We start from the raw sequence: 144,179 nt of genomic DNA, 5'->3' as shown, positions 1-144,179 counted from the left end.
CCTAATCTACTCTTATATTGCTATGCCACACTCATAGTACGAAGGCTTTACAAAATCTCACAAAACAACGACCCTCAACCACCACGGTTGCATAGTACATTGACCATAAGAAAAACATAGTACATTGACCACAGTTGCATAGTACATTGACCACGGTTGCATAGTACATTGACCATAAAAAAAACATATCCTCAATCAACGTACATAAAAGGGCATCCACAAAGCCAAAGGAGACAATGCTCCACACGTACAAATGGCCAAGCCCAAAGAAAAAAAGTCACAAGCCAACAAGTCTAAGCAGCTTGCATCTAAGAGTCTGAGAGCCAAATCATTGAGCATATAGCAACCGCATTATCACATGCATGAACCATAATCATACGCATCCATAATCTATCACAAATAGTGCATAATTGCATAACAATGCATAAACTGGATAAGTCTAAACCAATCTGCTTAAGCATGCATAGAGCATCAACCATGTATGCAATGGCACATATGCAAAAACCCATGAAGCATATAATATGTGTAGAACACCTATCAAGACCTGTACATGCTTTTGTTGACTGATGGAAGAAGAAAAGAAACTTGTACGTGTCCCTGGAACCTATAGTCACATCTGTGAGGGAAAACAGATCCCAAATCTGCCTTCTACACTCTTAGCAAAGGAGAGAGAATCTATATTTTCTCTCTCTACACACACTCTCTTGTAAAAAAAGAGTCCACAATACTCGTATCCTGCACCCTGCTACTAACACCTATGATGGCCGCACACAAGAGAGAATCCATTCTTTAGAATATTTGTGTCCAGTTGAACCTTCTATGCAAAAACTTGTTATAGGCTATTGTAGAAAAAAAAATATGTAGAATTAGGCAAATTTGAGCACACCAGCATGTTTGACATGTGCCAAAACCTCATGATAGAGTCCTAGGTTACACAAACTTGACTCTGTTTGAGGGAGTTATGGCCAAAAAAGTAAATTTTGACCCCCAAAACACACCTACAAGAATGTTTTCCTCTTTTTCCTCTTCTGCTCTAAAAGAAAAAGATCACCCAAACTCCTTCTGCATAAGCCTTATGATCTCCTCAAGCTCACATACAAGCTCAAATGGCTATGGCAAGCTCTAATTGCTTGTAATCTATGCCACACACTGGTATCCTAGCAACAATGCTCCCGCACCTACATGGCCACCTACTGCTCTCTGATACCAATTAAAGGCAGAGGCATGGTGCTAGTGGCTAATGTGCAGGCAAGAAGGTGAAGTAGGATAAGGGGGGGAGAGAGAGAGAGAGACACATGCAAGTTAATGGGGCTATGTACACTCTATGTGAGAGTGCCCCTTATTCATTCTATTATAAATAAGTATAAGTTAGTGAGTTAGTCTTTGATGGGTGCCCAACATGGGCCTTTAACCCAACACTCACATGGTGCAGTACAGTTAGAAACTTTGGCAGGGGACATGTTGCCTTTAGTTGATGTTTCTCACCTCAAGTTTTAAATGCTATAGGCCCATCTTTTGCTTTTTTTCTCTTTACTCCCTTTGCACTTTGCACTTTCCCCGTTCTTCCCTATTTGCTTATTTCTCTCCCTTGCATTACTTGCACACATTCCTTTACCTTCTTCTTTTTGGCTCACTACATGCAAATCCTCCTACCTTTTGAAGGCAAGGGCTTTGCCTTCACACATGTGAGGATGAAGAGTAAGTACAAAGAGCACAGAGAGGGAGAGGGGGGGGAGAGAGAGAGAGAGAGAGAGAGATGTATGTGGGTAGATGCATACCCTTTGCACAAAGAGCACAGAGAGGGAGAGAGAGAGAGAGAGAGAGAGAGAGAGAGAGAGAGAGAGAGAGAGATGTATGTGGGTAGATGCATACCCTTTGCACAAATCCTTCTCCTATTTCACTATGTGATAATGTACACACTAAAAGAGTTAGTGTAAGTATAGTTAGTAATGGGCCACTGAGAGTTGGGCACTCGGTTACACTTTGACCATATTGGGCTTTAACCCCAACAATCTCCCACTTAAAGGCCAATGTGGCCAAAAGTGACCAAGAAATAAAGAATGTACAAAAACTATACACTAATCGTGAAGCATATGAATGGCTTCACCCTATGCCCATCTACTGTCAACATTGTGCATAGCGCTCCATGGCCAAACTCTTTGTAAGAGCATCTATAGGGTTGTCATCTGTATGAATCTTAACAAGCTCAATGCGATCATCTACCAAGACATCTTGTATGAAGCAATAACGCACCTCAAGATGCTTTGTCTTTGCATGAAGCATGGGATTCTTTGCCAAAGTTATGGCACTTTGACTATCATGATGCAACATTGATATCTACCCACCACTGATGTCCAAATCTCCCACTAGATGAGCAAGCCAAATGGCTTCTTTGCTAGCATCTGATGCTCCAACATACTCAATTATGGCACTCCAACTATCACAATGCAACATTGATATCTACCCACCATTGATGTCCAAATCTTCCACTAGATGAGCAAGCCAAATGGCTTCTTTACTAGCATCTGATGCTGCAACATACTCAGCCTCAGTAGTAGACTATGACGTGCAACTTTGCAAACTGGACTTCCATGAAATGGCTCCACTAGCAACAAATGTGAACACATAGCTAGGCATAGACATTCTGTTGTCTACATTCCCTGCATAATTAGCATCCTTGTATCCAACCATTGATGCATCACCTTGGTCAAAACACAAACACATGTTGCTCTACTACTCAAATAATATAATATAGCATCCCAATGCTTCCTACCAAGATTTTCCATAAAATAGCTAACAACTCCCACTACAAATGCAATGTTTGGTCTCATTGAACCATGACATACATGAGACTACCAATAGCTGGAACCTTGGCCATATATGCCTTTTCCTCATCAAACTTGGGAGCTGAGTTTTAAATATGGAGGCAATTGAGTACTCAATGCCCTTCCCCCTCTCCATATGAAAACACTGCAAAACCTTGCAAACACATTCTTCCTGAGATAAATAGAGCAACCTCTGAGATCTATCTTGATTTATCCGGCATGCCCTAAAATCCACAACAAAATAGATATAGTAAAATTGAAAAGAAAGGTTTTGGGGGGAGTGTGTGGGGGTTTTGAAACTAAAAAATAAAGAAAATAAAACTTTGAGAATTTGTATAGGAGAGAGAGAGAGAGAGAGACAGAGGGGGGGGGGCAATGATTCCATGCGACAAGCACCCCTCATTACATTATCTGCTATTGGTAGCCTTGCACTACTCTCTCCTGCATCATTCTGTCTAGCGCTTACCTTGTCCTATGTAGGGATCCACTCGCTTGTTTTCAGTGTGCGCAATAGATGTTTGTGTGTGCATGTGTTTTAGGTTTTGTCTGCATGTTTGTGTATGCTCTTACATGTGCATTGGTGTGTGTGCACGTGTGTATGTGTGTGTTTTATGTTCCCATGTGTTTCTTGCTTGTTGGGTGTTTGTTTGGGTGTTTGTTTGTAGGGAAGGGGAGCTTGTTAGTGTATGTGGGTGTTTGTTTTCTTTTTAATGCTTGTTTTTTCTTGTTGCTTGCATGGTGTGTGGTTCCTTCTTGGGTTAGGTGTGTTGGGGGAAATGGCACAGGCTTTCCCTCATGAGCTACAAGTTGAATTTTGTGGTCTTCCCCTCCCTTCCTCCCCCCCTCCGGCTTGTTGATTGCTATTAGGGATGGCCTCAGAGGTGGAGAGAATCAGGGAAAAGAGGTGGAGTGAATCATGGAGAAATTAGTGGGATTTGATGCTTGATGTAAACTCTATAAATTGAGGCATTGCGCGCTAATGAGAATTTGCTGGTTTTTGAGTATCCATGCTTACATTAATCTATTGTAAGGGAGATGGGCAATGAAAATTAAATAAGGGGGGTGAAGTGGGGGAGTGGGAAATAAGGTGAGGGATTTGAAAATTTTGAAATTTATGCAGACCCTCTTTCTCATCCTTTGGCAAAGCTGCAAAAGAAGGCCCTTTCGACATACAAAACAAACAAAAGCACACAGACAGATACAATTACAAAAAATCTTGACAAATAAAAGTTTAAATCTTACACATACAATCAAAACTCAAAAAATTACATACTATCCCTTGCCTCACAGCTACGACATAAACAATACATGTCTAAGACCTTTGAAAATTTTTGTGTGTGTAAACGTGTGTGTGCGTGTATTCACTATACATAAATGTATATGTAAGCTTCGATAAATAAAGTGTAAACCTTGAGAGAAAAAGAGAGTGTTAATCTTTTACCTCAATGCTCCATATCCCCTTGGAATTCCTCATTCCTTTTACTAATTGAGCATAGTTTTTGACTTTTGATCCTTGAATGTATTATCCAATGTTTACAATTCTCCTTGTGGTGAAACTTGTGATTGAGATTTTTGAATATTTTCCATGCTTGGAAACACTCACACAAACAGGGCTAAAAATCATTGAGAATATTTAAAGGGCAAATCTCAATCTTTGAACAAACATGCCTAGAAGGTTTGAGTCTCTTACGAGAGGCTTAAGCTTGATATTCCCATAGCTATGGGAAGGTCAAACTCTCATAGCTATAGGAGGCTCAAGCTTGATCTTGATCATTTTGTGCTGTGGGAGGCTCAACAAACTCAAATTGGAGCCTCCCATAGCATGAGAGGCTCAAGCTTGAGCCTACCATAGCTATGGGAGGCTCAAGCTTGAGCTTCAAGCTTGAGCTTAATCCTCTTGTAGAAACAAGAGGCTCAAGATCAAGCTTGAGCCTCAAGCTTGAGCCTCCCACAGCTATGGGAGGCTCAAAAGCAACAAGACGCTCAAGCGCAAGCTTGAGTCTCCCATAGCTATGGGAAACTCAAGCTTTAGGTTTAAAGCTTGAGCCTCTTTTAAGATCAAGATTGAGCCTCCCATATCTATGGGAGACTCAAGCTTTAGCTTTAGAGCTTGACCCTCTTCTACTATAGGAGACTCAAACGTGAGTTAGCACGTCTCATAAGATAAGAGCTTGAGTCTCCCATAGCTATGGGAGCCTCAAACTTGAGTTTAAACCTCTTGTGTTATGGGAGGCTCAAGCTTGAATCTCCCATAGCTATGGGAAACTCAAACAAAAGTTTTAGCGTCCCATAGCTATGGGAGGCTGAAGCTCAAGCTTAAGCCTCTTGAGCAATGGGAGGCTCAAACTTGGGTTTGAGCCTCCCATATCACAAGAGGCTCAAACTCACGTATGACATGGGAGGCTTATACTTGAGTATGAGCCTCTCAAATGACAAGAGGCTCAAGTTCAAGCTTGAGCCTCCAACAACACAAGAGATCTTGAGCCTCCTATAGCTATGGTTGACTCAAAGTTGAGCTTGAGAATCTTGTGCTATGGGAGGCTCAAGCTTGATTTTGGGCCTCCCATAGCACATGAGCCTCAAGCTCAAGTTTGAACTTGAGCTTTCCATCTCAGTGGTCCATGTTTTCTTGAGTGTTCATTTGAGCTCATTGTACTTTGCTTTGCTCCTTGTTTTAGACATTTTTGGCTCTTTCATTGAGGTGTCTCCTTTTGTTTTCTCAGGTATAGGTTTCATTTTTTCCTTTGGTGTTTTGTTTGTCTGGACAGAGGTTAAGTAAAATCTAGTTACCTTGTCCTTGATACAGTCAAATGCATGTACCATTTTCAAGTAACTGTTCTTGTCTTGGAGTTGTGGCATTTTCCATTTTTGCCCTCGCATTCTCATTTATTTCTTGCATCTTTCATGTTTGGTTTTGTTCTCCTTGTTGGATTTTGATAATATAGTTTCCTCTCCATTTTGTAGCCTTAAATGTAAGGGTTCTTGGGCATCCATGGGGTCTTGCTCATCCTCTATTTCATTGAACTCATCTTAGGCATCATAGTAAATTGGACTGTTCTCCTCCTCTATGTCAAATTCTAGGTCTGCTATTGATACTTGTCTTGAATTCCAAAATTTTTGAAGGCTATTTCGACATTTTGTGTTTCATCTGGTTCTTCTTGGTTATGGAGAACCTGAACCACTTGGAAGGGTATGAGGTCATAGCCCCTAGTCACAGAACTTTGTGAGTGGAATGCCTTCCACACACCTATCTAGAGTAGCTAGGACATCTCTCCATCCAAAGGGCTCTAGTTTGTTCTCTAAAAAATGTTCTAGAATGTAGGCATCATCTAGTTCACCCCTCCCTATAGGTTGGTCTCTATTTTAGTTTTTGTCAAAATCTGAGGCTACACACATCTATATTTGAGCCTTCAAATTCACCCATGAAGGTAAAAAGGTCTTAGCATCTGAGGTGGCTAACTCAAAGTCTTCTATTGGAGTTTTTGCCACATCTATGTGGGAGTGATCACGGAGATTTACTCGTGTGATAGAACTCTCTTGCTTGAGGTAGATATAGTTAAACCCCAATCCTGGATAAAAATCTTAAGTTGGTGCATAAATGGCCTTCCTAGGATAATGTCATAAGTAAGATTCTTTTTGAAATCCACAACGGCAAAGGTGTGCTTGTATTCCACTCAACATGAGGTGACTATGATCTTTTCAAGTAGGCCCAAGGGCTTTTCAATGTACGCATCAGTCAACTGCAATTTCATTCTCATTTTTTGCAAGGTTGGTTTTCCCCATTGTTCCCACACACCTTTCGTATAGCAATGGAAACTCTTGCACCACTATCAAGGATAGCAACATTGGTGTGCCTTGCATATTCTACTGGGAGTGTGGTGTTTCCATCTTTGCCCTCACAATACTCTCCTACTTTATTCAGAGGTACAGGTTCATAGTTTTTCTTGGTTTCTTTGGGAAGTGATGGTGCAATTTCTTTAGATGGTACTTTTATGTCCATTTTCTTTAAACATTTTGCAACATCTTTCCAATACTCAAGTCTTACCTTTAGTACGTCTACCAAAGGCAAGGTGCACTTAATTGGTGTCGACATGAGGACTGTCAAGTTAGTCACATCCAGCATTTGTGGTGCATGAAACTTTTGGGATGGCAATTTTTGTATGTCTGATTCGGCCTTATAGTTGCCCTGATAAGATGGCAATGTTTTCATTGTTTTGGCTTTGCTTTCCTTAGATTTTTTGGACCCAATGTCCCCATATTTGCTTTTGATTTCAAGAGCAAGGGTCTTTTGATCAAAGTCTAGCTCTTCAAAGGGTAGTTTCTGTTGAGATTGGGCATCTATCTTGGCTCGTTTTATGGAGTCCCATAAGTTGTTTACCATATCATCCTCTTTTTCAGGGACATGTGGTGTGGTAAGTTCTATTCTAAATCTAGAACCATAGCAATTTTTGGACCCATTTTGTTTTCTTTTTCCTCTGGTCCCCTTGTTTGATTTATGGATTCCTGCATGTTGTTTGATTTGGTTGGAGTTTTTATCTGGGGAGATCCCTTGGCTTGGATTTTTTCCATGATAGCTTGTGTAGCTTCTACCAAGCATTTGTATATATCAAGCTAACTTTTTCATGTTCAGGATCTGGATATCTCCTCCATCTTTCTTTGAGGGTTTTGTTTTGTTTTAGCCTCGCTTTGTAAGCTTGTAGCAAGGCATCCAAGGTTTCAAAGTGTTTGTCCACAAGCACAAACCCTCTTGATTGTGATTTTGTTTCCATTTTGTCTTTACTATCATAGGATTACTAGGCTTGGGGTTCTTGATCATGATTTTTGGTTAGCTGACCTTGTTTCTTCAATAGACAGTGGTTTCCTTGCATTTATTTTGGGTATCCTTCTTTGTCTATTGGTCTTTTTGGTTTTGTTGATGTTGCTAGAGTTTCCCATTTCATTTTCATTGTCTTATATCTCTCTAGCTTGAGCCTTGGTGTGATGACTTGGATGGGTATTTTGAAGCACTTTGTGAGCTGTTAGATGGCATTACTTCAATAAACTTCAATGGTTTCTTTCCTCAAGATTGGATGGGAAATCTTGCACTAGGTGCTTGATTCCACAATCTTGGCAAAATTGTATGTGGAATGGAAGCATAGGCTTCTTATCCTTTAGATACAGAAAATCCTTGACCCAATGGTCTCCTTCAAATTTGTAACATGGCCCTTTTTGCAACTATTTGAATGGTCTTTGCCCTTGCATCGGTGGTCATAGTCCTTGACCTACTCCTCCATTCGATATGAACCATAAGGTGTTATGATCCATATGGTATTGTGTTTCAAGAAAAGGATTTTGTGTGTATGTGGTGGGAAAAGCACTTGGTGCTATCAAGTTTGTGTTAGTCTCTGGCTCTTCCTTGTAATAGGGGTTTGTAGGGACTACAAAGGTTTGTTCTTTAGGCTAGAAATACCAAATTTCCACAATTCCAAGCAAGGGAGGCTGATTTCCCAAGATAAGTTGTGCATGCTCGACTCCTTGATTTACCATGGCTGGGTTTCCTGCCCGTTGGAAGGCTTGTGGTGGCTGAAAAGCTAGTTGGGGATAAGCTTGCAAGGCTTGTCCTCCTACTACTTGTTGAGCCAAGCCTTGCTCTCTCATATAGCGTATCCTGTGATAGCACTCTTTGGTGTCATGATTGGTCCAATTTTGCTTAAAGTCACACCACTGATCCATGCATGGGACATTAGGTTGTGTTGGGTTCCTCAATAGACATTGTGAAGTTGGGTGATCCCCTCCACAATTTCCACATATGTAGGGCCTTTGGAATCTTGGTGGATGAGCTTGCCTAAGTGGTGGTTTAAAGACTTGGTGCATCTTTTGAATGACTATGTCTACTATTGCATCAGCATTGGCGGGTGGGCTTTTGCTGCTTCTCCACTTTTTGCACTTGAAGTATCTGATCCTAGGTTGGAGCCTACATTGCCATATATCTCACAGTTATTGTCAAAGTCAATGGCATCCTTGATGCAAGCATTAACTGTAGCATGTTTCTTGCCATAAAGATGCACATACAAAGGCTTGTTTCTAAGGCCTTCTAAAAATATTGAAACTAGTCCTATGGGGCATTTCACCTTCTGGACATCTTGCAATCACACTTTTTTGGGCACCCAAAAGCTAAGATCTCAAACCTCAACTAACTCTAGTGAAATCCTAATCTCTCCATTACAACTTGGAACTCCTTTGAGTCCAAATTGATAACCCAAAATAAAGATTAGATTATTTCCAACTCATTTACAAGTTTCCCACAAAACTTCATATATGGAATAATCTCTTATTCTTAGCTACATAATTCATTTGGTGACTTTAGATATTTGTTGTCAATGACCTTGATCTAACTCCATTTGATGCCAAAATAGTAATTACACTAATAAAACAATTTAGGGTGTTGTTTTATGGTCCCGTTATAGCATTGCCAAACACTACCAAAGATCTTCTTGGATATGCTTGGACCTTTAATGAGCTATTCCACTGCTCTCAAAACACTTGAGCAAGCTAGTGTCGTTTACAAATTGTTGAATGCTCTAGGAATGGATCTAATTTGGAGTCTTTGATTGGCATTGGTTGAGTTGAATGTTAGGTTAGTTGCTAGAATGCTCGCTATGTGTAGAAGCAATGCTCTTATTTGTAAAAGGAAAAAGAAAAAGTAGATATTAAACATCGAATATTGCCAAGGGGAAAAAATCGTATGAGAGAAAAGTGTCCTTATAGCTCTTATTGATTATGTACATGCAGCAGTCTTCTATATTGAGGGCATGTTTTGTTGTAGAGGTTTGATTACTGCGTGTGGTAGCTGCATATTGATGTGGCTATTGCTGATGTGTTTACCTGATGAGAACTTAGAGTACCTGCAAAAATGGATTAGAAGCAAAAAGAGTGCTTGTGCAAGGGTTTCTATCAAAAGAGTGTCTCATGCAAGGTTTTGAATGACCTGATCTATGCATTAAAGAACAATGCATGGGTAAAATATGTAGTGCAAGATACCTACTGGTACTCAAGTTTAGTGGTTTCCCACATCAATTGAGTGGCATTGGCTATAGAGGTTGCAAATCACTCATTTTCTCACAATGGTTGTGGATTGTTTTGGTGCATGGAATTGAGCGTACTTAGGCTTGCTAATAGATAGTTAGTGATTGTGATAGCCATGCCTGTGATTGTGATGTAGGATGACTTATGAGTGCATTAAAATCCCTTGTGTATGATGTGAGTAGTCATGTTGTGACTTTTAAATATGCATATACATTTTTAGTACTTCAAAGTGATTTTAAAAACCATTCAAAAGTTGTCCCTATACTTAGACTGCACGACTTTTAAGTGAATCTTCTGTACTTAGGCTGCACAACTTTTACACTTATACTACAGTCCCACTTAAAGACTTACGTGCTTATGGTTGGTGTTTTATTTTTTTCAATTAAGGCAAAAGATTTGTATTAAAAGAGAAAAGAGATATACAAAAGGATCCCACAAAAGTGGTCCCTATACTTAGACTGCACGACTTTTAAGTGAATCTTCTATACTTAGACTGCACAACTTTTACACTTATACTACAGTCCCACTTAAAAACTTACGTGCTTATGGTTGGTGTTTTATTTTTTTTAATTAAGGCAAAAGATTTGTATTAACAGAGAAAAGAGATATACAAAAGGATCCCACAAGATGAGATGTCAAGGACCATTTGACTAGTTGCACATATATATACATTTATCCAGCATTTAAAACTACAAAAATAACCTAAAAAAGAGAATGAATTGCATCCTTGGTTCAAGACCGATTCTATTAGTTCCAATCAAAGGTAAATGTTGGCTACATCCATTGTGATGTTTGCTAATTGTTGATCCTTCAAAGCCAATCTCACCTGTTCATTAAATAGCTCCTCCTCCCAAGCTTTTAGATGAGGTTCATCTCTTCACACCATCATTGACCACCTTGTAGGACTCTCTCCCCAATTTGAGGCATCTAGATCTCACCATGGATAGCTCCTTCTCTTGAGCTTCCTTTCTAACCTGCAAAATGGCATTGATAATTAGTGATGGGGACCTCCAAATACTAGAGCATTTGTTTGTAGCCATAGGTGCCACAAAATTTATGCTCTAGTGAGATTCCAAAGTGAAGAAGATACCCCCCATAGAGTTGTGCCTAGAAGCTTGGGTCACAACAACTATTTTCATAACAGCTTGGTTCATAGCCTCGAATGCAAAACCACTTTGGGGGGTCGAGGACCAAAAATCATGCCTAGTAGGGATCTATTTTCATAATCCTCCTCAATCTTCTTAATAGCAAAAGAAGAAAGGTGCACAATAACCATACCTTTTGAATCTAGTGCTTATGGAGCTCTATTATCCATAGCATGACTACCGCATGGGGGTTGTCTGTGGGTTTCTTCACTAGCACATGCTACACACTCCTTCGATAAAGCCTGCTCAAAGTCTACCATGCCATTGAAGCATGTGATGATCTCTTATAGGAGGCATTCTACTCAAGGCGAGGCAAATTTGCAAGGCTTTGATGGTGAGAGCTTTGGCCCCAAGCAACTTGGAGAGGTCTTCATTGTGTGAGTAGAGGGGACAAACACACACACACCAAAACTAATATGTGTGTGTGTGTGTGTGTGTGTTGGGGAGGGGGGGTAAAAAAAGGCCAAAGAAAACACCAAAAAATGCATCAATTGAATGGGACCTTGACATGCATGAAGATCACGTTGCATAGAGAAAGCACCTCCATGAGGGAATCACCTCACTTTACCTAAAGGGCTGAGAAAATCACTTTAAAATTTTCAAACAACTTTGGTCTTAGGGATAATCACTAGTGAGAGATTGTGTGTGTGGCCTCATTACATTGCCACTCCTAGGATGACATTACATTTCAAGCTTCGTATCTTCCAATCATGATGGCAATTGTCCCCTCTCCCTAAAAAATGATGGAAGTACCACTCACACAAACAAAAATTATTAGAAATCCTTTTTCCAATTCCTCCTCTCTGTTATCTTAGAACGAAGTTAACACACTCACACACACACTCAAACAAAAATAGGGTGAAAAAGGTTTTTTTTTAAAAATGCTAGCAATAAGGAAAATTGAAAGGTTGATTACCTTAATTCCAAAATAAGAATCTATCATTATTCCTATCTCTCTTCATGATAGTCTCTCTCTCTCTCTCTCTCTCTCTCTCTCTCTCTCTAATACCTCATTATAGGCTCTATCCTATGTCTCTCTCTCTTGGTCTATCTTTCTCTCTGTTCCATCTAGTGTCAAGCTTAGATATCTAATAATCACCATTCATAGGAAAGTGCAAGAAAGGAATCCAATCAAAAGCCACAAATATGGTCGATGGAGTAAAATGTGGTGGAGCATTTGGATACATTAAGTTAGAAAGTGGACTTACATTTCAAAGGGCATGCTATTGTATATTGACTCATGATCGTCATGATCGTCATGCAATAGTTTATACGATTTGGTGATGTCATTCACCATTACAAGCTCCATATAGGGAACTTTATTGCCCTTATCAAGTGGGAATATATGAAAGCTATTGGTTTGTTATCCCACAACTCATACAAGTTTACTTCTAACATTTTATACCAATGCACTTTCACCATGTATGTATGGGCCTCTATTTTGTTGTCCCATGAATCTATTTGGTCATTAGTTGTTCTTACCTCGTGTGAGCACTGGGAGTAGTGCTGTGGATAAAGGGAAAAAGAAAGTTGAAGGAATTGGAATTACAAGTTATGAGTCGTCAAGTTCAGAGAGTTTGGATGAGGAACTTGGCATACCTGTTTTACGTACACTTGGTGCTAGGCAGGATAGATATGTGCCACCACATGCTAGAGTGATAGGTGTTCAGAGTGATCCGCATGCATTGCGGAGATCCCAAAGGGTCAGATATCCAGTTGACAGGTTGACATATCGTGATTTTGCTATGCATTATGCATATATGACCTCTTTGGTGAAGCATGTGGAACCTACATAGTACACACTATAAAACATAGAGGTTAGTAGCCTTCTCATTATTCTCTTCAAAAGGCACAAAAAGTTTTTGTTGATTGAGAGTGCATTGATCAAGAGATCATGATGACTTGCATGAGTGGCATAATGGATTTCATTGTTGGAGTCTTCATCTTCTTGGAAACCATCAGCAAGGGGCTCCAAAGTGTGGTATAGCCACATCTCCACATGTGATCTTTTCTTGTACCTTCTCCATTGGTCAAGCTTAAAAGAAGAACAAAAACATGACAACCATTTTGTTTGTAATGCACAAATATTATTATCAGAATATTCATTTACATAGTGCATTGATCTAGAGCCCTTCAATGGTTTACAATCCCATTGTTGGGATCACTAAATTTCATCGAGATTGACCTCCCAAAAAACCCTACCAACTTCCCTCTTTTTCTTGTCATAAATAGTAGATACTCTTGTTTTGAGGTGCAATCTAAAAAAGGCAACAATTTCACATGCACAAGTCAAGCAAACACTATTTTTCTTCAATTTCTCATGGGCAAGAGCCCTTTTGATGGCCTTCCCAGCCCCATCATGTTCCCCCTTTCCATTTTTTGAACAAAAAAAATTCTAAGTCATTTCCATGCCAATAAGACCCTAATACCTAGCCACAAATAGAATGATCACTTTGCTTTAAACTGTGAAGTTGCACCATTTGACCAAACCTAGTGTTTTCCAAAGGTCAGCCCTGATCCCTCAACCATTCAGCATGTAAGAGAAAAACATGTTGCACAAATAAGGTGTCATGCTATTTATAATCTAAGATAAACGTGCATGGTCTTCTTTATTTCACCCGTTATGATGCAAATATAAGTAATCATGACAGATTCTGACCTCCTTAGTGTACCAGTGCATTGACTGGATATCATTTTGCTCCTTGAAGGAGTAGTTTTCTGTGAAGTCTACTACAGAGACAACCACATCATCTAGAAACAAAGAAATGCAGTCCATGAACTATGAGCTTGCCACCTAAATATGAAACTATAAGTGACATACTTCTTTAAATGGTCTTGGTACATTTGGAAAAGGTCTCTAGGCAACGTTTTTTTTCAACAATGTCTTTCATAGTGCTCTTCTTGTGTTCATTTTTTGATCCAACAGTACCCACAATATTTTCAAAGACCATGACAGGCACCACATGCATTACATGTTCCTATCAAGCATTTATATTGATGAAAACCATGATTTGAAGGATGAGGACAAAGAATAGAATCCATGACCAAAGTATTGCCTTTAATTGTATTTTTGAATGCAAGACATCCATTTTTGACAACTCCATATAGAATAGGTGCATGTGTGTAGTAAGAACAATGAAGATCAAAATTTTGAGTCTGCATATGATTCACAGGCTCTTTAAGGAAAATCATTTGTACATGTACAATACAGCAACATTTGTAGCGATCCCTCAACTTTCACACAAAGAACGGTTTCAAAGACTTAAACAACGCTGAGAAATTTGAATTTCACTATAATTTCTCTTGAATCTAAGGTAAATTTCAACTTGCAATAAATATGTAATGTTAAAATTACTCCATTATAGCTCAACACGAAAAATAGTGTGTATCACCGAGAAAAGTTCAGTACAAATGCTTTGACAAGGAGTAAAAACAATTTTAAAAACAATAGCCTACAAGCAACCAAGAGTGGTGAGCACTAAATTGTCCACCCTGTAGAGGCTAAATAAAACTTTTAGTGTTAGCACAAAGTAAAACTACATGATAACCACTTGGAGGTTAGATTCAAACACTTTGCAATGGCAGAAAGTGTCCATAAAGATTCTAGATGTCTCCTACTAGCAAGTGATCAGCCTCTACAAAGTGGTATGCAATAAAAAAGTGGCAAGACACCATGTGTAATTGGTATGTTCCCACTGAGAAGTTGTACCAAAGCACTTGAAAGTGACAGGCACCACTTGAGAGGTGTATGGGGCCACTAGTAAGTGGTAAAGCACCACTTCAAGTGAAACGTTACCACTACTTAATGGTGCAAGACCAATTGCAAATGGTTGGGCACAACTTGTAACTACCAGACTACCACTTATAAGTGGTGGGGCAATAGTTGAAAGTGGTTGCTCACCACTTGTAAGTGGTAAGGCACCACTTGTAAGTGGCATTTCACCACTTGTGAAGGTAGGGCAACACTTATAAGTGGTCTTTCACCTTTTGTTGTTGGTGGTATGATAATACCTCAAATTTTAGGGTGATCATGTATATACTCCATCCTTGATAACATGTTGTATAATCCATTGTTTTCTTAATCTAATAGAGCCCACAAATTTTGGAAAAACATAGCTTTTGGGCTAAGCTTTTGCCCTAATTTTTCCTAATCATGTTTAGACATGGTGGTCATATTTTACAACATCTCTTGCACTATCACATTTGGACTAAATTTTAGCCCTTACTTCCTCGGCTCGTGTTGGGAATTTGATGATGATTTTCTTTAAGACATTTCATTCTAGCATAATAAGACATTTGCTGCTAGTGATTCCACATGTGGATTATATCTACTTAAATTTCACCTCAAGTGTTCGGGGAATCGATCATGGGTATTGTATGGTACTATGTAAATGTAAGGGAGGGGGTTGTAATAAGAAGGGAGGAATGGTAAATTTTATAAGCTATGATCCATATATAGGGGGTAGATAGAGGGTATTTTCACATATTTATTGCACGTAGGTGACAATGTCATCTCCTTATTATCTACTAGTGAATTCCTCGAGCTCAAGTGAAGGATTATTTAACTTTCTAGTTCACATTTTTAGCATGTTCATAATATGAATTCCTTGTGCTATTTGCACTAGTCAAATCTTTGTCTCTTTGTGCACCCTTATTAAGTAGGAAGAAGCTTTTATAGCCGTCCACCTATATTATCTAGATCTCCATTATTGTGTGTGTGTGTGTGTGTGTGTGTGTGTGTGTGTCTGTTGGCTTGCATGGTAACTCTCTCTTTCTCTTATTCTTTTCATTCTCCCCCCTTTCACCCCCTTCTTCCATTTGTCCTTAAATAAAGTCACCAATCAAATCTCCACTCATTATTTTCTTCGTCCTTACTGCTACATCTTAAAACTCTCGTTTCTTTTTGAGATTTGTAGCCATAAACAAGAGTGATATAACATTTCAATAGAGATGTACAAAAGGCCACTTGACAATATTAAAAAAATGTTTCATTGAGAAAACTATTGCAAGTTTATAGTTGAAATTGTGGTGTGAAGCTTTGTAGATGTAACTGTTAAAACTTTGTGCATGTGAGATCTCCATGTTTTGTTAACAATGATTAAATAATGGAGCAATGCGCTTAATTGTGCACATGCTGCATGTGTCAATGCAAATGTCAAAAAGACAAAGGCAAAACGTTTATTGCCTACCCCAGCACTTGTGCTTTGTGCCCTAGAAAATATTACTTTGCCACTTGGTGAAATATTAAACTCATCAATATCATTGTTTAGATACAATTTGATATTATTTATTCTCTTTAACAATTATATGGATCAACAAATGGAAGTTAGCAAGATTCGCATCAACTTTGTGCCTTGTTTTTATAACAACACTATGTATAATAAACAAGATTTTGAATTTTACTCTACAGAGTGCACATGCACTCGTTGCTTTCTAAGGGGACCAACCAACGACAAATTCAACCATAAATTAAGAATTTATGGATGCAAGGCACCTACAAATCAATTGGGATTATTAAGCACCTCATCATTGAAAAAAGTGTGATAAAAGAACCAAAAATAATGTTAAACATTGCCCTTTCAAGGGCACATTTTGAGGGTCAAGTGATGGATAATTGTGTGAAATTTGTTAGATGTATAATTCTTTTGCTTTTTCTTTATCATATGTTTGGCTCTTAATGGCTCAAGAGTCAAAAGCCTTCTTGGTTACTAGTTTAGTGCCATACATTGTGTTAGTATTCTTTCTCTTTCTATACATACATACATACATAGAGAGAGAGAGAGAGAGAGAGAGAGAGAGAGAGAGAGAGAATACTAGTTTAGTGCTCAAGAGTCAAAAGCTTTCTCGGTCACTAGTTTAGTGCCATACATTATGTTAGTATTATTTCTCTCTCTATATACATACATAGAGAGAGAATATATATATATTCTTTTTAAATATTTTGAGAGAAAGAAGAAGATCTAGTACTTATGCATACACACATACATATATTTAAATATTTTGAGAGAGAGAGAGAAGAAAATCTACTTATACATACATACATACATATATGTATGTATGTATGTGTACAAATAGATTTTCTTCTCTCTCTCAAAATATTTGAGAGAGAGAGAGAGAGAGAGAGAGAGAGGTGTGTATGTATGTATGCATAAGTAGATTTTCTTCTCTCTCTCAAAATATTTGAGAGCGAGAGAGAGAGGTGTTGAGAAAGGCAAGGGCGGGCAAATTTCCATGGAGAAGGGTGTATGTAGGTAGGGAACACAAGCTGCTTGGGCCACATGTCGGGTGCTCAAGAGGCAAGACTATGTTGGAGTGGCGCGCTTGAAAGAACCCACCCCAATATAAAAGGCAAGGCGGCCATGACTTTTGCTGCAGCAGGCCGGGCACTTTCTCTCTCTCCCCCCCTTCTCTCTCTCTCTCTCTCTCACACACACACACACATATGTACATAAGCGTAAATCCATATTATCTTTCTCTGCAGCTCTAGTTTGCTTGTATAAAGATGGGCATAAACCAGTCTTCCTCCTGCCATGCGGGCTCCTCATGTGCAGCCATTCCCACCTCCTACTCTCTAAGCTTAGCAGGCGCATACACAGGCAGCATGAAAGACGGCAGCGTGATGGAGCCATGTGCAGCAGCCAAGGTTCTCTTGTTGGATGGCTGCGTGCTTCACTTCACAAGCAAAGTTCGGGTCGCGCATGTGCTTGCAGGTTTTAGGCATCAGTGCCTCTGCCCACTTGACAGCGCCAGTCTTTCAACCTCTAATGATAGTATCACCACCTTCTTCAAGCCTGTTAGCTTGCATCCCAACGATCTCCTCCGGCCCCCGTGTGTCTACATTCTTCTCCCACGCCGCACATTTCGCCTATTTGCCGCAGCTGCGGCTGCTGCGACGCAATATAGCAATGGAAATGGTGGACGGAGTAGTGGCTCAAAAGTATGTGATTCTGGAGCCTATTCTTGCACTTGCTCTGCTACTGGCGGTGCATGTTCTTGCATTAGCCCTAATGCATGTAATACTGGGGCATCTTCTACTAGTATTGGGGCCACCAGTAGCTCTAAACTATGCAACACAAGTACATGTCCGAGTATGACTGCCCATGGTGGCTCTAGGGTATGTGACATCAATGTCGCTCCGGACACTACAGCATGTGGCACCGTTGCCACATCCCATCGCATTACCAGGCGCATACCTTTGCAGCCGCATCACATTCGTGCCACTAGCCGCATCGAGCCGGTGCAATCAGCTCTGCCAATAGCTCCTCAATCGATCTTTGGCTCAACCACAGAATCATCTTCTCATCGTCGCTCCCTCGACCTCCGCCTCCGCCATGCTAGCTCATCGCAATATAGAAGATCACTTGGCATGCGGCGATGTAGACCTTGGAGGCCTAGACTACAAGCCATCAATGAGGTGCATGTCTATTCATAGGGCATTCATCTACCATGTGAAATTTTTCCAACTTGGCAATCTATTAAGTAGTGCTTGATTTAATGTGTGTTGGAACTAATCATGGAGATTTTGACCCCTTATATCAAGCCCACCAAGCTTGATTTCACATGGTTCATTTACAGTTACATACTTTGAAGACAATTAGTGAGCTATTTCTATTAGCTCTTTATAGCAATAAGATATTTTCTCACTCAGCTTGGCAATCAAACACCCTAGAATCACTTGGTGAAGTCTCCATGTAGGGGATTTTTTCACTTTATGCAACATTTATCATCCCTTTCTTCCTCCTCTCCCAAAAAAAGAAGAAAGAATTGAGATTCTTTCAAGTGGCAAGCATGAAGTGCCTCAAAATACCCCTATTTTTGTCTGTACAAAAGTTTGAGCTTTGAGGGAATAACTTGGTACCCCTCTTGTGTGTGTACACATTTTTCTATATGTTGCATCATCTTTTTTGTGCTATAAAATTTTACAACTTTTTAGGTTTGGAGATATTCTTTTAGCATTGACGTCGAGCTTGAGATTCAAGAATGTAACATTGCTGCACCTCCTCACCATTACAGTTTGTCATCCCAAATGTTAAGAAACCTCTTAGCATGCTTTGTGCTAAATCAATAATCTTTTGGTATCTTTCCCCTACTAGAAGAGTGAATACTTAAGATATCTTCTAGTATCTTTTAATAACCCACCTTGCCAGCTAAGATACTTTGTTCTCTAGCATATGCTTATTTCTAGGTTGCTTTCTATATCATTAGGGAAACATTTATGGCCAAACTAGGTCCCTTTAACACACATAAAAGATAAAATTCTCATCTTGTGAACTAAGGTTTTCATGCTTCATGTATCACTTCAACAAGATATTATTGAACAAAATCATGACCCTACAATTGATAGGCCCTCCCAAAACCAAGGGTTCTCAAAACCAACCCACTTAGACATTTATTAGGTGGCATCTTAAATAAAGAATTTATTTTTTCAATAAAATAATGTTCATTTTTGAAGGATTACAAAATGTATTTGAAAAAACAAGCTTTTTCTCATTTTCTCATCAACCTATTTTTTGATGCACTTTGAGCTAGAAAACATGGACAAGACAGTTTGTTCTCAATTTCTCTCATCAAAGTTGTCATTCTGTAGTGCATGAATGCATTTATATGGTACAATACAATGGTAATAGTATCGTACACATATCCATTTCATACCATATGGTCCAACAGAGCAAATCTTTTTTGTTTGAAATCTGGTTATTTTGGGCAAAAAATGTGATCACTAGCTATTTTTGACTCCTTTTTCTATCCTTCTTCAACAAATACAATACAATATTATAATTCAAGTTCAATGTCTAAGTTACTTTCAAATGTCTTTATCAAACCACATCGTACTCATCATATCGTACAATATAAATCATAAAGTACCATAAGTATGGTATATCGTATCATATTGTGCCATATCATCGTATTCATATCATATGACAATTATGGCTCTCATGTTGCCCACATAATTTCATGTAATTATGAATTTGAACAAACTAATGTAAAATTTGTATAACTTTCACTTAAGCTACTTTGAAAAGCAACCCACTATTGGCAGTTTACTTTATTGATCTCATTTGTATAGTTGTTATCTAGCAACTTTTTTAACCATGTAACTTACATGCACCTTTCCCACAAACTTGCAATGTCAAAAGTGTAGCATTGCCTCCATAGAAAGGCATTTCAAGCTTAATTGAGTAGCTAGAACTAGCTAGTATTGAGACAATAACATAAGGAATACTAATCTTTCAAAAAATAATTTTTGCATGCTAAAGTATCAACAAGCAAAATATGCAAATTACCATCTTTGGTCAACAATGTTCCACTAAATTATTATTAAAAAAGAAAGGGTATAGATTTATATGGAAACAAAAAAAATAGTCATTAGGAGAAGGATGAGGTCTATAGGGACCCTTTTATTTGGTAGTTTACAGAAATGTTCAAATCTCTAATCTTGCTTTGACCAAAGCTAGGGTGGTGGGTTTGTAGGGTAGGGGAGGCTTTAAAAATATTTTCTCTTTTATTTTTTTTTAAAAAAGAATTCACACTTTTATTTGATTGAAGAGGTAACTCCCATTTTCAAAAGAATGCTAACTTTTTTGAATTTGAAATGAAACCTCCCCTTTTTTTCCCTTCTTCGTCTTGCCTCTTCTCTCTCTACTTTTTCTTTCTTCTTCAAGTCTCTTTTTTTTAAAATATTTTTGAGTGAAAAAAGATGTTTTTTCACATTCTCTCTCTAAAATGCCCTTTGCAGCACATCCTCCTTCTTCCTCTATCTCCCCCTAGTCCCTCCATAGTTTCATGAGCTCATATCTCTCACCTACACCTGCATACATATGCAGATGCAATTCTCTCTCTTTATGCCCTTTCTAAGTTGTAGAGGCTACACAATTCAACCCCTTACCACCCTTCCTATAACATTAAATTTCTATATTCATCCATTCCTCCTTGAATCTTTGTACCTTACACCTTCACTAATACAATTCTCTCTCTCTCTCTCTCTCTCTCTCTCTCTCTCTCTCTCTCTCTCTCTCTCTCTCTCTCTCTCTCTCTCTCTCTCTCTCGTCTTTATTGTATCTACATTCTCTTTTCTATGCATGGCTCTTCAAAAATCCACAACTGCAGTAATAAAGTTTTGTTTACATATTGATTTAGAACCTCAATACATTAATTGCGTAGTATGCAATGAAACAACTCAACCTGCAATTCTACATCAACTATGAATGCAAAGGATGAAATCTCTTGACCTTTGGACGGATGGAAGCCTATACCCATTAAATCTTCTCTCATGTCTACTGCTAAATTTTTCAAATATTAGAATCCTTCTTTGATTTATTGGCGATGGATTCAATGGCTTGCTTGAATACTATTGAAGATTGCATTACCTTTATTTGGATGAGGTTCTTCAAAAGAGAGAAGTAGAGAAAGCAAGCAAACTGCTACAACAAAGATTGAATGAGCAAGGAGAAGAAGTGAAGAAGCTTCATGAAATGGTTGCAAAACTATTGGAGCAATCAGCAAAGTAAAAGAAAGAGTTGGAGGATTGATTTCAAAATATTGTAAGGGTCACAAACAATTATGTATAGCTCCAGAACTCCACACATAATATGAGGTGGCGAATTGATCGTCTCACACACATTCCTTTAGGTTTTCATTCTAGAAAGCGTAATCAAAAAAGTGTGAAACTTCTTGAAAAGAAGGGCAGTGCCCATAAGAGGCAGCTTTGAGAAACCAAGTATTGCTACAATTACACATCCTAACCACATTTTTCAATGTCTAAACACATTATTTTGTATATTAAAAATTTTATTTGGGTATGTAGAAAATATGCAAGTGCATTGATGGGATGCAGCTCTCCAACAAAGAGTACAAGAACAAGTTTGTTGAATCACGTAGTCAAGCCAAATAATATCTTACATTTCATGGATGATCCAAACACTAAGCACGTGTTAAGCATGTTGTAGCAGAAAATGGAGAGCTTAGGTCTATTGTCACTCCTTGACAAATGCTTGAGACATGTGATGCAGCAGGGATTAGTCAAAAGGTACGAATCAATCTACAATTTATTAACAATGGTGCTTAGGGGCAAGGGTTTGAATTTTTCATCAATTCCTACACCTTACAACATTGCAATGGCAAAGATATCAGCTAATGGAGAAGTTGAAAATCTATTAGGTGGCTTCAAATGTATTGAGAAGACCATGCCTTTGTCTCTGACAAAATGTTTTCAATACAACATATTCAACAATGTGTATATTGATCTTGGAAACATTCAAAGGGCAATGATTCAATATTATGGTCTCACACCAACTGAATGTAATAGAATGATTATCTTTGTGCTAAAGCTAGATAAATGCCAAGTTGTTAAGGATCATTGACGTGAATGGGTAAGCCTAACAATCATGAACAAAACCTTGTAAGGAAAGGACTTTCACTTGGGTGAAGTACAAGAACTCCAACGTAATCAAAGAGGACAGAAGTTTGGGTAAGAGTATTATGGTGTTTAATCAAAAAACAACATTTGGTGGACAGCAGCATTTGAATTACCACATGAGACACATGACACCCTTGCATGGAATTTTCATTGGACAGGCATTTCAAATTATATTATGCAATAGAATCAGGGGAGCAAGCTACATGTACCAAGTGTTAGAAAATTCAATGTTGAATGGCACTTGGTTGGTGACTTGACGACATTAAAATGTATATTGGATTGCAAGTTGAGTGCAAATACCATGTTCCCATGCATATATTGTTGCCACACCAAAGTCAACCCAAGTGCTAAGGCTCAGCAAAAGGGAGGCATCTGCAGTAATACAAGAAAAAGAAAGGCTAGTGGAGTGACAGTAGATATGACAAAGAAAGGATCAATGCAGTGGTTTGCTCGTATCATGAGCTATGTTCAAGCTACACCACCAAATTGTGACACTGAAGACAAAAAATGGGATCCAATTTTGCCAATACCCCTTAATTGAGTCCATGTTTGCACATTGCACGCAAGACACAAGGATAAATCCTTAAGTACAAAGACAAGAATGCTAAACAGCCCTCAAGGAGATTCTATCAAAAGTAGGATTACATGATGGAGTTGTTACACTTTCAAAAGATACAAAGAAGTCTGACAAAACACAAGATAATCCAAATATAATTTGCATGGGTGGCGTAAAGGCAAGGCATCTTCTATCCAATCACTTAGAGTCCCAAAGCCATATAGAGTTTCATATATGGAAGAAAATATGTGAAATTACAACTTACAAGGGCAATGATGCAGCACTTGGACTGAAGCATGCACGTGTTTGGGAATCAATGGACACAATGATGAAATTACTCAAGAAGGCTACAATCAAAAACTCTGAGATAGGTGATCTCAAAATTGCAATGAATAAGTTTTCGCACCATATGGTTGACACATGGGGTGAAACGCACATTACACACTATATGGTAATGGAAATTTCGGCTCTTCTTTAGTACTTTGAATTACACTTACAAATGGCAGCTTCTTTACAAGAAAGTTTGCGTAGCACTTTACTCGATGAAGCACAGCTTGCTCTTGCAGAAGCGATCTATTTTTTAGGAAGTGCTATGCTGATGGTGGTGGAAGTGAGCATTAGAAAAAAGCTTGGAAAAAAATCGGTGAATTTGGTCCAGATTTTTTGCCGCCTACATATCATACGTTTGCACATGTAACAAAAGTCTTTTCACTACTTAATGACAAGTGCTCACATATCTCTACTTAACAACATTATACTTTTGAAAATGTCTTCATACTTGATTTACAATACTTGATTTACAAATGATTTATAATAGAGTGATGATATTTGATTTACAAAAGTGTTGCATGGTTTAATTGTGATAATGTTACATCAATTTTTGTCACGTCCAGCAAAAAGATTGCGAAGTGTGCTAGGAGTTTCTTGTCGTCCTGGTGCTTTGTATTCACCAGGCATGCCGAACACTGTGTACAAGCCTGGATTTATTTCTACGCCACATATCACACATGTAGATACATTTTGCATATGTCGCACTAAGCAAACAAGATGATATTAGTGGGAACATGGTAGCATATAATGACCGCTCCAACCATCAAAAAGCTTGTAACACACGGGGCACTGGTTGGAGGAGCTGCTGCTAGCCACATTGATGCAATAATCACAGAGGAAGTGAAAGATTTAGTCATTGCATATTGGACAAACAATACACGTGTGTCGCCGAACAAAAAGGATGTATGTCAAGGATGTATGTCAAAAGCGTGTTGGACGAAAGCTGTATGAGAAGCATCCGGTGCATCTGCTTGAACAACCTCAGGTTTGTCTTCCTTGTTATGCCATACTTTTTAAATGTCCCTAACTACCTCTTGGTTGTACATTGGTCGGTAGTGTAGGGCTGAAGTTAGGCACTAGCTTCATAGTGTGTAATACTAGTCTACCATGGTAACCCTTGTAGATAAATAGCTACCACTGTCAATTATATTTTCATCCTCGTAAAGGTGGCTAGCAAAGGAAGCCACCAAAGTGGTGGTAGGCTCACAGATTGGTAGCAAAGGTTCTGCTCGAGCTGATTTGTTATTAGGCCAACAGCTAGAAGCATCAGGTTAGGATTTCTGTCATACCGATGAGCTCCAAGCCTAGGAGCTGATAAGAGTGGTATCTTCATGGTAGGTACTATGCTAAGAGTGGTGGCTCCCAGGTTTGGAGCTCAAAGGCATGAGGCTTGGAGTGATTCAGGTGGTATCTTGATGATAGGTACTATGCTAAGAGTGGTGGTAGCTACCACTGTTAACACACGGGGCAGCCATCGAGTCCCATCAGTGCTCCATCTGCAGCAGCTGCTTGGCGTATTTCAGGATTTAGAATAATTGTTACTGCTTTTTTTGTCAATATGCTGTGGTGAAGGTGCCTTCATTGTACACCTTGAGAGAACTATTAAGGCACCATACCATGAGACAACTCATGGGTTTTTGAACACTAAAAAGGCTTACTCCTTATATATATATATATATATATATTTGGCATCTCTTGTTTAATGTTTTTGTGGGCTTTTGAGCACCAAAGTGTCCTCCCATATGAAACCTTGTTAGCAACTATTATGCTTTGAACTTGTAAATCATGTTTGTCTTGTTAAAGGGTCAAAATAGACTCATGAATTTAGAAAATTTAAAAATAAACATTAAGAAACTTAAAACAAAATGAGACCAAATGGTATGATAATAGAAACGAGACACAAAACTATTGTGCAAAAAGAATACTACCTTGATAAACGTTTTTTTATGTCAACTACATGACAGTGTGCAATCAAAAACAAATTTTTGCTAAAGAAACTAGAAATAAAACGATAATCATGAAAATTTAATATAATAATAACATTGAATACTGATATATATATATAATGAACTAGGGTAAAATAAACCATCTTCAAAATTTACAAGGCTAGATAGCAAAGACAAAGTGAAAAAGTGCACTTTATTTCATGAATAGTTCACTCTTAGTTCACTCAAGAGCTACAAAATCATGCATTCCATCATGCCTAACCTAGACAAGGTCGTTTGTGCGTTATTAGTGACCAAGGGTAGTGCCATCCAAAATAAGACAGCACCTTATGCTCATTGGCAAATTGGTATTCTTGGTTATTGAATAGTCCCTTTAGTTGTAGCTCATAGTTTTGGCATCTTTATGGACCCTTTTTAATTTGTCTTTTGTTTGTTGCACTTATATTGCAAAGGCTCATAATGTTGTTGTACTCCAACAAAGTAGGAAATAAGTTCGGAAAGGTAACCACTGGATGACAACTTGGAAGGAGCTTGCCCCACACAATGTTAAGGATGATAAAGCATGGCATTTAAAGGTCTTTACAATATTTTTGTAGATCCATCTAGATTTAGTGACGTTACCTTGCTTGTCAACTTCCTTTGCATGATTGATGACTGTGATATTAGATCCTAATTTCAAAATCAACTTGGTCATATGGCTGAAACTCTAGAATCCATAAAGAAACATAAATCAATGAGTGCTTCCCCATTATATCCTTGTTAATAGGAGCAATGAGTGCCCTAGAGATGAGATAATGCTATTGATTTTGGTCACCAGATTATTTGTCATTACTTTTAAGATATGGAAAGGATGTAGGAGTTGGAGACGAGGCATAGTGCCTTTTAGAGATTCTTTGTCCTCCATGTGGACTAGCTTTGAAGATGACTAGTGATACAACTCCTTTTATGGGTGCACACGTGGCATACAAGGTATGCAAACAATGTCACCTAACTAAGGTATTGAAATCTTTGGATGTTATGATGAGTGTTAAAGCTCTAAAATTCTCAATATTGCTCAATTTTTTTCTCTACTTGTTCCTTGCTTGCTTGGTTTATAGAGTTAAACTCAATGCTAACCATAGCAAGCCAATCATTTATTTGATAGCATGCATATGTGAATAGAAAAAAGAGACAAGCACTACACTGAAGGTCAGATTCATGGGGCCAACCCCCCTTCAAATGGCTTTGTATTACTTGCTTCTCACAAGGGAGAAGAATACCTACAATGTCTTACACAAATGCAAATATGGCTTACACATATGAGCTATGGAGGCTTAGAACTCCATAAACCATGACTTTTGTAGCTTATAAAGAACTCCTTGCACTATAGTTTTCCTCTTCTCAAGGCCTGACAAGCCTAGAAAGACTTGGAGATCCTATGGAGAAAAGGAGTGGAGCCATTACACAATGTGTAGCTTATACGCTAGTAAAATAAGAGCAGTTTTAGAGACCAATTACTATGTAATGCTACCTTGGGTAGGTATGTGAGCAAGAAGGAGAAGATGAGAATTTTCAGCATGATCATGTAGAGCATGGAAAGGGATTTCTCTAGAGCCCACTTGTGTGCCTAGAGAGAGAGAGAGAGAGAGAGAGAGAGAGAGAGAGAGAGAGAGAGAGAGAGAGAGAGAGAGATCCTCTTCATGTGCATGTATGAAGAAAAAACACACTGGTGCTATTTTTGGCAATCTAGAAAGAGAAAGGGCTTTTCTTGCCTTGTGGGTCAACTCTTTTGAAGGCAGCCTTCCATTATCCTCCACATTGGGACTTGCTTTTAGCCCTTTTTACACCTTTCAATTCATCATCCCATTCTTTCAGCCCATCCTCCTATGGTTCCAGCCATTGTTCCTACTATGGAAGCCATATTTTAGCCTTTTCAAGGGCATTTCTAACTCTTACCCTGAAAATACATGTAGAGGTCATGGTTAAATTTCCTAGGCACTTTTGCAACTTTCATTCTTCACCTAGCACTTCACATTGCCTTATGCACCTTCTTGCAGCCTTATAACATGTGCTTTCTTTAGCTTTCTCTCTCTAGAATGGCCACTTCTAGAGAGAGAGAAAAGTCTTTTTGAAGCAAGAAACTCATCAAAATTATATTATTATGGTATGCCCCACCCTTTAGACCATAGCTATCCTTAACTATGCCTTTTTATAGGGAAAAGGACGCCCATCTACACTAAGGATCCATGTTTGAGTGGTTAACCACATTCTTGGACTAGATGGTAAATCTAGAAGGTTTGTAGGAGACAAAGTCACCACTAAGCTGATACTTTTGAATCCTTTTTCACTTGACATGCACGTTTGAGTGATGATCACATTCCTAGACTAGATGACAAATCTAGTAGGTGCTTAGGTAACGAAGTCATCGCTAAGCCAACAAATTTGCCTTTGTACACACATAAACATAAAACCAAACATTAATGTGAGATAAAAGAGAAAAAACTTAAAAGGGACATTGCATTACCTTTAACCTATAAGAGGTTTCATTTACTCTCGTAGTAATTTGTCCATAATCAATAGGAAACTCATCAAAATTGAATTTTAATGACATCCTATAGTTGTACTCAACTATAGGAAGCTCATTTACACTTATGATTCACATTTGAGCAAGAATACCTCCTTGGACTATATGGCAAGTCTAGTAGGTGCTTAGGTGATGAAATCATTGCTATGCTAATCCATTATGTCTTTTGTTTTTACATTAAATTTCTTTAGATTATTACATTGATGCCTTGGTAAAAAGACAACCCATTAAGGAAATTGTAGTCTTGAAATATTTCTCAAGATTCCTTTCATTAATTTTTGAATGTTTTATTCATTCATTGATGTCTTGGATATCCCATTTAGTAAGGATCTTGTGTGCTTGCATAAGGAAAGAGAATGCGTACTTGAAATGTTTGAGTATTGGACCTAAACATTAATGTGATGGATGTCATCCAACCCATGAAGGAACTTTTAGGCTTGAGCCAATCCTTACATTAAATCATGCGTCTTAGACATTGATTCCTTGGTTCTTCCCTAACGGTTTTGTAAGACACTAAGTAAGTCCTTACATTATTCATTGATTGATGTTGTGTTTGTGTCCAACCCATTAAGAAACTTGTATTCTTATAATAATGAAAGATCTTTTACATTTGTGATTCTTATATCCACTTAAAATCTTTATAAGGATAACTTGTAACTCAACTATGTAACTATGTAACTTGTAACTCAACTATGTAACTTGTAACTTGTAACTCAACTATGTAACTATGTAATTCCTTACCATATGTACTAGTCATGTGTGAAGGTCACCTTGTAACTATGTATCCACTTAAAATCTTTATAAGGATAACTTGTAACTCAACTACATAACTATGTAATTCCTTACCATATGTAGTAGCTTATAGTCATGTGTGAAGGTCACCTTGTCAAACCTTGTCCATGGTACAACATGGTCAGCCTTGAAGACTTGAATCTAAGCATCATGCTTATACTTCTAAATTGATTGGTGCTCGGGAGTGGCTCATTGTTACTTTTGTTATGACACAAGAATAGCTTCTTTATTCATGGGAACAACTATCTTATTGTTGTCATACACATAACCATTAGTAACAAAAACCTTGTGCCATATTCTGAACATATTTGGAAATTGAAGACATCTTTTCGCCATACCTTTGCACACTTGCATTTTAAATAACCCTTTTACAATAGAGACTAGTCATGGAGGATCTCTATTGGAGCCTATTGACCTTAGCATCTTATGGAATTTTAACATTTAAGAAATAAAGAGACATACCTTTTGACATACCTCCCTTATCATTGCATCATTTGACCTACCATGCATTGCCACATGGTCATGAATGTCTTGCAATGTTGTGGGCCAATAGAAAGGGTTTTCTATTTCTTAGGGTAGTAGGTAGCATTCCCTCATGCTTCTCATGAGGTAAAGCATGGAATTCATACATTGACTTTGCATGGGGATTCTTATCTATGCATAGTGGTGAGTCATGCAATAAAAATTCCTCCTTTTGAGCTAAAGAGCTCACACAAATTTCTAGTCTAGAGATCTTTTACTATGGAAGTAATATATATATATATTGTTTCCCAATCAATCTTATTAATCATAATGGTATGCAAAAGAATTAGCTTGGACCATTGGACTTGTAAAGAGTACACTAGCTGCATTTGAGAATGATGTTACAAAAATAAATTACGTTACTTGATTGATTTGACGGTTCAAATCTTAGCTTGCAACGTGAAATACTTGATGCTTGGTGTCCCTAAGAATCTAATGCACAAATATCTACATAGAGTTATTTTGCATAGATGCCATGAGTCCCTTTTTTGTGGTCTCTCTTTGACAATCCATTGGTACTCAACCTTGGTCTTTGTAAAATCATGGGTTGACCCTTGGTTATAGATACTTTGCAATAAAGGATCTATGAAAAGAGTCTTCTAAGATAAGATGGCCAATTAATGTATATCTTCAAAGAAGATCCTGCTCTTTGGACCATTAGGCCAAGCCTTGTTAGCACTTGAGCCTTTAGAAAAACTATCTTTAAGTGCTACTTATGCCCTACAAAAACATTTGAAAGAATAATCATTTTATCAAAGAAATATATTTGGAAGTATTGTGAGTAATTCTACCATCCACCATGTAAAAGTGTGCAATAGTTTTAATAGATCCATGAAGCATTACTCGAATTCCTAAAAACCAAATTTTCTTGCAAATTACAGTTGTGTGCATGTCTTTGGGCACATTCTTTTCTTGATGAAACCCAACCCTTCTAAGAGAGAAAGAGTGTTGGAGCTTATCAAGGAGTTCTTGGTTCATTTGAGCATAAATTTGTCTTTTATTGTTGTTTCAAAGGAATAGAAGCAAGGACAAAGCCTACATGAAGCGGCAGTAAAGTAGCAAAGAAGACGGAGGATCAAGGAAGAAGCAAGGGAATACACGGAATTCTATTTTTTACCTCATGAAGCCTATGGGCTAAATACCCTTGTAGAATATTCATTAGGGACTCAAAGAGCTTTCAAATTGTAAAATTCCCCTTGTAAGGCAAAAGCCTCTTGTAATATAGCTCTTTTTGGCCAAGACTAGTGTGAAAGGGTAGTGTTAGAAACCATAGGTATAAAAGGCAAACTAGGGCCAAAGTAGAGAACTTTTGGTGGATTGGCTAACGAGTGAAGAGATTCTTCTTGCTTAAGCTTCCATAGCTCCCTCCCTTTATTCTATTGAGTGACTATTGAGTGACTAATGAGTAAGATTCTCCTTCATGTTGTGTAAGATTTCTTTCATGTTTTCATGCTGTTTTTTTTGTGTGGAATGAACAAAAGCGTGATTTCTTGCTTTGAGTGTTTATGCTATATTCCTTGTGATTTGAAGCTTCTTCCTTTGTAAAAGTTGATTGAAAGGGGTAGATTCAACTAGTGTTTGAGTCCTAAATCTCTGTTTTGCACTTTTATGTGGCTGCCCAAACAAAAGCGCAATTTCATTGCAGTCTTTGAATATGCAAGGCAGGTGCCTCTAAGTGTTCTTAAGCACAAGTAGAGTCTTTTGAGCTAACCCACGCTTTGAATGCATGTGTTTTGGCCTAGATCCGCTCATAGAGAAGTCCCTTGATGAGATTGATGAATGTATAGGTTGAGTTAGCTTTTGTTGATGCTAGGTTGATAGTTGAGCAAAGCTTGCATAGTACACTCTAGGCCAAATATTCCATAGTGTCTGACAAACCTACATAGCCTCCATGCACTAATCGGGTCCTTCCTTGGTATTGACATTTTCATGTTAGTACTCAACATCTATGCTACAAGGTCCGTCGTGGTGGCGAGCCAATAACATTGGCGCTGTTGTTGGGAAAGTAATCCTAGATTAGAGAGTGTCCACCTAGCTTTTGATAGCTTTGAGCCCCATTAAGTCCATTTAATCTTTAGTTGGGAGGTTGGAACAGGGTTCCAAGGCTCTCATGAGGGTAGCAAGAGGAGTGGGACTCACCCATGCCTTCATTTACGCTTAGGAAGTGTGCATTGGAGTGTCTATGTGTGCCTTGGTTGCATGATGTTCCCATATGCATGGCTTGTTTGTGTTTTGTTTTGAAAGTTTGAGTTTTTAGCTTTAGTTGACTTCTTGATGTTTTTCAGCTTTTATTGAGTTTTTGTCATGTTTTTCATTAGATTTAGCTTTCATTTTGTGCAATAGGAGTAGGGTAAGTAGAGTTCAGCATTTGAGCCATTGCATGGGCATAGATCTAAGCACTTGAATCAGCTTTTGTTGTCCAAGAGATTTGGATGTGCTTTTCAGAGCCCAAATCAGTCTTGATCTTGGAAAAAATTGTATATTTGAGGTCCTTAGCATATCATACAATTTTTACATGCATAATAGTTCAATTTTAGTGTGCTTGGACAAAAGCATGCTTTTGTTGGTTTTCACCTAGAGATTGCAAAACTACATCAACTATCTTCATCTTGGTCTAATCAAGCCATATTTAGCTTGGTGTGACATTTGCATGTGTTAATTACCTTTTAAAATCAAATCTATGCTGACAAAAAAGGGCGCTTTCATTGGATCTGCTTAGATCTGCATCTAGATTGCTTTAGAGCATCCCCAAGGTGTTGAAATTCAGTAGTGCGTCTCATTTAGTTTAAAAAATTGCAAGAGACCCCAAAGAAAGCACATTTAATGCCAAAATCAACTTTTGCATGAACCTTTTCCTGCATTTTGAGTGCCTAAATCTTGTCCAAATTGAAAGATTTTTGCATATTTGGATTCAACACAACACAACCTTCAAGCCATTACATCAAATCAGCAAAAAGAGCAGAATAAACAAAAGTGCATTTTTGTTTAAATTGCTTAGATCCAAGTCCAATCACTTCCAATTGATAGCTCTTGTCTTCAAAAGCATAGCCGAGCTTTCAGATCTAAATTTTGGACATCATTTGCTTAAATTCCAATCAAGATTCCCTTCAAATCAAGCATCATCTGGCCAGATTAGCCTTGATCATCATGCAAAATTGAGATAATCTTAGGAGTCTCATCTTTTAGGAGTGTATCTTAGTCTTATGCACCTACGCTTAGGATTGGTATACCACTTAGGCTATCAACCTAGGCCTGACTTAAGGAGCAAAGCTTCTACTCAAGAGAGCACCGCAAGGTCTTGTCCTACTATAACTCAACCCTTATACGAATTTGTATACAAAACTTCTTCAGACACACAGGCATGAGTTCAAGAACCTCAGTCCATAGGGACCCAAACACGCATCTAGACTTTAATGTCAAGATTGTTCACTATGGTAATAACTCACATAGTGCAAGAATCTACAGAGATTCTATGAATAGATACTTAATCAAAGTTCAGGATCACTCCTTAGAGTTTGATGCCGCACCATTCATAGAATCTACAGAGATTCTATGAATAGATACTTAATCAAAGTTCAGGATCACTCCTTAGAGTTTGATGCCGCACCATTTGTAAATTACCAAGGAGATCGTTACATAGGCCTTGATGGAATCATGTACCTAATTGTTGATGACCCCATGGAAGTCGATACTTTAGGTACAATTTTGATTGAAGAAGATGGAGGTGAAAGGCCACCCAGCCTCATGCTTATCAACTCCATACACACTAACAGAGTGCTCATAGACAAGGCTAAGAAGATCATGTACAAGCAAGAGGACACAGGGTCTAAATTCTATTATGTGATTCAAGATCCCCTTGATTTCACATTAACACCAGAGAAGACCTTGTATGTCTATCTCAAATACAAGTTGGAGGGCACTAAACCCTTAGTATTTACAGACAAATATAGCTAGGAATACGAACTCGTGCTAGAAGGAGAGATAGATGATTATACCTATAAGGGAATTCCAATATCCACCTACCAAAAGGCAAGATTGAGCTCACCAAGACCAGAAGTCATGACTTCTAAACTAGGGCCAGCACCAAATGTTGCAAAAATGTCATTTGTTGATTGACCAAGCTCAACATTGGTAATACCAGGCCACTCCCAAGTGCTCCACCTTTGCTAAGCCCACCGACTATGCACGAACATATAGGCTCAGTGCGCACGCACGCTACAGGAGGCTATGAGGCTAAGGAAGAGTCAAAAAAACCTACCCCCATACACTCATTTTGGACCCTAGAACCTTCAAGAGCTTGCACCCGAATAAAGATCTTGCTCCGACGACTACACAGAGATGCTAGGTAGATTGATCTGCAGAGGTAAGCTTTCTCCTTTACCCGGGTATTTGCTGATAATAAAGTAGCACCTCTTTCTACGATGGCATATCCATGCGTCTTCATAGAGCCATTAGATTGAATCCCCATCCATGTAGCTGTTGTCTTTGCATGCGGACGGTTTCCTGTGCATACAGTCATAACACGTGCTCCTTCACAGAGGCTTCCATTGATCTCCTCCAGCGTGCATATATACAACATGAATGATATCAGTATCTGTGCAGGTGTCTTTTCTGATGACCCCATCACCACTGTACAAAATGCACTCACTCTCTATGGAATGTCTGGTGTAGTCACCTGCTCGGGTTATGTCTAGGTTATTATCACACAATTGTACGCACATGAATGCATGAAGCCTGCTACTGCGTCGAGCTTTGTAGTGGGTTTTGCATCACATGGCGTAGGTTTTTCGCCATTCCCTTGAGCTGTCATACATGGTGCCTTCCACATGGACCATGATAGTTCAACGTACACTTTTACCTCCACATGCCCCTTAGAGTATCCATGGCACCTTTTCTTGTGCAAACATGCAGTGAACATTGTTGTTGTTGTTTTAGTACATACTCCAGATTTTACACTTTTTGCACACGTGTGTGTGTGTGAGTGTGTGTGTCGGGGGGCGAGGGGCTACTTTAGTATCTCCTGAATTGATTAATGCTTTGGCAGCCCCAATCAGATGTCTTTGCTACATTTGAATCTCCTTGAGATAGACCTTAGATGTCAGTGAAATAACCTTGGACAATTTGGAGCTGTTCTCCAACTGTCTCAAATGTTTTGCTTAGGCATATATGCAAAGCCTTGTCTTGTACATTCTACCCCTTTTCTGTGGTTTTCCCTTTCTCTGGGTTTTTTACAGGTACTACAGCATGACCAAAAAACATGTGTTTGTAGAGAGAGAGAGAGAGAGAGAGAGAGAGAGAGAGAGACACGGAAACAGAAAGACATACTTGGCATTTTGCAGCGACAAGCATAACCTTTGCCTCTTTGCGCAAGCAACCTTAAGAACCCCATCATCCTCAGAGAAATGTCTCGCTCTTGCACACAAGAAAGAACTAGTCATGCTTGGTTTGCCTTGCGAGGCGTTTTTGGCAATGATGATAAGATGTGACTGAAAGAAAGTATAGGAATAAGGAAGAACAAATTGATAAACAAGAGAATCACAAGCAATTGCAAACTATAAAGATTGAAATGTACTGCTGACCTGGTTAACGAGCAGTGATATCATGTGACTTTGGAACGTCGAGAACTCCACTATTACAATAGAAAATATGACTAGTTAAACGTTTGCATCATGCAATAAGGAAAAGAGAAACACTGTAGATCAAATAGTGCGCGTCACATAGAATTGCCATACAGAAGTATGGTGGAGAGTCGGCACTGTCTCCCCAAAAATTATAAACAACGGAAGCCGTGCCCTAGCAAACACATAGGCATGGAGGTTTAGAAGCAAATAACGAACCTTGATGTTTGCCATCACTGAAGTGGTTTTTTATTGATGTTGTGGCATAAAAGGTACGAAAATGAAAGGAGTTAAAAGTACATAACATATTTCGACAGCCCCTTTGCACAAGGTCATCATGTATCATGTATCGGCTACCCAAGAAAATTTGCACTCCCAAACTCAGGCTTTGCCAGAGTCTTGTAGGTTGAGTTGAGAATTGTGATAGGCCACCACTGCCAGACTTAATTCAACACTTTCTATGCTTGGGAATCAAATGGCTCGAGCCCTCCAACAACAAACTCCGAGGCATCTCCCCTACATCTATCACACGTTGAAGCATAGAAAGAAGGCCAGAGCGAGGCTGAGGAGCTGTGCCTCAATGATGTCAATGCATCCGACAACTCCATCTTAGTGAATGGCTGCTCCAAGCTAATTATTGTTGTTCTTTTAGTACATACTCCAGATTTTTGGTCAAGCATGGTGAGATCTGTTTTACACTTCCCCTCAGATCGTGTGGTGAGTTAATTTTCTTTTGACAAATGATCCATCAATAAACTTGTGAGAGAGCTTTTGTAAAGTTATGTGCAACTGTATTCATTCTGGTCGGAGTGAAACGATAGGATGAACTAGGGTCCAAAAAATTATGCTCTCATGCCTCATGTAATGAACTTCAATGTGCTTTCCAAGCATGGAAATGAGATTCTTTGCAACTACAGTGCTACACTGATTGTTGCACCAAATCAAAGAAGTAGCAGCAAAAGGAACAAGTAACTCTCAGGGAAACAAACCCAAATAGCAATAGAACAAGCAACATAATACTTGTGTGTGTGGTGGTGAATGCAACAATGGGTTGCTTTTTGCCAATCTAGGAAATAGCACACCCAAGTGTACAAACAGTACTTGACGTTGATCCTTCTCCGTTGCCCTTGTCGTTACGCACTCAAGTGTATGGCATCTTGGGTCTTTTTTCTCTTGTGCAGCAGTCAAAGAGCTTGGCTTTCTCACACTCTGACCAGTGCTGCCTGAGGGGACTTACCTATCTTGCATAGGTTGTTTTTGTGTCAGGGACTCGTTGGACAAGGTGAGGTGATCCACTGCGATTGTGGCAGGATTGTCCTCTTGGATTATGGTTTGATTATGCTTGTTATTGATGAGGCAGGGCGTGGAGGAGAACATATATTGCTCATTTTTGAGAGTGTGCTTCTTGATAAGAGTTTGGTAGATAGAGTTGAAACAATTTGGGTTGAGGGTATGGGCTTAGACAGTGATACAATGCAATTGGCAGCAGCGGGGAGAGCAGCATTGAACAATTGCTTTCTTGATGTGGCTCGTAAGTGCGTGGTTAAGATCGAAGAGCCTGAGCATTGCTTCAGGGCTTATGGTTTGATTATGCTTGTTATTGATGAGGCAGGGCGTGGAGGAGAACATATATTGTCCTCTTGGATTATGGTTTGATTATGCTTGTTATTGATGAGGCAGGGCGTGGAGGAGAACATATATTGCTCATTTTTGAGAGTGTGCTTCTTGATAAGAGTTTGGTAGATAGAGTTGAAACAATTTGGGTTGAGGGTATGGGCTTAGACAGTGATACAATGCAATTGGCAGCAGCGGGGAGAGCAGCATTGAACAATTGCTTTCTTGATGTGGCTCGTAAGTGCGTGGTTAAGATCGAAGAGCCTGAGCATTGCTTCAGGGCTTAGACAGTGATACAATGCAATTGTCAGCAGAGCGGGGAGAGCAGCATTGAACAATTGCTTTCTTGATGTGGCTCGTAAGTGCGTGGTTAAGATCGAAGAGCCTGAGCATTGCTTCAGGGCGAGGCCTTACGCCCTTGCAAAGATTACAGGAGTGGGAGCCAAAAAGCTCATGGATTGAGATTCACATCGGCCAAGCTTGTCAGCAAGCTCAAGAATTGACAGCATGATTTTGTCTTTTGTAGGGAGGCCTCGCAGTCGACTCAGATTAGAGATAGGGTATCCACCTTTCAGATCATTGGTCCTGATGCTTCGAGGTTGGGCTAGACATTTTGAGGCATCCACATGGTTCTTTGATAGATGTCCCTTTGTAGATGCTCAGGCTAGCCACCCCACCGATTTTTATAGCAACTTGCAGGTGGGGAGATCTCAAAGGATTGTTGCGGATTCCAATGTGGGCACATGTTTAGCGGCGGGTCATAAATTGCATGAGGGTCAGCTTGGAGCAGCCATTCACTAAGATGGAGTTGTCGGATGCATTGACATCATTGAGGCACAGCTCCTCAGCCTCGCTCTGGCCTTCTTTCTATGCTTCAACGTGTGATAGATGTAGGGGAGATGCCTCGGAGTTTGTTGTTGGAGGGCTCGAGCCATTTGATTCCCAAGCATAGAAAGTGTTGAATTAAGTCTGGCAGTGGTGGCCTATCACAATCCTCAACTCAATCTACAAGACTCTGGCAAAGGCTGAGTTTGGGAGTGCAAATTTTCTTGGGTAGCCGATACATGATACATGATGACCTTGTGCAAAGGGGTTGTCGAAATATGTTATGTACTTTTAACTCCTTTCATTTTCGTACCTTTTATGCCACAACATCAATAAAAAACCACTTCAGTAATGGCAAACATCAAGGTTCGTTATTTGCTTCTAAACCTCCATGCCTATGTGTTTGATAGGGCACGGCTTCCGTTGTTTATAATTTTTGGGGAGACAGTGCCGACTCTCCACCATACTTCTGTATGGCAATTCTATGTGATGCGCACTATTTGATCTACAGTGTTTCTCTTTTCCTTATTGCATGATGGAAAAGTTTAACTAGTCATATTGTTCTATTGTAATAGTGGAGTTCTCTGCGTTCCAAAGTCACAGGATACCACTGCTCGTTAACCAGGTCAGCAGTACATTTCAATCTTTATAGTTTGCAATTGCTTGTGATTCTCTGGTTTATCAATTTGTTCTTCCTTATTCCTATACTTTCTTTCAGTCACATCTTATCATCATTGCCAAAAACGCCTCGCAAGGCAAACCAAGCATGACTAGTTCTTTCTTGTGTGCAAGAGCGAGACATTTCTCTGAGGATGATGGGGTTCTTAAGGTTGCTTGCGCAAAGAGGCAAAGGTTATGCTTGTCGCTGCAAAATGCCAAGTATGTCTTTCTGTTTCTCTCTCTCTCTCTCTCTCTCTCTCTCTCTCTCTCTACAAACACATGTTTTTTGGTCATGCTGTAGTACCTGTAAAAAACCTCAGAGAAAGGGAAAACCACAGAAAAGGGGTAGAATGTACAGGACAAGGCTTTGCATATATGCCTAAGCAAAACATTTGAGACAGTTGGAGAACAGCTCCAAATTGTCCAAGGTTATTTCACTGACATCTAAGGTCTATCTCAAGGAGATTCAAATGTAGCAAAGACATCTGATTGGGGCTGCCAAAGCATTAATCAATTCAGGAGATACTAAAGTAGCCCCCCCGCCCCCGACACACACACACTCACACACACACACACACGTGTGCAAAAAGTGGCATTATTACCCTTCCATCCCCGCTGGAGAATCCAATGGTGAAACATGACCTTATTCGGCAACAATTTTAATATTAGGAGTAATAGTACAAACCAATATCAAATGATGAAAGATTTCAAAATAGTCAAGTATGTTGGTCTTTGTTTCGTGTCAATAGTCCTTCGCTTGAAAGTGTCGGCTTGTTTTGGAAAATTAGAAGCGTCTGTTGCTCTTGGCTTTTATGGTTTTTGTGTTTACTTACTGAATTTTTTTCCAACTTATGAGTGAAACCTTCATGGTGATTTTCTTGCTGCATGTTTAGGCATAACTAATCTGTTCTTGATGTTCTTCTTATGAAGGGGTGGGTGCCTTAACTGGCACGACACATATAACACTACATATTGATTATCCAAGGTCAGTTTTGAACAAAGGGGTCCTTAACCTTTTGTAGGCTCCTTTTTCTTATCTCCAACTTGAACGATTACTTTTAACATACGATTATGTCAAAAGACAAATGCAAGGTCCATTAGGGCTTGGTGATGGAGATGGAGAGACAAAGTAGTCCATGTAGTAGCATGGATGTGTGTGGTATTTGTAGTTTTTGAAAACCAACATCTGAGTGTCGATGTTGTTTACAATGTCATATGTCATACTTGTGCAAAGTTGGATACGCAAATTATGATATCGATCTCTTTAGATACATGATGATGTTTTCGCTCTGTCCTTGGGGCACCAAACATGGCCATTTTGAAATGAAACACAAAAGAAGCTGTCTCCTCTATAATAGAGCTAATGTAGGAAGGTCAGGGGGCTGTGTGATTGTTACAAGGATTTTACTGAAATTCAGACATTTTGGCAAAATTGAGCCTATTTATGCTTGTCAGAGTGTTGCTGATGTAATGTTGGCACTTTGAGGAGAGAAATTGGGTACTGGTGCATGCATTCAGAGCAGATTTGCAGCAAAAATTTGGGGCTTTTCAGATTTAACCCATGCATTTGCTGTAATTGCATTTGAGAGTGCATTGGCACATGTTTTGCGTGCTCTGAACAGAAAATTACAGATATGCAATTTCTGTAATTTCTACAATTTCTGCAGTTTTTTGGTCCATTCTGCACTGTTGGTTGGTACTTGCTTTGCACCCGGTCATTGGTTGACACTGGGTGTGCATATTGTTGACTTCTGAGTCAATTCTTTGGGCTGAAACTATGGCTGGCAGCAGTGATAGCAGCAGCTTACTGCACATTAAGAAGTTGGAAGGGGCACTTAACTTTGCCATTTGGCAAAAGCAATGCTACAATGTTCTGGGGCAGAAGAAACAAGTGAAGCCCATTAAGGCAAAGGGTATAAAACCAGCAGATATGGATCAGGAAAATTGGGACGAGTTAGATGAGCTTGCATGCTCTACGATAGAACTCTCGGTCTCATACTCTCTATTGTTCAATATAGAGAATGAGAATTCTGCCTATGCCATGTGGAAGAGGTTAGAAGAGTTATATGCCCAAAAGAGTGCCGCGAGTAAAGTTTATTTGCTGAAAAAGTTAATGGACCTTCGCATGAAGGAAGGTACAGCCATGTCTGTACATTTAAATGAGTTTAACTCAGTTTTCAGCCAGTGGTTGCCTTGAAGTTTCACATTGATGATGAGTTCAAGGCTACTTCTTGTTAGCGGAGGTCATTCTATCCAGTTGTACAGGTCCAGATGAGTCAGTCAGTGTCCAGGTGGGGTCAGTACAGGCAGTGCTATTTTTGGTGCATCAGACGGCGGTCAGATCGGGCAGCAGGTGTGCACGCGTGTCAGAGTGACTCTTCATCTTCCTCCAGATGACTCATCTTCCTCTCACGACTTTTTGGGATGGAGAGATGTGCATGACCAAGCCCTTTTGCCTAGTACTTAAGCAAGTACCCACAATCAGTCTTGTTCATAGTTTTGAGTAGAGTTCATTGTCAGAGCCCTCACTTACGGGATTGTACCCTTGCGCAGGCTCATGCCATGTACTAGCACCTTGATCAGATGGAGCGGGCTTAGGTCATATTTGCGTTTTTTTACTGGAGCGGGACGTGAGCATCTGGAGTCAAAATGTCATCGATCCTTGGTATGGGGAATCGATTCTTGATGGTATTCTTGTTCAGCGCCCTGTAGTCAATACACATGCGCCAAGAACCATCCTTCTTTTGCACTAAGAGTACAGGTGAGCAAAAGGGTGATGAGCTAGGCTGTATCAACCCTTTATTCAAAAGCTCCTGTACCTGACTCATAATTTCTTCCTGTTGGGCTGCACTAACACGGTACGGCGGTCTATTTGGTGGAGTACTACTAGGAATTAGATCAATGGCATGATCTTCTGGCCTCTCAGGAGGAAGTTCTCGTGGCAATGACTCGGAAAAACAATCTTGGAACCCACATAAGAAATCAGTCCTGTCCTTATCTAACATAGACAAATTAAACTTAGACTCATCATCTTGTGCATCCTTTACATAAATCAAGTACGCGGAAAGATGCTTTTTCATTACTGATGAAATTGCGGAAGCTGATACAATAGGAACAGATTCCTCTTTAAGTTTTACATCCAAAACATGTTCTTTCCCTCTATGAGTCAGAGTGATCTTCCTATTGTATGTGTCCACCATCGCATGTACTCTGTGGCACCATGGCATACCCAACAAAACATCACAGCCATCAAGTGGCATGATTAAAAACTCTTCGCTGTCCACATAACCCTGCAAATGAAGCTTGAGCTTCCCAATGATAGGAGTAACGGGTTCTGCATACCCTGGACAAGCCATGTTAGCCTCATATAACGGCCCCATCTCCTCTGCACGAATCCCCAATCGGCCAGCCAAATCTGGTGAAATGAAGTTGGCTCTAGCACCTGTGTCAAAGAATATCAAGGCATTCTGATCTCTCACTTTGCCCCATGCCCTGCACAACTCTGTCTCTTCACCACCTGGCTGTTCCCCCACAAGATCAGGAACTAACCGTGCAGAAGGTTTTGGTTTCTTTGACTTGGGCTCTCCTTTATTGTCAGAGTCCTTTTGGGACTTTCTCTTGGGACAATTAAATGACATATGTCCCTCTTCAGTACAGTAAAAACATTTCCAAGCATCTCTCAAAGCCTGTCTTTCCTCAGAAGTTCTCTTGGGCATTGGTAACTTCTTAAACCGCGTCTCTGAAGACCCTTTAGCATCACGCGAAGCATGCCCAGATTTTTCAGCTTTCTTGCTCGAGCTCTTACTTTCTTTAAACCCAGATGAACCTCCAGTGAGTAACGCATTAGCTGTCATAGCATTCTCTATCATCTGTGACATGTTCGTTACTCGAGTCTTGATACAATAATCATGCACCTCTTTGGGTAGCCCACAACAATACTTCTCTACCTGCTTAGACAAAGGCACTGCACGGTAAGAAGTCACTGGGAGTAAAGCTTCCCAAAACTTCTTGTTATAATCTTCCAAATTCTCACACTTTGAAGCATCCAACTTGTGCCGTGCAGTCATAACATCCACCTCAAATGTAGATGTGAGCCATACGGAAGAGAAGACCTGTTTAAATTGTACCCAAGTAGTGGGTGCTATGCCCTGCAGAAGAAGAGTAGATCACCACTGCAATGCATTGCCTTTGAGAAAAGTGGCGGCTTTCCTCACTTTAGAGGACTCTGTGTAATTGCCACTAGAAAAAGCAGCATCAAACTACTGTAAAAAGATAAGTGCTTTTAATTTATCTTTGGCTCCACTGAATGTATCAAACTTCACAGCAGCTCCCCCTTCCTTATAATCCTTCGCCTTTCCCATAGGCGTTAGATTATCGTATGGATGTGGCTTCGCAAGATTGCTGCCCCCAACATTCATGCCCATCATAGGGTCAACATTACCCATTCCCACACTGGCATGCCATACATTCCGGCCATGTTTCCAAACATACCATTATGCATACCTGGCTGCATACCACCATACATATTTGCTTGTATTCCAGGTTGCATGCCCCCAAACATATTTCCTTGCATACCGGACTGCATACCACCATACATATTCCCCTGCATACCAGGCTGAAAATTAGCTCCAAAAGGCCCTGGCATACCCATGCCTCCCTGAGGATAACCCCCAGTCATAGATTGGAACACCGAGCCACCACCAAAATAACCTAGATGCATAGTCTGCTGAGGAATAGATGGCTGTTCAAAGAAGGAACTCTGAGAGTTAGCACCATAAGCATGCTGCATGTTCGGAAACTGTCCAAAAGATGGATCCTGTGGGAAGGCACCACTATGACCCTGAGGAAGGTTCTTAGAACGCACCTTCTTCTTCTTCTTTTCGGGCTCTGTACGGGATCTCATAAATTCAACAAACTTCTCACTTTGTGTGAGTTGCATAAACACATCCATAACACCAGCCAAATGATCTTTAAACCGAGCATCATCATCCTCTTTACCAAGTACATCTTCTGGCTGTGTTACATCCTCATAATGCTCATCATTTGCAGCCTGTTCTCCTGCAAAAATATCCTCAGATGCATTTCTCTCAGGAGAGGTCTCTTGCTCTTCCTCTTCATGATAAAAGTACTCATCTTCTGTATCAGACATGTTGCTGAATTTTTCAGCGATGACTTTCCTCGAGTCAACCACAAGCTCACCCCCTTAAGAAAGTTGATGATTGGTCCCGGCAACGGAACCTTGAAACCAGCCTCTGGTAGAAACCAAAGTGCGGCAGACTAGCAGTCACCCTTCCACTTGTAGTCCAGATATGAAAACAAATTTGATTGGAGCTAGAGTGCCCCAAATCTGAAAAGAGAACGACACCTGTTGGCCCCAAAACTTGGCGCCCCTTGCGGTATTTCTTTATTCAATTTCAAAAATATGTAAGGCGGAGTACAACACAAATAAACTCTGATAGAATCCCACGTGTAGGTGGAGCTGCACCGCTTTACTGTCTAGAACTGACAGGTCAACACCGGCCTGTACCTGTCCGTACAGCACAGCAGAGCCTGACTGTACTTGTCCGTACAGAGCTGTACGGACTGTACTGCAGTTGCCTAAATTAGCCTGCTGTACCCGACTGTACCTGCTATACAGTTCAGCGCAGCCTGTACCTGTTCTGTCCAGCGCCGCCAGCACCTGCCCTGTCCGTACAGCTGTCCGTACAGCTGTACCACTAGCAGCAGTTCAGTACCTGTCTTCAGCTACTGTCAGCGCAGCTTGTACCAGCAACAGCAGCAGTTCTGTACGAGCAAATTCCACCTGGACTGTACGGCCTGCACACGTGGACTGTATGGCCTGCTTTGCACAGAAATCAGCAGCAAAAACCAGTCGACTTGCTTCTCCTACTCTCCACGCTTGTTTCTTGCACGTAGGTTACATGCCTCCCAAAAAGATAGAGAGAGAGAGAGGTGAGAGAGGCATGCAACTCCAAAAGTGGAGTGGCCTCTCCCCAAAAATGTCCTAGGGCCCCAACTTTAATAAACATTAAAGTTCCCTAGGGGCCACTAAGGCCTAGGGGCAACCATCAATAAAACATTAAAAACATTAATGTCTTGGTACCCCCTTTCACATCTGAAGTGTCCACACATCATTTCATTTGTCCGGGCACCCCAAATGTGAATCTTTTAATATTTTTGCTCAGCAACCACCATGCCCACACTTGTGCTGTTCCATTGTCACAGGGCCATGACAATCGGACAGGGTGTTGCTTGGTCAAAGCAACTACGACATCTGGAAGGTATTGATGGAGTCAATGCTTGAGACACATGATGTCTTGTACATGGAGGCCCAAGACCATCCGCGACCGCGCGCTTCTACTTTGGGGAGTAGCAGCATGGTTGAGTTAATGTGGAATACGACACGAGTCTCTAAGGAGCAGCACACTTGGGATCGGCTAAATGCAAGGATCAGGTCCTTCATCTTTCTCAACTGTTCTCCCGGAGTCATAGAGCATGTTAAGCACATGCATGGGGCTCGGGATATTTGGCTCAGGCTCGAAGGCCTACACAATCGGATGACGCCCATGAAGCGGGCTGCTATGGAGGTTACCATGAGAAACCTCCGTCTGTCACAATCTTCTTCTATGACTGAGCATATCAACAAGTTGCAGGGCATGCAACAGGAGGTGCTGGCTGCAGGGAAGCAGATTAGTTCCGAAGATATGGCCATAACTCTACTTTCTCACCTACCAAATCTTACGCTACTTTCTATTCTTCTTTGATTACTTCGGGTAGGTTGAGTACTATCACATGGGAAGAGTTGGTTCCCATGGTGATCGACAAGGACGAGCATCAGAGGTCTTTTGGTGGCAACAAGGAGGACAAGTCTGAAGCTCTTGCGGGAACGAATTCTCCGCAGGGAGGAAAGAAGCAGCAGCAGCAGCAGGGCAAGCAGGCCCAGCAGCAGAAGTGGCAACGGGCAAAGGATACGAAGAATGGGTCTTCAAAGAAGGATCGTCCTTGCTTTATCTGCGACAAGACAGATCACCTCGCCAGAGATTGTCCGGAATGGAAGCAACGGAACTCTTCCACAGGAGCGGTGGCTAAAGCTAGTGCCTTTGTGCACATTGTGGAGCTTGAAGACATTGATCCTTCCTCGTCTAGTGAGGTTGGATTGAGGGCACCGTCAATTTCCAGGACTTGGGTTGGTGATGAAGGAGATGAGGAGCAGGGGGTGTACAAGCTACGGGCACACGAGCGTTGTCTCACTACATCTCTTGTCAGAGCCCTCACTTACGGGATTGTACCCTTGCTCGAGCTCATGCCATGTTCTAGCATGTTGATCAGATAGTGTTCTTGTTCATCTCTCTCTCTCTCTCTTGCCTCCTCCTCTCACTCTCTCTCTCCCATCTTCCGCTGCTGACTTTCACACTTTCTTGCTTTGCACACTTCTGAAAGCTGGGATACTTTCAGGACAGCATTGAGTAACTCAAATGCCTTGCTGATGTATTCCGATGTAGAGAGTTCTTTGCTCATGGAAGAGCTCAATAGGAAGAATAATTCAGCAAGTAAGTCTTCCAATGCTTTGCATACAAGGGGCAGGTCTCAACAAAAGGGAAAATCTAATGGTAGATCACGCAGCAACATGCACAAACTTCACATAAAAAGTCTCTTTCTCTAAAACCTTCACGTTTAGAGTTGGTTCATAGTGATGTATGTGAAATGCCAAACTTGTCCTTAGGTGGAAAGAAATATTTTGTCATGTTTGTTGATGATGCCACTAGGAAAGGTTGGGTATATCTAGTACGTCATAAAGATGCAAGGTGGAACCAAACGTAGTGTACGGTACGGATCCATACGTACAGTACGTTGTTCCGTATGGTTTGGGTTTTAGTGTACGTAAAAACCATTGTAAACAAAACATAAATTATAGGTTATTTCAGGACATTTGGAAAATACACAATGCACATTACAAACTAGTAAATCAAAATCCATTTGACATTTACTATGTATAAACAAAACTTCAAAATACTGCACATTTGATGAGCCATATCTTATTTACTATTTTCTAGAATCTACATTTGTCATTAACCTTAAAGTACCACTTCAAAGCAGAATTGACAATCATGATTCATAATTAGAAAATAGATACTGCAAATGATTGCTCAACAAGAGTCTGAAAAACTACAAGACCGAATAATAAATACACAACCAAAGCCTCGAAGGTCGGCAGCTTGCAGCTGCCTAAACCCCACAACAAATGTCAAAGGACTCAAGACCACTAAAAAGGGTCAAGGATCATGATTGACTCTTGAGCATACATAAATGACAACATCAAACTCAAGGCTGACTTAAGTACTAAGTACTACACAATTGAATGTCTCAATCCCTAAATCTGTCTCCACTCTCAGTAGTCACGATCAGAAGAGGATGACGATGCCGCTGATGAGAGCATGTCTCCATCCCTCAAGACATTGCCCTCGTCGTCAAACTCTGGCTCTACCACCACCAGGTCCTGTGCCTTGGCTGCAACATCCTAACTTGGATCATCCTGCTCTGGATCATGAATGAGACGAAATGCCTCAATTCGCACGTATGGGAGGAGTACGAACAGGCAGCTTCCCTCTGCGGATAGCCTCTCGCCGTGCAATCTCTGAATCAGCAATCTGAACACGTACTGGTATGCCCGTGCACGGGCTCTGGTCACATGACGATCTATACTCTCCAACTCCTTGTGAAGGAGTCGAAGAATCTCATCCTGCTCATCTCTAACCTGCTGCTCTGCCTCATCCATAGTCGAATCTACCACCATCGTCACATGAGTGGGATCAACCTGCACAAGGAAGAAGCAAGCAAGACTTAATAAGTGATTAGTGGATGCAGTGTCCATATGGCATATACTAGACGCTAGAGCCCTCCATACTTAGTCTTTGGTCAAGCATCTAGAAAACAAACCTGCTTGGGTGTTCCCATAGCGTGGTAGTCTCGCACAAGTCGCATGTTGGCCCTGCAGTACACTAACTTTCCCAATTGAGCAGTGCTCAATCGATTCCTTATCTTGGTGTGGACCAACGAATAAGCGCTCCAATTGCGCTCGCATGCACCAGTTGAGCAATCCTATAGCGAAAGGTATACAAAGTGTCACAAACATGTAAGTTATGTGACTATGCCACGATTGAATTGACCATTGAAATTTGACAAGAAGTTGCAAGATGAGTGAGCTTTGTGCTTACTTGAGAGAGCACTTGAAGAGCAAGATGAGTGAGCTTTGGAAGACCTTGTCTTCCATAGTTTTGCCACCATGTAAGAGCAAACTTGGTTGCCTCCGGCCTCAATGCAACCACTCTAGAAAAAGAAGACCCCAGATTGTTCATGAAGTTGCAGAGCTCTCTATCAATCTCCAACTGCTCATGGACATCATACATCTTGTTGCACGTGGAATAGTTCCGGGGTTTTGTAGAGAAGATGGAGCAAAGCCGTCATTCCATGAATGGGACGACTCATAAAGTTCCACCGACTCTCTACAATTCCCAAGATCTCAGTTGGCTGCATTTCAATGACAAAACAATGTCAATCATCAATCCTCAATGCTCATGAATGATGAATCAATCAACATTTGACGTTGTAAAGATTCAAGAAATGTGGTTAACAAAATCAACAAGAATAAGAAAAGCCTTACCGCTCCAGCGACAAGGATGGACATGCGGCAATGTGGCCCTTCATCTCTGTAAAGAGATGGTATACCAAGCCCAATGTCGAGCCCTCCATATCGGTAACCCGTAGTAGCACATAGAGTGGCTACAAAAGCCACTGTGAGGCTCTGCACATCCACCCAAAAAGTGTCATCAAGCCAGCGTCTCTGCACGAACTTAGTGGCCTCGGTCTGTGCGTGATACATATCCCTCCACTTTGGATCCACAACTGTGCGCAAAAGTGGATCCCTCAGCTGACCAGCCGCTGTAGCACTAGATATATATAAGCAAATCTTGTTTTCGGTGGTCGCACCATATCTAGCGTGCTGTGGCTCCTAAAGATTTTGCCAATGCCTGATGTTTCTTGCGAAAAAGGGTGGTGATCTTGGTGGCGTCGGCTACAATAGGACGTACCCAAGATAACTTGCCTATGTCCTCCATAAGCAAGTCAAGGCAATGGGTGGCACATGGAGTCCACACAATGTGGGGAAACTCTGCGTCTACCATCTCCCCCATAGCTTTGCAGTTCAAAGCGTTGTCGGTAACAACCTTTACCACATTCTCCACACCCACCTCTATGATGGCCTGACGGATATGCCCAAAGATAAACTGGGCCGTGATGCGCTCTCCTGCTTTGCCTGCATCCACAGCTCATAAGAAGTAGGTACCTAAGCAAGACGACACAAGTATGTTGATGATGTGTCGTCTACGAACATCACTCCAGCCACCCGAGATTATAGTACATCCAAGTTGTTGCCACCCAGCTTTGACAGGGACCAATGCCTTGTCGATCAACGCCTTTTGCTCATCAAGCATCGTGGTGCGCATTTTCTTGTAATCTAACCGTGACCATGTCTGTAAGGTGAGCGGAAGCTTTTAGGGTTTTTGTTAGAGGATAGAAGTGCAAGCACATACACTGAATGATGGGAATGACTTATGACAGTACTTAGATATGCTTATGCAATGTATGGTACTTCAATACTGTGCGATGAATGGTGCTACGTGCAATAGAATGAATACTTGTGCAAAGAGAGCAAACACAGAGATAGGGAAGAGAGTACGCGAACACCGACTAGGGTCCCAACCCCCCTCCAGGGCCCCCCACACCGTTACCGGGTGGTATTTGCTTAGATTGCACTAATGAATGCTTACAAATGTTCTAAGTATGCTTGCTGTCCTAACTGCAGAGAATGGGCTGAATCGGGCTTATCTGATGCGGATGATACTTCTACTGATGATGATGATGGTCCTGATGTAGTACTTGATACCGATGATGCTACTGACACTGATGAGGCTTGATGCTTGGTACTGATGATGTAGATGACTGTAGGGATGCGGAAACGCCGATGAAGAACTCTATATGGCTGAGAATAAATATGGTGATGACTGGTGCTGCAGATGCTGATGATATCCAAAACACTGAGATGCATGGACTGAATATGGTGCTGAGTACTCATGTCTGAAATGCTAGTGAAGGCTGATGCTGGGGCTTGCGGTGTAGTATGCTGAGGATGCAAAACGCCAGCGGTACTGATGCTTATGGACTGTGGGCTGAGACTGAATGACTGCTGATGTAAACGGCTGAATACTGTGGTTTAATGCGATGAGAGGTTAATGTCCTGATGCGGTGGAGTGTAGAGGATGAAACGCCAAAACGCTGGACTGATGGGTGCTGAATGATGAACAAAACGCTAGCTGAATACTATGACTAATGATGCAGACTTGAAACGCTAACCTGCTGGCTGTGGTGCTGAACCTTTATGGTGATACTCTGCTGTGCTGAACCTTGGTACTTATGCTTGATGTAGAAGAGAGATTGCTGACGCCCTTTCTCCTCCACAGCCTTGATGATCCAAACGCTAAAGTCCTTCTTGTGCTGGGCTGAAGCCTTGTCTGAATGCTTCTCAATGTGGCGCATGGTCCCTTCTTATACCCCACACAAAGCCCAGGTCGTCTGCACAATGTCCAGGTCGTGGGCTACTTTATGAAGTCGTGGCTGAGATCTTTTATGTGAATTATGTCCTAATGTGAACTGTAGGTACTAGGTATGATTGCTAGAAAAATGCCCAAAAATTACTACATGCTCCTATGGTCCTCTAGTATCCATATACGCAGCTAGACTCCCAGAAGATGCCCGCCTAAGCGTAATAACACCTCCGGAAGGCCCAGTCTGCGTACAAGTACTGAAGAATTCTACGTGCAATCAGAGGGTATGCATGAACTATCTAACCGTCCGGTCATGCAGGTCCTGCGAACAGGCTCACAAAAGTGCCAGAACGGTTCCTAGGGTTAGAATGGGGCAGAAGCTTGTCCATGTGCACATAAGGCCAGATGTGCACGTGACAATGTCCCTGTGTGACCCACCTGCGCAATTGCTCTCACCGTCCTCTTCCATTGATTAGTCCTTAAAACATTGAAGGAAATATTGCACTCTATGAGAGTGCAAGCAATCTCCATCTCGGCTACTTTCTGCCGCTCCTTTACCCAAGACTGAGAATGCACACGCGAAGGCAAGGTGGTTTGCCTTGGAGCATGCGACCACCTTCTTCCTCATCGTCCTCCATGACGCGAGCCCTTTTCCTACTAGCAGAAGGGGGCTCCTAGGTAGCAAACTGAGATTGAGACTGAGAGCCTCTAGATACCTGTGCGGAAGATGTGCCAAATTCCCCAAACAGAGCATCCTGTAGTGCATCACGAGTGTGCTGCATACCCTTAGCCTTTTCGGCTGCTCCCATTGCCGGGAAATTTTCAGCAATCAATTGATCCTTGATTTCTCGAGGCACCTTCTAACATCCTGCACAATTGTTCGTGGTGCCAATGCTTGTCAAATGCTTGACCACACGGGTGATTGTACTCGTAAGCGAGAAATTGCAATACTTGCACTGCCATTGACGAGTACCAGAGCCAGATTGCCTAGGGGTTTCCACAATACGGATTACATTAGTGTGCTCGGACCAGTAAGGATTGGCCTTGCGAGGCATTGTATCGGAAGAGAGAACTTTGTGCGAGAAACAGGATGTAGGAGGCAAGGTAGGTAGTGAGCAAGGCTTAGTGTGCTCTACACTTGCTGTGTGAGCACTGTGGAGTGAGAAACTTGTATGTAGACAGCTCTCTGGTTTTTCCAGAGAACCCACGAAATTTCGTTAGCAAGACTTGGACTCTGGAATGTGCATATTGCAAGCCTAGTACCCCCCCCCCCCCCCCCCCCCACAACAAAACCCTCACGATCGAACGCTCGCGATCTGGCGATTTTTGAAAAAACGCCCAATTTTTTTAACAAAAAATACAGCACGTACGGAACGTTTCCGTACGTACGGATCCGTACGTACGTACTGGTTCTACCTTGTAAAGATGACACTCTAGATGTACTCAAAAAGTTCTTGACACTTGCTGAAAATCAGACCAGCAGTAAGTTAAAGTGCCTTCGCTTTGACAATGGGGGTGAATTTGTGTCTAAGTCCTTCCAAGACTTTTGTGACAGCAAAGGGATAAAGAGGGAGCTCACTGCACCTCATAATCCACCCCAAAATGGTGTTGTAGAGCGCATGAATCGGACTATTCAAGAAAGAGTCCGTTGTATGCTGTCACATGCTGCGTTACCCCATGGTTTTGCGCAGAGGCTGTTATGACAGCCGTACATGTGATCAATCGGTCACCTAACAGGTCTTTGGGTTGGAGAGTTCCCCAGGAAGCGTGGTCAGGCAAGCCACCTTCATACGCTCATTTAAGAGTGTTTGGTTGCGAAGCGTTTGTGCACATATGTAAGGAAGAATGCAACAAGTTGGAACCAAAGTCCTGTAAATGCATATTCCTAGGATATGGTGACGAAGGAGAAATGGGGTATAGATTATGGGATCCCGAAAAGAGGAAATTGTACGAAGCAATGATGTAATCTTCTGTGAGGATCGCATGCACAAACAACCTCAAAGGACTGAAGAGGTCAGGAGAGTTGTTTTTCGGGAAGATATACCATTTGGACAGCAAAGAGTGCCTGAATTGCAGCAGCGAATACCTGCTGAAATGCTCCTGAAAGAGCAGAGAATGATGCTGGAAATGATCAGCTAGCTGTTGCCCATAATGATGAGCCATTGGAGATTCAGGAACAGCCAGGACAGCAAGCTGTTGACGCTGATTTGCAGGCTGAAATGCCAGGACATCAAGTTGAAAATGGTGATTTGCCAGCCAGCAAATAATGACCATTGGGTCAGATGATCGACCAGGCTACTAAACAGCCTGATAGATTTGTTCCAGGTGCAAATGTAACTGATTATGTTATGCTTACTGATTGTGGTGAGCCGTTGTGATTCAAAGAAGCCATGTCTAGAGAAGATAGCAAGAAATGGCACAAGGCTATGTTGTCAGAGATGAACTCACTTGAAAAGAATCGTACATGGGAATTGGTGCACGTGCCAAAAGGACAGAAGATTTTACCATGCAAATGGGTTTACAAGCTCAAAGTCGCATCTGGTTCCTCACAGAATTACAAAGCACGTTTAGTTGCTAAGGGGTACAAGCACGTTTGGTTGCTAAGGGGTACAAGCAGGAATATGGAGTTGACTTTGATGAAATTGAAGGCCTTGGACTGTTAGGGTTAGGGTTTGGAGGTGCTGCAAACACAAGCGTGGAGAAGCAGAGAGAGAGAGAGAACACGACTCTTGTATGTATTCAGATTGAGAAGTGAAGTACAATAACCACATAATAAAGTGACCTAAAAAGATGTGTGTTCACATGTCCGGCCATAAAATGTGCCGGGTGGACCAAAACACTTATAAACTGTTTATAAGTGTAACTAAGCTAAACTGGGAGAAAAAACCTCCACTAACTGAAGTAAAAAGTGCCCCAGTAATCTACCGATGATCACTAGCACTCCTCTGGGTGCATACACAGCATAAAATCCAACAAACCCCTCTGGAGTGATATGTGATCACTGTACATCATCCACCAAAAGGAAACAAATTCAAGCAGTGCGGAATGCTTCGAATTTCGGACGTGGTAATGCCTTGGTGAAGATGTCTGCCACATTCTGATCTGTAGGACAGTAGATCAGACTGATATCACCTGTGTGGAGTCTCTCCCGAACAAAATGATAGTGAATCTCAATGTGTTTCGTGTGAGCATGAAACATAGGATTCCTGGCCACAGCAATGGCACTCTGACTATCAGTATAGATAGGTGTCTCCTCCACTGAAATATCCATATCAGTCATGAGACGACGCAGCCAAACACACTCAACAGTAGTAGTGTAGGCTGCTCTGTACTCTGCCTCACAAGACGAAGTGGCCACTGTGGTCTGTTTCTTGCTTAGCCAAGAAATGCATGAAGAGCCAAGAAAGAAACAATTTCCACTAGTGGAATGTCTGGTATCAAAATCACCAGCCCAATCTGAATCAATGTAAGCGTATAACTGCATGTCACCCCCCTCAGGATAAAGCAATCCAAGAGACAAGGTACCCTGCAAATACCGGAATACACGCTTCACAGCTTGCCAATGTGACAACCGCGGGCTGTGCATGAATCTGCTCAACTGAGAGACTGCATACTGAATATCTGGCCGTGTAGTACACAAGTAAATAAGGCACCCAACAGCCTGAGCATATGTTGTGGCATCAAAGGAAATACTGTCATCTTGTAGTGACAGTTTCATCCTAGGCTCCATAGGAGTACTAATAGGCTTGCAATCCTTAAATTTAAACTTCTCCAGAAGTTTAGCAACATACCGAGATTGCAACAACCCAATGCCTCTGTTATCTTGCACAAAGTGTATGCCCAAATAGTAGTGTACAAGCCCCAAGTCAGACATGTCAAATGTCTGTTGCAGTATCTCTTTAAAAGCTGCAATTTTGTCATCATTTGATCCCATGAGCAAGAGATCATCTACATAAAGACTGATGACCAGCAGATCTGTCTCTTCTTTCTTTACATACAAGGTGGCTTCTGACGGACTGTTCACAAATCCTTGAGTGAGTAGGAAAGCATCTATCTTTGCATACCAAGCTCATGGAGCTTGTTTCAAACCATACAAGGCCTTTTTCAGCCTGCATACTTTCCTTTCATGACCATGTTCTGCAAAACCTGTGGGCTGATATACATAAACTTCCTCCTCGAGGTCCCCATGTAGAAAAGCAATCTTTATGTCCAACTGGTGAACAACCCAACCACGATGTGCAGCCAATGCAATGACACACCTAAGTGTCGACATACGGGATGTAGGAGCAAATGTCTCCTCATAGTCAATGCCCTTCTTCTGTGCATAGCCCTTTGCAACTAGATGGGCTTTGTACCTGTCAATGGATCCATCTGCATGTCTTTTCAACTTATAGACCCACTTAGTACCAATTGCTTTCTTGCCTTTGGGCAGATCAACCAAATCCCATGTTTGATTTCTTTTAATAGAATCAAGTTCATCCTGCATGGCTTTGTTCCAATGCACATTGTCTCTTGCATCCACAAATGAATCAGGCTCATCATCATCCTGTAAACTGGCTGCCATAACTAGATTCAAATCCATGATGTGTGCATGCTCATTGGTCCGTGTTTCCCTACGAGTACGACCAGCAAGAGGACCCTCTAAATGGCTGTCGTGTAATGTCCTCAAATACCATCTAGGTATGTGTCTAACCTGTGGTGCCTGCTGCTGCCCCATATTTGGTTCAGCTTCTGGCTCAATTTGCTGTTGAATTTCTGCACCACCTTCATCATTTGCTGGCTGTCCTCTACCCTCATGAGTTGGATCACCAACTGTGGAATGAAACTTCATAGGTAGTAGACCTTCAAACACATCATTTTCAGCCTGATTTGCATCATAACCAGCCATGGATATTCCTGATTTTTCATCAAAAATCACATCTCGACTAGTGAATATCTTCCTGGATAGTGGGTCATATAACCGGTAGCCCTTGCTCTCCCAACAAAAATGCATTTTGTGGCTTTATCATCCAACTTCCTCCTCAACTCTTTGGGTATGTGTGCATATGCAAGACACCCAAAGATACGAAAATGTGATACAGAAGGTTTGCGGCCATGCCAAGCCTCAACAGGAGTAATGAAAACCAATGCCTTTGTGGGACATCGATTCAAAATATGACAAGCACACATGACAGCTTCCACCCAAAAGATATGTGGTAGCCTCTTTGCCTTTAGCATACATCTGGCCATCTCCATGAGTGACCGATTCTTCCTTTCTGCAACCCCATTCTGCTGTGGAGTATAAGGAGTAGTATACTGATGTTTTATACCTCTACTCTCAAGAAAGGAATTCAACATGTGTGACATATATTCCCCCCCTTAGTCAGAACGGAGAGTCTTAACCTTGCATCCTGACTCTGTTTCAGCAAGTGCTACAAAGGCCAAAAATGCATCATATACCTGTGATTTTTGTGTCAAAGGATAGACCGAGCATATACGAGAGAAGTCATCAATAAATGTAGCAAAATAGAAGCAACCACCTAATGACTTCGTCTGCATGGGACCACAAAGATCACTGTGTATAAGCTGCAACTTTGCAGTTGCTCGTAGAGCCTGATCACGTGGGAAGGAAAACCTATGCATTTTTCCCAAAATACATCCTTCACAAATGTGATCTGGAGGCTTCTCCATGAGAGGTAGATCTGTAAACATGTTATGTCGCTGCATAAGCATAAGACTACCAAAATTTACATGCCCCATGCGAGCATGCCATAACTCCGCATCAACCATAGCTGGACTAAGAGTGAATGCATTATAAGCAGACTGATCCACTGGCTGAAATGCATCCAACTGATAAAGTCCATGACATAATGTACCAGTAAGCATCAAGGTCAAAGCATTAGCTTTGTCTCTGACCATGCATTTATCATCATCAAAGTGGACTTGCATACCACAATGTGCTAAAGAAGAAATGGACAACAAATTCTTCTTGATCCCTGGTACATATAAGGCATCTGTAAGGCGGAGAATGGAGCCATCAATGGCTGTGAGCTGAATCTCCCCAATGCCACGAACTGGATATGAAGCATTGTTGGCACACTGAACAGTTTTGCCAACAGGGGCAGGGCCTACATGACAAAACAAATCCCTGCGAGATGTGATATGCTTTGAGGCACCACTATCAAAATACCAAGTACATGCATGCTCTGTCATACTGAGTGCCTGTGAAGACCAAGAGGCATCATAGCTGCATGTATAGAAACAGTAATCCCTGTCCTCAACAAAAGAAGCAATCTCTGGAGGAGCTTTAGAGACATCATTTACAGACATCCTAGGTTCTTTTGCCTTCTCTTTGGCAATCCTCTTTCTACACTCTGTGATGTAGTGACCTGGCTTCTTACAGTAAAGACATTTGCCCTTCTTCTTGGGCTGTCCATCACCTTTCTTGGTATCCTGAGATGAACCACCATCACCTGAATTCTGATTTGAACTCTTTGGCTGAGTTTTTCCTTTCCCCTTTTGACCTGTAGTAAATGCTTGTTCAGCACTTGTGTTCATATTCATATTCTTCCTCATTTGCTCTTCTTGTAGCAAGAGAGCAACAAGTTCCTGATACTTAAGGGGTTCAGCAGCATTCCTCATGCTGAGGTTCAAAGAGGTATGAAAAGCCAAGTAAGATCTTGGCAAAGAGTGCAAGATGGTGGACACAAGCTGTGTCTCAGGAATAATCTCATCCACATTGATGAGTTGCTCTCTCAAATCCTGCAGCTTGTTTAAGTGGCTAGACATATCATCTCCTTCATGCATTTTCTGATTTTCCAGCTCTCTTTTCAAAAATGAGATCCGAGCCTCATTACGAGCAGCATACATCTGCTCCAAAGTCACCCATGCATTCTGTGAATAGCCTGCTGAACGAATATGAGGTATAATAGACCTCTGTACTGACAATGCAATGAGTGACAAGGCTTGTGCATCCCTGGCATCCCATGTCTTCTGAGCATTTGTTCTTTGAACAGGCAATAGCTGCCCTGGAGCCTGTACCTGTTGTCCTCGTCCACGAGCACCCCCTTGAGGAGGAGTCTCTGGAGCCAATGGACCTGGACGTGGTTCATCACCACTAACGAAATCCCAAAGGCCTTTTGCCACAAGCACATTTTTCAGCATAAAACTCCACAAGGAGTAGTTCGTGCCGTCCAATTTGTCTTCCTTAGACAAATACGTGAATACATCACTCTGCTGTTGATTTGCCATTATGCCTATGCACAATGTTGTACCTGTGTATCAAAAAACCCAATAGCAAGAACCCTGAAAGCAACTGTACTCCACTGAATACAGTTCACCCAAATATGCCTGCACTCTCAATCCTCTGAATGTGCAGCTCAATGCACCAGTGACTGAGTAGAGCAGCAAAAATGGCTTACACAATGCCAAAATGCCCCAAAAAAATACCCAAAATTACTGCACCCAAAACCTTGCAAAAAACCTGTAGATTTCCTTGCAAGAAAGTCTGCCTGTATCTGCCTGTAGATTTTCACAGAGAAAATAAAAATGCCCAATATTCAAAACTCGTAATGCTTACCACAGTTGTAATGTACTGAGTAGGTTGTGGTAGTTGTAATGCAAAGTACAGTTGATTGTACTGTGCAGGTATAGTCGATTGGTACTGTACGGAAGCAGTACTGGAGCTGGGCAAGCAGGTACAGTACGGAATAGTAGGTACTGTTGACTGGTACAGAACAGGTACGAAACACTGATGGCTGCTGGTCGCCTGTATTGACAGCTGTACGGCTGTCTGCACAAGTGTGTACAGAGGACTGTACGGAGCAGGGCGACCACAGTACAGTACTGAAACAATTGACTAGTGCTGTGTCGATTGTATTCAGGTACAGTCGGCGCTGACTTGTATGGAGCAGGCACAGATGTACGGAACAACAGGTATTGTCGGCGAACTGGTACCTGGTACGGAAAGCTGCAGGCGAAGCTGTTGCTGGCGAGGCTGTACGGTCAGTGCAGTACGGACAGTACGGTAGGCTTCAGGCGAAGCTGGAGGCTCTGATACCAAATGAAGGCCTTGGACTGTTAGGGTTAGGGTTTGGAGGTGCTGCAAACACAGGCGTGGAGAAGCAGAGAGAGAGAACACGACTCTTGTATGTATTCAGATTGAGAAGTGAAGTACAATAGCCACATAATAAAGTGACCTAAAAAGATGTGTGTTCACATGTCCGGCCATAAAATGTGCCGGGTGGACCAAAACACTTATAAATTGTTTATAAGTGTAACTAAGCTAAACTGGAGCTAAACTGGGGAAAAAACCTCCACTAACTGAAGTAAAAAGTGCCCCAGTAATCTACTGATGCCGAAATAGACTCACATGAAAAGCATTGTGAATCTTCCAGTGACTAGGCAAAGCAAGCCTGTAGGACACTTCATTGATCTTCTGAATGACCTTGAAGGGTCCATAATAGCGAGGAGAAAGCTTAGGATATGATCCTTCTCGTCCTGGCCTCTTCCGAAGCCTAGCTTTCTCAAATTTCAGCAAAACCCAATCACCTTCTTTGACTTGCATGTCCCTTCTATGCTTGTCAGCATCCATTTTATGCTTATCTTGTGACCTTGCAATGGCTGTCCGCACTCGACCAAAGGCTACATCCAAGTCACGAACATATTTATCACCTGCAAAAATCTCATCCTTTGTACGAAGGATGGGTGGCAATACCACTCTGCCATAGATAATCTCAAACGGAGTCTTTCCCGTGGGAGGCATGGATTGTATTGTTGTAGGCAAACTCAACAAGTGGAAGATACTTCTCCCATGCAGTCTTTTGATCTGCCACATAACATTTCAACAAATCCAACACGGCTGTATTTGCAGCTTCACTTTGGCCATCCGTTTGGGGATGATAAGCTGATGAAAACTCAAGTTTAGTACCCATATTATCAAATAAAGTCCTCCAAAAGAGGCTTGTAGTCCTGGGATCTCTATCCCCAACAATGGATTTAGGCATACCATGATGCTTGAAAATATGAGCAAGAAAAAGCTTTACCATATGATCAGCTTTAATGGTTTTCTTGACGGGCAAGAAATGAGCTTGCTTGCTAAACCTGTCCACAATAGTCCAAATAGCATCATTTCCATGCTGGGATCTAGGCAAATCCATAATAAAATCCATAGTAATACTTTCCCAAGGTTGCGAGGGAATAGGCAATGGCTGAAGCAAACCTCGAGGTTTTTGCCTGTCAAATTTCACCTTTTGGCAAGTAATACATGCACGCACATAAGCCTCAATATCTTTACGCATGCTTGGCCAAAAGAAATATCTCTAGTAGGCATGATACCTGTCACCAGCCTAGACATTTCCCAGTGTGAAAGGGGTCTGGTGGACTCCAAGATGTTTAAATATTTGGAAAGTACAAGCTTTGGGAATGGGAGATTATCCTAGAATACAAAGGACCACACTCCTAAAATTTAGGAGAGTTGCTATTTTTGGCCCGACTCCGATGGAAATTCTGTTCGCGTCATTACATCTGGAATTGAGGAGATACCAAGAGTTGGCAAAGTGCCTATGACAGAATGTCTACCAGTTGGGATATTTTTAGAGGTAAAGATTATGGAAGGACCCATCTCTTAGATTGGGACACGTGGCAAGAAAGTGGACCAAAGTGAGACAAGTGGCCTGACACTTGTTAGAAAGTGGATCAAAGTGAGACAAGTGGCCTCACACTTGTCACTTCAGCTATTGTGTGGCTCTCCACTTGTCATTGTAGCCTTCTCTTGTCATTTTAGCTCATGGGAGGCCCAAATCTATAAATTGGAGCCCTCTCTCTTCATTAATGGAGGCTCTCTTGCTGCACACTAGCCTCTACCACCGTTACAGGCTGCCCTAATGATGTCTACTCTTTTTCTCTCTCTCTTGAAGGCTGCCCATGAAGAATACCGGCTGTTGGGGACTGTTTTGGAGGCTTCCATCGCAAAGAAATACTGAAGGCAAGGGTATTTAATCATTTATTATGATTTCTAGCCATTGTACTTGTTGCACCAGCATTTGTACTTGTTGTACCTGTTGTATCAGCCACCGTACCGGTTGTACCAGCCACTGTACCTGCTGTACTAGTCATTGTATCTAATGTACTAGCATTTATACTTGTTGTACTTGCTGTACCAGCCACTGTATTGGCTGTACCAACCACTGTACTTGCTGTACTAGCCATTGTACCTGTTGTACCAACTGAATGGAGAGTTGTACTTGCTGTACCAGCTCTATTGCATGAAGACCCGTGGTTTTTGGGGAAGAATCAGTACCCACACGGAGGTATATGGATTATATTGTTGGCTTGGCATTTCTACAGCCTATGTTCCGGCTTGGTAGCCTTGTGTTGGGCTGTGTTATGGCATTTGTATAGGGATAATCCGGCATCTCCCGTGGGGAGAGTAAGGCTCTCAAAACTTGTACATGATATTATTCTCCTTGGGTAATAAAATACTCCAAGGGGGGGGGGGGGGGTCGGCCCATTCCGACCTCTATGCGGTGTCACACGTGCAAGCTCCATTTTCAGCATTTGTGGATGTTTTGTCCAGCTTTATGTTTTATGCAAAGTGATGATGGATATGTGTTAAGGTTGTGGCCATGTTTAAATGTTTTAATATACATTGATGGTATCAACAAGTGTGTCAAAGGCCCTAGTTCCCCGGGCACCGCTGCGAGTTACATTGGTATCAGAGCATAGGCTTTCTTGGAAGCAGAGGCTTCTTTCTATCAATAAGGAAGAGATCTTTTCAATAAGGAAGAGAAAAGATCTCAAGTGGGGACCACACTTACCATCATTGCTGTTAAGCATGGCCAGCCGCTTCATAGCTTATGAAGCAAGAGCATGAGCAGTAGACAGCTTGTTGATCTAAGGATTTATGAATTCACAAAATTTATCTTGGAAGTATGGAGTTGGCTTTATGTGCACACGTTTAGCACTCTTTCCATATGGATATTGTGGATTATATTATCAAGCTTACAGGCAAGCTATATGGAGATATATCTCGGGATATCTTAAGGATATGGAGAGGAGATATTTCTTTTGGCTTCATGACCAACCTGGCAAAGAACAGCTAAGTATACTTTGAGTTTGCAAAGTTGGTGCTTTTGCTATTTACTATGAAGTGTTTTTGATGTTCACTAACCCTTGTATAGCTATGCAAGGAGAAAGGTGTTGTTGTTTGCCTTGAGATGGTTTCAGGGAAACATTGTTTATGGCTCCCTTTAATGGGATGAATTCTTTTCATGGCTCCCTTTATTGGGATGGATTATATCCATGGAGATTTCTTTCTTGGACGAGATTTATATAGACATTGGGCTTCACAAGCAATTTCTATGGATGAATCTGTCCAAGTTTATAGAGAAGAAATCTTTGGATATCTCATGGATATGATGCTTTTATGGATAAAGTCCACCTCTACTCCAAGGTGTGTGGTTAGCACGGAGTATGTGGTAAGAGGTATGGTATACAGGTCTATGGATTCTTGGACTTCTTTTCTAGGGATTTGGATCTATCCTCAGGTTTATGGATTATGTTTATGGCTCCCTTTTACTGGGATGGATTATTCTTTTTGGCTCCCTTTATTTGGGATGCATTGGACCTTGTGTAGTGCTCTCTTGTCCTACGTGCTCTCTTGAAGATTGTTTCTACCATGTGTGGGTGGAACAATAGAGAGCAGATGGAAGGGAACATGGGCACTTCAAAGGGTAGTGACAAGCACAACATACCCTGTGTAGTGTTCTCTTGTCCTACGTACTCTCTTGGTGAGTTGGTGGCCGAAATGCCTACAAACTATTGGTGGCCGAAATGCCTATAAACTATGTGTAGCAGAAATGCTTATGGAACACCAGGTTATCTATGCTTGCGAGTGATTGTTTTATCTTGTTACTTGAGCCCACCTCTCATCCAAGGTGTGTGGTCAGAGTACCAACTCGGAGTGCAAGTGGTTAAGTGGACATGACGGGACTTATGTCTATGCCAAGGGTCATGTGGACCGATGTTTTGTTGGCAGGAGACTTATTTTGTCTCGCCCATTTACTTCGGACATGGATTATGATATCTAGACTTATGGGACTGTTTTGTCTCGCCTATTTACTTGGGACATGGATTATGATATCTGGACTTATGGGATTGTTTTGTCTCGCCCATTTACTTGGGACATGGATTATGATATCTGGACTTATGGGACTGTTTTGTCTCGCCCATTTATCTTGGGACATGATTATGGTATCTCGACTTATGGGACTGTTTTTGTCTCGCCCATTTATCTTGGGACATGATTTTGATATCGGTATTATGGAGACTTATTTAGTCTCGCCCATTTCTTTGGGACATGGATTCTTCAGTTATATTGGATTTTTGAGACTGTCTCGTCTCGCCCAATCGATGGGACACACTTGTTGATACCATCAATGTATATTAAAACATTTAAACATGGCCATAGCCTTAACACATATCCATCATCACTTTGCATAAAACATAAAGCTGGACAAAACATCCACAAATGCTGAAAATGGAGCTTGCACGTGTGACACCGCATAGAGGTCGGAATGGGCCGACCCCCCCCTTGGAGTATTTTATTACCCAAGGAGAATAATATCATGTACAAGCTTTGAGGGCCTTACTCTCCCCACGGGAGATGCCCGATTATCCCTATACAAATGCCATAACACAGCCCAACACAAGGCTACCAAGCTGGAACATAGGCTGTAGAAATGCCGAGCCAACAATATAATCCATATACCTTCGTGTGGGTACTGATTCTTTCCCAAAAACCACTTGTCTTCATGCAATAGAGCTGGTACAGTAAGTATAACTCTCCATTCAGTCGGTACAGCAGGTACAATGGCTAGTACAGCAAGTACAGTGGCTGGTATAACTGGTACGGTGGCTGGTACAGTAGGTATAGCAAGTACAAATGTTGGTACAACAGGTACAATGACTAGTACAACAAGTACAGTGGCTGGTACAATCGGTACGATGGCTGATACAGCAGGTACAACAAGTACAAATGTGGTGCAACAAGTACAATGGCTAGAAATCATAATAAATGATTAAATACCCTTGCCTTCAGTATTTCTTTGTGATGGAAGCCTCCAAAACAGTCCCCAACAGCCGGTATTCTTCATGGGCAGCCTTCAAGAGAGAGAGAAAGAGAGTAGCCATCATTAGGGCAGCCTGTAACGGTGGTAGAGGCTAGTGTGCAGCAAGAGAGCCTCCATTAATGAAGAGAGAGGGCTCCAATTTATAGATTTGGGCCTCCCATGAGCTAAAATGGCAAGAGAAGGCTACAATGACAAGTGGAGAGCCACACAATAGCTGAAGTGACAAGTGTGAGGCCACTTGTCTCACTTTGGTCCACTTTCTTGCCACATGTTCCAATCTAAGAGATGGGTCCTTCCATAATCTTTACCTCTAAGAATATCCCAACTGGTAGACATTCTGTCATAGGCACTTTGCCAACTCTTGGTATCTCCTCAATTCCAGATATAATGACGCGAACAGAATTTCCATCGGAGTCAGGCCAAAAATAGCAACTCTCCTAAATTTTAGGAGTGTGGTCCTTTGTATTCTAGGATAATCCCCCATTCCCAAAGCTTGTACTTTCCAAATATTTAAACATCTTGGAGTCCACCAGACCCCTTTCAGACTGGGAAATGTCTAGGTTGGTGACAATACCTCTATGACCAGCATAAGGTGGAGCGTGACATTCGTCCATAACCTTTGGATTCAAATCCTTCACCACACATAGGCAATTATCCTTCATAAGATAACCCTCGTTGATAGCATAAGAGGCATGTGAATTCGGAGTTTGCGGATGACACAGCTGTCTATCTTCAGGGAGGTGAGGAGAACCTCCGCCGCTTCGCCTTAGCCATGGACAGGTTTTGCAGAGCTTCGGGCGCTTTGATCAACTGGCACAAGTCGTGTGGGTTGTGGGTCAGCTTTATGCTCCCCGCGACTTGGAGGCCAGTTGACGGTTTTCAGTGGCTGCCCCCCGGCACTACAGTGCGTTATTTGGGATGCTATGTGGGCATTGACATATCTCCGGAGCAGCAGATAGCCCCCCTTCTTCTGAGCATTCGGAAGAAGCTTCTGTATTGGAGTACCGCTCGTTTATCGCTATCTGGCCGAGTAGTTGTGGCCAACCAAGTTCTGCTTGCTACTATGTGGTACATCACTTCTTGCTGGGCCTTCTCACGGGCGTGCATTGGCCAGGTGCAGAGGCTCATCAGGAACTTTCTTTGGTCCGGTGGCGACGGGCGGCCTGCCAGGGCCAAGGTGGCATGGGCGGTGATCACTCAGCCGAGGGAGAGAGGCGGCCTGGGCATCGTTGATCCTATTTGCCAAAGCCGAGCATTGCTTGGCAAGTTGGTAGTTCGTGGCCTCCTGCCAGGCGCTGAGCCGTGGAAGGAGTTTCTTGTTTCCAGGATGCTCAGCCGCACCCCTTCTCTTAGCGGCCCCTGGACCCCCAGCATCAGGTGGATCTTTTCAGAGCAGCGATCCAGAGGAGTGGGCCTTGGCTTCGAGGAGCGTTTTGCAGCTAGCCTTCTGAGGGCCTGGGCGCATCTGAGGCCGTCACTCTTCCAGACTCCCCCGGGCACCGATGAGGAGCGCCTGAGGCAGCCTTTGATCTGGAACCCCTTGATTCGTCTTGCCAGTGGCCATATGGTTGGATCGCGGTCTCATGTGTCGTGGGGCCCGCTGAGCTCTGGCCCAGCCCAGTCCCTAGACGACTGGATAGGTTTTCAGCAGTTGCCTCTCGAGGCTCAGGAGAGGAGACTCAGTGGGATGAGGGGCAAAGAGTTGATGAGATAGGACATTGAGGCGGCCATCCCCCGGGAGTAGCGGACCCCAGTACAGGACCCTCCACCTCCACAGTGGATGGGTGTCTTTACTCGGCATGAGATCCTTCTAGCGGTCTGCGGCACAGCGGAGAGAGTCGCCCCACTCACTTTCGAGGTGGGAGAGGGTGGCTAGCTTCAGAGGACACGACTAGATTTGGATGGGCTCCAGGGATGTATTCTTCAGAGGGTGCGGGTGGTCGGCTTTCATCAGAGACAGTGGTATGTAGACCCCTCACCGGCCTCGATAGGGGAGGACTGTTCTTGGAGATTCTGGGCTTGGGACAGCAGGCCTCTTATCCGCCTTCAGTGGGATCCAGGTGAGTGGTTTTGGCGAGATCCCTACTTGGCCCCTACCAGCCCAGGCATCCCCTTTTTTCAGTACACAGCGAGGCTGGGGCGGCGGATTCAGAGACACAGGATAGCGAGCACCCCGGCGGCGGCCGAGCATTGGCGGCGAGACAGGGGCTCTCCCCTGCCTTTCTTAGGGACTTTTGGCAGCGCCTTTGGGCCAGCTTCCGGCCCCGGAAGGTGACGCTGTTTCTCTGGCTCACAGCGCATAGAGGACTGGCTGTGGGGGCTTGGCTAGCTTTCGGGAGTCACCCAGCGTCCTGCCCTCGGTGCGGCCATGCACAGGAGTCGCAGCGGCACTGCTTATGGGATTGCCCACAGGCACTGCAGGTTTGGCAGCGCGCTCTCAGGATGGTTTTTGCAGGCTCACCAGGTGAGATGCTGGTGACGTGGGGTGCGGTGGCTTGGGCCACGGACAGCGGCCCGGCCCTTGGATATGAGGACGTCCCTGGCAGTGCGACCATCCAGGTCTCTGACAGGGCGATGGCGGTGGTTCCGACGCCAGACTTCTCTTCGGCAGCACCTCAGAAGGGGGTCGGGCACAGATGGGAGATGATCAGCAGCATGACGGCTTGGCACATTTGGAGAGCCCGATGCAGGGAGGCCATTGACCGCCAGGCGACTCCACCGGCGGAGGTCATACAGGCCCTCTGGGTGGACATCATTCACACCTTGAGAGGACACTGGGGGAAACTACAGGGCGACTCGGATCGCATGAGAGGGCGCCGCAAGGCTTTCCTCCGCACTTGGCAGCCCGGCCCTTTCCTCACCGCGAGGGGCGAGGATGTCACTTGGCACTATAGGCCTCCAGTTTGGCTTTTCTCACCTCCCACATGTACTATTAGGTAGCCCCCCCCAGAGAGCGGCCAGCCACGGGGGTGGAGCTCAAGAGTTCACTGTGTTTTTATCCCTCCTTGCGAGGTGAGCTTTGTAGCCTTATGGCGTTTTCTCATTAACTAATAGAAGGATCTTTTTTCCGGAAAAAAAAAAAAAGAGGCATGTGAATGACCAGCCATCAAATCTGTCCATATATGGCGCATCCAAATGATACAAATCGTGCATAGCAAATAAGTCGCCATGAGAGGCCACTGAGACTGCAGCTACATAAGGCCTCTTGGATAATGCATCGGCCACCACATTTTTCTTTCTTGGAGTATGCACAATTTGAAAATGAAACATGGAAAGAAAGTTTGCCATTCTCATCTGCTTCTCTGAAAGCTTTGTTTGAGATAGAAAATATCTCAAGCTTTGATGATCTGTCTTGACTACTAAATTCAGCCCTAAGAAGATAATGTTTCCATATCTTTAAGGTGTGAATTACAGCCAAAAGCTCTTTCTCATAGATATCCATATGAAGCTCAGCATCATGCAAACGACGGCTCTCGTATGCAACTGCATGCCCTTCTTGATTTAGGACAGCTCCTATGCAATCACCACAAGCATCACATTCAACTACGAATGACTTGTGCAAGTCAGGAACAATCAATACTGGACCACATATGATAGCATGCTTGAGCTGCAAGAAAGCATCCTGTTCTTTTGAAGTCCATTTGAAAGTGGTTTTCTTCTTGGTGAGATCATGTAGAGGGGTGGCAATCATAGCAAAATGCCGTATGAAACGCCTATAATATGAACATAATCCCAGAAAACTACGTACTTGATGTACGTTTTGCAATTCGGGCCAATTCCGAATGGTCTCTATCTTTGCAGGATCCATCGTTACTCCATCTTTGGATACAATATGACCCAGGTAATGAATCTCTGAAAGGAAAAACTCACTTTTCTTGGCATTAATGAAAAGTTTATGCTTCCGCAACTCTTCGAACACTGTGACCAAATGAGTTCTGTGTTCCTGCTCATTCTTGGAGAAAACCAAGATATCATTAAAGAATACTCCTGTGAATTTGCGATGGGGTGGGAATATCCTATCCATCATACGATTAAACGTAGCAGGAGCATTGGTGAGACCAAAAGGCATAACCACTCTTCAAATCAAGTCGGCTGAAACAAGCCGAACCATCAAGCTTATCCAAAATATCATCAATTCGCGGAATTGGGAATCTGTTCTTGATGGTAAGCTTGTTTAAAGCTCTATAGTCCACACACATGCGGAATGATCCGTCCTTCTTTTGAACAAGAAGCACATGAGAGTAGTAAGGTGAGGAACTGGGCTGAACCAAACCTGTTTCATGATCTCTTCTTGTTGTGCGGCACTCACTCGGTATGCGGGTTTGTTAGGTGGAGAACTACCTGGCACAAGATCTCTGCGATGATCTTCGGGCCTTTGGGGAGGTAATTCACCTGGCAAAGTATCAGCAAAACATTCATTGAATGCATAAAGAAAATTCAGCCTATCATTAGTCATAGCATCCACATTTTGATGATTTGGCACAATGCTATTACGAACAAAAACCAAGTACGCAGAAAGACTCTTTTTCATTGCTTTATTAATTTGGATGTGTGATACAAGTGGGATGGAATCCCCTTCTTTGCCAGCATCAATAAAATGCATGCGGCCTTTATGCATAAAAGAAATCATATTGGTCTTGTACTCTTTGCGGGGCTTCAGCCTATGATGCCATGGCTTGCCCAACAATACATCACATCCATTTAGTGGAGCAACTAGGAAATGTTCATTATCAAGGTAGCCCTGGATATGGATGCGCAACTTCCCTATCAATGGGGCAACCTGCACCTCTTTACCAATAAATGCAGCTTCGGCTTCAATCTGAGGTCCCATGTTCTCAACCTCAATACCCAATGCAGCTGTCGTTTGCATAGAGATGAAGTTATCGGTTGCACAGTCATCAAACATGAATAAGGCGGGCTGATCCTTGATTTGACCCCAAGCCTTGCATACCATACGCTCTTTTGCATCATGACTTGTATTTCCTTGCACATCAGGAACTGCATGTTAAAATTTTAACTCTTGCTCTTGTGCCTGCAAAAGTTTTCTCATATGTTCCATTTCAGCCCTCATTGCATCAGGCTCTTGTTCAAGCATGACTATCTTTCCTCGAGACAGTTGACCCTTTGATTCACTATCATTAACCCTTTCAAGGGGCTTGTGCCTTCCTCGCAGAGCATCAGAACCACGAGAGGCACTAGATGGACCCCTCGAATTAGGCACTTCCAAAGGGTTGCCTTGGCTGTCCATTGTATTAAGTGTGCTAGAAGCGGAGTGTCCAATACACAGGTTCGTTTCCCCACTAGGAAGAGGGAAACAACCGTGCTCTGATACCAATGAAACCGATCCCGTCAAGTGGGAATAGACTCCGTTGGACACCCACACGCGTAATAGCACAACTTAATATCACAATTTGAAATGGACAACTTAATAACAACTTGAAATTGAAATGAAATGAAATGAGATAGATGGATACCAGCACTAGGGCCGGAACGGGCCGACCCCCCCCTCAATATATGATATATTTATTGGGAGTATTTAACAAATACAATGCTCCATGGGTTCCAAGAACCAGATGATGTCCATGTACAAATGAATACAGTACCAAACAAAAGGCTCGAAGTCGACGTTCGAAGTAGAACGACCACTTGCATGGTCCAGTCTCTACGGTCCTGTGCTTTCACTGGACTCCGCAGAGAGTGCCCCACTGGTGTTCCAAGACCACGCACAAACAGGCGCTCTCGTACTAATGCTTGGCTCTCCCGATCTCAGCACCTTTGGACCGTGGTTCTCCGAGAGCTTGGACTACCCGGCACCGAACGGGTGTTGCCGTGGAGAGAGTCCCTTATCAGATTTATCACAAAATACTTTACTTAAATCTGAAAATTCACTTACTTGAAGATGGAAGTCCAATACCCGAGGTATCTGTGGCTACTTGAGTGGGACACCAGATGTAGCCACTTGAAGAAGGAAGACGCCGCCTATGGAAAGGAAGTGCAACCTCTTGTAAAAAGGAGATGGAGCAGCTGCCTTAGGAGAGGTAACGCCTCGCTGTAGGAACACAGCCACCAGATGTATAGGAGAAGGTGGCTCAGCCTAAAGAGGCGTGGAAGAGCAACCAATTTATAGTCGCCTGGCTGCAGATGAACACCCTGGCTGCAAAGAGGAGATGAAGGCGATGTAGTAGCCTGCTGGTGGTGGCTGGCTGCAGAGCACAGCGTGTTGGAGAAGAACACACACACACAGCGGGCTGGTGATGGACTTACAGCCGGCTGCTGTGGTAGGCTGCGCAACAAGCTGTAGTATAGCCGCCTGAGGGCAGAGCTCTGTTGGCTGGAAAATAGGTGCACAACCACTTGCTGTGGGCAGGCAGCGCAGCCTGTTGGGCTGCCTGTCTGGAGGCGCACAGCCACAGCCGTCTGGTGGCTGAAAGTAGAGGGGCTGCCTGCAGTAGTGAGGCACAGCCTGTATGGTTGCTAGTAGAGCAGAGAAACAGCCCTAAGAAGATTTTCACATAGCTGCTAAGAATGAATCGCACAGGCAGCCGTCAGCCTGCAGAACAGTGGCGCCGCCATTAGCTGAGGGAAAATAGTAGGCGCAGCCTGAAAAGAGCGAACAGATGAATGCCAGCATATCCACGATGGAGGTGGTGGTTTTTTTAAGATAAAGTTTGGAGGGGGAGTTGCACGACTAGAGCTGGCTGGCTCCCCACGTTTGCATGTGGGCGGTCAGCTCTTTGGTGGTGTGGGTAGGTGACCATGCACCCACCCCCCCACACACACAAGATAAGTGAGGCTCCCCACCTTGGCCCCTAAGTGGGTGCCCACTTTTAAGTGAGTGTGGACATATAACCTTATAAAATGAAAGGTTAGAGATCAAAGTATTAAACCAACATGTACAATATACTTACCACCTGTTCACATGCATCAAAACTCGTCAGAAGACAGAGCAAACTTCACAACTCACTAGCAGGCGTCCTCGCTCAGTAAGTAACACGTCAAACAGGCAAACACAAAAATACAAGTCATGCGAAAACAATTTCAAACATGCAGAACATGAGTGCATGTGCAAATAGTATCATGGACATATCTCCCGTTCATGGAACAAGTACAAAATATCTGTCGGGCACAAAAATGGCATGACGTGAAACATAAATCTTGGTCTTCCTATGAAGTGACAGTCCCATAGGTAAGACACAGTTCCAGGCACGAGCCTCCCTATGGAGTGACGGTCCCATAAGCAAGACACGGCACGAATACTGGCCCTTCCTTGGCGTGACAATCCCATGGATAGAACACAGTCCAGGTCACACGGGTGGCACTAGTCTGGCTCCCGTCCATGTCAAGCAAGAATATTGGCCTCTTCACATGAGACACCGGCCTGGCCTTAAGTGAACGAGACACAAAAACTGGAGATGGACCAAATGGTCGGCCAATTGGTGACAGAAATGCTCATGAACTGAATACATTGAAGCAAAACCTGCATAAAAGTTTTGACATGACGGATCTTGGTGATGCTAATCGCATTCTTGGTATGCATATACTGCGGGACAGATCGATAAGGCTTCTTTATTTGTCGCAGCAGGAGTATGTGTCCAAAGTGTTGCAATGTTTCAATATGGAGGGGGCGAAACCAATAAGTACTCCATTGCCTTCATATGTGAAACTTAGTGCAGAGGACAGTCCTAAATCTAATAATGAACGGGCTGAAATGGCCAAGATTCCCTATGCCTCAGCAGTAGGATGCTTAATGTATGCCATGATTGCTACACGTCCTGACATTGCATTTGCAGTGGGAGTTGTTAGCAGTTATATGGCAAATCCTGGCAAAAAGCATTGGGATGTAGTGAAAGGTATTATGAGATACCTTAAAGGCACAAGAGAATTGTGCATTTGTTTTGGAAAGCATGAAGCTTTCATTGTTGGCTACACGGATGCAAACTATGCTGGTCATTCTGATTGCAGGAAATCTACTTCAGGATATGTGTTCACCTTTGCGGGTGCAGTGTCTTGGATGTCTAGGCTTCAAAAGTGTGTTGCCTTGAGCACTACTGAAGCTGAATATGTAGCTGCCACCGAAGCATGCAAAGAGGCCTTATGGTTGTAACTTGTCACGCTTGGTGGGAGTGCTTGGCATTACAGAGACTCCTATATTGCAATGTGATAGTTAGAGTGCTATCATGTTGGCAAGGAATCTGGTTTTCCATTCAAAAACAAAGCACATAGAGGTGAAGTATCTTTTCATTCGAGATGTACTTGACAACAAACACATGGGCTTGTCAAGGTACCCACGGATGATAATTCCGCAGATCTTCTTACGAAGAGTTTACCAGCAGATCGGTTTGCTCATTGTCGACAGATGATGGGGTTTGGATGATACATTGTTTTCAGCTTGTACATATTGTACTTATAGCTGATTCTTTCTCTCCACCATAAAGACACGTTGCCTTTAGGTGGGAGGTTGTTGGAAATAAAGGGCTACGTGCCTTTTATACATGTGTGTTTGGACAATAGTGTGAACACAGGTTACTTCATATATTAATCAAAAACCCTAAAAGAGGTACATACTTTTGTACCCACAACTTTCAGTTGCTCTCTCTCTCTCTCTCGCCTATGCTCCTGCTGCTCTTTTACTGCTTGCTGCACACCTCTTTTCTGCACACAGTCACATCATTTGACACTGTGACAGTGGTATCAGAGCAAGATTTCCTCACTTTTGCGGAAGGGAGGACTTTCCTTTCAAGCGACAGCAGACATGGGACTACTAACCCTCTCTCTCTTAAAGAGATGCAAGTCAATTTTGCTGAATTCCAAAGTATATTGCTTAGATGGAGATTCAGAAAGCAATTGCAGAATTGACTCAGAAACGCGAAGAGCGAGGACAAGAGGAGCCTCAAGTTGGAGATAAAGAACCCACACCTGAGCGAGAGTTCAGAATACCAAAGAGCCTAGTGCTCGAAGATCTAGACGACAGGCTTCATACCCACCTAACCGCAGGAAGCATACTTCTCATCATGAGAAGAAAGATACAAGACCTTCATCTTCTTGAAGGCATACATCAGGTCAGTTTACTTCTCATACTAATTATTCACCTAATTATTCAATCTCTATAATCCATACTGGACACTTTCCATCTCTCTCTCTCAGCTTTGAATCTCATATTATATTCAAAAATAGTCCATACTAGACACTTTCCATCTCTCTCTGTTAGCTTTGAATCTCATATTATATTAAAAAATAAGCATTTTCATACACGAAGGAGGCATAAAAAGCCTAAAACCTTCAAGGCCGGTGATAAGGATATCAAGTTTGAATCCTATACATCAAGATGGAGCCCACAAAAGCTTTAGCTTTTGTCAGACCATTTGAAGTTGCTTTCACTTACGGGAATTTCTTTGAGAAATCGGAGTTACGTCTTGTCAGCATGTATTTGAAGCAAACCGCCAGCCATGGTGCCCAAACCGCTGCTGCATACATCAAGGCTGGTGTCACTAATGTATCAAAGAGCCACCCCTTCGTGCGGGGTTCCTGAAAATGTGCCTGATAACACTGACGCTCAAGGCCAGCAAGAGCTGCATACCCCCGGGTCACTCTGTCTCGGACTGCCTGAGCCATGGAGAAGCGTCTAGTTGAGCTAGTAAATGTGATGCCAAGGTAAACATAAGAGCTCACCACCTCGACCCGCCCTCCTGCTAATGTGAGAGTAGTGTGGCTCCTGACTGCGGGTGAAGTGTGGAAGATCATAACCTTGGTTTTCCCAAGGTTCACTCTGAGCCCCTCCTGTGCGCAGAAGTCATCAAGAGCCACAAGGTGTCTTTGAAGCCCAACCTGCATCATGTCGGATACCAAGACGATGTCATCAGCATAAAGCATAACATGGACAGCAATACCTGATAGCTCAACCCCAGAGCCTCCTCCCTGTGTGATGTAATCGACCACCTCATCAATAAGCCCAAAGAGCGTGGGGGAGAGCGGGCACCCCTGCTTCACACCAATGGTGCTAGCAACTGTGTCGGACAAGCCTCCTGGGCATCGGACTCTCCCAAAGACCTGCTCATATAGCCTGTATATGCCCCACATCATGTCTGAAGGTATGCCTAGTGTCTGTAGTCGCCGAAAGAGGCGCTCTCTGGGCACAGTATCAAATGCCTTGCGGAAATCCACAAAGCAACAATAGAGCCATGGCCTCCGTGCCTTGGCCCGATCAATCAGGCACCTCAATGTAAAAATGTGGTCGATGGTTGAGAAGGCTCGACGGAAGCTTGCCTGGCCTGCTGCTCTCAATCCCCCAACCTCTGCATGAGTGCTCAACTCTGCCTCCAAAACTGCCCCGTATAGTTTGGCCAATATATGGCCAATCATGATGGTCCTGTAGTTCCCGGGGTCTAGTACATCTCCCGCTTTATGGATCGGCACAATAGTGTGCATCGTCCACTCAGTCGGAAACCCCTCTGACAGAGCTCTGTTGAAGAGATGAGCAAGAAATGGTGCCAATGTATCAATAGCATAGATGAGATGCTCTCCCTGTAATCCTGTATGATCTGTTGCCCGTCCATGTTGGAGTCGGCACATGGCCCTCCTAACCATAGGTGGGGTGAAGAAGGTGGAGACTGTGGAGCATGGCTCTGTGGGCTGTGGTATAGGGGGCTGTGCAGGCACATCATAAAGTCTCTCTGCATATGTCTGCCAGGTCTGAGGATCGGCAATAGGTGTGGAAGGACGGGGCTCTCTGAGTCTCCTCCAAGCAGCAGCAGTATCTCTGCTCATGAGCATGTGATATGTGTCCCAGTACTGAGCCTCCTCATAAGCTCGCCGCTTACGGCGGGTGAGAGTATGCATCCTCCTGCCTGCCTGGCTGCCTCTGGGTGATCTCCCCGCCGCGAGCCCTCTGCACTCGGAGACTGCGGTAAAGGTTTCTGCACTTATCATCATACCATCGGTTCTGGGGCATGCTCCCAGATGTAGGTGGCCGTCCTGTCTGTATGTAGTATGGGAAACTCCTCGCGGCTGCGGAGTGCAGTACATGTGAGAGCTGGGAGGTGAGCATGGCCATGGGTGCCGATGGATCTAAGGCAAATAGCTGATCATGAACATGATAGTCGTACACCTCGGCTAGGTCCTGAGTGAAGTGAAAAATAGTGCGTGGTGGCTGTATATGGGTGGGTGGGTCTCCAATAAGCTCCTGAAAGTGAGGGATAGGTATGTATGATCCGCCCCAATGGGACATGGTGGTACGGTGAAGTGAGACACCATATCTGCTGCCTCCCGGGATCCCATCACATAGTCCACTGTACTACTGCCGCCTCCCACTGGAAAGCAAGTCAACCCACCTGAATCTGGCCACTGAGTCATCCCGTTATAAATAACGAGATGGTGTCGGGCCCCAAGCTCCAGCAAATGTTGCCCATATCCAGTGCTGTCAGCTCCTCCATGAGCGGAGATCCGAGTGGTCCCTGTATCCTCTGTACCTAGCGGCTCTAGTCTCAAGGGATCCTCAAAGTCATAGATCTCGCACTGTCTGCTCTGAGTCCGTGCATTGAAGTCCCCCATCAAGAAGACTACTCCCAGTGTCGAATAGTGTAAGATCTCCTTAGATAAGAGAGAGTATGGAGACTCACTAGCTTCTCCTCCACCCGGCTCCTCGGTGGTGGCAAACCGCGACCCCTTCGGAGGAAAGTAGCAAAGGGCGATATAAATCCATCTGGTCTCCGAGAGGCGTAAGCTAATCCACATGTATCTCGCCTCCGAGTCTCGTGCTACGACTCGAACATGCTCATGTAACCCATGCCTGAAAAGCACTGCAATACCTCCTGAAGCTCGGGAGGTGGCCTGTCTTATCCCCTGTCGGTGAGCTGACTCCCACTGATAACCCTCAACCCGTGGTAAGCCCCTCTCCGGGCTCTCATGTGTCTCTGTCATCAAGATGATATCCCAACCCTCCATAACCTCCTCAAGTCTCCCTGGATGTGTCCATAGGACTCCATTACAGTTCCAGATTGCTATGTGTATCTCTTTGTCTTCATGTTGTTTCCTCAGTGTCTCATAGGCCAGATGGCGCTATTCGACCCTCTTCCCATCAATGTAGATGTGACCATCCCTATAATGTGCCTTCTTCCCTTCTTTGCATGCCGCCTTGATTTTCGGCATGCATAATCTTCTGTGCTCCAGTTGCATTCATGTGAGGTCATCATTGAAGTAGATGGGGTCCCTTGCAAGCTCCTCAAGATAGCCCGTCTTCTCATAAAGCTCATCCTACTCTCCTCGTCCGGGAGCTGTAGCACTAAGGCCTTGCCTTTGGTGGAGTCCTTTGGGGTTGTCCTCCATACTCTAGTGAATGGGAGCGGCTCATCCTCCTTTAGGCCTAGCTTGGTACATAGGTTCCGCCCGTCAATCTCGGGCGTGGAGGTAGTGCTCTCTGGTATCCCTGTGACTCGGATGTTGAGGCGCCGGATCCGTCGCGTACATCTTCTTGCACCTCCTTTTTGATGTTCTTCTTCATCACTTCTACCCATCCTTCGCGGGCCGCCTCCATTTTCCCCTCGATTGTGTGGGTGAGGGTTTTGGTGATCTCTTCTTTGATCGCCTCTTTGTCCACCTCAAGAGTCTCTCCTTCCTCCCGTGGATGATCGCGTAAGTATGCCACTTCGCCCTTCAAAAGGTTGATTTCCTCTTGCATGGCGAGCTTTTCCTTCTCCCACTTCTCTTGCATGGTAAGCTTCTCTTCCTTCCATATTTCCGCTTCGGCCTCCAGCTTCCCCATGCGCGTCAATAAGTCCTTCTTGATGGCGGTGATGGTGCTGTCCAATGTCTTCTTCTGGTCCTTGATAAGATCCCTAAGGATATGATCAAGCTGGCTGATTTTGTCATCTACAGACCCTCCCATTGTAGAGGGAGGGAATGTTTGACAAGCCATGTCGCTCTGCCCCACCACCCCTTGCCATACCCTGCCACCCCCTTGCTTTCCTGCCATCACCTGCCTGCCCGCCATGGCCCTGCTTCCACTTGGCTTACCTGCCCGCCACGACTCTGCCTCCACACTTATGCTTTGTCCCTTGGCATTGTCAGGCGCCGTCGCCTAGGGTCTGGGAGCCTCTCTCTTTTTCTCTCTCCCCCCCATGGAGTTTTCAGCACATCTTTTTGGGGTATTGGTTGCCAAAGCCCATGTATGCAGATTTGCGGGTTGGCACCCTTGTTGCTGTGGAAGTGTGCCCATGGCTAGTGCATGGTTAAATGTGCATTGTTCTCGTTAACCTCCTCTCTTTCCCATCAGAATTGATTGTCGATCTACTTGGGATTGTGGATTGCGGAAATTTTCTTCATTCCTCTTGGAAGGTCAAAGACCATGTATGCAGATTGTGGTTTGGCTCTCCCGGAAGGTGTGGAAGTGTACCCAGCTTCATTTAGGTCTCTTCCTATTACAAGCCAGAGTATTTGTGCATGCATATGTGTATGTATGTGTACATATGAGTGCATGTATGTATGCGTCATGAAACCCTAACCCTAAATGGATGCAAGAGAACACTCTAAACCCTAATTCCACATGTGCTTAGGCATATGAAGAAGGAGAAGGTACAAATCTGAAAATTAGGGTTTGGACAGAAATTAGGGTTTGCTGAAATTAGGGTTCCAGCTGAAAATTAGGGTTTATCGTTTTTAGGGTTTTATGCTTTGTATGCTAGTCTTTGTTTTGCAGGAGCAACAAAACATGAAGATGTGTGTTGGCAAAACCCTAACTGCAGCAGATCTGAAAATTAGGGTTGTCAGTCCAAAACCCTAATTTTCCAAGTTTGTCGGATTGAGGATTTGTTCGCGACATTGCGAAGAGTTCATCGAGAGGAGCAAGTTTGCCTCTTACGGCATGGTCAAATTCAAAGCCGTTTGGGAGATTTTTAGAATCTTGATTTTTGCCAAAAGTTGCTTTTTTGTGCTAAAAATAAAAGCGCTTTATTTTTAAAAGCGTTTTTGTGAAGTTGTATAAAAAGAAGCCCTGGCGCATTAGAAGGGAACATCAAGAGAACTTGTGTGCAAGTTTGGACGCACAAGTGTGACGCTCTTCGGGTGGTGGTGTTCAAGAACCATCGCGTGAAGAGTGAAGGACACCTTCTTGGTGTAAAGAAGAACTTGTACTTGGAATTACAAGTGCAACCATGGATCCTTGTGCAAGAAGAGCCAGGGATGTGAAGCAAGAACACACGCTCATGTGTTTGTGACAGATTGGACTTGGAGGTTGAAGTCTCCTTGTGTGAAGCCAAGCTTCAAGATTGGATTGCCACGCGACGATGTGCGTGGAAGGGCAAACTCTTGTATGGCTCAGAAGAGGGGCAAGTTGTACTTGTTTGCAAGATGAAGTAAAGAAATACCTGCGGGGGCGCCAAGTTTGGGGCCAATCGTCTCATGTGCAGGAGCGTGGCTCCCATCTCTAAACCCTACTCTCTCTCTCTCTCTCTTTGAAGTTCAAGTGTTGGTGTTTTCAAGTTTTGCATTGGAGACTGAAGTATTCTGGCATGTGATGTTGGAAAGATTATTACCGGTGAAAGCTAGGTTACCGCCCTTCCAATTTTGGTGAAGGTCGGTTTCACTTCCTCCATTACTCCACGGCTTGGGAGCCTCTGGTTTGGCTAGAGAGGACAAGGTTTCTGCAAGGAGGATTGGAGGTTCTTCAAGCTATATTTCAATTCCTTCTCCGGTTTAGTGAAGGTGCTCACATGTCAGATCTGTAGCACACTCGATTTGATGTTGCTGTGAAGGTGATTCCACAGCAAGCATTGCAGAATTCTTGTTGGCTCTAGTTACTGGAGGTTCTTATGGGTGGTGCGGTTGTCAAAGGATTTAGAGACCTTTTTGAAAGATTTGGATCTCCAGATTTGAAGTTATCAGATGTAGTTGTTGGAGTTTTTTTTGAAGTTCAACACAAGGCAGAGTTGAAGTTGCTTACTAGATTGGAAGGTGGTTGGAGGCCCTGCACCTTCTGGTTTTGGAGCCTCTATGGAGTTTCCCCTCACCACTTGTTGCCTCTTTTATACCTTTAACTTTTGTAGTAGCCTTATCGTGTTGATTGGGATATTCCCCCTTGCCATGTAAAATTTACGAGTTTTTTTAATCCCAGGTGTAACTTGTATTGGGCTTTTTAGTTGATTATGTCACTTTTTGACAGTAATGAAATGGGAATCAGCCCACCTCTTTTCCGTGAAGAGAGAAATGAAATGTTATATTAAACGTCTTCAAAAGGCCAAAATGACCTATGAGACCAAAAGAGTTACATCCCAGTGAAATCTAATAATAATGTCCGAGATAAACTATAAAGAAATTAAAGAGCCTAAATGCAAGAGACTGAGGTCAATGTTCGAGGATGTCCAGCATTGGCTGTTGGCGAATCTCCTCGATGTCCTCCATGGTAAGTACTCTGACTGGGCGTCTCCGATGTCGTGGAAGAGTGCTCCTAATCCTCTGTTGCAGTTTCTTTCGATGGCATGATAACCCTCGTAGTCGTGGGCGTGTGCATCTCCCAAGGTCAAGCGCCCGATCTGTGAGTATACCTTTGGTACGAGTGAAGTCTGAGGCCTGTTGTGGTGGCTGCTCGTCCAGATGCTCGTCTACACGCTCAGTAGCTGGTCTAAAGAAGTATGTGATCTGCCTTTGGGATTGTCTGTTCCCAACTGTTCTTCTTAATAGACCCTCTCTGTATCTACGTAGCTCTAATAAATACAGACCAAGGCATCTCTGATCCTTGTATCATATGACTCTAGACAGTGGCCCAAAGCCCTCTCTGAATAAACAGTGAAAACGGCCTCGTATCTCATAATATACTGGGCAGTGACATATATAATGTAACTCTGTTTCGAGCTCCGTATGACATAACTGACATATCCGTGCTTCAGCTGGCACTCCTCTGAATCTGCCTGTCTTAATCTCAAGGTGATGTGAAGATGTACGTATCTGGCCAATAGCACATCGTATCCCATGGGATAAATGAGTGTCCATGTAGCTGGGTTTCAAGGTTCCATTGCCGGGATACGATCTACTTCTGAGCAGGTGGGCTCGAGGTTGCCTACAAGAGCCAGGATGGGATATCGTCCACTTCCTGAAGAGGGCGACGAGCGTGTGGTTGTCTTCAAGCCAAAGAGAAAACAAGACGGGATACCATCAGTCTTCGATGGCAGATGGGCTTGGGTTTGCCTGAGTGGCAGATGGTTCAAAGAGACAGAAAGAAGTAGAATAACTGTTGCAAAGAGAAGTGCACATCATCAACTTTCCAAGAGGACAGCTTGTGGTTGTCTATGTGGAAAAGCTCTCACGTAGAAGAGGTGAGTTGGAGCGAAAAAGGACTCGCGCTCACAAGAACCTTACACATGAGTGTGTACATGAGAGTGAAGACAATAGCCGGTGGAACAACCGAGAGGATGTGATGGAGCAAGGGACAAGATATGTAAAGATGAGAGCGAGACATGGATAATCTTCTAAGGGAGAGTCTTTCAAATGACTCTTAGAAGATGAGCAGGACTAATGCTTGGACATGGAGTTCAGGCAAGATCAAAGGCAGAAAAGCAAAACTGCTTTTTTCTAAAAAAGCAAAGATAGAGCATGGTCAGAAAGAGGATCTGTGTGCGTGAAAGGATTTCCCAGGATGGGGTGCTTACATGCAAGAAGTTTACAACAGATCTGATCATCAGAACATCAAAAAGCAAGGTTGGAACACGCAGTCAAAAAGCAGGTGCTTTTGGGATAAAAAGCAAGCGTTGGAATGTGGTCAAAAATTGGATTTGCGAATGAGGAAGGTTTCCACAGTTTGGAAAAGGACATGCATGAAGTTTGGGACACCTTAGGGCATGGAAACATGCAAAAGCAGGGCTGTTTGACCAGGTTTGACCAGCGTTGACCAGGGTTGACCGAGGGCTGACCAGAGCCAAAAATTGAAGAACAGGGGTCTCTTGTTGTGGATCTATGTCATGCAATGACATGAGTTGATTTTGGACTAGTTTGGAAAGCAGAAAAGCGAGAAAAGGTTGCTTTTTGTGCTTTTTGGTTGCTTTTCAGGAAGTAAACCGTTGCAGAGATGACAAGAGGTGTTCTTCAAGAGTGTGAACCAATGTTACAGGGCTGATTCTAGGAATTTGTGGAAGAGGCCAACAACACTGAATGAAAGTGGGAAAAGTCGTGCACGTGTTACTTTTTCAGGAAGGCAAACTTACAAAAGCGTCAAAGGGTTGGCAGTTAACATCTTCTACAAGGAGTTTGCTTTTATGCAAAGACTTGAGCGAAAGCAAAGAAGTTTGAACAGGATCAAGGAAAGGAAAAGCAAGCATTGGGATTCTGTAAAGCTTTCGGAAGAATGTGGAAAAAGAAGGGGTAAAGTTGTTCATGAGTAACATCTTCAAGTATCATGGATTGCCGACTTCAATTGTCAGCAATAGAGATCCACGTATGACGAGCTTGTTTTGGAGAGCTTTGTTTGAGAACATGGGAACTACATTGAAGTTCTCATCGTTTTTTCATCCCCAGACAGATGGCCAATCTGAGGTTGCGAACTCGATTGTGCTGGATTTGCTGAAGTGCTATGTGTCAGAGCACAAGGAGCAGTGGGAAAAGTTTCTTCCACTTGTCGAGTACGCCTACAACAACACGGTTCACACCTCGACTGGAAAGGCACCTTTTGAAGTGGTTGAAGGCGGCAAGAAAGTTCCCCTTATTTTGCACACAAAGGATAAGATATTTGAAGCCGACAAGTATACGGAAGATTGAGATGAAGCGTACAAGAAAGTGAAGTTTGCTCTCCAGAGGACGCAAGAGAAGCAGAAAAAGACTGCAGATCGTCACAAGAGACCTTTGGAGTTTGGTCTAGGTGATTGGGTACTGCTTCGTTTTGAAAAGGCAAGGCTCAAGAAGATGAAAGGAAAGACACGTGTGTACCCAAAGTTGAGCATGAGATATTACGGGCCTTTTCAAGTGCTTGAGAAGATTAACGAGGTGTCGTACAGACTCAAGCTTTTTAGAGAGTTGGAGAATTCACGCCGCCTTCCATGTGAGTCTCCTTAGGCCATTCACTGGTGAGGTGCCCGCTGAGATGGTACATGAGCCCCAACCTGAAGTGGAAGAGCAAGAGGAAATTCTGGTACCAGAACAGATCGTGGCTCATAAAGAAAGGAAAGTCAGAGGTAAAGTGATGCAACGATATTTGGGAAAGTTCAGGAATTACTCGCCTATGGATGCCAAATGGATGGAGGGTGACCTAGCAGATACATCTGAGTTATTGACACTTTACCTGGAGGCCTTTGGGCTTGAGCCTACTATGGTAGCGGCTCCGGAAGCAGGTTCAGCATGAGTTAATATGGTCTAAAGCTTGCCTGTGGCTTTGGGGAGTTCCCTCCACTCCGGACTACAGACATATTCAAAAGGATTTGCAAATAGTATCCTAGAAAGTTCATCTTTGCTTTTATTTTTTACTAACATGGATTTTTCTAGCGGTGATGTATGCTGACATCTTATTTGCTAATGTGAACTATTTGTTTATTGTGACTCGAGCACACGTGTGGGTTATGGTAGTTAAAGTCGAATTGGGACGCCAATTTGAGCCATAACAAGGAAAAGATTCCCATGACTTTGGTTATGGACGATGGCTATTATATACATTACTAGTGGTGGTTCGAGAGCACGCCACGAGAAAATTCGGCGTAGTTAACCATCTCTACTATGTATGTAGTATAAATGATCCACATCCTAGCATTGATAGTTCGGGAACACGCCACGAGAAAATTCGGCGGAGTTAACTATCATTGTTAGGTATGTTGTGTGGACGAGAGCGTAATGTACTCTTGGAAGAATCTATGGATAGGTTGGCATCCCTAAGTGTGCAATCGGGGACGATTGATTCTTTCAAGGGGGGGGTATGTTACAATCCAGAGTATTTGTGCATGCATATGTGTATGTATGTGTACATATGAGTGCATGTATGTATGCATCATGAAACCCTAACCCTAAATGGATGCAAGAGAACACTCTAAACCCTAATTCTACATGTGCTTAGGCATATGAAGAAGGAGAAGTTACAAATCTGAAAATTAGGGTTTGGACAGAAATTAGGGTTTGCTGAAATTAGGGTTCCAGCTGAAAATTAGGGTTTATCGTTTTTAGGGTTTTATGCTTTGTATGCTAGTCTTTGTTTTGCAGGAGCTACAAAACATGAAGATGTGTGTTGGCAAAACCCTAACTGCAGCAGATCTGAAAATTAGGGTTTTCAGTCCAAAACCCTAATTTTCCAAGTTTGTCGGATTGAGGACTTGTTCGCGTCATTGCGAAGAGTTCATCGAGAGGAGCAAGTTTGCCTCTTACGGCATGGTCAAATTCAAAGCCGTTTGGGAGATTTTTAGAATCTTGATTTTTGCCAAAAGTTGCTTTTTTTTGCTAAAAATAAAAGCGCTTTATTTTTAAAAGCGTTTTTGTGAAGTTGTATAAAAAGAAGCCCTTGGCACATTAGAAGGGAACATCAAGAGAACTTGTGTGCAAGTTTGGACGCACAAGTGTGACGCTCTTCGGGTGGTTGTGTTCAAGAACCATCGCGTGCAGAGTGAAGGACACCTTCTTGGTGTAAAGAAGAACTTGTACTTGGAATTACAAGTGCAACCATGGATCCTTGTGCAAGAAGAGCCAGGGATGTGAAGCAAGAACACACGCTCATGTGTTTGTGACAGATTGGACTTGGAGGTTGAAGTCTCCTTGTGTGAAGCCAAGCTTCAAGATTGGATTGCCACGCGACGATGTGCGTGGAAGGGCAAACTCTTGTATGGCTCAGAAGAGGGGCAAGTTGTACTTGTTTGCAAGATGAAGTAAAGAAATACCTGCGGGGGGCGCCAAGTTTGGGGCCAATCGTCTCATGTGCAGGAGCGTGGCTCCCATCTCTAAACCCTACTCTCTCTCTCTCTCTTTGAAGTTCAAGTGTTGGTGTTTTCAAGTTTTGCATTGGAGACTGAAGTATTCTGGCATGTGATGTTGGAAAGATTATTACGGGTGAAAGCTAGGTTACCGCCCTTCCAATTTTGGTGAAGGCCGGTTTCACTTCCTCCATTACTCCACGGCTTGGGAGCCTCTGGTTTGGCTAGAGAGGACAAGGTTTCTGCAAGGAGAATTGGAGGTTCTTCAAGCTATATTTCAATTCCTTCTCCGGTTTAGTGAAGGTGCTCACATGTCAGATCTGCGGCACACTCGATTTGCTGCTGCTGTGAAGGTGATTCCACAGCAAGCATTGCAGAATTCTTGTTGGCTCTAGTTACTGGAGGTTCTTATGGGTGGTGTGGTTGTCAAAGGATTTAGAGACCTTTTTGAAAGATTTGGATCTCCAGATTTGAAGTTATCAGATGTAGTTGTTGGAGTTTCTTTTGAAGTTCAACACAAGGCAGAGTTGAAGTTGCTTACTAGATTGGAAGGTGGTTGGAGGCCTTGCACCTTCTGGTTTTGGAGCCTCTATGGAGTTTCCCCTCACCACTTGTTGCCTCTTTTATACCTTTAACTTTTGTAGTAGCCTTATCGTGTTGACTGGGATATTCCCCTTGCCATGTAAAATTTACGAGTTTTTTAATCCTAGGTGTAACTTGTATTGGGCTTTTTAGTTGATTATGTCACTTTTTGACAGTAATGAAATGGGAATCAGCCCACCTCTTTTCCGTGAAGAGAGAAATGAAATGAAATGAAATGTTATATTAAACGTCTTCAAAAGGCCAAAATGACCTATGAGACCAAAAGAGTTACATCCCAGTGAAATCTAATAATAATGTCCGAGATAAACTATAAAAAAATTAAAGAGCCTAAATGCAAGAGACTGAGGGTCAATGTCCGAGGGTGTCCAGCATTGGCTGTTGGCGAATCTCCTCGATGTCCTCCATGGTAAGTACTCTGACTGGGCGTCTCCGATGTCGTAGAAGAGAGCTCCTAATCCTCTGTTGCAGTTTCTTTCGATGGCATGATAACCCTCGTAGTCGTGGGCGTGTGCATCTCCCAAGCTCAAGCACCCGATCTGTGAGTATACCTCTGGTACGGGTGAAGTCTGAGGCCTGCTGTGGTGGCTGCTCGTTCGGATGCTCGTCTACACGCTCAGTATAGCTGGTCTAAAGAAGTCCGTAATCTGCCTTTGGGATTGTCTGTTCCCAACTGATCTTCTCAATAGACCCTCTCTGTATCTACGTAGCTCTAATAAATACAGACCAAGGCATCTTTGATCCTTGTATCGCATGACTCTAGACAGTGGCCCAAAGCCCTCTCTGAAAAAACAGTGAAAACGGCCTCGTATCTCATAATATACTGGGCAGTGACATATATAATGCAACTCTGTTTGGGCTCCGTATGACATAACTGACATATCCGTGCTTCAGCTGGCACTCCTCTGAATCTGCCTGTCTCAATCTCAAGGTGATGTGAAGATGTACGTATCTGGCCAATAGCACATCGTATCCCATGGGATAAATGAGTGTCCATGTAGCTGGGTCTAGTCACAAACCCATCCTCTATAAGCTGGAGAAGACGCTCTCTGTAGAAAGCCATGTTCATGCCTAACTCATTTACGGGCTCTATCCATGTCAGTTTGGTGTCTAACTGAATCAAGTCCTGCCTGATGAGTCTGGCAATCTCTGTCCGGGTGAGAGACGAAGAGGGTGCATCCAATGAGTACTGGAAGAGTGGTAGTTTGTCCATGCTAAAACCATGTAACTCAAACCAGGATGTCATCTGTGCATACCAACAAGAACTGTCACCCTGTGAAGCGAACTGTCGAGAGGACTCCAAAGCTAGTCGGGCATATCTGTCTCTAGGGAGGTCCCACATACTGTGCATAAAGGAGACTGATCTAGTCAAAGCCTCCACCACCAATGGGGGGGTAGCTACCTCTGCACGAATGATCGCATGTGGCACTAAGGCTTTGGCTCTAATCAGCCGGGAGATCATAGAAACCAACGGCCTCTCCATGCATCTCCACTACGGGATCGGCTATGGTGGTCCACAGAGGGTCCCCATATTTGCACTCCATAAAGCATAGCTGAAGTCACCAAAGTATCAAAAAGCCAGAGCTTTGTTCAAGGTTCCTGAAATTGAACCTGCGAACAAATCCTCTCCAGTCCTCCCAAGGCTACATATGCTCTAGTCAGTCTAATCTCTGCAGCTCTCCTCATGGAAAACACAGGGCCACTGAATACCACCCCGAGATAAGTATATGCATCTGTATACTCCACTGTCTCCTGACCGTAGGCAAATGTAGGTGCGGACCTCCTGACCCACCATAACCTTGGTTTTGGCAAGGTTCACAGACAAGCCACTATCATGGGCGAAAGTGTGCAAGGCATCCAAGTGACATTGCATTCCTTCTGGGGAGTCAGAGATCAACACAATGTCATCAGCATATAGCAGCAATGAAATCCATGTCCCAGCTGGCTGTGCTCCTCTATTACCCCCCCTCTCTATGTAGTCGGAAACCTCATCCACATACATACCAAATAGAGTAGGGGAGAGTGGGCAACCTTGCTTCACCCCAATTGTGGAGTGAACCAACTCAGAGGATCCCTCGGGAGTACGTACATGCCCCACCACTGTCTTGTATAAAGCCATAATTCCCCAAATCAACTCTGTAGGCACCCCAATCTCTTGTAGTCTGCGCAGCAGACGGGCTCGGGGGACTGTGTCAAAAGCTTTGCGAAAATCCACAAAGGTACAATAAATCTTCCTTCCATGTGATCTGCCTTCCTCAATAATAGCTCTGAGTGTTAGTATATGGGCAAGAGTAGAAAATCTCCTCCTATAAAGCCTGCCTGTCTTGATGCTCGTATGCCCTCTCTCTGCCCATTTACTCAACTGCTGTTCAAGAATAGATGCTTACAACCTGGCCAGTGTGTGTCCAATCATGATAGTGCGATAGTTCCCTGGCTCCATAGGGTCTCCTTTCTTGAAAATAGGCACGATAGTGGACATACTCCACGTACTAGCAAGACCCTCACACATGGCTCGGTTGAACATTACTGCTAAAAGCTCAGCAAGCATATCTCTAGCATGTATAAAGTGCTTTGCCACTAGGCCGTCATGATCATATGATCTCCCAGTCTTCATTTTGTCTATAGCTTTCCTTACAATTTCTGCAGTGAAGAAAGTGCATGTCTGTGGGCATGGCTGTAATGGGTCCGGTAAAGGAGGCTGTCCCGAAACTGTGTAGAGAGAAGCTGCATATTCACCCCAAGTCTCAGCGGAAGTAATGGCAGGGGGTGGAGAGTGCTCATGAAAAAGTCTCCATGCCTCTCCGGAGTCCTGACTCAAAAATAGCTGGTATAAGTCCCGCTCTAGCTGAGCAAGGTAGGCCCTCTTCTTCCGCCGCACTAAGCGCCGGAAGATAGTGCGTCACTGTTTGTGAGTGGTGACTCCCAAAAGTACTTCCTTCTGAAGTTTCGCTCTCGTCTCTCTACATTCCTCATCATACCAACTGTTTTGGGGCATACTCCCAGAACGTTTTCTACTTCTTGGCTGAGTGTGTGGATAGGCTTCTATTGCAGCATCATGCAATGTCTCTATTAATATCTGGGTGAGCTCCTCTAGTGGTCGTCCCGGCTCCTCTGTGCATAAGCGTCTGTATATCCCATCTCTATAAACAGAGTCAGTCTCTCGGGTAAAGGTGTAGCGAATACGGGCAGATGCTCGTGCCGCCTGAGTCGTATTGAACTGAAAGGAGATAGTCAATGTGAGGAGGGCATGATCTACTGCTATACCAATAGGCCTAGGGCCGACTGTAAAATCGTGAATAAAAGGTATCAAGCTGGGCTGAGTCATAACATAGTCAACTGTGCTGGCCCCATGTCTATGCGGAAAGCAAGTGAAACCACTCGATGTGGGGAATTTCGGTATGCCATTGAGTATGGCCAGCCCATGTGCAGTCCCCATATCTGTCAAGTATCTCCCATACTCTGTGTGTTGCTCATCTTGCGAACATCTAGCTAATCCCATGTCGTCAACATCTAGCTCTCGCAACATCTCCTCTGAAGTGTCATAGAAGGCTGTCTGAGAATGGCCTGTCCTGGCATTGAAGTCCCCTAGAAGGATGATGTCACCTTCCTGGGAAAACTCCCATATATCGTCATCTAGAATTACAAAAGGAGACTGTCCTCTATCTGCCGCATAGACTGAAGTGCTGGGAGCAACATAGCATACAGCAATATGTAAGTATTTGCCAGTCTCTGCCCTCAATCGCACCCACATGTACCTGGCCTGTTCATCTCTACGAACAATGTGTAAGATTGGCCGTAACTCCTCCCTAAACAAAATTGCTACTCCCCCTGATCCTCGACCTCTGTGTTCAGATCTAGCCTCTGCTCTGCATGCTGTCTCCCACATGTAACCAGTCACATGTGGCATAAGCTGTCCTGGCGCCTGGTGTGTCTCAGAGTAGAAGACTATGTCTTTCCCCCGTAAAGCTGTCCTCAAATGCCCCTACATCAAGACGAAGTGAGCCATTACAGTTCCAGGCTGCTATCTTTAGCATGGTCCCATAGGTCTCGCACCGTCAATTGGAGCGTCGCTCCAAAATCACCACTCTCCCATCTCTGTAAAAAGCAGTCTTCCCTTTCTCTCTTGCTGCTTTAATTTGTGGCATGACCTCTTTCATATGAGCAATCTGGGAGAGTGTAAGGTCGTCTCCGAGAAAGATGCCCGTCTTCTTGAGTGTGGGCTGCATCTTCGAGAAGTTTTTCTTGGCTTCCATGGAGGGGAAGCGAAGGATAAGTGCCCTTTCCTTTGAACTTTCCTCACTGCTGCCCGTTTTCTTGTTGCCCACTCTCCAAGCCTTCGTATGCATTGGCTCATTAATCCCCATCATTAACATAAGTTCCTTGACTTCTTCTTCCACCTTGTCTTGATCTTTCAGGCCAGAAACTCTCACATGTAAGGCACGCGTGCGTCTTCGTTGTTCCTCTGCTAGTGTCATGTTAATGAAGGTGGGTGTAGGTGTAGGCGTAGGCGTAGGTGATGATTCTTTACCCTTCCCCTTTTTAGCAACCTCAGTCCACTTCTCGGCTTCATCTACTTTTTTTTTTGGTCTTTGTAAGTACATCCACCCAAGAGGTCGTCATTTCTTTGTTTTGCTCCTCCTCTTCCTTGATGGCTCGCATTTGCTCTTTAATGGTATTGAGATCTTCCATTACCAAGGGCTTGACCTCCCCCTCTTCGAGTGCGTTTTGTGTGCGTACTTCTTCGAGTTCCTTTTTGAGTCGTACAATCTCCTCATCTTGAGCCGCCACCCGGTCTTCAAGTGTCCGTATCGTAGCCAAAAGGTCGCGATTAAACTTGTTGACGATCTCTTGCATTTCCTCTTTGTATTTTTGGATGGCATCCTGAAGAGGATCGTCCTTGTCATTGGTTTTCTTCATATCGAGGAGAGAGAGAGAGAGAGAGAGAGAGATCAAACTTAGATGAACTTATTTCCCCCCCATGAGTGGCATAAGTTGATGTCTACAACACGTGTCAATGTCCACAATATGCAAACAATTTCAGTTCTTATTTTGCTCACAGTATGCTGCCTTCAATTGTAAATGCCCACAGAATGCATACAATTTCAAATAGTTTATTCCACAGTTCTCTGTTTCAAGTTCAAAGATCTTTCTCCCTGTGCATTTAATCCACAGTTTGCATACAAGTTCAAATTCAAATTTCTCTGTTTCAAGTTCAAAGATCTTTCTCCCCGTGCATTTAATCCACAGTTTGCATACAAGTTCAAATTCAAATCCTGCTCTATTAACTTGTTCTTCCACAAATTGCGTACATAAAGCTCTGTGAAATCTCTCTCTCTGCATCCTGCCTTGTAGACACCCTGCCTTGTAGACACTGGCCTTCTACCAGCTGTGCACACCCTGCTCTCTGCCCTGAGAGAGAGAACAGAGGGCGAAAGGGCAAGCGTGCAGGCAGGTGAGAGAGAGAGAGAGAGAGAGAGAGAGAGAGTGAGAGAGACAGAGAGAGAAATGAAATGAAATGAAATGTTATATTAACGTCTTCAAAAGGCCATAATGACCTATGAGACCAAAAAGTTACATCATGGTGGATCTGATACAGGTTTCAGAATGAGGACAAGTAACTTTTCTCATATGGATAGGAATCAGATTATGATGACATCTTTGCCAAGTTTTTATGGGTGGTAAGATATAAATTTTAAATTGCTTGATTGTTGCTAATTCACATTCAAGGTTTAAATCACACTTGTTTTCGTCAGTGCTTATAGTTCTGAGAGCTTCAAAATCGATTTGGACTATCTTAGAGCAAAAGGGTATGGCCATAAATCTCCTCAAGAAATAAAGGAGTTGCGAAAGGAGCTTGGCTTGTTGAAAACTCCTGATGAACAAGATGGTGGCAGGTGATATTTAAAATTTATTCACTGAATCAAGTATTGAGAAGGTTATGGTGAACTTTTTGTTATATACCACTATGGTTTACACAAAGGCTTGATTAAATTTCTTTAACACTTGCAGCATGCAGGACGTAGATGAGGAGTTTGGTGCATGCGAAATAGATATGGATTATCTGAGAGCAAAAGGCTATGGCCATAAATCTCCTCAGGAAATAAGGGGGCTGCGAAAGGAGCTTGGCTTGTTGAAAACTTTTGATGAACAAGATGGTGGCAGGTGATATTTAAAATTTGTTCACTGAATCAAGTATTGAGAAGGTTAAACTTATGGTTAACTTTTTGTTATGTATCACTATGTTTTGACCTTTCCTTACATCGGGTTTGGTTCATGAACACGTTCTGCAAAAGCGTGTGTTTTCCGCAGCAATATTGATTTGTACTCTTGACTTTGTTATGATCTTGCAGAGGAGATGGAGAAGACTGTTTGGACATGCTGTGCAAAAGTGAGCTGTAACTTTAGTACAGTACCTTCCAGTACCCTTTAAAGTAGACGGAGGGATCATTTAGGACAACCAGTTAACACCTAAAAGAGGAGTATGCATGTAGTCCTATTTCCTTTTTTTGCTTTGACTATCCCATGCTAATGGGATGATAAATTTTGTATATTTACCCCATGCTAAAGTCCTTTTTTTCAATTTGTATGGATAACTTTTGTAATCTTGAGATAAATCCAGCTTATAACCTTCTGAATCTGGTGCTAGCCTTCTCGAAAATTTGTCCAGGCTTTTCTCTTTTGTGATGTTTCTTATGTGGAACATTGTTGTATAATATATTATTACAGTTTTTTCTCTTTCATGATGTTCTAAGACAGGCTTTTTTTTCTCTTTTGCAATGTTCTTATGTGGAGCATCGTTAACATATTATTATAATTTTTTTTCTTTCATGATGTCCTAAGGTGGAGCATTGACACGTGTTGGCTACCTTGTCACATGCTTGTTGGATGCACACTTTGCATTGACACGTGTTGGCTACCTTGTCACATGCTTGTTGGATGCATCCTTGCATGCATGAGCATGCCCTCCAACCTTGCACCAAATGGGCATGTACTTCTGCTAGACTTTGAATTGTCATCTGAGAAAGGGAAGTTCAAAAATCTTTTGTCTCGGGTTACGAATAGCCTTGGACATCTTGTTTACGTCTTCCAATTTCACCTTCAGGATATGGGAGATTGACAAGTGGAACATTGTTGGGATCCAGCAGAATGTAAGGTTTTTTGTGGTTAATTATTTCATTTTTAGTTGCTGCTAGTACCTTTACATGCTTGAATAGTAAAAAATTGCTTGCTGCCTTGTCATGTGTGCTGGCTTGTCTTGTCACATGGTTGCTTGAGTCAAGATTCTCATCCTTGCATGCACGAACATATCCTTCAGGATTTTGCACGGCAAGGGCAAGCAATTTGTTGTCTATTTTCCAAATTACCACCTTAAAATGCAAGCCTTTGAATATGCATGTGTCAATTCTCGTTTATGTTTCAGAAATACAACTTTAAAATTACTTGTCTGGGTTTGTTATTAGACCATTGAAAAACGGCAGATGGACATTAGGAACATTTACTGCACCAAATTTGATTGAGGGCTCCAAGAAAGGTAAGGTTTTGTGCTTAGATTCATGTAATTTTTTAAACTGGGATGAGTATGTTTACATTTCAAAACAGTGAAGAATTGCTTTGTTTACAGGCTTTTTGAGACCGATGAATAGGGAGTCTAGAAGACCAAGGTGGATGCAAACTTTGTCATCAATTTGTTTCAAAAGACACGAAATGAAGCGGACGCCACATCACAGGATGCCGCTGCCGAGGCATATAAGAAGATGAGATTTGAAAGGGCCCAACTATTATTTCCCGAAGTGTGTTTGGCCGAAGCTGCCCATTTGTTGAGGAAACAAAACCTGGATGACATGGTTCTCACTAAGGTTTTAGAGGGTACATTTGAGATGGTAACCATGAAGGATGGGGTGATTGGAGAAGGGTAAAAAACCTTTATGACTTACACTCCGCTCATGACAGAATGAGTATTGTAGATTGTTGCATTGTGTCCATTGCAGAGAAGTTAGGGATAGAGAATATAGCCACCTTTGATCGCCGACACATGTTGATGGTGAAGCCAAGGCACATTGACATGTTCAACATTCTACCCTAAGGTGTTTCGCTTGGGATTTTAATTGACTAATACAATCGATCACCTCTGCTTGAAATATTAATCGAGTAATACAATCGATCACCTTTCCTAACATGTGCAGGCTGAGAGCGAAGTGTGAACTTGTACGAGACATGAAGACGCGAACTGTGAGCAGGTATATGGGCTCAGCCTGAGTGTGTAGGTATGTGGGTTGATGCTAAGCGTGCAGCTGTGTGGACTGAGCAACCAGGTGCATGGGCTTCAACTTCTCCTTGAACACAGTCTTGTGGACATCGGCGAGAGAGAGAGAGAGAGATTTTAATTATCTTTTGCTGTAGTTAAAGATGCTACTCAATCTATGGTGCTTGAAATTCTGATGTGCCCTCTTCTTTTGGCATCTTTGTAGGAGCCATGGATGAAGCTGTGAATAAGTCAAAGTGAGGACAGCTGCACACTCTGGTTCTCTTCATGGTTTGTGATTTGCAATTCGAGGTGTATAAGTACAAGACCTGCTGAGTTTATTAGACAATGAGTCTGTGTCATTCAATGCTTAGTATGTGTCTGTGCTATCAAAAGCAAGATGGAGTACATGAGAGCAAACAATGTGAGATAAAAGGATATTGTCAGTATTTGAACCTGAACAGGAGCCTTCAAGATAGCCTTGGCAATGTGGCTGCCCACCCACACGATCTTTTTTACAAAGGAGTTTACCCTCTAGGGGGGACATCTCACAGGGGCTCTAGGGGCTGGGATTTTTAAGAGCGCGTATGAATATATAGTTTTCCTTTTGTTGTTGTTAAAAGCTAGTCTCATATGGAAGAGAACTATGGTGTGATCATGATATGTGTCTTGTGTGAGGACTTAATTGTTAAAATTGGTGTTTTAGAGTGATGTTTGGTTGCTGGTTGGGTTCTATTTATGCATAAAATTATGGCCCAGATGCTCGTGTATGGATTGGGGATCCATTGTCTATATATGTGGTCGAACTCCCGGTGTGGAAGCCATGTAGCCATGTTGCTGGGATGAACTGGTTTATGTCAAGGGGCTGAGGATTGCCCATGTGTTTCTAATTTGCTTTAAGATCATGTTAGCGGAACGTGTCTCTTGATTTTTTTTAATGACGTGGTCTCTATGAAACAGGTGATGGCAAGGGAGAGCTCTTTGGTGTAAGTGTACATATGTTTGTCCACGGATATAACTCAATTGACTCTTAAGATGGCTGATCTTGCTATCCTTAGACTGAGCTATGTGGGTCATACATAGGGTTTACCAACTAATAGATTGTCATTGAAGTGTAATTGTGATGGGGATATCCTTGTCAGTTGAGTAACTGTGGAGTGAACTTGTCTTGACCTGGCTGACTAACTGTGGACTGTCCACTGAACTTGTACCTTGTTGGACCTTTGGGTTGACTCTGGACTAGACCTGGCTCATCCCTTAGGTCGACCTTGGACTAGACCTTATCGTCTCTTCAGTTGATTTTTTTCTCATTGTGTGGGCTTACCTTGGACTAGACTTGGCTCATTCCTTGGGGCGACCTTGGGTTGGACTTTGGACTAGGCCCTCGTGTGGAGGACAAGTGCTGATTGGTCGACTTGGACTGGAAGGTCAAGAGGAACCCACAAACCCAATAAAGTATATTCACAGTGGGAGATTTATCAATAACGTCTCGACTATGATTGTCAAGTTTGAGAGCAAGTGTGGTAGCAAAATGTGATATTTAACTAACTCTACACAAACCTGCCCCTACTTTTGTGCACTGATGAGATGAGTGTGAGTAGGGATGTTGTAAGTATTGTTCAAGCTGTAAATGATCTAGGTGTTAGCTAATTTTCAGGTTCTGGACAAGCTGTGAAGTTGAAGCTGCATTTTTACCAAGCTTTCTAGTTTGTGATGAATTCACTTGTGTTAAAGTCATGCCAGCTTATACATATTGTTTTTTTGCCTTTCTTTAGCTGGTTTTGATATTTAATTTTTTGCCCTTAAATGTTATGTCTAGTGCATTGTAGTCTTTAAAGTTTTTTTTTTTTCACTTGTTGTCCCAACAAGTGAAAATGATTGTAAAACGAAATCCTAATATTTGCCTTCAAGTTTTTTTTTTTTTCACTTGTTGCCCCAACACCTTCCCATCTTGTGGGCCACTATCAATCTTTGTGTACTTTGTCTAATTGATCGCATATTGCATGCGTCACTTTTCGTTGCACATGCATATTACAGTAGTTCTTGCTATTTCTTCGGAGTCTTCATCTTTATGAACATTATAAGTGCTAATCACGGAAATGCCTTTTGTAATTCTGTCCATTTTACTTTGGATCTTTGACTCGTAAACATAGTCTAATTTGTCACTCAACAAAATTCTAGGGTTCAAGGCATGTTTGTAATGATCTGGATTTTGTTCTTCCTTCAAAGCGCATAAAAGAATAGCGGTTGATTGGGTAATACCTCTTTTATCAATGCTCTTGCTCAATCAACTAGGCTAGACCCCTCATGATATGGATCTCATATATAATAATCAAACAAGGACCTGTATTGTCCTCATATATAATAATCAGACAACCTGTATTATTTTCAAAGTATGAAAAATTTAGAGCTCTCTTCGATTGGCTTTGCATTGCGTGCAGTCCCTTGGCCACACGCCTTGCAGTGCAAGGAATCCCTTTGCCGCATGCTGAACCTACTCTCTCTCTCTCTCTCTCTGTGGAATGGTGATGGGAAGACTTGTCTAAATGCAAGAAATGGTTGCTCCATAGTGCTTTGAAAGAGTTTCCCTAGGAAGGGAGGTCGAGAGGATGGAGAGGACAGAGGAAAGCGGGACCATTCACAATAGGGCCGAGCATGGGGAAGGACACTTCATTATAAAATGCTTTAGCATCCTTTTGTAAAAGGCCCAACTCCTCATCATGGTGAATAGTACCCTCTCCTCATCAAAGTATGGTCTAAATAATCTAAAGACCCTTGAGCTCTTGGAATATTAACTTTTAATTATACATGGATCTTTGTGAACCACACTTAGGACTGCCCGGGGACTCTCTTCCCTCTCAAGAATATCTTTTTCTTATGGTATATTTCTTTTAATATTTGTACTAGAAAACTAAGTAATACCACTTTGTACTATCTTACTTAAGCTTTGTGTGCGCATTTCTGCAACCCTGATTCCAATGATTTGTATCAAAGTAATTTTGACTTCTTGGGTACCGTAACCACCACCATTTGCTTCATTTTCTCTTGTGGAAATGATCTTTGTGGTCATGGGATTGCTCGTTACTCCCAATGGACTTATTTTATCATAATCTAGCTACTTCTCCCCTTGGACCCTTTACTGTATGTGTAGTAACAGGAGCGTAACCCTGTATTATCAAAGGGTCGCCAATGTGTTTATTCCAAATAGTTGCCTTCGTGGCTTGGTCAACTTGCTGGCATCCCTAGTTATAAAACGGACCCACACATTGTACAAGGGATGGTTAGACTACCAAAAAAGTTAATTGAGCTCAATTACTCATATCTCAACTTGGCTCATGTTGACCTTCGTCGGTAGCACATTGTGCAAGTAATTTTGTCTTTTGTTGCAAAATTTCAAACCATCCTATTTGGTTCAAATATCTTATAGTCTTATATGGATTGTGTTGAATAGCATGTGCTCATTTTGTACAATTTTTTTCTACACATGCAACCTATAAAAGGGGTGCCATCATTGGCCATTACAAAAACGATGTTTTCTTTCATGTTGCTTATTGATGACAAATTGGATGGAGACAACTATCCACTTTGGGCTTAAAGGGCGTATAAATATTTTGTTGTGAAGTGAAGCTCGTCTGCCTTCTTGAATACGGAGTGTGATTGAGGACATTGGGGATTTCATCAAATCTACCTTCTCGCTAAGCAAGCTCTTTTAAATGGTAAGGATGCTAGCCTTATGCATTGATTGCATTGTTTGTCAGTCGTTCTACCACTCCGCACATTCGCTGGGCAAAGGCAACAAAACAAGCTTGGGATATTCTAATTCCTTATACAATTATGGGTAAAGATTTGGAATCAGAGTTTATACAAGAGCATGATGCCATAAAGTTGAGAAGTTGCTTTAATGAAGCGACTTTCACAAGTTTCAAATGGTTTTGCCACAACAAAGTTTCTCTTGTATCCAAAAGTGTCAAACCATATACATGAATGTGTAAAGCTTACAAATAAAATCTATCAAAAGTTACTCAAATCATTTATCAAAGATTACTCAAGGCATGCATGTTTATTTCCAATCAAAGCACGGCGTGAAGTTTTCAAATGTTTCCAACAGTGTAACTTGAATGGATGTGTAGATAAGTGGTATAGCCCCTTCTTCCACTTTTCTCACTTGGAGACAATCAAAACAGCCTTCTATGACCTTTTTTGTCCCAACAAGTATAGTTAGAAAGCTTTGAATAAGCTTGAAAAGCTAAAGCATCTTCATGACCAAAGCTTTGAGGCACAACTTCCTATCAACCGAGAAATCTGATGATGGCCTTTAGAAGCCACTTGATTTGAGGCTATCCTAAGCCTTTGTGTACAACAAGTTGCTACATCATGCACAAGACAAGTCCTCATAAGAATTTTTGAGCCAATGCTTAGCCTCTGAGTGTACGAGAACTTGCTACATCGTGCTTTAGACAAGTCCTCATAATGAAAGGTAAATAGAAACTCAAAAGGTAACCAAAGACCATTTAATTGGGGAGACTATCACTCACCACAATAAGGGTAAGAAGGCTTTGCACACACAAGAACTGTAGCACTTGGTAAACCAAAGTCAAGGCATTCATAACAATGCACTACTTTGAGGATGTAGTAGAAAAGTTAATAGCATTGATAAAGACGTTTGGGAAGCAACAACCACAAGATTAATTCCTTTCTCCTCTTGAATCTCAATGATGGTATTATTTATGAGGTAAAAGAAATGAAGATAACACATGCCCTTTGGTTGCGACTGAAGGAACGCTTTGAGAACAAATCCTTTGCCACAGAATGTCGCATATAAAATAGAAGTTCTACAATATTTGTGAAGATCATTACAAGTGTGTGTTAGGGTTGACCTACCACACAGACAAGCAAAATGGTTGGATGACTTAGTCATGAAGTGTGCATAGATCGTGTGCGAGTGCGTGTGTGCTTTGTACAGTGAGGAAGGAGATGAGCTTTCTTGGTGGAGTCACAGTCAGAGAATACAGTAGCTCCTTATTCTTTTAGGTATATAATGAATAAGGTCAGTAAGTTGAGGGGTTAGGTCCGTGGCGTGCAAACCCAACATCCTCCCACTTGAAGACCAATGTGGCCCAAGTGGCCTATATGTATGTACAAGTATGTGTATAACCGTGAAGCATGTCTACTTCATCGTACACCCATCAACTTTGTGCAGTGTGTAAACCGCTCCAAAGCAAAGCCCTTTTCAAAGTATGTGTATAATCGTGAAGCATGTCTACTTCACCGTACACCCATCAACTTTGTGCAGTGTGTAAACCGTCCAAAGCAAAGCCTTTTTCAAAGTATCTACTGGGTTGTCATTTATCTAAACCTTGACCAACTCTACACGCTTGTCAATCAAGGAATCCCAAATGAGATGATACCTCACCTTGATGTGTTTGACTTGGAATGAAACACGGGATTCTTTGCCAATGCAATGGCACTCTGACTATCACAATGCAAAATTGGAACCTCATCAATGCCCAGATCTCCCACTAGATGTGCTAGCCGTACTGCCTCTTTGCTAGCATTTGAAGTTGCAAGATACTTAGCCTCTGCAGTGGAAGAGGACGTACAGTCCCTGAGACAAGATCTCCATGAAACGGCTCCACCAACACATACAAAAACATATATCCAAAAGTGGATCTCCGAGTGTCCCAACAACTCGCATAGTAAGCATTTGTGTATCCCACAAAGGATGCATGGCTATTTCCAAAGTGTAACACCTGCTAGCCGTACCCTTGAGGTACTTAAGGATATGCGTCACGGCTTCCCAATGTTTCTTGCCAAGGTTTTTTTGTATCGGCTCATCACTGCCACTGCAAATGCAATGTCTAGTCTTGTAGCTACTATACCGTACATGAGATTACCCACAGTTAAAGAATATGGCACCTTAGCCATTTGTGCTTTCTCAACATCCAATTTGGGAGAATGATCTTTGCTAAGTTTTAGATATGCTTACATTGGGGTACTCAATGTCTTGCCCTCCTGCATACTAGAACGCTGCAAGAAATTTTTTTGGCAAAGAGATCCTTTCATTAGTTATTAGAAGAGTATTTGCCCATAGGGCTACAAAGCTCTCCTCTCTGGAGGAGTCTCAAAAGACTAGGTGCAAGAAAGGGAGACTCTCCCTTGTTGAGTGGATACACAGTCACGAGTGCAGGCCAGTCACGAGTGCAGGCTCAATTAGCTAATAGGTGGAGGGAAAAGCCACACAAGTGGCCTATAGTGCCAGTGAGGAATGCCCGCCTAAAGAGTGTAGCAAGGGCCACGACTCTAGGTGGAGTGAAAGGCCTGCCAACATAAATTGCTCAATCTGAGGAGCCCTGGATAAGGTCAAACTCAGATCATCTGTTGCCAAACAGCGCGAATCTTCTCTTCTCACAGCTCTACACGGCCCTCAAACACTCAGAAGCATCTTGCTCTCCAAATAAAACAAATGTTGAGGCTACCCAGTAGCTCCCATCTCAGCTCTCTCCCTTGTGCCCAAGGCTTTGTAGTGAAGGTCAGTGAGGGAAAGAAGCGAGGCTGTCCCCCCACAAAGTGAATAGCCTGGCCCATGGGCTTCTGCTCATGACCCATCACTAGGCCAAACGAGGTGGACCAAGCTGCTTCTTCCCAAGTATAGATCCCCTCCAGTAAGAGAGGAGTCAAAACTTGTAAGATATGCAGCAATATTTGCTGTGCCTATGGCTTTGCATTCCCTTTGCCACACGCCTTGTGAATTGCAAAGATTCCCTTTGCCGCATGCCAACCCCGCGCGCACACACACACACACACTCTCTCTCTCTCTCTCTCTCTCTCGTCAAGAACAATGGCGATGGGGAGGTTTGTCTAAATGCAAGAAACGATTGCTCCATCATGCTTTGGAAATGTTGCCCTAGGAGGGTGGGAGGGCAAGAGGATGGATTGGACAGAGGAAAGAGGGACTATTCACGACGATAAGGCCGAGCATGGGGAAGGACACTTCATTATAAAATGCGTTAGCATCTTTTTAGAAAAGGCCTAACTCCTCATCATGGTGAATAGTACCCTCTCCTCATCGAAGTATATATATATTTATATATATAATATTTATACATATATATACATATATATATATATATATGTGTGTGTGTGTGCGCGCACGTGTATTTCTCGCTCAATTTTCCTTGGCCACTTGACTCTCTCTATGTTCACTGCGTAGCTCTCTTGACCTCTAGACACTCTATTCCTGTGGACTCAAAACAAACTATAACTCTCAGTTTCTTAGCAGATTACCGACGAACAATTCAACACTGCAAATCTTAACAGAATCTTAGCTATTTGAGTACTCAAAACTACTCCAAATAAGGTAAGAATTGAACCACAAGGTCCCCTAAGTGTGAACATCAAGCTGATATGGTCGAATTCTCCTAATCAAGAAGTGTGGTACAAATGCGCATGTGTTAAATTATACTTTTTTGCACTTTTGACCTTACCCCTAGCTTCCCCTCACTTAGTAGGTTTCCAAAATGGTATCCCTTTCTAGATTTAAGTTAGTTTTATCCACTTTATAGCCAGTTTTCTATTCAGATTAGATCCAAAGAGCTAAAACTCAGATCTGCTAAGGTTTAGAGCTCAAACCATGACACACTCGCATTCACAAGTGCCCAAGGACATAAGAAAGCTACACTTAAAACCTTAAGTCATTCTAACAACTTTTAGGCACCCCATTTTTGACACAATCGCTTATCACACATTTTTATCTCACCAAAATGACGTTTTGCTATATGCCCTCATTCCCCATGCTCTATGGAATATATCCCTAATGGTATGGATGGAAATAGAGTTTCCCACACTTAGTAATGACCAAGAATAATTCGCACGCACACGCATCCGTTACGGCATACACCACAACTCAAATCAAGCATGACACAATTCAAAATATAGTAAACAACATGTACAACAAGTGTATATAAGATCTTTGTAAAATACTCACTCAATCATGCGTAGGACGCACACAAAGATTACAATACTCTTTGAAACAAGCTCCTTCACTTCTTATATTAAAAAAAGTTCCCCAAAAAAGTACGTGTTGGCTTTTATAGCCCAATACAAAGTGATAAAAAATGATATTGAGATCTCACTAAAGACTTTTCTAGCTCTACTAAATACAAATTGGAAGCTTAATTAGCCCCAATATACTCTGAGAGTTACAAAAATTTATGTATCTAATGAGAGCCCGTCATTTCTATCACTAAACAATATAACAATATGGAAAAAAAAAATTGCATTAAAAATCAAATACCAAAAAATCAAAGATTGAAGATAAATAAAAAATAAAAACACAATTTTTAAGTTGTTAAAAAGAAAAAAAATCACAAATTGTCTTTTTCTAATTCATTTATAATATAAATATATCACAATCTCATAATGGCTACATAAAAAAGGATGTAAATGAAAAAGATCTGAATGTGCATTTTATTTTTAACAAATTACCTTAGTCACATGGCATGCTCAACGTACATGCAAGGAGGCTTGATTGTCTTATAAAGAGGATTTGGGTGTACATCCAAATCTTATGATGATACCTCAGCACTAAGGATATGCCAATTATCATTACAATAGAACTCATGCGAGACCACTACACTGGACAAAATTGTAGATAGAATTCAATTGCTTCATTCATACCCAAAACGTTGATAACTAGTTTTGATTTAAGAAGATTTGGATCCACGTCTCAATCCTTGCAAAAAGGACTTGATCGAAAAAATTCAAATCTTTATCGTGGATAAGTACATGAAAAAGAATTAAAACATAATTTTAGAACAAACACCTTGGACGCATCTCAATATTCACCTCATTAAATCAAATTATATGCAATCTAAATCACTAATGCATTCACACCATTCTCGCTGACGCTTAAACAATAACATAAATATTGTAGAATATATGGGTGCCCTGATGTAATTTTTAAAAAATGTATTAAAAAAGATATTGAAATCTCATTTAACCAAAGATTTATTTGAAAGATATAATTGTTTCAAAATAACAAAAAACACCCATATTGTTGACAATATTACTAGAAAAAATTCGATACACTACAGTATTGATAATATCCCATAATTATTAAATTTAAAATATATACAAATTAAAAACTATAATCTCTAAATCTTCAACAATAAAAAAACAACGTAGTTTGTACATCATATTGACTTTGGTTTAGTTTACTCTAAAAAAATAACAATGATGAAAAGATTTATAATGAGCTTAAATTGTGACAATATTGTAATGATTAAAATCATAATAATTATCTTCATAATAAATTTTGTTAGTGTATCAAGAAAAGTAAAAATTGGGATTTTTTCATTTTATCTAATATTGACTTAAAAGAGAGAAATTAATAACAAAACAAAATAAATTAGGCAGAACATTAGCAGTTAACCTTCTCATATAGGGCTGGCACTTGAGTGTAATTTTTGGGAGCTGGCACTTGCTATAAACCTTACGTAGAAAGTGGAGATTCGCAAACAGCATAAACCCCTTCAGGTGGATTGACATCCCATTATTACATGGTGCAGATGGAGTGCCATAACTAGAGGCAAAGAAGTATTTTTGTAAAACAAAGAAGGCAAGTGCACAGTGAAAGCACAGCATAATTAGCTTCAAAGAACGATTGGAGGGTTGTTTGCCAGCTTTGCAAAGAGCACCTGCTCCTAATCAATCAAGCCCTTTTCTTTGGCCTTATGCTTGAATGAAAAAATTGATACAACAAGCCCCATAATAAGATGCATTTTCCTAGGGTTGTATAGATACAAAGAGTTCAATGGTTTTTTCAAAAAAATGTTCTTAATAGCTTCAATGGCCTTACATCTAGTTCATTTAACACACTTGGAATGTCAGGGGTCGGCTCTTTCCTGTATATTTCCGCCACATCAGGATTGCAGCAACATTAAATGCCAACCTCAAATAGTGCATTCGGCAAGGTTTGAACTCCCACCCTTGAATACAGAGACCACCACTTTGACCCTATGAGTTGACACTCTCCAAAGTAACTTCAAACAAAACATACTCTGGTTTTAATCAATGGTGATTCAAAAGAGATAATTAATTGAAATTCAAAAGAAATGCGCATAGACTCTTAACTCATGCACAAGAAGTTTTGGATTTGCAGATTATGACAACATCATGAGCTTCTGCAGGTGAGGTTCTGTACACCTAGCTGGGTGCGGTGCGGGGCAGAAGGCTGCTGGTCCTAGGGTCGGCAGCCTGCTGCCCACCACGCACCTGTGCGCAGCCCCACATGGAGAAACTCATGATGTTGAACAATGTAGGGAATCAGAGGGGAAAGGGACCTTCCTCCCACAAGGGAAAAGGAAAATGCACAAAACTTCTTCTGATGAGGGTGCTTCACCAATCCTCTGAGAGAAAACTTTAGAGAAAGTGATGCTCAAAGCTTACCTTAGAGTTGTCCTAAACACTCGACAAAGTGTTGTAAGTTGATGACAGAGGACCCATCTGTGTGTGAAGCAGACTTGATGGCTGTAGCCCTCCACTTTTTGGCATTCGCCCGTAACGCTTTACCAGCGTTGCCTTGAATGAGTTCAACTACCTTTTTCTGTATCTCCATTCTGTGGACAAAACCTGTAGATTCCTCTGCTCTCTCTAGGCTGAGGCCCACATGCCACTTATCCACAATACACCTGCAATTCAAGCCCTGGTCAGAAAAGCAAGGCCAGCCTAGAAGAGGCACACCTGCAGTGACACCTTCTAAAGTAGAGTTCCAGCCGCAGTGAGTCAAAAACCCCCCCACTGCTTTGTGCTGCAGAACCCTCAACTGCGGTGCCCATGGGATTACACAACCCCGCTCGGATGTCCTCTCTAAGAAGCCCTCTGGCAGCTGCTCCTCTTTTGCCCTCTTCGGGCCCCACCTTACAACCCATAGAAACGCCAGCTTGCTTGCCTCTAAACCCATTGCAATCTCCTCTATCTGCTCTGCACTCCTTATTGCTAGGCTCCCAAAAGATACATAGATCACAGAGTCTGCCTCCTGCTTGTCCAGCCACTTCAAAGGGCAGCATGTCCTGCCATGCTCCTTGTCTGCTATCCACTCCACCCCATCCTCGCATGCCCCCTCAGCATTGAAAAACGAATACGGCAGGAGCGGCCCAACAGTCAAGACTGGATGTCCTTCCCCTTCCAAGAATGCCATTGTCTCTGGCTCTAGCTCTTCAAATGTATTCATAAGAATGCCATCCGCCTCTGCTATAGTCTTCAAAGGGCTTGTTAACAGGTTGAACATGAAATTCTCTGGCTCAAGAGAACAAAGTAGCGCACTCATTTCCCCATACTTGAAGTGCGGAATACCAGGAGCGAGCAGGTCACAAGCAACCGCATCTGAAGGCAGGGCATCTGCATGGGCATATCAATTAACCATAATAACTTTTTTTGGTCAAGGACAAGCTTTCTGCACACATTTAACTCCCAAACTGGGAATCACAACCGCTTCAAGGACTTCAAAGGGACCTTTTAGCTAGTTGATTATCATTTATGGCTAGATAGACAAATTGAGAAATTCAAAGGGCTTTCTGCCCTTGACAGGCGATTACTTTGTACATGCAGCCTTTGTCTCACTGAGCCTCTACATGAATATGTTAGGTTGTTGAAATTTGAATATGATTTGAATGATATAAGTTACCAAAAATCGTTCAAAACTAACGCATCTGTATTCGAGGCCATCGTTCCAAGGTATGGCATCTGAGATTTTCGTTCAGAAATATACCTTTTGGTGGCCTCTTGCCCTTGGCTAGAAGGAGCAAAGAAGCATAGGTTGCAGCAGATTGCGTCCAGAAAGAGACAAAGGGGAGACAAAGCCTCTTGGCAGCGTCTTGGACATGGCTGATGAAAGTGTTGCAGACAATGCAGGTAACAGGGGGGTCTTGCAAAACGAGCCTCTGCATTAAAACCTCGAAGGCAGGGCCATAGCAAGCATCCATAGCAGCAGCCACTTCATGCCTATCCGTGGTGCGGCCATGGTCGGTGGGCAAGCCATCAGGTATGTAGAGGAAGCTTATATTGGGAGTGGACGGCTTGGAAAGCTGATCTGCATATTCAGCTTTCATGGTGGAGCTAGCTGGAGACGACGTTAGGACTGGAAGTTTCATATGGGTTTCACTGTACTCAGAATTGACAAAGGTTACCTTCACCCCCATGGCAGCCAGCTTGAGAGAGGCTTGAAGCATGGGGTTGATGTGCCCTGTCGCAGGCGCGGCTAGCATTACCACATGCACTTGCTTCCCCTCTCCTCCCATTTTGCTTCGAGTGTTAAACTATCACTTTGGTTATTAATTATATATATATATATATGTGTGTGTGTGTGTAGCTCACGATGTTTCCTAAAAAGCCCCGGATTGATCAATGTGGTATGTTAGAAGGTTTTCCCACGGACGGGGACCCCTATACTCTTCAAAGTCCTCTCTTTCTCTTGGGCAGACGGGGACATGTACCTCAAGCACATAGAGAAAAATCTCAAGATAGCTAGCATGGAGCCTGTGTGTATGCAATAAATTAGGTTGCACTCTAGCAGGGTCAAGAAAAGTTCTTGGCGGGCCTGTGGGATTCCTTAAAGCAATGTAGTTTGATAGCCATGCTGGTGAAGCTTAGTTGATGCAAAAGGTGAGGCCACCCCTTTTGGCTTTTTGGTTGGAGGAGGGGGAGAGAGAGAGAGAGAGAGAGAGAGAGAGAGAGAGAGATGGAATACTTTGTTTTTGAAACGTTTTTACTAATTACTATGCTCAAATAAATCTTTTAAAGCTATTAGGAAGCGTGCATAGTTGAACCAATTTGTGTGTGTGGCACAATAACGATTGCAAACACACTGTTAATATTAACTAGCCATTAGATTGCAAACATTAATAAAAGAGAAACTATGCAACAACAATGAGGGCTAGAATTTCTTCATCGGCTAGTCCCCCCCCCCCCCCGGAAAGGAAAACTTGTATTCTTGTAGCTTCTCAACGGAAGTGCTAATACATAACCTTTGTTGTGAGAACTGAGGCCTTTAGTGGGCTATGGAGGCTAATGAACTCCACAATCCACTACTTGTTGGCTTGATTTCTCTTCAAGATTGTAACGTTTTCCTATTCCCAAGCACTCAATAGTTCCATGGAACTAAGAGCAACTACAGGGAAAAGGAATAGAGCCGTTTTGCAAGATAGCATAGCGTTAGTACATAGATACATGAAGATTAGCATAGTTTAGGCTAGTTGCCCATAAGAAATGAGAGTAGTTATGGCAATTCCAAGCCCCTAAGCATGAGAGAATGACCTATCACCTTGTGGGGATTGAAGAGAGCTTTTATTTGAGCCCCTAAGCACCCTCTACAAGCTCCCCACGTGAGAGATATGGCAAATATGGGCTCTAGCTTGTGCAAAAGGCAAACCATTGCCTAATTTTAGCCAGAAAGGAGAGGATGAGGGCCAAAAGCACTCCCCTAAGGCGCATCACAAAAGGAGGCTTGGGGGACAAGTTTCCCCCCTTTCCCCACCCTTTGGCCCTTATTTGGTCCCCCTTGGCCAAACCCCCTGTTCCCACCATCCGGGTCATGTTTTCACCATTTCGGGAGCATTTTTTATCCTTTTTGACATCTGAAAAATCCCGTGAAGTCCTGATCAAATTTCCTATGCACCTTTGAAGCTTCCTTCATCCCTTTGGCACTTCTAATTGCTTAGATGAATCTTTCTGCATAGTCTTTGCTTGATTTTCTCTCACTAGAATGGCCAATTCTAGAGAGAGAAAATGCTTTTCAAACCTTAGAGTTCATAAAAATCCAATTTTGATTGCTAAAAATTAAATTTTTATGACATTACCCCGCCCTTAAACCATAGTCGTCCTCGACTATGCATCTATTAAGGGAAAGGACAACCACATTTTCACTCCGGATCCACATTTGAGTGAAGTTACTTTCCTTGACTAGCTGGCAAGGCTAGAAGGTGTTTAGGTGACGGAATCAACGCTAAACTTAACCCTTATGTTCTTTACGTGCACGATTTAAACATTTAATGCATTCATTTTTGGAAAACCAAAGAAAAGAAAAGAAAACCTTAATGCATTAATACATGAAACTTTACATTGATGTAACATGAGCTCAATTATCTAGACCCTGCAAAAACTTGTACTCTTGCAATAAAGCAAGAGAACCACTTAACTGTGGTTCCTGCATCCACCTAGCATCTTCATAAGGATAATTCTTAACCTTAACTAAATACTTACGCAGTACCTTACCATTCCGTAGAACCTTATCCTCATGCCTTAGGATTGCCTCTGGCTATAGGATCTCCTCTTGTTCATCGAATGCAGGAGGATCCTCTTGAACAGGCTCCGTAGGAGGTAGGAGGCACACCCTTAAACGGTTTAAGTAAGCTGACATGAAAAGCATTATGGATATGCCAATGCGTTGGCAACTTTAACCGCGATAAGCGGTTTCATTGATTCTCTCAAGAATCGGAAATGGTCCATAATACCTCTTAGCAAGTTTAGCATAAAACTTTTGGTTGGTGACCCATAGGAACACCCTGCCAATCCTTGCCAGTCCTATGCCTTAACCGTGCCTTAGAGAACTTTAGGAGAACCCATTCGTCTTCCTTAAACTCCATAGGCCTTCGATGCTTGTCGGCAGCACGTTTTTGCTTTTGTTGAAATGCAAGGATAGCTTCTCGAATCTTTTGAAAAGCTTCTTTTATATCCTTAACATATTCGTCAGCAGCAAAAATGTTGCCTTTCATCCGTAAGATAGGGGGAACCTTAGGACGTCCCTCAACTATCTCAAATGGAGTCTTTCCAGTAGAAGTATGCACCGTGTTATTGTATGCATATTCTCTACTAATGAAAGATGCTTCTCCCATTGACCACGTTGATCTACCTCTCCCACATAATTCCAACAAAGGTGTTGCAAAGCACATTGACAAGAGCGAGAAGAATGAGAAGCAAATTGATCGACCTCCTAACGTGGCAAAAAGTCTAATGAAGCCAAGAAGAAGGAGAAAGGTCAATACAAAGGTTCCAATAAGCTTACACCCGAAGAGCTTGACAAGTATCGTAAAGAAAATCGATGCTTTCGTTGTGGGGAGCAAGGTCACACTTATCGTGCAGGCCCTACAAAAGGTAACAACAAAAAGGAAGCTCCACAAGCTTCAATGATTAATTCTCATGAGATAGATGATCCCAAAGCATCTCAATTGTGCTATGCAAGGGGGAAGGTTCGCGAGATCAAAATGCTTTCATTCTTTTTGATCCTGGGTCTACCCATAATTTTATTTCAATTGAGTTGGCTCAAAGGTTGGGCATCACTACGGAAGAATTGGGTCCAGCACTTGAAGCCTTTGGAGCCTTCAAGGGGCAAGAAGTGCCAGTCACCCCGTTGAGATTGGCAAGCTCAGACTCCATGTGCAAGGCTACACGGACTAAGTAGAATTCTTCATTTCACCTCTTACACATGAGGATGTTATTTTGGGAGCCCCATGGTTCCATAGTGTTTATGCTAAGCTAGAATTTCCTGCTAGAGTTATTACCTTATCATCTAGAGATAGAGAGATTCAAATTAAAACTGAAGCTAAGGGTAGCACCATACCTCTTGTATCGAGCGATTCCGCTCAAAAGTTAATGAAAGCACGAGTTGAAGATCTTTGCGGCTAGCATAGCATGATGTATAACCGCCGAGAAGGACTTTGGTTTTTGTGCATTGATATAGGCTCGCATATCCTCAGGAAGCCCAGCACAAAATTGTTGCTTTTGAGGTTGGAAGCCGATGTCTTCAAAGACGGTAGCTTTGAGATGTAAGTCCCAAAACTTGTCGATGTACTTTTGCATCGGTTCATTTTTATCATATTGCAAAGCTCGCCATGCCGTAAGAACTTTATCCTTTGCATGGTCCGTAAGAAATTGCTTCATCATGGCGACTCTACATAATTTCCATGTCTTGGGAGCCTTACCACGAGTCCTTAAGCTTGTTGAATTTTTGATCCGACACCTACGTCATCTGGAGTCAATTTATATAAGATTAATAGCCATATATTGCATCATTTAGTTTTAACCATAGTTTAAAGTATAAAATATATAGTTTTATTTAGATGTAAAGTAATTAATTTTACTTTAGACTTTAGTTTTACTGAAACAAAGGACCCAAATAAGCCACCCCAATCAAAAAACCTTAAAAATCTATTAATTAAACCAAACAAACAAAGAAACTTTAAGTTCAATGGTGGAAGAAAAAAAATAAACATGGAAAAGGAGGAAAAGGGAGGGGCGGGGGGGGAGGGGTTGAGATGTCAAGCTCACCACTCATGATAAGCCTACATTTATGCCATCGACATATGGTGCAAGCTTGACAGCTGGACTACATCAACGGGTCTACCTACCGAGAGTGATGGCAATCTAGCCAACTAACTCACTTAGCAATTTCATACATGACCATATACATAGCGCTTATCAATCAGGGTTTAGTGCTTTACGTATGAGTTGTAGACTTTAATTATTGAGTTGGCAGAGAAGAAGCAGAAGCAGGTTTCAACCTCTCATCTTGTGTGCATCTTCTTTGGGGTTTTGTGTATGTGTTCTTGTAAGATCTCTAGCTCTCCCCTTCCCCCTTTATTTTCATAGTATGAGAGCTTGGTACAAGCTAAGAGGCAAGGCATAGGAGTCTATAGACAAGAAGATAGAAGCGCTTGGAAGAAGCTTCATTCTGGACTACACTCAACGACATCGGATTGAGGTGCTGTCTTTGCAAGCTAGAGTGTGGCAAGAAAATATGCCCTTTGGGTTAAAATTTTGTGGTTGGGTTTCAACTTTGGACTTTTTGGGCCCCATTTTTGAGTTAACATGTAATTTTCGACATGGTTGCTAGGTTTCAATTTTCTACAGGTTTCCATTTTGATTGTGTAGACACTGTGGTTGCTCCACATTAAGGCTACAAGGGTTATTGCATGTATGTACTCACACTTTAGACCTTGATTATACCATTTTGATGTAAATGTATTGATTATACCATTTTGATGTAAATGTATTGATTTTGTAGAGTTACAACAGATTGTGCAACAGATTGTGCTGCTATAAAAAATTATTGGTGTGTAGATTTTTCGAAGTTTGCAGAGATGGCTAGTGATGGAATCAACCATATTGTGTAGGATAAAATGGATAAGAAAAACTTTCATGCTTGGAAGTTCCATATGACTAATTTCCCAATGGGAAAAGTGGGATTAAATAGATGGTGAGAATGAATAACCTGCAAGGGTACCAGAATGGAATCCAACTCTTGAACAGGTGAAGGCTTTCAAAGATTGGAATCAAGGATCAAGGAAAGTCATGTATTGTCTTTTTGTTAGTATATAAGACACCATGATTGGGCATATAAAGGATGTAGCATCACCCAAGGAAGTTTGGGATGAGATAATGAAGATTTATGAGACAGATACAAAAGCTAAAAAGCTACAATTGAAGAGTGAGTTCAACACAATTGGAGAAGAAAAACATGTCTGTCAATGAGTATGCATTAAAGATCAAAGGCATGTCTGCACACCAGATGTTCCTTGCCTTTCTTAGCAAACCCTTCCGGCTGCTACATATAGATCTCCTCATCGAGATCACCATGTAAGAAAGCTATCTTTACATCCATTTGAACTAGCTCTAGGTTCTTTGTAGCAACCAATCCAAGCAACACCCGTAGCATAGTCATCTTGACCACCGATGAGAATATTTCTTTGAAATCTATGCCATATTCTTGCTTGAATCCTTTAGCTACCAACCAAGCCTTGTACATTCCAACATTGCATGCAAACTTTTGTTTGTAAACTCATTTACAAGGCAATGCTTTCTTACCTTTTGGCAATGGAACCAGATCCTAAGTACCATTCTTTTGAATGCTAAAAAGCTCATTTTTCATCGCAAGTTCCCATTTGGCATGGTCCTCAGCTAGCATAGCCTCTTTGTAACAAGATGGCTCACCACTATTTGTAACAAGATAAAATCTAGGCCAGGGATCAACCGCTCTAGTGGATGCAAGATTCTTTGTGATCTCCGCGGGCTGACTAGTGGTGCTAGCCTCATCATTCACTCGCTCAATAGAAGCATTATCAACTTGCTGAACAACTGGCTCTTGAGTTGACTGCATAGGAGGTGATACATCGTAGAACATTAGGAAATATATGCACCTTGCATGGGCCTTGTAAGGATTCCTAATTTTTAGGTGTTAAGGCTAAAAATGTGTATGCTTAAGGAGACAAGTGCAATGAATATGCCTATTTTCATAGGCTTTTTTTTAGCCTTTCTCTAGAGTCAAGTGTAGGTACCCCTACATTCTCTCTCTACCTAATAACTACCCTTGTCCTTCTCATAGCCTAATAACTACCCTCTGCACTTTCCACATCATCAATTTTGTGGGTCAATGAGGGCTAAAAAATGACTTTTTTTTCACTCATTTGAACTATGTTTCACTCAAAAACTTGCCCCCAACTCATGCATATATCAAAAATTCAAAATTTTTAGTCATTTTTTCCCAAAATCTAAATAAACATATAATTTCTTATCTTTATTCATTTCTCCCCCCCTCTAATCTTCTCCCAATCCTCCCCCAATCTTCTATTATCTCTCCTTTTAGTCCAAGCTCTCCCCTCTAATCTCTCCCTTAAGCATAATGTATCATTTATTCACTCCCCCCTAATCTCACCCAAGCTCTCCCCTTGAATATCTCCATAAGCATAATGTATCATTTATTCATTCCCCCCTAATCTCACCCAAGCTCTCCCCTTGAATATCTCCGTAAGCATAATGTATCCTTTATTCACTCCCCTCTAATCTCTCTTTCCAGCCCAAGCTCTCCCTCCTAATATCTCCCTAACTCTGTATCCATTTCTTTTAATGGAGCTCAATGACATTACCAACATACCCATTGCATTGCGGCGGTCACCTCGTACAACGAGTGTTCATGTTCGTTTGCCAAAAGAATTTGCATCAAGCAAACGAAATGTTCAAGATGAAGAATCAAAAAGTGGACGTCGTGCTACAAGTCATACTAATGTGGACTTGTGGACCCCGTTGTACAATACCCTCCAACGTTCCATAACCTTTCAACATTTCTTCAGTATGTTGGTAGAGGAGAGCAAGGTCTCCTAGGTTATTGCAAAAGGTTGTCAATGAGTGAAACTAACATGTTGCAATGCTTAATGTATCAATACCAAACTCTATACTCTAGCCATCATCACCTTCAACAAAGGATCTTGGAGTCAAAGAAAGAAGAAGAAGTCCTCAAGAATGCTATTAAGGAGAATAAGGAAAAGGTATCTAAGCTTGAGAACACCATTGCGCTACTAAAGGAGACACCGCTAGGTGTAAGGGAGCGTAAACGAACCTTTTCTTCTATAGAGACCCTTGCTCTCAAAGGAGGTGCTCTCAAAGGAGGTGCTCGTAAGAGGAGAGTGATGGCAACTAGGTAATCATATTTTTTAATTTTAATTTAATGTACATGCATTATATTAGTTGCCATATCAATTTTTACAATGTGATTTTGCATCTTAGGAACTTCATCCAAGAGGCATGTGGTAGCCAAAGCCGGGATGGTCATGACAATTTATTGGCAAGCTTCCTCTTTAAAGAGGACATCATTTCCCTTCTTTGTGCCCCTAGAGCAAAGCACATTAGTGATGTTGTCACCAAGAAGGTAATGCGTAAGTTTTCAAATATTGTGACGCACACAAACGTCCAAAATGCATGTGACGATGTGGGCATCAATACCAAGGGATCAATGTAATTCATCAGCTACTCAAGGATGCTTTGATAAAGAAGGGAATCTCTGAGAATTTGTTTCCAGTACCATGCATGGTTAAGCTTGCAAAGAACGTTAGTAATGAAGATGTGTTTTCTAAGCTAGGCGAGTACATGCATGTTGAGGCCACCATGCACATTTCAACCAGCTTGTGGTTTTGGGTAGATGGTTTTCACCGAGTTTGATTTTTTTGCGAGCTTTATTTGGCTAGATTTTTGGAGATAAGATAGTTTGTTGACGAAGAAGCCTCCACAACGTCGGAAGGGTTCGAAGACCTCTTTTCAAGCAAATATCATAGAAGACAAGGGGTTTCCACACACAAAGTTCAACAATATTGTTTTTGATCTCAAGAAGCTACAAAGAGCTATGGTTATTTTCTATAGTTTACTGGGCTGTCTGCAGGTTTGTATAAAATTCTTTATAGTATCATATTTTAGGAGTAGTGTTACAAAGCTTCTCTTTTGTTTTCTTGATAGTTCTTGGGTCAAAAAATTATATTTGTGTTGAAGCTGGATGAGTGTCAGATCATAAAATTTCGAAGAATTGAGCGGATGAGTTTAACACTCATGAATGAAGCTGTAGTTTGTGCAGAGTGAACATCTATAGGAGTTCAAATAATCTTTCCATCCTTTAGTGTGCAGTTAGAAAAGGATATTTGGTGGCTTGGTGCATTTGAAATGCCCAAGGAGAACCATGTGGTACTTGCATGGATGTTGGCAAGGATTCCTTGGATAATTTATGGGGGAACAGCTAGAGATTGAAGGTATTGGGAGATTTGATGTGGACTGGCATTTGGGTGGCAATTTGAAGACCATCAAGTGCTTGCTTGGATGCAAGCAAGGTGCCAATTCTTTGTATCCTTTTCCATTTTGCACTCGGGGTTATAAGAAACAAAATCGGAGTAGGCCAAAAGGGAATGTAAGTAAGAAGGGACAACCACAAGGTGCAGCGGAGGAGATGAAGGTTGAAGAGAAGGTGCTGGTGAGTTTATGCAAAGGGAATGGGAAACCTCTATCTTACGATGCCCTATGCTTGATGAGCCAAATAAGGCATCCAAAGACAAAGATTGGAATCCTATAATTCACTTTCCTCTCACTAATGTTCATTTTTGCACTTTGCATGCGTTCATGCACATTTTTGATCGGCTTTTAAAGCTACATATTGACTATGCATTCACTATGAAACCTGCTAAAAGGTCCAAAGAAGCCTTAAAAAAAGTAGAGGATCTTCTCAATTCAATAGGTTGTCATGGAGGTAACGTCTCCATCGTAACCCAAAAGAATGGTGGTGACTCCCATGAGATTGCTCAAAAGGTGTCCATGAGTGGTGCAAAAGCAAGACATTTTCTACAAAAACCACCATCAAAGTATAGAAAACCTTATGTGGAACCAACAATTGTGGGACAGGAGCGGTGGGAGCTGTGGAAAGAGTTGTGGAAGTGTACAACGGACAATGATCCAAATCCAAAAACTGTTAACCAATGCAAGCAAGTATGGGCTTGCTTTGACAAGATGGTAAAGTTGATGATGTTAACAAGTACTATGGAAGAGCAACGACATTTTTTTCAAAATCAGCTCACACAACCGTTATAAAAAATGCTCGGGGGGTGAAACTAATATAACACATTACATGGTAATTTGTTAAATACAAATGCTCTGCTCTTTACTAGATAATTGTTAATATTACGTAGTTAAATTTTATGAATGCAGCATATTTTGTTTGCACATGGAGCTTATTTCATGGACAAGTATGGATCTTTTGAAATTTGGAGCACACAAGGCATGGAAAAGTCACATTACCGTGCCAGAGGGGTGTTTTTAAAAAATACTCGTCATGGAGGAGGCATAGTGCATTCGAATTATTTTATGAATGCAGCATATTTTGTTTGCACATGGAGCTTATTTCATGGACAAGTATGGATCTTTTGAAATTTGGAGCACACAAGGCATGGAAAAGTCACATTACCGTGCCAGAGGGGTGTTTTTAAAAAATACTCGTCATGGAGGAGGCATAGTGCATTCGAATTATTTGGAAGAAATGTTCAATTGGTTTTTTAGAAACACCTTTGGTCGAAAGCTTTGGATTGAGCGTGCACAAGCTACCTCGTTGGCAAGGGCTGCTCAAAGAAGAGCGTGTAGAACCAATGCGGATCAGCGAGGGGACGAATCTATCATGCCTCGTGCATCACACAATCATGTTGCTAGTGAGAATGTGGGCTAACATTTTATCATAATTGTAGCAAAATTTGTAGTTACTTCGAATATTGTTATTGTAGTTTGTGCTCCAATTTTGCCTTTTGAATTTATAGTTGTTTCAAATTTGATTGTTATATTTATCGTGTTACCGTAGTTTGTGGTCCCAATTTTTTTAACCGTGTGAATCAATTTTAATTAGGGCACCCGACTTGTTTTGGGTGCCCACCCCTTTTATAAAAAGCACTATAAATATGAAAGAGACCTTATTTGCTTAGCTCATTGTGCACTCGATCAAACTCACCCACCCATGACGCGCACCAAGCAAATAGCTTGCATGCATCCGGCCGCCCCCAAACCAAAATACCCTCCAAGGAACTCAGCGAAGACCTAGTTGGGGTCACAGCCAACGCAAGCGTTCGAGCTGACCATACCGCCAAACCACTGCATCAACCCACCCCCATTCTAAGCCCTCGAGGCGGCAAAAGAAGCAAGCCAACCGCAGACTTTCAAAGGGCAAAACTGATGAAAGCGATTCTAGGGAGAGCAACCTTGATGCGACTAGGTCAGATGTAAATGCACCCTGGGAAGGCGAAGACATCCCCACAAACTATCGCACGCCCCATGTGGGAAAGACCTTGCCTTTGCCAAATCAGCCCAAGCCAACCAACAAACGAAAGAAAGGAAACCTGCACAGGAGACCTGTGAGACCTCGCCCCGACAATGCCCAACTGCCTCGGCGACCAAGGAAGCAGCGCCGTTATTGCAGAGTCTTTGCAGAGATCAAGCACTACCAAAGGAGTGTCAAGCTACTGATTTGCAGGGCACCCTTCACTCGTACATGCAAAGATATTCTTCACAGCTACAAGACAGATGCAAGAATGGAAGCTGTTGCCTTGGAGGCGATTCAGGAGGCAGCAGAGGCGTATCTTGTAACCCTTTTTGAAGATACTAACCTATGTGCGGTGCATGCAAAGAGGGTGACAATCATGCAGAAGGATATGCAACTAGTCCGTTGCCTCTAGGGTTAACGGGACTAGACCAACTGACAATTTGTAAATACCCACCTCCTTTAATGTAACTGGTGATTTGTGCCTCTATATTTAATTGGATTTTATTTTGTATCCAATTGTATATTTAATTGAAGTTTTTTTTATATGCCAAAGGGTCTTTGATCAAACCGCTCACCTGCATGTGTGGGAGAACCAACTCCTCCTGCCCAGATTCTTCACTAACAAAGAAAATGAAGGTGGCAAGCTGGGAAAGGTAGGTTGTTCCCAGCTTACATTTCTTCACCATACGCCAAGCAGCATGTCCATCACCAATTGTGATGAATTGTCCAGCACCCTCTGCAATCTGCTCATACCGAGAAAGCCGTTGTGAGAACGGTCGATTGTTTTTGTGTATGTAGCGCAGAAGGTCACATGGCACCCGTGTACCCGCATGTGAGAGCAGTGATATGGCATATTTGAGCACATATGTCTCCATGTAGTCAATGATCTCCTTGAAGCTATCATTGTTGAGAGTGAGAGTGGTGAGCAAGTCAGGAGAGGGTGTGTAGAAGTCATAGAGCGCGTCGCGATTGGGGTACTCAGTGCCCTTCAAGAACTCTAGAAAGACAAAGCGAGGGTCTGTAGTGGTAGCAGTGTGTGAAGCGGATGCGCTAGCATGGGGATCCATAGGTAGTGCGAAGATTTCCTATAGCTTGGAGAAGCGCTCTATGTTTTCTTAGAAATAAAAAGGGTCTACTTATATTTATAGAGGGTCTACTTATATTTATAAAGGGTCCCCGCCGCCGCCCCCCCCCCCCCCCCCCCCCCCCCCCCCCCCCCCCCCCACAAATTCTTTTGGTAAACCTCCAAATTTGGCGAAGTCAACCATAACAAAATTGTAGGCGTATAGAATTAAAACTCGATCCATGACAAGATGTGTTGCACATCATAAATATTTCGTTTAATACCAAAAAAATAAACATCAATTGTAGCTGTACAGAATGAAAATTTGATCCATGACAAGATGTGTTGCACACCATAAAAAGAAACACATATGGGATACATCAAGTGATATTAATCCAAGTTACAAAAAAGACTTTTTTTTTTTGCTAGCTCGAGCTCCTCTGCACCCCAAGACTCTTGCACCTTCATTGCGGTCTCCATTCTTTTCCCAATTTGTATCCAAATAAGCTTCATATTAAACCTCTATAAAACTCCAGTAATTAAAACAAAATTTAAAACTTCTAGTTACGATACCACCTTGTGTTTATTCAGCCAAAATGTGAGCTTGTGTACATCTTCGATGCCCATGATTATGAAATACTCGTGAAGGTTAGCTAAGGTCCAATGCTTGCTAACCTGTACAGTCTCAAAAACATCATTAGGCATCTTGATGACTATATTGAAGGCCTCTATGACATTGTCCGATATTTGTAGGGGCACCCACTTGCCTCTCTTGTACATCCAACGATCATAGAAGAAGCGCATGTACAATGTAGCACGAGATTTTTGGTATCGTATGCTGATACCAGAATTTCCTACATTCCATCGAAACCTATCCCCATCATGCACACCGTCTACAAAACCCCAACAAAGTATCCAAATCTTCAAATCTTACATCTTTGCACACAAACATTGTGGGTGTTTGTTTGATTGGCAAGGAACAAAACAAGTGCACAAAAACATGAATAGGGCAGTACCAACTAAGACCAACCGACCTAGAAGCCTTTCCAAACTTCAAAGAAGATTGGATATTTGAAACCATATTTTGCTTGAAGGAAATCATTGACCAAACATCCGGGAGCACTGGCCATTCAAAACTATGAAGAGAAGGTGTTTCAATAACTTCAATCTTCCCATATTCTTCAATAGTCTTGGGGATTATATAAGAATGTGCATAGAAAAAAATTCTACTCTACAAAAGCTTTGAGTGAGACGGTTGAAAAAAGAAATATGCTCCAATATCAGCATGGAGTGCACAAAATGTGCCCAATAGGCTTGCCAGGGGTTGCTCTTTGATTAGATTGGATGGAAAAATATCTACAAATTGACTAAAGGGTATTAGCAACCTTTCATCTCAAAACATAGTCAACTATTCTCAAATAACTGATAAAGAACAACTAAATTACTCACAATTAGATGGGAAGGCCTTTCGTTGGTTCTCTTGGCATAAACGCATATTGGGGATTGAAAACACATGCTGCACAATGGCCACCATTCCATTTTTCTTGTCCTTCTTGAAACCAAGGAGCCTTCCTTTCCAATGGTGATCCAAGCTACCTCGTTGTCGAACATGATGGGGACCTTTAGCTGAAGGCTGCATGAAAACCCAAGAGCCTTTCTTGAACACATGTGGCACCCATTCACCAAGGTCATTTCTTGTATTGTATAGTACAAGTTTTGCAATCTCCTCTTTGGGCCTCCTATGGGAATGGGTAGTGGTCATTGTGATGAGTGAACTAACAACATATAGGAGAGAAAAGAAAAGAGGAGAGGGATGGAGAAGAAGTATAATATAGAATATATGTACCTCTTGGATGCTACAATCATGAAGAGCTTGGGAAGCTTATCAATGGGGCTTAGAGAGGGGAAATGAAGGAACTTTAGATTGTAGGAGCCATGGAAAGCTTGTTTCACACAGCTAGATAGAGAGACTTTGGAGCATGGGACTGTTTGCAGAACTTGGGAATGGGTTTTAGATAGAGGAAGTAGAGCTCTAGATGTTAGAAGCCATGGAAAGCTTTGGTTGCTGCAACCATGGAGAGCTTGGAAATATTGGAAATGGATTATTGCTTGGTAAGCTTGGAAATGGGTCCTAGAGAGAGATTTTAAAAAGAAAAAATGATTTTTTGATAATAGTATAGGTTGGGGGGAGGTTTGGAGAGAGAAAAGTGCAATTTTGAAAATTTTCAAATTTTTAGGGTTTTTTTATGCATGGGATTGTGTAGTGGGGCCAAGTTAGAGGGAAAAACTAGGCTGAAAAGAAAAAGTTAGTGGTCCCCCCCTTTCCCCCTCTTTCCCTTCTCTCTAGGGACAAAGACAATAAATGAGGGACAAAATAGCCTCCCCTCTACTTTTGGGAGGGTCCCAATTGTTACCACCATCCTCTTCCTATTGGTCCATTTCTAATCAAACCTTAATCTAAAGGCCCAAGGGCCCTTTTAGAGTACATATATTTCCTAATGATGTAACCATCCAGTACTCAACCTCTTTCACTGGTTGCTTAGGCATCTTAGTCTCATTAAAGACCACATCATTGCTACGGAGAATGGATTGTATCTCTGGATCCCACAAACGATAGCCAATTTGACCATCCAATCCATAGCCATTAAAAATGCATTTATGAGACTTCGATTGTAGCTTAGCATGAAGCTCTTTAGGCACATGGACATATGCCTCATAACCAAATGTTCTGAGTCTGTCATATGACATAACTCCTCAAGAACCTTAAACTGCATTGAAGCATGTGGAGAATGATTAATGAGATAGACGGCAGTATAGAGCACTTTGGCCCAAAACCCTTGTGTCAAGTGTGCTTGTGAAAGCATTGACATGATTCTCTCTTGAATCGTTCTGTTCATGCTCTCGGCAACACCATTTTGGGCTGGGGTATATAGAGCAATAAATTCATGCTTGATCCCCTTTGAAGCACAAAAGTCAGCAAACTCCTCGCCAGCATTGTTTTAACATAAAGCCTTTAACTTCTTGCCAGATTGAGTTTCAACCATGGACACGAATTTCTTGAAACAAAAAAATGTCTCATCTTAACATTACGAGGAGCACCTGCTTGCTTCCCATATTGATAGTGTTCACAGAAAGAAAAATAAAAAAAAATACAAAAAAGGCTAGTAGCCCAAATAAGAAAGCATTTCCATTCCTTTCTTGGACATATGTAGCTGGCTATGCCACAATGCAATGCTTGGCAGCTTGGTTACAACCAAAAAAACCTACTTTTAGAGGATTTAAACAATGGATAGAGGGAGCCCAATTTAGATCCATTGGCAATGACCATATTGCCCTTCACTATGCGCCAAGACTACTGAGAGAATATGACTTTATATCCCAAGTCATCCAATCTGCCAACATAAACAAGGTTGTGAGTCAGGTATGGCACGTGACGTACATTCTCAATGACAAAGCGAATGCCATTAGAGAGAACCATTGCAATGTCACCAATGCCAACTATGTCACAAACATAACTGTCACCAAGTATGACGGAGCGAACTGACTCTTCATACCAAATAAACCACTCACGGTGTTGTGTAACATGAAGAGAAGCACCCAAATCAAGTATCCAGGTGTGTGACAACTCACCACCACTGACAAGCACTTTTGCAGATGATGAACTCTCCAAGCATAGAGTATCCTGCGCATCACAGAATGTCTCTGCAAACTCTGTAAGGACATTGATGTTTTGGGCATCTTGAGCTTCAGTAACCACATTGATCTCCTCAATTTTGACTGAGCTCTTAGGCTTCACCTCTTTAGCATCATCCTTATCTGATTTGCCTTTGCCTTTTTCACACTTCCATGCATAACAGTCCTTTTTCAAGTGACCATACTTGTCACAGAAATGGCATTAAATCTCCTTTTGGCCATAAGATTTAGAACGGCCATGACTTGCATTATCTTTTTTCCATTTTTGTTAGTCTCACGCTGCTTAGAGCGACCTCTACGTTGTTTGCCTTCTCTCTGCATGTAGTGAGCTTTGCCATGATGCGAGCTCCCCATAGCTTTGCGACGTGCTTCCTCTGATAGTAATGCACTGAAAACATCATTGTACGCAAGCGTCCCATTAGGTGCAGAGTTACTTATGGCTATGCAGAATGTCTCCCATGATGATGGCAACGAACAAAGCAAATGAATCGCTTTCATCTTATCATCAATATTCATTTGCTGTGCCCTTATCTGTGCAAACAACAAATCGAACTCATTGAGATGATTGACAACACTAGCAGACTCTTTTATCCTTAGATTGTAGAGCTGACATATTAAGAACACTTTATCTGCTGCTGCTGGCAGTGTTCTTCTCATAAGTATTGCACAACTTTTGCCATGTAGCATAAGCAGTAGACTCCTCAATGATTGTAAAGTAAACCAATTTAGCAAGATGTAAGCGTATAGTAGACCGTGCCAATGCATCAAGTCTAGTCCAGTGAGCCTCTGTCATACCCAAATCCTCTTGGCACTTTGCTATTAGAATAGGGTCTAGCTGATTTTTCTGCACTAGAACATCCTTTCCACAAGGCAAAGTTTGACCCATCAAACTTTTCTATGTCACAACAATGCAATCACGCTGGAGTGGAACAGAACTCCACCAAAAAGCAATCCAAGAGTATGTAGAATACCTGTGCTCAAAGTAGACAATAGCAAGGTGAATGTGGTCACACCAAACAAAGGCTCAACTCGCCGTATGAGGAGCAATATGTAAAGACAACACTCTATGCATACATGTTTTATGTCGGAGAAGAACCACGTGCAACCTGTAAATCTATCCCTATAAACCTGTACCTGCTATGTTGTAGACAACAACATCACTCACATAAAGCATGCAAAACCCACAATGTCATACATGGAGAAATTACTCACAACACATGCATGTATCTCTGTGTAATAACACCTATATGCATGCCCATAAACAACAAAAGAAACTTGGTCTTCCAAACATTGCATAAAGTGCCTACATTGAACATGCGCTCAAGGCGTTTGCACACTACACACAGACTGCATGCATGCAAGACATGGATGATGTGGATGATTTAGCACAAGGACAAATACACCGTGTGTATCTTTGCATGCTCATTTATAGTTTATTTTCTTTGAAAGCTTTTGAAGTTTTGCCTTTGCAACCTCCTGTGAGAAAAGAAACGAACTATTTATTTATCGATCACTTAATTTCTATTCTACAGTGGGTCTTTATGGCTCTTCCTAGATACAAATACTTATCTTAATGGCTCTTCCTATATACACAGACTTATCTTAATGGCTTGGGTGACTGTTGATGCCTGACCAAAGAGAAAGAGATAGAATAATTTTTATTATTTTTTTGAAGAATTTTGCATGGTGTTTGTTTTTATTTTTTTGGCTTTTGGGATGATCTCATTTAGAGCATCAATTTTTTGACCCTAAGAAACCCAAAACCAACTTATAACTTTTCAAAAAGAACTGGTTTTTTAGGGAACCCTCTATATGAAGCGGGTTCCCATGCCACTCCCTACATTTTTTTCTCTCTCAAAAACATATCCTATGCACACAAACTCTCTCTCTCTCTCTCTCTCTCTCTCTCTCTCTCTCTCTCTCTCTCTCTCTCTCTCTCTCTCTCCCTTGTAGCGCGAGGAGAGACAACCTCGGCTTACACTTGCATAGCATGCCCCGAGAATGGAGAAGGACAATTTTTGTTTATACTGATAGCAAATGCATTGTTGCACAAAGTTACTCAGGCTAATTTGGATTTCCTTCACCATTTGCCTCAAACTATCAACACTACATCCCCCCCCCCAGAATGGTTTTCCTTTCTTTCTAAAGCCCATGATGTGGAAAATTATGGGGTAGCAGGATGGGCAACTGACTACAAAGCAAGACAAAGAGAGAGAGAGAGAGAGAGAGAGAGAGAGAGAGAGAGAGAGAGAGAGAGAGAGAGAGAGAGAGAGAGAGAAAACCCTCTTTTAACCCCCCTAACCCCTCTCCTACTAACCAATCACAAAGTTTTGCCTTTTTCTCTACCTTCCCACTTTTTCAAGCCAACCAAACCTATTAAAACTAATATAATGATTTTTAGGTATTCAAAAACAAATCTTAATCTTAAAAACTACATACTATTAAGACTGGCTATAGAATAAAAATAAATAAATAAATAATAATTAATTAATTAGGTAACAAAGGGGAGGGGTATGTTTGGAAGAAAAGAAGGGGGGGAAAGGGGGCTTTGGCCAATAGGAGAGAAGGGGGGGTTGTCTCTCTCTCTCTCTCTCTCTCTCTCTCTCTCTCTCTCTCTCTTTGTCGCCATTGCACGACAGCAAGAGGAGGAAGGGAAGGGAGGGGTAAAAGTGGTGAGGCAGCATAAGAAGACCTGTGAAGTAGAGAGCAAGCATGTGAGAGGAGTAGAGCATGAGAGCGTAGACACAGAGTTAGGAAAGGGAGAGCCATGCCCTCTTTCTCTATTGTATGCACTAATGAATGTATATACATCAATGGCTCACTAAGTATTGTCTATACACTTAGTGTAAGTCAGTGAGTCAGTGATGGGCATGGGCACCTCGCCACATTGCTAGCAACCCAACATTCTCCCACTTGATGGTCAATGTGGGAGGCCAACATACTATACATAGTATACAAAACAGTGAAAAAGAGTATACAAAACATTCTCCCACTTGATGGTCAATATGGGAGTCCAACATACTATACATAGTATAGTGAAAAAGAGTAGCATCTTCACGTAATGCCCATCAGCTACTATCGAGAATGCTGAAATTAATTGCTCGAGAGGCTCTTAGTGAGTGCGTCTGCTGTGTTCTCACTAGTATGTATCTTCACCAAGTCAAGTGGCTTCTCTGCTAGGCATTCCCATAAAAAATGATGTTGGATCTCCCACTAGACGCATAAGCCATATAGCTTCCTTGCAAGCCTCACTAGCCGCATGTATTCTGCCTCTGTAGTGAAGACCGACGTACAATCTTGAAGAACTAATCTCCAAGAAATGTCAAAACCAGCAAACTTGCATATTCATCCAATTGTTGATCTACAGTTATCCATACAGCCGACATTGTCACTATCAACATATCCCTCAATGGATAACTCTCCACGGCCATAGCATAATTGCCAATCCGCTATGCCACTCAAGTACCTAAGGCTTGATTTGACAACATCCCAATGCTTCTTTCTAGGATTGGACATATAACGGCTAACTACTCCCACTACATAAGCAACATCCGGTCTCGTAGTAGCCACCATGGCATACATGAGACTGCTACAAGCTGAAGCATATGGAATCTTATCCATCACAGCTTTTTCCTCATCCAATTTGGGATAGTCATCCTTGCTAAGATTTAAGTATGCAGGCAATGGAGTACTCAGTGACTTCCCGTTTTGCATATTAAAATGCTTAAGCATCTTATATACATACTCTTTTTGAGATAGGTATAACAAACCATTTTGTTGGTCTCTAGCATACCAAGCATATGATTGGCATCACCCAAATCCATGTCAAACTGACTAAATTGCTCAAGCTTGATGTCAACAATGTCCTTTTTTGAATGACTAGCAATCAGCATGTCATCCACATAAAGAATAAGCATAACAAGCTGTCCATCCCATGGTCTCTTCACATAGAAACATGGATGCTTAGTACTGTGTTTAAAGACTTGGGACTGCATGAATATATCAAACTTTTGATACCATTGTCTGGGTTCCTATTTAAGACCATAAAGACTCTTCTTTATTCTACATACAAGATGTTCCTTACCTTTCTTAGTAAACCCTTTATAGATCTCCTCATCAAGATCTCCATGCGTGAGAAAGCTATCTTTACATCCATTTGAACTAGCTCTAGGTTCTCTATAACAACCAATCCAAGCAACACCCATAATGTAGTCATCTTGACCACCGATGAGAAGATTTCCTTGAAATCTATACCATACTCTTGCTTGAATCCCTTAGCTACCAACCGAGCCTTGTACATTCCAACATTGGATGCAAACTTCCATTTGTAAACCCATTTACAAGGCAATGCTTTCTTGTCTTTTGGCAATGGAACTAGATCCCAAGTACTATTCTTTTCAATGCTAGAAAGCTTGCTTTTTGTCGCTCGCAAGTTTCCATTTGGCATGGTCCTCAGCTAGCATAGCCTCTTTGTAACAAGATGGCTCACCACTGTCTGTCAGCAAGAAAAAATCCATGCCAGGAATAAACTACTTTGGTAGATGCAAGATTCACTATGATCTCCACAGCTGACCACTGGTGCTAGCCTTATCATGCACTTCAATAGGAGCATCATCAACTTGCAAAACAACTAGCTCATAGGAGGTGATACATAAGAGAATGTGGGGCAAGATTACTGACGTTCAGCTGCCAGGTCGAATTTGAGTCTCAGGAGGCCGTTGCACGAGTTATACAGATGTCCCCTTTGGGTCTCAGGAGGCCGTTGCACGAGTTATACAGATGTCCCCTTTGGCATTGCGGTCCTCTAAGGCTCACTTTTGACAGTGGTTTCTTTGATCCCACCGCACAGTCCTCGTCATCCTTCATCCCGCAGGAGGAGCGGGGATTCCCAGTTACAGCATGTCTGCCAGGGCTTCGACGCGAGTACTTACACCTGCTGCCACAGATTGGACAGGCCCTTGGGACATATATTGAGTCACCCCACAGGACAGCCTCTATGGTTGCCAAGGCAGCTGGTCTTCCTTCTGTGCGTGTACTTGTTTCGGACCCGGCTAATTTGCCGAAGGAGATCCAGCTCCCTACCTTGACAAGTGGTTGGTTGGTCCAGAGGGTGGAGTTCTCTGGCCTTCCGACCCAGTGCTTCATTTGTCGTTGTCGTCAGGTGGGCCACCTTGCACGGGCTTGCCCTTGCCGTTCTCAGCGGCAAGCTCAGCGACGAGCTCACCAGACACCCAGCCAAGACAGAGGGACACCACCGGAGGTTCCAGCTTCACAGTCCTCTTCGGGGGGCACGGACACTACGACCACTAACACCCCGATACCAGAGCAGGAGCCCGCCGCCCAGTCAGGAGACCCGGAGACAGCCCAGTCTCATCCTGATTGGTAGCAGCAGCCGCTACCCCCCCAAAGGGGGAGAGTCCGCTGCTCGAGGACGACAGGCCCCGCAGCAGCAGTGGGTTCCTATAGGGAACCGGTTCAGTGTTCTGCAGGAGGAGCCGACAGGGGACTCCTCGTAGGACACTTTGACCAGACGAGCTCAGGGAGCGCCCCAGGAGGAGCTTGCTGGACAGTGCAGTCACCTCCCTGGTTCTTCCACCGCCACCACCGTTTCGCCCAGCCCTCCTCAGCCACCTTCACCTTCCCCTCTTCTTGATTCCCACCCCTCGCCTCCTCCCACCTCTGCTGCCACCCCACCCCCCTCACCCTCAGCTGCTCCACCTACTGCCTCACCCTCTACCCCTATTGCCCAGACCCCTACCCCTCCTGGCAGTGCCCGCCGTTCACTTCAGAGTGCCTTCTTAGCGAGCAGAGCTGCACAGGCGGGCAGCGCCTCTCCTCGACCCCCCGTTGTGGTTAGTACTTCCCCCATGGCAGCCATTCCTCCGGGATTGGTTTCTTTTGACTACTACCAGCGGGGAGAGTGCTTTGGACTTTGGTGAGCTTGACGACAGCAGACCAGCTACACGTCTTCGGATTCATGTAGCTCTTCTTGCTTCTCGAGGAGCAGAGGCTATTGACTCCAGTGGCCTTTTCTTTTCCTCTTTGTGGCTGCTCACAGCCAGACTGCACCCTTGCAGCGGCTATGCGTTTTTCTTACGTGCATAGATCATTGAGTTTTCACACCATATTGGAGAGTTGGAGTGCACGGATTTGCTTACACACTTTTGGGACTTGGCCAAATTCACGGTTATACCAGGTACACCTGAAGCCACAGAGCGCCATATTGTTATGCATCTGATTGTGGATTCCAGGGTGACCTACCCCCCTTGTTATGTATATGTATATGAGGATGAGGTACCACAGAGTTTGGCCAGGGAGTATGCTGCTGAGACTTGGAGTTGTTTGAGCCATGCTTTGAGAGCACGGTTGGCAGGATTTAGGGGACGTTTGGACTTGGATTATTCCCTGTCCAAACCGGTCTCCAAGATTGCTCGTTTAGCGGCTGTGGCCGCCTCTTGGTTTTCATAGTCTCCATGAGGATTATCTCATGGAATGTACAGGGGCTTGGAGGCCCTAATTTTGTGAGATATCGTGGGCGATTTCGCCAGGAGATGATGTGTTGCTTGATTGGTGGCCCGGTTGATATTCTCATGCTACGGGAGCATCACTTGACTGAGAGCCGTACTCGGCCTTGTGGACAGCTTTTGCATAGACACTCTGAGGTTTTTTGGTCAGGCTCTTTTGGACCCTCTGGCATTCAGGGGGGGTATGTATGTCTATTGTGGATACATGGCGTGCTGCCATTATTGACAGAGGTATTGTGGTTCCTGGTAGAGCCCAGTGGATGCTATTTCAGTGGGGGGAGGTCAGGCTGGGTCTCCTGAACATCTATGCCCCGAATCATGAGAGTGCTCGAGCAAAGTTTTGGACTCAGATTGTTGACGCCTTGCCCAGAGCGGATGAGTGGTGTATTGGGGGTGACTTCAACATGGTTGAAGCACCTGAGGACAGATGCGGGGGCAGTCAGGTCACTGTGCATGGGTCAGAGCTTGCTACATGGGAGAGACTTTGTATGTCTTTGAGGATTGCTGATGTATGGCACTCTTGAGGGTTTTGCTCGGGAAAGAGATAGTCTTCTTTTCTCTCGATCAGACAGACGTATTGGCAGCAAGAACTTGTCTCGGATTGATAGGATGTATGTTAGTGACCTACTGCTAGACCGAGGCGGTTCCGTTGGTATTCTTGGTGGTACTTGTATGTCTGACCATTCGCCGGTTATGCTGGTCCTTGCTGAGGGCACCACGAGAGCCTCTCAGTCTCTGCGCATTCCTGAGGGTGTCCAATTGGACGAGAGTTTGTCTGAGAGGGTTGAGTAGCATTGAAGATAGGCACAGCTGGGCTCTGAGTAGTAGGCTGAGGCTTTAGTGGTGGGCCTGGGACAGATTAGCACCTTGTTTTGCGAGGAGGCAGTTTCGAGACTTGCGCAGGCTAGAGAGGTTGAGCGCCGTTTGCATAGGAGTGTAGCCTCGTTGCAGAGACTGCTTGAGAGCAGCCCCGACAGTGACTGGGTTGGGACACAGCTGGCATAGGCTCAGCAGGAGCTGCGAGAGATTGAGTTGACCCCCGGTGTCCTGTAAAGCTAGAGTCACCAATCATTAGGCCAAACCCCGACACGTGACCCACCATCCTCTTGTAAAGCTGCAGTCACCAAGCACTAGGCCAACCATAGCACGTGGCCGGCCACACCGCCCTAGTGTGACACTAGTCGTAGACAAGTGCACATAAAAAGTGAACAATGTTCATTGTCGTTTCTCTCGAGAGAACCAAACCCAAACAATTGTGACTGTTTGGAGACCCAAATTGTTGTGACTGTTTGGAGACCAGAGAAAGGCATGCTCTTTGGGCAGCATTGCCAGATTCAATGAAGTGACAAAGCTAAATTTGTACATGGCGAAAGTTCATGGTTGGAAGGATCTGTACCCCAAGCTGAAAGCTAAGTTGTCCCCCTCGGTTAGGAAGTGGGGGGAATTTCACTCTATGTGGATGATGATGCACCTGAAAGTGTGGGTGATGTACATCAAAGTGTGGATGCCAAAAGAACAAAAAAGGATGTACATGAGAGTGTGGATGCCAAAAGAACAAAAAAGGATGTACATCAAAGTGTGGGTGATGATGTACATCAAAGTGTGGATGCCAAAGCTTTGCTGATCGTTTGGAAACCCTTGAATCGAGACGCCATACAATTTTTCAAGCAGCTAAGAACATATTAGTTGATATAAACACTATGAAGGCCATGTTTTGTAATGCAATTAAGGCTTCTGATGGGGTTATGGACTGTGACTATGATATTCTTGCATATTGCTTCATGGTTGGGATAGAGCAACAAGGACATGTTTTGTAATGCAATTAAGGCTTCTGATGGGGTTATGGACTGTGACTATGATATTCTTGCATATTGCTTCATGGTTGGGATAGAGCAACAAGGACATGGATAAGCCTTCATGGTTGGGACAGAGCAGCAAACAGGATGTTTACAATGTCCATGATGGGACTAGGATGCCCATGCTGCTGCTGCTGCCGCTGCCGATGATGGGACTAGGAATGCCCATGCTGCTGCTGTCCATTATGGGATTGCCGTCCAAGATGATGTCTATGCTGGGACTGCTGTCCAAGATTTTGCTCTTGCATCTGATGGTGCTCTTGGTTTTGATAGTGCTCTTGGGATTGATGTTGCTCTTGCTACTCGTACAACTTTTGATGGTGCTGCTACTCATGTAACTCCTGATGGTGCTCATATTGTCGATCTAACTAGTGTTCAGAATGTTGTCGTTGATGCTAGTGTAAAAGAAGGTTTTTTCATCCTTCAGCAAGTAACCAAGGAAGAAGTACGAGACCTCGAAGTCCATGCTTGGAAAGATGCAATGTATGCTTTTTTGCGAAAAAAAAAAGACCTTAGAACGCCGGAAGGGACTTTACTAGAGTTGCTACCTGAGTATGTACCTATGCTTAAGGATGACAATTGTTACATGAACTCAAATTGTTTTGATGCTTTATTTGTATTGGAATTGGGCAAGCAAACAAGGTCACAAGAAGAAGAGAGCTCAAATTTTGAAGTATCAATTATATGCCCTTCAATTTTGAAGTCCATTATGTTAATAATAGCACAAGACCACCCTACAAGCTGTAAAGGAGTCGCATTGTAAAATAGTGACGAGTCGTGTTCTACGTTTCGAGTTCATCAGTGAGTGTCATCGCAGAAATATGGACCCCTTAATTACCCCCGTAATGTAAAAGGGGCTTGGCCTCAATTCATGCTAGGATAGGAAGCAACCATGAGCCTTGACCTTGCCTCTCATTTCATGTTACAGGATCCTGCAGCCAGTTGCTCACCTTGGTAGAGACCATTAATGAAAATGTGATAATACAAGCAATTTTACATGTCACATGTATCATGGAGTCCGGATAATACACACATGTATGATCGTACATCCATGGATAACAAAGAACCGTGTGAATTTCAACTGTACTGCTAACATGCACTCTCATGATTGGAGGCACAGAGATTCAAAAAGCCACAACAAATCTCTCCCCACTGCAACAGTACTCACTATAATGGCTGAGCGCCAAGTGTCTGCAATAGTCATACATACCTCTCTGTGTACACCGGAGGGTCCAAATGTTTCTAACCAAAAGTCTCACCATTTCTTTGCAAGAAATGGCCACATTGCCAAATCCGGCTCTTAGAGAAGTGATGCTCCTGAAGCATCCAAAGATCAATTTGTCCCTAGTTATACATCGCATATTAGACATGTATGTGACATCCAAAGAGTTAAGTCTTCAAAAAGGTCACAGCAAGTGAAGCAAGTGACATCCAAAGAGTGAAGTCTCTTATTGAAGTCCTCACTTTGAGGTGTCTCACACTCACTCAAGTAGTTAAGGACATGCAAGCCGACTTAGAAACCATGAAGGGTTTGCTTTCTGATGATACAATTTCTCATATGTGAGCTGACACGGAAACAGTGAAGGCATCTAATACGGCTGCTCAAATGCGAGGCGTCGTGGAAACAGTGAAGGCATCTAATACGGTTCCTCAATGATATTTTGGCAAAAGGATGACTAGTGTCTCATGTAAAAATCCTTATTATGTCAAGTTAAAAAGGGTGTCTTGGCTTCAATGTATGGAACCTAGACTACTTGAAATCAAGGATATAAATCTATGTTTGGTTTCTAAGGCTCAAAGAGGTTATTTAAAACTAAGCCACATGGATTTTGTTAGTTCTAAAAGGTTCATATTATGCATGCTATGGACAAGAACTACCAATGGTTGCTAGAAAAAGTAACATGATAGTATGCCACAGTGGTACTTTGAGTTAGTTCTCAAAATAAGAGTACCTACCATGAGGCGCAAAGGCATATAAAGCTGCTTGATATCTTTCAAGGTTTTTCCTTTGATGGAACTAAGAGCCTTTGAAATTTTTACTCTTTGATCAATACCTTTCATGTAAGGCTCAAGTTGGTCAACTAAGGTAGTGTGTCATGGTAAGTTGTGTGCATATGTTTTACAAAAATACAACTTTATTTGTTTTAAGATAAAATAATGCAAGAATAAGGATTAGCTTGTTTTTTACAAGAAAGTCTAAAAGATCCTTATGCCATAAAAGCAGATACTTTAACTAAAAGAAAAAAATTTCTAATGGCAAATGAAGAAGGTATTCGTAAGCTTTAAGGATTCTCTTGTCAAAGGGCAAGACTACAAGATCCTTAATAAAGAATAGAATAAGGATTCTCTTACATTGAGGTAAGAGAATCCTTAATAAAGAATAGAATAAGGATTCTCTTACATTGAGGTAAGACTAAAAGATCCTTATGCACAAAGGATATACTTATTCTTTAGGATAAGTCTATAAGATCCTTTGTAAGGATTCTAACGCCATGACTAGGGATCTTCTTACATATAACGGTAAGATTGAATGATCCTTAGTAAGTTAGAAATGTTTAAGGATATAATAAAAGATCCTTAGAAAGAATGTTTAGCGATGATTGTCGTCTCCTAAACAGCTACTAGTCTTGCCAACTAGTCTAGGAAGGGTTCTTGCTCAAATGTAGGCCTAGAGCATGATGGGCTAACGTATTAAGGATAAGATAAATGATTCTTAAGAAGAATGTTTAGCGATGACTGATGTCTCCTAAACACCCACTAGTCTTGCCAACTAGTGTAGGAAAGGTTCTTTGCTCGAATGTGGATCCCGAGCACAATGGGCTAATCCTTAAAGAGAATGTTTAGCGATGATTATCGTCACCTAAACACATACTAGTCTTTCCAACTAGTCTAGGAAAGATTCTTTGCTCAAATGTGGTACCTGAGTATAAAGGGCTATTCCTTCATTGTATACACGCATAGTCGAGGACGACTATGATTTGAAGGGTAGGATAATGTCATCAAAATTTTATTTTGATAAGTTTTTTATGCCATGAGTACTTTCTCTTACTAGAATGGTAAATTTAAAGAGAGAAAGTTAAAGAAAGCACATGTTAAAAAGTTGCAAGATAAGTGCATTTAGGTAATGTAAAGTGCTAAGAGGTAAGTGCAAATTGCAATAGTGATAGTTTCTTTCATAAACATATTCAATCAAGAAGATTCTATCAACAAAAAGATAAAAGATCTAAGGACTTATCATAAGATAAGTACGCCATAGTCGAGGACGACTGAGATTTTAAGGGAGAGGTAATGTCATGAATTACATTTTTATTGCTTTTTGTGAGATTCATGACTAGCGGATGCTAGAAAAGATGTTTGCATCACAAAATGCAAAAGTGCTTTTCAAAAAGCAAATGTGCTTTCCAAAAAGCAAATGTGCTTTTCAAAAAGCGAGTGTGCTTTTTGATACCCTCTTGAAGAGGACAATGTCCGGATCACAGATATGTCCTCAGAAATGAAATCTCTGAAGGTTTAAGGTTTGCTTTTAATGGTCAAAGGTTTGAGAGACTTTTAACCTAAACATAACAAAAAGTAAAAGGTGATTTAATAATAGAGTTTGCTTTTCTCAAAAGGGGAGAAGTCGCTCACCTTGGACACCCCTTCACGAAAACGGCCATAACTTGAGCTCCGGGTGTCAGAATCGCGCAACCCAGGACTCGTTGTTGCGAAGCTAACCAGACGAGCTCTACGCTTCTAAGACCTCAGGTTAAGGGTATTTTGATGTTTGTATGACTGTCAAACAGCCTCTTTATAGTGCAAAAATTTCTTTCTTTTTATGAAGATGCTCTACAAGAAAGTGGGTATAACTCTCGGTTGGGTTGTCACGATTATGCAACTCTAGGCTTGTTTAGATGCTCTTTTATTATGTCTAAGCCATTATGAAATCATGTATGCAACTCTAGGCTTGTTTAGATGCTCTTTTATTATGTCTAAGCATTTTTGTGGTTGCATACATGATTTCATAATGGCTTTGTCTTGTAGGAAGTCTCTTCATGCGAGAAGTACGAAGACATATATGCGAGGAAGTGATCCAAGGACTCAAGACAAGCAAGCAAGCTTATTGTTCCTTGCACGAATCTTGTGGTCTATGTAGATCACAAAGGATGAAGTCTTGCATTAATGAAGATGCATAAAAGACTACATGATGTGACTTACTCTCAAAGCTTGTGGTGATAACGACACCTTAACGAAGGTGACATCACAAGAGGAGTAAGCAATAGTCAAGCATGCATCTATGATGCCAAAGTGCTTGATGTAGTTGTTGATGTTGTATTATGCTTTGTAATATGCAAAATGAATACAAATGCCTTTCAAGGGAGGGCCGACCTCATAAATGCGGCCCTCATCACTGTGTTTTGAGTATGGTAAATTCTTTTGTTGGCAATGTGTGTATGTGTGTGTATGTGTAAATTGCATCAATGGGCAAGTGGGTTTCCACTGTTAGCTCCTGCGTGCAAGATTAAAGCTATGTTATAATGATCGTCTTGCAAACGTTTCAAGTATGTTGTATGCTTGATCTACTAGGAATTGCTATAGATTAGCCATGTGCATACACACGTGTGTATGTGCGTGTCAGAGTGCTAATAGCAATTCTAAAGGAGTCAAGGTGCAAGATGCTTCATAACTAAATCTTAACATGTGCTAAGGTTATGTGTAAGGCAACTTAGTGCATTGCCATAAAGAAAAAGCTTATTAGTGTTTATGCAATTGTTGCTCTCAATAATATGAAATTGCAATAAGAAATACTAATATTATAGAAAAACGTTTCATTGGTATCAGAGCTGAAGGTGTTTTCCTTCTTTTTTAAGAGAGAAACGATCTAAGGAAGGCTCAATAATTGTAATTTCTTTGAGCATGTAGGTAAGCCCACGTAGAATAAGATTCCAAAGTGGCACTGTTAACCCTACCTATTTAACATAATTTAAGGAAAGAGTGTTGCTACATGTGTGAAGAATCCCTTGGATTAGCTAAGTTGAAAAAGGAACCATGATCATGTCTAGCCGTATAGAACAAGACTTAGATTTGCATGATTATATTTTGCATAAGGCAAAGTCAAGAATAAAAAGATTGTTGGTTTAAAAGTTTTCCTTTTTGTAGGACATGCGAAGCATTCAAAGACAATTTTTAGAGAATTGCCATAAAGAAAAAGCTTATTAGTGTTTATGCAATTGTTGCTCTCAACAATATGAAATTGCAATAAGAAATACTAATATTATAGAAAAACATTTCATTGGTATCAGAGCTGAAGGTGTTTTCTTTCTTTCTTAAGAGAGAAACGATCTAAGGAAGGCTCACTAATTGCAATTTCTTTTGTTAAATTGTGTTAAGGTAGGCTAGTAGTTATTAACCGCAAGTAGAAGCCATTATTTTTGCGAGGGAGCTACTGTTTGGCTCAAAAACCTTGAACAAATAGCCTTAGTTGACTAGTTTGATTAGTTTTTAGTCCTAGGTATAAAAGTGAATGGTGTAAATTTTTAGGTCAATCTTTATGATGCTCAACTAGTGGAGTGCTCTCCTTCTCTACCTCCTACTTCAAGCTTTCATGGGTGAGCTTCATGCTCCTTCATTGTAAGTGTTTGAACTATCAATGAAAAGGGTTTTCCTTCTCTTTCGATGCTCTTGAATGAGTGTATGTATTACTATTTTTTCTTATTTCATTGTCGCGAGGCGTGCTTGAATGCTTGCATCTACGCTTGTGTGGGCTCAAATCAATGGGCATTTGGGTGTTAGTGGGCTTGAAAGGATTGGTTTGAGCTAGTGGGTTTGGTGAGAAATGACAAAATAGGTTTGGGAAATTGGGGAAAGCTAAATCTGCAACAAACAAGCATGACACTACAAATGGCTGATGGATACAAGAAGATGCCTTTTGGAGTTTTAGAAGGGGTCACAATAACCTCATGTGGAGTGCAATATAAGCATACATTTGCTGTGGTAGATTTTGGAACAAGCCCCCAAGTTATGACATCATCCTTGGACGACCATTTTTGCGGTAGTCAGAGTGATTCAAGATTGGGGTTCTAACCATATCTACCTACGTCAACAAGAGGCTACTACACTCATCGACTTGGGACATAACTCCTATCAAAAGGTGGTTCAAACACCCATTGATGACTTGGCATCAACCTCAAGTAGAGAAGAATCTGTTGTCCCATCATGGGTTAACTAAAAAGCAGGCATATCAAGGAGTAGAGCAACAGATGAAGAGAGCACAGGCGAGAATCACCATGAAGATACAACCAACCATCAAGCTAAAGATTATGGATTAGTACCCATTCGTACTATCCAAATGATCTCGGAGTCCAAAACATCAGATTCTTCAAGTGAATCAAGCCATGAACCTAGGACGCCAACAATCTTAACATCATCACCACAATGGGGTATTATTGTGGTGGGGATTGCAAATAAAGATATAGGGAAGATGGAGGACCAAGAAGCTAACAACCAAAATCACTTCCCCTTGATTCCTAGATTTGTCATGCACAATGGACAGGACCAATGGAAAAAGTCTCCATGGGAAGTCTTGCCAGGTAAAACAACTTTTGCTCAGAGACGTAAGGGCATTCAAACATCATTTTCAGCAGCAAGCCATCAAGAAGGTCAACCAAATATAGAGAAGATAGCTTACAATGTGCCATTGACATTTCTTTGAGAAGAAGAAGGTGATCTTTTCATTTATGGGGTGACCCCTTTGGGCAAGAAGTAGTCAAAATGAGCAATAACGCTGCAAAGCTTGATACATTATGGGGTTCCTATCAAGATTACCAATACGTTGGTGAAGATAGAGTCATTTACAAAGCACAACAAGGCTCCAAGTCAACAATTTTTGGCACCCATTACAAGAAGATCAGGATTCTCATGGACACCAAACGAATCAAAGATGTTGGAATTAGGGTTGCAGGAATGCACACACAACTTCAAGAAGATGAGGAAGCTTGAGCACAACACAGTAGTGTATTATGAGTGCCAAAAAATGAAAGATAACAAGCCCTAGAAGATAATGGGCGTATATACAATGCACGGGGGAAAAAACCTCCTAGTGAGGGAAAAAGTGCCCCGGCGGTCCTAAGTGTGTTCACACACATCACTACTATAATATGGTAACAAATCCCCCCTGGAGTGATGCGGTGAACAAGAGCTAGCACTCATGTATAGGGAAGTGTCTAGCTATGTGGATGAATCCACAAAAGGGAGTAAGCCCAAAGCTTTGCGAAAAGCTTCGAACTTCTCACGAGGCAGAGCCTTTGTGAAAAGGTCTGCAAGGTTATCCTGTGTTGGCACATAAGCCAAACTGATCTCTCCTGCAGAGAGTCTCTCCCTGACATAATGGTAGTGCACCTCAATGTGCTTCGTACGAGCATGGAACACTGGGTTCCGCGCAACTGCCAATGCGCTCTGACTGTCAGTGAAGATGGTGGTGGCAGATGGCTGCCCAACACCCAAATCAGCCCATAAGGCGTCTGAGCCACACACACTCAACCGTAGCTGTGAAAGCTGCCCTGTACTCAGCTTCACAACTAGAAGTGGCCACAGTAGGCTGCTTCTTGCTCAACCATGATATGCATGAGCTTCCAAGCATGAAGCAAAAACCACTCGTGGACACGCGTGTGTCATAACAACCAGCCCAGTCAGAATCTGAAAAAACATGTAAATCTGGCGGCAATGATCCCCCCTTGGGATAAAACAACCCAAGATGCCGAGTACCACTCAAATAGCGAAAGATACGCTTCACTGCCTGCCAATGCTTAATGCCTGGGCTATGCATAAATCTGCTCACCTGTGAGACTGCAAACTGAATGTCTGGCCTCGTAATGCATACATAAATGAGGCAACCAACAGCTGTCTGATAGAGTGTGACATCAAAGTGATCTCCAGCATCATGAAGACTCAACTTCAAACCTGTCTCCATTGGAGTAGCAATAGGCTTGCAGTCTTCAAGGCCAAATCTTCGCAACAATGTTTCAATATACTTTGTCTGACACAAAGCAATACCTCCATCACACTGCTTAAATTGTATCCCCAAATAATGATGCAAATGCCCCAAATCTGACATCTCAAAAGAGGCATTCAAATCAGCCTTAAAATCAGCAATATGACTCTCATTTGGTCCTGTGAGCAGCATGTCATCGACATAGAGAGCAATGATTAGATGTACACCATCCACACGTTTAACATACAAAGTGCTTTCTGTTGGACTATTCTGAAACCCATGTGCAGTCAAATATGCATGTATTTTTTCATACCAAGCTCGTGGAGCTTGCTTTAAACCATATAAAGCCTTTTTTAACCTGCACACTTTGTTTTCCTGCCCTCTTTGAACAAAACCACGAGGCTGCGATACATACACCTCCTCATGCAAATCTCCATTTAAGAACGCAGTCTTTATGTCCAGCTGATGTACATTCCAACCATTATGAGCTGCTAATGCACAGATGCTACGAACAGTGGTCATACGACATGTGGGAGCAAAAGTCTCATCAAAATCAATGCCCTTCTCTTGAGCATAACCTTTTGCAACAAGCCTAGCCTTATGGCGATCCACTGTGCCATCAGGCTTACGCTTCAATTTGTATACCCACTTAGTGCCAATGGCCTTCTTGCCAGGGGGCAAGTCACATAAAGACCATGTACTATTCTTCATAATAGCATCGTATTCTGCTTGCATAGCAGCCATCCAATTTTCTGAACTTTGTGCCTCATCAAATGAAACAGGCGCACTTTCATCGCACATACTAGAAACAGCCAATGCATAACAATCTGACGCATAAGAGGCACCATGAGAGCCAGAACGAGTGCGACTAGACAAAGGGGCATCCAACTTGCTGTCACGCAAAGTCTGCACCAGCCATCTAGGCATGTTCCTAGAGCCCTCAATCTCTTGTCTCTCATCCTCAAGTGCATCATGCACATCTGCATCAGATATAGGCTGATCTGTGCCATCATTTAAAACCTGCATAGGCTGAAAAACTGCCTCATGAGGTATTGCACTTGACTGTGCACCACTGAAAAGAGGCAACAATGTATCATAGACATCACGTGAGCTGATATCTGTCTCCTTAGTACATGAAACCAAGGGCTGAACTGCATCTTCCACAAATACAACATCACGGCTAACCAAAATGCGCTTTGTCTGTGGATGATACAAACGATAGCCTTTGCTCTCAGCACTATATCCAACAAAAATACATTTGACAGCTTTGTCATCCAATTTTCTGCGATGTTGCACAGGCACTAATGCATATGCCAGGCAACCAAAAACACGTAAATGGCCAACAGATGGCTTGCGGCTATGCCAAGCCTCATATGGAGTGACAACCTGTAATGCTTTGGTGGGACACCTGTTTAGTACATAAGTGGCACACATGACAGCCTCAAGCCAAAAACCATGTGGTAGACTTTGACTCTTAACCATACATCTTGCCATTTCCATGAGAGACCTGTTTTTTCTCTCAGCCACACCATTTTGCTGTGGTGTATACGGCACTGTACATTGGTGTTTTATCCCACGCTCAGCCAGAAATGCATTAAATTCTGAAGACATATACTCCCCCCCTCGATCTGAACGGAGGGTGCCCATCTTACTTTCTGACACATTTTCAGCCATAACCAAAAACTGTTTGAAGCACAAAAACACTTCGGACTTTGCCTTCAAAGGATATACCCATGCATGCCTGGTAAAATCATCAATGAAAGTCACGAAGTAAAGGTAGTTTCCAAATGATGGAGTTTGCATGGGACCACAAACATCACTGTGAACAAGCTGCAATCTGCGTTCAGCTCTCACTGATCCATCTTTGGGAAAGGAAGCACGCTGCATTTTACCCAATATGCAGCCCTCACAAACATGCTTGACAGGTGCCTCAAGCTTAGGCAAAGAAGACACCATTTCAGATTTCTGCAGGCGCAGCAAACTTGCAAAATTCAGATGACCAAAACGTGCATGCCACAGTTTTACATTTGAAATAGCCTGCGTATCCATAATAGCACATGCTGAATCCTCTACACATTTGCCATCCATATTGAGCTTATACAGCCCTCGACATAGTGAACCAGATGCTACAATGATGTCACCACAAGAGAGATCATGAACAGTACATCTGTCATCCACAAATTTTACAACCAAACCTGTTTTGGCAAATGCGGAGACTGACAGCAGATTCTTTTTGATCCCTGGCACATACAATGCATCAAAAAGTGTAAAGGTGTTGCAATTTGCAACATTAAGCACAATCGGTCCAACTCCTTTAATGGGATAAGAGGAGTTATTGGCACAAGTGACAGTATTCCCTGTGGGAGCAGACTCAAGGAAAGTGAATAAACTGCGCTGCGAGGTGATATGCTTAGTGGCACCACTGTCAAAGTACCATACATCTGAATCTACTGCAGACATACATGTGTCATGCAAAGATGGGTCATAACTGCACTGCGCATTGAATGCCCATTCTGTATCTTGAACAACATTAGCAGATTCATTGTTAGAAGGAGAGGCATCTGCAACAACAGCCATACCAGCCTCTTTCTTCTTAGCCTCTTTCGCAGCCAGCTTAGGACACGCTTTGATGACATGATCATTTCCCTTACAGTACTTGCAAAATGTCTTCTGTTTGTCACCCTTCTTCTCATCTTTGTCTTCCTTCTTTGGTTGCGCAGCATTTGCAGATTTCTGCTTACTAGAAGAAAAGCCAGCTTTACCTTTCCCGCTTCTCTGACTAGCAACGAAAGCTTGATCTGCGACACGCATAATATTCTTGTTTTGCCTTGACTGGTCTTCTTGCAGCAAAACAGAAACTAACTCCTCAAATGATAAGGCATTGGGATTGCCTTTCATCATCAAGCGAAGAGTGGAAGCAAAACCCTGATAAGAATCTGGTAGACCATTCAAAACAGTCTGCACAAGTGAACTGTGTGATAGGATTTCATCTGCAGAAATGAGCTGCTCTTTGAAATCCTTGATCTTTGTCAAAAAGCTATCCATAGAATCACCTTCGTTCATATGCTCACTCTCCAACTGTTTTCGGAGGTAAGCAACACGAGCCTCATTTCTTGCCTGATACAATGTGGCAAGTACATCCCAAGCATCCTTAGAAGTCCTGCAGGAGCGAATATGTGGGATAATGGTACGTTTGACAGACAGCGCAATCAAGGCATGAGCCTGCGCATCTCTACCATCCCAACGAATCTGCTCTGCTGAAAGTGGTGGTTCTCGAACAGCTGCTACAGCACTTGTGCCTGCACCATCATCAACAGTACCTGTTTCTGATGTGTTTGCAGCATTCCCAGCCACAATAGGACGTGCATCAATACCCTGCACAATGTTCCATAACCCCTTTGCTACCAATACATGTCGCATCATATATGCCCACAATGGATAGTTGGTGCCATCCAACTTATCCTCAGCAGCCAACATGCGGAATACATCATTGTTGTCAGCCATGGCCAATGACTGTACTACTAGATGTAAATGCTGTCTGTAAGAGGTAAACCTGTATAAAATCGACCTGTGCTATGTAGCACAGCCCAAAACAGACGAATGGGCACCTGTCCTGCAGATTTTAATCTTGATAGAAAATCTGCACAGTAGGACGATTTTGCCTGCGCAGTACTTGGAATGCAAAAACGGAGGGCGAAATGACTTCAGATCAAAATTCTGAAACGAACAAGCTCTACGAGCTCTCCCACGGCATATACTAACCTGCAGACGCTCGTGAAACCTCGTCGCAATCGGAGGAGATGAAGCGGCAGGTGCCGGTGATGCTGCCCGGGAGGAGGAAGCCTGCTCTGATACCAAATGTTGGAATTAGGGTTGTAGGAATGCACACACAACTTCAAGAAGATGAGGAAGCTTGAGCACAACACAGTAGTGTATTATGAGTGCCAAAAAATGAAAGATAACAAGCCCTAGAAGATAATGGGCGTATATACAATGCACGGGGGAAAAAACCTCCTAGTGAGGGAAAAAGTGCCCCGGCGGTCCTAAGTGTGTTCACACACATCACTACTATAATATGGTAACAAAAGACACCTGGCAAAAATACTGGCAACCAAAATGTGCTATGAATGATCAAAAGGAGGATGGATCAAGATCCAACACCATTTCTCCTCAAGGCCTCAGGCTGGTGGTAAAAGAGCATTAATGCTAGTAAGCTCCTTTGATACCCCTCATAGTTTGCTCAATACTCATCACGCACATGATTTTCCCACAACCACCCTTTCACCACATAAAGGAACATTCACGAATGCATGTCACACACCAGTCCCCATAAGCACAACTCCAAAAACCATGCAATTGTCACACTTTGCACCTCACTCTTTAACTCTGGCATAGCAAGCCATCCTTAATGCTCATCGCCACATTCTACAAAGCCATATGCCATTATTGTTTCCTACATTGGAAAACACACTATCATATCAACCACTAGGGCATAATGAGCCATCAATAAAGGCACAACGCAAGCAAAATTCAGCACAAGCACCACTTTTAAAGTTCTTATATCCACTAAAGTTTCCACCACCTTCCATTCATCAAAGCTTTTCAAATGCGCACAAGCCATCAAAATCATTATCTTCAATAGATACGTCGTCTCATCAACTGCATGGCACAAACATGAACTTAAAAGGGAACCAAAATATGGCCAAAAACATGACCCCAGATGCACTAAAATCTCATGTCATACCTCGAAGCACTAGTGCATCTCCCACTGCACACCATATTCAAGAAAGTCAGCACATCATGCCCACATCATTTGCATCATTCCCCATGCAAAACCATGTGCCTCAAAATATGCATATGCCAAACGCATTAGAAATCAAGAATACATCAACATTTGGCATAGTTACTGCATCTCCACTCAAAACCTCCTAACATGGGGTCTTAAAAGGAAGCTACCACCATCAGGCAGTATAGCCAAACATCAAGGCCACATGATAGCCATCCAGCTGGAAGAGGTGGGCCTCAACAAATGAAGAAGAAGGCAAAATCACCATCACAAGGTCCCCACTGTGAAGAATGTGCAATCACCCATCTCTTCACAAATTGCCCAAAGCAAAGGCATAACATGAAGTCTTCAGATGAAAAGATTGCGGAGGTCCTTGCAAATTTGCCTATTTCAAGACCTACATCCTTGAAGTCACCCACACAATCTTCTCCTGGAGCAGCCGAGAAGAGCCCACCGAAGTCATCTCAACAAGTTTTTCCCCAGAGTACAATAGCTCTTGTAAAGTCTCAAATTTTGGATCTGCAATTGGATGACCCTCAACTTGAGGAGACTAAAGGTCCATTAAAGCAGTCAACAATAGCTGCTCTGCTACAAGGAGTCCTCAAAGAAACGCCAAAAGAGAAGGTCAAAAAGGTGTAAGCAAGGGTCAGTCAATCAAAGATGATGCCATCGCTATGGAGGAAGCCAACGATAACATACAAAGCAAAGAGGACCCAACAAACCAAAGCATGGAAATTGCTTCAAATGATGCAACATCAAAGGAGCTACAACAAAAAGATGATAGATACCTAGCTTCAAGTAAGTCGACATCCTCCACTTGGATCAAATTTGATATTCTCAGTAGAAGTGGTATCAAATTGTCAAGCTTAGCCCTAGTTGACATGGAATCAAACAAAAACTTCCCTTAGTAACTACAATTGTAATGCACCAAGGCTATTCCCTAAAAAAACAGCAATTTACTTAATATATAAAGCATTTTATTAAGAATCTATGGTGTCCAAGATTTCCAAGCATTTTAAAATATTAAAAATGAGTTAATAATGTGTAATAGGCTAAAGTTCACATAAAATTTATTGTTTTTAACATTTAAATTATTGAAATTAAGGGAATAAGATTGAAATTAGGTCCAAGATGAGGGGATAAGGTTCAAATAGCCTATTTCTACCAAAAAAGTGAAAGGCGTGCTATTTGTTTTAGCAAATACAAAATAAACTTAACTCTCAAGCCATAAAAACCACTCTTATCAAAGTGTGGCAAAATCCCGCCACTTGCACACACTTTCTACAACTTGCAACTACTTTCACACTAACTTTCCTACAATTTCTAGTCCAATCAATCCAAAGTATCACACCTTTTTATCATTTCTGATTAGATAAAAATTGCTATGCATAAATAGTTAAAGGAAAGAACAATACAAGACTAGATTTATGTAAGTTGTGGTTCAATATTAAATTGATTAGAGGGGTGAATAATTTGATTCAAATCAAATAACTCTTCTTGAAAATTGTATTAAATTTTTAATTAATTAATATGATGAGACCTTTGCTCCCACTTGTCGGATGACTACTATTCGCAGCGTTGGCAGTACATTTTGATTGGAATGTACATCAGTTAGACATTAAAACTGCCTTTTTAAATGGGGATTTGCATGAAGAGGTCTATGTATCTCAACCTCATGGTTTTATTCAGAGAGGGCAAGAAGATAAAGTGTGCACATTGAAGAAAGCATTGTATGGTTTGAAACAGGCTCCTCAAACATGGTGCAAAGCTGCAGCCTTCACAGCTACAATGGAGTGTGTTTGGCTCAGACGCCTCATGGTTGATTTGGGTATTGGATAGTCCTCATCGACTACCATCTTCACTGACAGTCAGAGTGCATTGGTAGTTGTGAGGAACCCAATTTTTCATGCTCGCACAAAGGGCATTGAGGTGCATTATCACTATCTCAGGGGGGAGAGACTCTTAGCAAGAGAGATCAGCTTAACTTATGTGCCAACACACAAGAATGTGGAAGATCTTTTCACAAAGGCTCTATCTCATGAGAAGTTTGAAGCTTTTCACAAAGCTTTAGGCTTACTCCCCTTTGTGGATTGAGGCTCCACCTAGAGCTGGCACTTACCCTACACTTTGGTGTCAGCTCCCCTTCTTCACATCATCACTTCCAGAGGGGATTTGTTGCCATATACTTATGGTAGTGAGATGTGAACACACTTAAGATTGCCGAGGCACTTTTTCCTTCATTAGAAGGTTTTTTCCCACGAGCATGTACATATACCTAGTGTGTACTATTCTAGGGTTTACTACACTTGGCACACTTATCATAATATACTCTCAACTTGTTGCGTGCTCTCAAGCTTCTTCTTCTTTGTGTGTAAGGTGTTCATTGTTGCTGAAACCCTAACCCTAAATCCAACATGGATGTCTAGTGTAGAAAGGGCCACTCTTTTTGAACAAAAAAGCCAAAATAGAGAAGATAATGGTTCCATTTGCCACTTACTCTAGTTGAGATCAAGAGCTTGAGAGCATCCTCTCTCTCTCTCTTTGCTTCTCCATCATCATGTCTATCCATTGTATGAGCTAAGCTCCTTATTTTATGCATCAATGATGAGCTTCCTTCTTCCTTTTCTCTTCTCTATTCTATGCTATGTACTCGTGTGTAGCTTGTGAGTGTGGTGGGCTCTTGAATAGTGTGTGAAGAAACAAGTGGGCTCATTTCTAAGCTCCTTCATAGCTTGGGCAATGCTCTCTTTACTTAGAATGTATGGTTCAATGAATGCTTGTTGAATAATAACAAGCTTTCCATTAAAGCTTCAAGTGCATGTAAGTGGATTGTGGATAAGGGAATGAGAGAGGTGATACTTGAAGAGTGCTAGTGCAGTGTTCGAAAAAAATCATTTTGCCAAAAAGTTAAAAACCTTCATTAGAAATTTGGGAAATTATTAATTGAAGAATTTCTCAAATTTTGGAGATTTTCCTTCTAAAATTTCCCAAATTTTGCAGGTTTTTGTACCTTCAAGTTAAAAATTTGAAGGTAATTTTCAGAAATTGCAGGTGCAAATTACACTAAACCCGGGTTTTTTTCGAACACTGGTGCTAGTGGTCTTGCATTGGCACTGTTAAGCTCTTGGTTTGATGAATGAGTGAGGTGCATGTGCGTATTGAGTAGCTAGGTCTCGCCTAGTGAGAGTGGTGAGTAGACAAGTGTGTGTGTGCTCATTGCTTATCTCCCTTTGGGATGAGCTTCCAATGTTCACTGGTTGGTTGCTCCTTACTTTTGAAATAGGGAAACCTCATTGGTGAAGCTAGATAGAGTGTGCTTTGCATTGGTACAAGTGTAAAGAGCCGTTGAGCCTCTCCATTGGCGCCGTTGCTGCCGCTGAGCTTACCAAGCCAGTTGAAAAGCTTTGAGTACTACCGCTTTCAAAAGCTTGTTGGTTGTAAAACCATGCTTGAATAGGGGCTCAAGACAAGTGTGAGATCTTAGGGTTGGGAAGTAGGGATAAGCATTAGATTAGGAAAACTCTTTGGCGGTTGAGTATCTCCCGCATATATTGCTTTTTTATGTTATTTCCATTTCATGTTGTTCTTGATGTTTTTGCTTTCAAAAATGTTACATAGGCATGGTTTTATTCACATTGCATGATGGATTGCACTGAGCATTTAGGTTAAGCTTACCATATTTGCATTCATAAGTGGCAAGCTTCTTGCATTCCATTTTGATATAGTTGCATGACATAGTGTCATAAGTAGTTGATGCATAACATTGCATTGCATAGTAGGGAGTATCTTGCTTGTGTCTTCTTAGAGTAATAAGGAGTGCTTTGGGTGAAAAGTTCTAACCATTGGATACGTAGCTTGCAAAGGACAACAAAGTCATCCACCCAAATTAAGGTAAGGAAGGTAAGTTTTGTCAATATTGCTGTTTTGGCAATGCCGAGGCCTTGAAAGGCTATTTGATGAGTTATATTGGGTAGGATCATTAGATATAGGGCTCCTTAGTGTTGCCCTTGCTTTGGGAGCTTATCCATCAAGTTGTGGGTGAGAGTGGGTCACATGGTAGTGCCAATAAGGCCAAAATCAGACTCTACACTCCAATGTGCCAAGATTGATATTTTGATCAAGTTAAGCATGATACTAGCGATCCGAGTGCACAAAGAGACTTGCAGGAGTTAATTGGGAACACTTGGCTCGAACAGGTCTGAAAAATACCTTCATATAAGATTATACCAGTGTGGACTCAACTGGAACTTGAGTTGGGTCAACAATTTCTGCATCAAACTTTTTTTATTTTTGCATGTATGGCATCTACAGACATTATATAACCCATTCTTGACCTCTATTTGCTGGAAACTGTCAGTCACGTCGATGACTCTCAGTCAGGTCCATGATTGCAGGCAG

The 144,179-nt window shown here is 42.3% G+C and overlaps 4 protein-coding genes and 2 pseudogenes across 6 annotated transcripts; 1 reads left to right on the top strand and 5 right to left on the bottom strand.

Annotated features, from left to right (window-relative positions):
* Positions 1-33,315: 33,315 nt before the first annotated feature.
* LOC147622935 (uncharacterized) lies at positions 33,316-89,685 on the top strand. Its single transcript, XM_086822552.1, has 5 exons — positions 33,316-33,523; positions 88,645-88,726; positions 88,802-88,942; positions 89,058-89,210; positions 89,399-89,685. Exons 1-5 carry the CDS (start codon positions 33,499-33,501, stop codon positions 89,445-89,447), a joined length of 450 nt encoding a protein of 149 aa, XP_086678678.1. The 5' UTR covers positions 33,316-33,498; the 3' UTR covers positions 89,448-89,685.
* Positions 46,396-47,285, bottom strand: LOC147622939 (uncharacterized). Its single transcript, XM_086821900.1, has 3 exons — positions 47,093-47,285; positions 46,815-46,976; positions 46,396-46,692 (listed from the first exon to the last, which is right to left on the bottom strand). Exons 1-3 carry the CDS (start codon positions 47,282-47,284, stop codon positions 46,396-46,398), a joined length of 651 nt encoding a protein of 216 aa, XP_086678026.1. The 5' UTR covers position 47,285.
* On the bottom strand, positions 48,085-50,190 carry LOC147622938 (uncharacterized). Its single transcript, XM_086822724.1, has 2 exons — positions 49,287-50,190; positions 48,085-48,406 (listed from the first exon to the last, which is right to left on the bottom strand). Exons 1-2 carry the CDS (start codon positions 49,467-49,469, stop codon positions 48,203-48,205), a joined length of 387 nt encoding a protein of 128 aa, XP_086678850.1. The 5' UTR covers positions 49,470-50,190; the 3' UTR covers positions 48,085-48,202.
* Positions 83,099-87,015, bottom strand: LOC147622937 (uncharacterized; annotated as a pseudogene).
* On the bottom strand, positions 87,104-87,965 carry LOC147622936 (uncharacterized; annotated as a pseudogene).
* An 11,171-nt stretch (positions 89,686-100,856) lies between the features above and the next one.
* Positions 100,857-103,599, bottom strand: LOC147622934 (UDP-glycosyltransferase 85A7-like). Of its 3 annotated transcripts, none has more exons than XM_086822549.1 (3): positions 103,058-103,599; positions 101,737-102,687; positions 100,857-101,330 (listed from the first exon to the last, which is right to left on the bottom strand). In XM_086822549.1, exons 1-2 carry the CDS (start codon positions 103,584-103,586, stop codon positions 101,738-101,740), a joined length of 1,479 nt encoding a protein of 492 aa, XP_086678675.1. In that variant the 5' UTR covers positions 103,587-103,599; the 3' UTR covers positions 100,857-101,330; position 101,737. The 3 variants fall into 3 exon arrangements, with proteins under 3 accessions (XP_086678675.1, XP_086678677.1, XP_086678676.1); XM_086822551.1 differs by having other exon boundaries at positions 100,857-101,276; XM_086822550.1 differs by lacking the exon at positions 100,857-101,330 and having other exon boundaries at positions 101,370-102,687.
* Positions 103,600-144,179: the final 40,580 nt, after the last annotated feature.

Source organism: Cibotium barometz, chromosome 28, assembly GCF_041138505.1.
Source record: "Cibotium barometz isolate CiBa-2024 chromosome 28, ASM4113850v1, whole genome shotgun sequence".
Classification (NCBI taxonomy): domain Eukaryota; kingdom Viridiplantae; phylum Streptophyta; class Polypodiopsida; order Cyatheales; family Cibotiaceae; genus Cibotium; species Cibotium barometz.
The sequence above is the reverse complement of the archived record's forward strand: the minus strand, read 5'-3'. Positions and strand labels throughout refer to the sequence as shown.

What these genes read in the sequence shown, in the direction of transcription:
- LOC147622935 (XM_086822552.1), top strand. Translation starts at nt 33,499, where the DNA reads ATGCTAGGTAGATTGATCTGCAGAG. An exon ending in AGGTAGATTGATCTGCAGAG is followed by an intron (nt 33,524 to 88,644) that starts GTAAGCTTTCTC and finishes GATCTGATACAG; the next exon opens with GTTTCAGAATGAGGACAAGT. An exon ending in GATGAACAAGATGGTGGCAG is followed by an intron (nt 88,943 to 89,057) that starts GTGATATTTAAA and finishes TAACACTTGCAG; the next exon opens with CATGCAGGACGTAGATGAGG.
- LOC147622939 (XM_086821900.1), bottom strand. Translation starts at nt 47,284, where the DNA reads ATGTATGATGTCCATGAGCAGTTGGAGATTGATAGAGAGCTCTGCAAC. An exon ending in CTCTTCAAGTGCTCTCTCAA is followed by an intron (nt 46,977 to 47,092) that starts GTAAGCACAAAG and finishes CTTTCGCTATAG; the next exon opens with GATTGCTCAACTGGTGCATG. An exon ending in CTATGGGAACACCCAAGCAG is followed by an intron (nt 46,693 to 46,814) that starts GTTTGTTTTCTA and finishes TTCCTTGTGCAG; the next exon opens with GTTGATCCCACTCATGTGAC.
- LOC147622938 (XM_086822724.1), bottom strand. Translation starts at nt 49,469, where the DNA reads ATGCGCCACATTGAGAAGCATTCAGACAAGGCTTCAGCCCAGCACAAG. An exon ending in TTCAGCACCACAGCCAGCAG is followed by an intron (nt 48,407 to 49,286) that starts GTTAGCGTTTCA and finishes CTCACCTTACAG; the next exon opens with ACATGGTCACGGTTAGATTA.
- LOC147622934 (XM_086822549.1), bottom strand. Translation starts at nt 103,586, where the DNA reads ATGGGAGGAGAGGGGAAGCAAGTGCATGTGGTAATGCTAGCCGCGCCT. An exon ending in GGGCAAGAGGCCACCAAAAG is followed by an intron (nt 102,688 to 103,057) that starts GTATATTTCTGA and finishes ATGCCCATGCAG; the next exon opens with ATGCCCTGCCTTCAGATGCG.